The sequence below is a fragment of the Myotis yumanensis genome, unplaced genomic scaffold, assembly GCF_028538775.1.
Source record: "Myotis yumanensis isolate MYYU_CA2020_CCGP unplaced genomic scaffold, mMyoYum1.0.hap1 SCAF_14, whole genome shotgun sequence".
Taxonomy (NCBI): domain Eukaryota; kingdom Metazoa; phylum Chordata; class Mammalia; order Chiroptera; family Vespertilionidae; genus Myotis; species Myotis yumanensis.
The window spans coordinates 36,780,081-36,924,259 of record NW_027223765.1 but is presented as its reverse complement, the minus strand read 5'-3'; the positions used below and the strand labels follow the sequence as shown (position 1 = coordinate 36,924,259).

Sequence of the window (144,179 nt, the reverse complement as noted above, 5' to 3'; positions counted from 1 at the left end):
CCAGGTCATGCAGGGGCTCATAGGCATGAAAGTTTTAGTTCAGAGTGTAAATGTATCATTTGCCTTCATTTTCTTCTTTCTGCTCCTACTTGTCTGGTTTTTTTTTATCTTTAGCTTCAGGTTTATTGTCAAAGTGCTGCTTAGAATCAAGCTGCAGGAATTCAGTACTGCCAGTACACAAGTGTGAGCTACCTACCTCACCATCATTTCTGCAGGTTGGATTTTTCAGTTCCAAGAGCCCAAGAAACATGAGTGTAAAAATGTAAATTCCTTTCTCAAAAACTACAAAGTCCCCATCTATCATTTCCATGGATGCAGAAAAACTGAAGCTTTCCAATTCAGAGTATCCAAATCATTTCTGATCTCAAACTCAGTCCCTTCCAGAGAAATGCTCAGTTAACTTAGGATTGTCCCCTTCTTCTTCTCCCTAGGGATTGTGCCAAGTTCCCAAGTTCACGCCAAGGGATTATGCCAAGTTCCCAAGTTCATGCCTAGGGACTGTGCCAAATTCCCAAATTCACACCCTAGAGCAGCGGTTCTCAACCTGTGGGTCGCAACCCCTTTGGGAGTCGAACGACCTTTCACAGGGGTCGCCTAAGACCAACAGAAAACACATATATAATTACATATTGTTTTTGTGATTAATCACTATGCTTTAATTATGTTCAATTTGTAACAATGAAAATACATCCTGCATATCAGATATTTACATTACGATACATAACAGTAGCAAAATTACAGTTATGAAGTAGCAACGAAAATAATTTTATGGTTGGGGGTCACCACAACATGAGGAACTGTATTAATGGGTCGCGGCATTAGGAAGGTTGAGAACCACTGCCCTAGAGGAAGAGGATTGAGTCCCAGGTCCTCTTCTGTTCCTGCTTAGAGATTCTCTTCTCCTGAGTCTTAGAAACTGGACTCCACTGTCCTGGGACATGACCATGTCCTTCTTGTCCAGAGCCCAAGTTCCTTGGTTCCACCTGCCCATCTGTCCGCCCATGACCCTCTTGGAGCCATGGACATCTTGTCTGCTTGCTACACGCCATACAGAGATATGGAGGGTTCTGTGAAATGGCCTCTGATACATCAGCTGAGCCACCTCCCGTGGCCACTCCATCACTCCATTGCTCAGGTAATCTGTTGGACAATGAAGCTTCTCTACAAGCAATATAAGCTTCCGGGTTGTACCTGAGGAAATCAGGCAATGGGTCTCTCTGCTCTGATATATCCCTCAAATATATCTGGGAGTGTGGGGGAAGGGTCAGGCTTTCTGTCATCCCAGCCTTATCTTGAGGTTTGGCTTATGAAAGGGGTACTAGGAACTTAAAGGTATCTAAATCCCAAACACCTCCCCTCTGATACTTCCCTTCTGGCCAACTGGTCAAATTCTCATTTCCTTCAGAAAACTTCAAAGAGATCTTCCAATCCTTGGTACTTAAAAAAACAGGCTTTTAGAAGAAAATGTAATCCCCTTTCTCAAAAATTTGATTCTTACCATTGAAAAGTGTGGCTTTCAAAACTACCCTCTCTGCTATAGATTTTTAAGAATCTTACTCTACTTTCTATAGGGAAGTGCATATGGAAAGCCACACTGTTGTCTGGATGGTATAAAGAACAGTCATTGGGAGAGATCGAAGATGGCGGCATAGGTAAACACCGGAGATTGCCGCCGTAAACAACCACTTCAAAAATACAACTAAAAGTCGGAACGGACATCAACCAGAACCACAGGAAGGCTGGCTGAGGAGAGACTCTTCAACTAGAAGCAAAAACAACAGCATTCCGACGCTCAGAGGAGGCGTAGTGTGGAAAATTTAAAGGTACGGTGGTGCGGTGGTGAGGTGGTGCGCCCGCAAAGCGGGCTGGCGGCTGAGGGCGCGGTTGTCGTTTTCAATCAGGAGTGAGTCTCAGACTCTGGGCTACAGATCCGGGCGAGTCTCTAAGGACCCAGACTCAAACGGGAGAAGCGGGACTGTCTGGCTACGGCCCCTCCGAGGTTTGCAGCGGTTGCTGGGACAGAGAGGCAGAACCCCTGGGGATGGACTGAGAGCGGCCATAGCGGCTCCCTCCCCCCGCCCTGTTGATCCCGCCCGCCCAAGCTCTGCGCACAGCCATTTGCCGATCGCCTCAGGCAAAGGCTGGATTAGCGCCTCCCCAGAAGACAGACGTTTTCCGCACAGCTGATTCCAACAGCCAGTCGGCCTGGTGGTCAAATCCCTCTAGTGTTAACTACAACAATTAAGGCTTGGCTAGAACAAGACTGCGCACAGAGACCACAAGGGGGTGCACCAAGAAAGCATAAAAGATGCGGAGACAAAAAAACATGACAGAAATGGAGGATATGGAGCTAAGAATCGCAATTTTGAGGGCTTGCCATAAATTTGTGCAGAGCCTCACGAAAACTAATGAGACCCTCGATGCTACGATAAAGAAATTAGAAAGTAAGCATACACGGACTGAAATAAAGAATATTATACCCAATAGCAGACCAGAGGAGCTCAAGAATCAAACCAAAGATTCGACAAAAAACACCCAATTGGAAAAGCAAAATGAAAAAAGAATCCGAAAGTGTGAAGATAGTGTAAGGAGCCTCTGGGACAGCTTTAAGCAGTCTAATATCAGAATTACTGGAGTGCCAGAAGATGAGAGACAGCAAGATATTGAAAACCTATTTCAAGAAATAATGGCAGAAAACTTCCCCCACCTGGAGAAAGAAATGGACTTACAGGTTCAAGAAGCGCAGAGAACCCCAAACAAAAGGAATCCAAAGAGGACCACACCAAGACACATCATCATTAAAATGCCAAGAGCAAAAGACAAAGAGAAAATCTTAAAAGCAGCAAGAGAAAGAGGCTCAATTACCTACAAGGGAATACCCATATGACTGTCAGCTGATTTCTCAACAGAAACTTTGCAGGCCAGAAGGGAATGGCAAGAAATATTCAAAGTGCTGAATACCAAGAACCTACAACCAAGATTACTTTATCCAGCAAAGCTATCATTCAGAATTGAAGGTCAGATAAAGAGCTTCACAGATAAGGAAAAGCTAAAGGAGTTCACCACCGCCAAACCAGTATTATATGAAATGCTGAAAGGTATCCTTTAAGAAGAGGAAGAAGAAGAAAAAGGTAAAGATACAAATTATGAACAACAAATATGCATCTATCAACAAATGAATCTAAGAATCAAGTGAATAAATAACCTGATGTACAGAATGAACTGGTGATTATAATAGAATCAGGGACATAGAAAGGGAATGGACTAACTATTCTTGGGGGGAAAAGGGGTGTGGGAGATGCGGGAAGTGACTGGACAAAAATCATGCACCTATGGATGAACACGGTGGGGAGTGAGGGTGGAGGGTGGGGTGGGAGCTGGAAGGAGGGGAGTTATGGGGGGAAAAAAGAGGAACAAATGTAATAATCTGAACAATAAAGATTTAAAAAAAAAATAAAGAACAGTCATTAAAGGAGTGGCATAAAATAGTTTAGCAACATCATTCTATTCTAGTTTTCTTCATATTTGATGCAAGCATTAGGAGGGACCTAGAGATTATGTAATATTATCCATCTCACCACTCCCATTCCCACCCACCAATTTAGAAGATGATTATGCTAAAACCCAGGGAGGTCAAGGTTGGGTTTGTACCCTCCATCTCTCCAAGTGCATTTCAGGATACTAACACAACAAACTCTCCTCAGGTCATTTTACACAGAGTCTTCCAATTCATTCTCATTCTGCTTTGAAACAGACCTGTATCCACTGATCCTCTATGAAATGTTGTCTGGTTGTGACAATAACCTATAACTTATGGATGCCCAGTGACATAGATCTCTTCTTGGAGGAATCCTAAGTGCTCAGTCAGGAAAGAGAACAAAACAAAACAAAAACCAACAACATCTTTGAGGTTAAACCCAGGATAGCAAATACATTTAATCCTTTTGACCAAATCTAATTGATTTCCTGGTACATTGTGTTGAGAAGGATTGGAAGAACTCATTCAGCCTGTGCAGGAAAGAAAGCTGGGAGATTGATTAGCAATTTCTGTGTGGGTGTGTTGGGAAATGGGAGCAGAGAGGTGGAGTGCCAGAATGCATGCCTGATATTGTTACTGCTGAGATCAAATGTGCGGTATGTATAGGAGATTCAGAGAAGGGAGTCATTAAAGGGTCTCTCAGGGGTTAAGAGCAGTAGCTCAAAAGAGGCCTTATCATGTATTGAAGAGGAGAATAAAATGAAGTTAAAATAAATACAACCCCCCTCTCCCAAAATCCCTGAACTGCTCCTACTTTATTCCTTGCAAAAATAAACACGCTGGCCCAGCAGGTGTGACTCAGCAGCTGAGCGTTGACTCAGGAACCAAGAGGTCACCGGTTCGAATCCTGGTCAGGGTACATGCCAGGGTTGTGGGCTCGATCCCCAGTAGGGGGAGTGCAGGAGGCAGCCGATCCATGATGTTCCTCTCTTATAGATGTTTCTATCTCTCTAACCTTCTCCCTTCCTCTCTCTCTAAAAATCGGTAAAAACATTTAAAAAAAAAAAAAAAGAACAGGCTGGGTTCAGATGTAGAAAGACAGACACACTCCCGAAAAACCATCACTTGCCCTGGTTGGTTGCTCAATGGTTAGAGCATTGACCTGCATACCGAAGAGTTGAGGGTTTGATTCCCAGTCAAGGGCACATACCTGGGTTTCAGGTTCGATCCCCAGCCCTGATCGGAGCTCCTGCGGAAAACAACTGATCAATGTGTCTCTCTCACATCCGTGTTTTTCTCTCTCTTCCTCTCTCCTTCTCCCTCCCTTCTTTCCACTCTCTCTAAAATCAATGGAAAAAATATCCTTGGGTGAGGATTAACAAACAAACAAACAAACAAGCATCTGTTGTTTGAGCCACCCAGTCAGTGGTATTTTTGTTACAGCAGCCTGAGCTAACTAGATAAAATAGTATAAAATAATAGTAATAGTAAATAAATAGTATAAAAATTTTCTTAAATGGTAGAATTTACTCTTTTATAATTATTTTGTAAGCTGCAAGTCTGAATTAGGGAAGAAGTAGTATCTATCACTTGCCAGATTTTATTTTTTTAAAGTTTCACCCTGGCAGGTGTCTCAGTTGGTTGGAGCACTGTCCTGTGCACCAAAAGGTGATCTCTGGTCGGGGCACATATGGGAGGTGCCAATTGGTGTTTCTCTCTCTCTCTCTCTCTCTCTCTCTCTCTCTCTCTCTCCCCTCCCTCTTTTTCTTCTTCCCTCCCTCTCCCTCTCCCTCTCCCTCTCCTTCTCTCTAAAAATCAATGAAAATAATATACCCTTGGGTGAGGATTTTTAAAGAAAAGTTTCAAACATATACCAAACTTGAAAGAATTTACACTGAAAACCCCTACTCTGCCCCCTAGGGAGGAAGCGTTGTATATATAACTAAAGCAGGATGAGGAGAGAGATTCTGTGCAGTTTCTAAGAAGGATGTCTGGGACCTTTCAAGGAGGATCTTATTTCACTTGGAAATCACCACCTTCCTTTCCTTGATGAGTGAGCGTGCCCTGGAGATGCCTGACCATGGTAACAACTGCTTTTACGTCCAGAGTGAAGCAAAAATGAAGGATTTCCCTGTGGAAATCTGATGGCAGTTGGAAGAGTAAAAGGAAGGACAAGGGGGGTCAGCAGTAGGGGTCACTCGACCTTCTCTTTCTGTGTGGTGCTAAGGTAACTGACATACTCACTTCCTGGGCCCTCCCTATGGGGCTCTGAGTACAAGAGATGTGAGAATGATGTAATGTCTACACACACACAGCTGCAAGAAAAAACATCATCTTAATCCAACTGACCAGTTAGAACTGGTTACCAACTAGTAGTATGATATATTCCACTATTTTTTCAATAGCTCACTATTTAATAAACTGACTCTTATTTTTGATCCCCCAGATGTTTTTGTGGGGGTTTGTTGTTGTTGTTGTTGTTGTTAATCCTCACCAGAGAATATTTTTTCCATTGATTTTTTGAGAGAGTAGAAGGAAGGGAAGGAGGGGGGGAGAGAGGAAAAAAAATCATTGATGTGAAAAGCACATTGATTGGTTGCCTCCTGCACGTGTGGGGGGTGGGGGTGGGAGGGGAGGGCATGGGATCAAACTTACAACCCAGGTACCTATAGACCCTTGACTGAGAATCAAACCTGTGACCCTTTGGTGCTCGGGCTGACACTCTAACCACGTTGGCCAGGGCTGTGGGCTTTTTTAGGCAAAGATACCATCTTAAAGCTCTTCAGCTGGGGGAATGAGGAGTCTCGCCTCAATCTCTTTTCTTTATAAGAGGAGGAATGAAGCCCACTATGAGGTGATGACCACCTGTCAGGAGCGAGAGGTTGTAAAGGTTCAGGAAATTCAAGTGACATCATCTGAGTGGTTAGGACATTTGTCTTCTGCAGATGGAGCCAAAGGCTCCATTCATCTCATAGCCTAAGACAAGCAGGCTTCAGAGAGACTGAGTACCCTGTGTCATGGAACAGGCATCTCAGAGGTTCTAAAAGATCACCTGGACGACTTCATTCATGCTAGTTTGTCTTACCATATGTCAAGGCCTGACTCACAGACAAGGTCACAGGAGAATGAAAAAGATCTAGTGTGACAAATACCAAACGGTCCACGGGGAAGCAGATAACCTGTGACCCCACTTAAGCATCTTCGTGTTTCCAAAGCCCTGAGTTTTGCTTCATTCTCAGTATGAGCCAGCTTCTTCCAGGGCTCGAGCTATTCCCATGGCCTATATTAGGAAGCAGTAGCCGTTGCATTGATTCTTCCTAGTTCTAGCTTTGCCTTGTACTAGTTCTATGACACTGTGCAAGTGGCTAAAATCACTGAACCACAGTTTCCTTGTTTTTAAAATGGTGACGACAATAACACCTAGCATAAGTTGTTGTATGAATTGAATCAGGTTAGTGTACAAAATTAATGCATAACGGAGATAAATGACCTTTCATGGGATAGATTACCTTTGACACTGTGAAAGTGTCCAACATCTAGGAGATTTGGGCACCACCTTCTTGGACATAGAACTCAAAAAAGAAAGAGCTCAGACTAAAAATTCCATTGTTTCTGATTTATAGAGAAGAGATTTACTATGGCAGATAAGATCACAGAATCGTGGTCTATGCACTCAGAAAAGAACCTTGGAAAACCTAGCCTGACTCACTCTTTTATGGATGCATTCTCATCCACGAGAGAAAGGAAGTTACTCATCCATCAGTGTTAAAATTAAGGACAGAGACCAATCTTTTTTTTAGTATTTGCACTCCCTGCCCTGCTCCCCTCCCCTTAGCACATGGCCCGGCCAAAGTTTATACTCAATAACCAGTCACTGAATTTTGTTAACTTGTGCAAGGACACAGAACTCAAAAAAAAAAAAAGCTCAGACTAAAAATTCCACTTTTTTCTGACTTATAGAGAAGAAGGATACCGTGGTAGGTGAGAACAATCTAGATTCTAGATGTTGGTTCAAAGCTCAGCTCTGCCTTAAAGTTATGAACCTCAGGCAAGTTATTTAACTTCTCATTAGCAGAGCAAGGATAATAGCATCCACACCTCAGTGCTATTTTGAGAATTAAACAAGATACTCATCATGCACCTGGCTCTCTGTTACAAAAGACTAAATATTAACAATGACCCAGAGGAGAAACAAGTCAGTTAAAAATTTGAATATTCCATTGACACCACATGAAGCCTCTAGATTTTAGGACTAGCTAAGGGAACTGAATTTCCAAGTTTGCACTCATGTCTGTGTGTCATAAAAGGCGTCCTGGCTAATACCCTTATCACCTCTCCAGGGAAGTCACACCTGACACTTCACTCAGGCCCTCCTAGGCCTCGCTGCCCTACCTGAGCGATCAGCACGGTGGTGTGATGTGCTGGTCAGGGCTCAGGAAATGGGCGTTTAGAAAGCCTCCATCATCTGGACCAATCACTTAAGCCCTCAAACCTCCATTTCCTTATCTGTGAGATGCCAACAACGCCTTCCGCACAGCAATATTTAAAAAGATGGATAGGATGATGGTTTCAGAAAGTGCGCAACCCTTTAAAAACCAGAGGGAGGGGGTTTTCACGTGCCAACTGAAGTCAAGCTGTGGTCTAACTATAACACTGGCTGAAAATTCTTGGGAGATTCTGCAAATTAAAAATCTAATTTGAGATTGAAGCCAAAAAAAAATCTCATTTAAAAAAATACTTAACTGTTCTTTTCCCCCCTCCAATCCATTGTGGGAGCCACTCTCAAAGGAAGATGCTTGGTTATTGCAGGTAAGTGGGGATGAGAGTGGTTGACCCACCCAGTGGGGCTGCCAAGGGTAATTACAGCAGACCTGGCATTGCTAGACTCCTTTCATCCTCCAGGGAGCCAAAGTGCTTTGGAAAGTCAATCACTCAGCAAGGCACGGAGAAGACAGACCAATAAGCAATTGGAATGACAGAGAAGCCCGAGTTCTAATGATCACTACCAATCTGTAAAAGGAACCTTTCTCGACGGCTGAAAAGATGGATGGCTCGTGCCTGCATTTCCCATGTCAGAGGTGGCTCATCCACCATATCATTACATGAAGTAATTGCTGCACTCTCCTCAGGCTCCATTTGCAGCACTCCCGAGGCTGCTCAGCTTACTGATTGCAGCGTTTAACTTCCTCCTTCTATTCTGGATGCAACAGCAGTGCTGCAGGTCTCTTTTACACGACGCCTTCCCTGCCAGGCCTCAGCTGTACTCAGGGTCACTTTAAAGCAGCCAATCTGACTTGTGGACAAACTGACAGTCACACTTGTTTTGTTAGCCTAAAAAAGAACCCATTAACCGCTGAGCACTTTTGAAATTTCCCAGTGATGTGTGTAAGAGGACCTTTGCTCCAAGCCTTGAGGCTCAATGAAATGAAGGATGCAGTGGAGTCAGCTGGGTAACATTTGGTATTTGGGTTTGAATAAGGGAAGGACTGTTGTTTTTGCAGCTGATGATAGATTTGGAGATGGGGTGAGGGATGAGATGTGGGCTGAAATGGAATGAGTTTCAGTATTTGTGTGATGGATGGAGTTAGTATTAAGGCTAGGATAAGGCTAGGAATTGGCTGGGAGACAGACTTGAGGCCGGGTGAAGGATAGGAAATGACACCAGACAGTGAGTTTCAGTCTTTGGCTGGGGGTAAGGAAAGAGTGCATGTAAGCATCAGGCAGAGACTCGAGTTTGGATGAGGGATGGTCAGGCCCCAAGGAGGCTCAGAGATGGATGGTCTTGATAGGGGGGACTTATAACCTAATAGATAGAACACCTAAATTAATCTGAAAAATAATCATATTATTTTAAATCTTAGAACATATATAGTTATGTGAATAGGGGGTTAAGGACAATAGCTGATGTCTCGGACTCCCAAGGCTGCACTTAGCTGCATTCTGTTCCCCAGTCCCCTTCCCCTTTATAATCCTGCCCCCTGCACCTTGCTAGAAGGTAGGATATGATGCTTATAAGCACCCTGTCTTCTTGGTTAACTAGCCTTCTCAATAAACGCTTCTCAATAATATGATTCAACCCTGCCTTCGTTATTGGACACAGTGATAGGCAGCCCGAGCCCAACCAGGGGTTTCCCGGTAATAATCTGAGGCTCAGGGATGGACAGGCAGACCTCAGTGATGGGGTGATGTCATGTGCATTACCTGATTTGTTTTTTAAGCTAAAAGCTTGAGAACTTATTCCTTAAGGTCAAGAAATGTGTCCTCAGCTGCATCAAAACACTCCATCAGAGGGCCCAGAGTCAGCCCCGAGCAAAATGGGAAAGTCATCTGTGCTGGTGCCCCCCCTTTCCTTCTGGGAGGCTTGTTTCCCTTTCTGAAAGGGCACCTGACAAGCACCCAGCAGATCTTAGCGGCCTGTGGCTTGGGCACCACCAGATCAGCAGGCCCTGCCTCCTTGAGATGGGAACAGCACTGGGAGGGGAAAGGACATGGGGTTTGAAAGTAAGGAGACCTGGGTTCTGCTCCTAAATCTTGGGCAAATCCCTGATCCTCTCTGACCTTGATTTCTCAATGATTAAGAGGATTTCTCTTACTTCTGTGATGGTTTTGGGGATTGAGCAAATAACAAATGTGAAGAGAACTTCCTAAGATGTAAATGGTATCTTATTACTGACAACTGTGATCATCATCTTGGCACTGGAGCATGGACCCAGGGAAGACAGCGGTGGGCCAGGGGATGGGAGGAAGGGGTGGCTCTAATGGGGGATCTGCCCCAGCCCCTCTGAGAGGACGAACTTCCACCCTCTGGGCCTCAGACTCCTCACCTAGGTATCGGCTCTAACAACCTGAGTCTAACAATCAGGACTTGTGTGTGGAGGGAGAAGGACAGAAGCAGGAAGTGGCTCTGGGGAGACATTCACTTCACCAGGCCAAAAATACCAGCTCACTGAGAAGCACAGATGGCTCTCTCCTTGCCCTCGCTGCATCCCTGATTTCTACTCCAGCCACGCTGCTGGCACACAATGTATTTTAAGAATCAACGACAAAAGCAGCTGTCAGCTGGTTTCGTGCTGCTACCTAGGGCTTCCCAGGCTCCCAAACAGGAGATCAGGTTATCACAAAACAGGCAGCAGCCAGGGATGAGCCAGCAAAGACGCATGGAGGGTACTTGTCTATATGCACCCCAAATGTTCTCCCACAGAGTCCCCAAATTTCCCCATTAGAAAGCTATTCCTTTGGTGTTAGCACTATCCCATTCCCACTCACTCTTAAAATACAAAGATCCCAACCAAACACAGAGTATTAAGCCCAAAGTCCTGGGACTTTTCCCACTTCTATAGCTGTACCTTTCAGTCTCCCATGAGAATGTGAGACCTCTTTTTCAGTCCATCTACTGAGTAGATTCTACTCCCTTTGCACTCCCTGTCTCCTGGGGTGAACACATTCACACCCATCACTTCACCAACTATCTACATGCTCAGGCATCTCAAACCTACATCTCCAGCCCAGATTCCTCTCCTTGCTTCCAGGCCCTTATAATCCACTGCTTCCCAGACACCTGATTGACCCATAAGCACCTCGAGTCAAAGAGTCCATAGACAAGTCTTCACTGAAAGGGTGAGGGCTATGCGCTCCCCGCCATCTTGCCTGTATCCTCCATGTTGGGGCCACGTGTAGCCTTCTTCCCGGAAGCCCAGGCCTCTGCTGGCCGCGCCCGGGATTTTAAACTAACCAATGACAATCAAGGGAAGTGCGCGCCATAGATATGACCACATCCTGTGTAACAAGACCCGGCTCACGCCTGGCCAATCAGCAGGGCCCACAATCCCCTTGCGTCACCCCCCTATTTAAGCCGGATTTTCCCATGGGAGGGCACTCTCTCTTCCTGTCGCCGGGCCGGCCGGGAGCAGGGCCGGGCCGGCCGGGAACGGGGGTCGGTCTAGCTAGTCCAAAGAAATAAAAGGTCCTTTTGCTGTTGCATCGAACTGGCTCCCAGTGTGGAATTTTTTTGGGGATCTTGGAATCTTGGCATAACATTCACCTGTCCCTACCTTCTTCAGATGGTCCCTTTATCAATGATGCCAGAAACCTTGCAGTCTTTTCTCTCCAGTTGCTCTCATTCTCCCCATCCAATCATGCAGTCCTATCAATTCTACCTTGTAAACAGCCTGCAGCATCATCCACTGTCATGATTCACTTGCCTAGTTCAGGTCTAATCATTTTCCTCCAGAACCACTGCAAAATCCTCCTAAATGGTTCCCGCACCTCTAGTGGTCCCCCTGAAATCCATCTCCACAGTGCAGCCAGTGCAACCCTGATGGCATCACTCATGTGCTCAAACACCTTTGAGGGTTCCCCATTAGCCGTGGAATCTGGCCCACAGCCAAGGATCCTCATGGTCTGGCCCTAGCCACCTCCCTCCAGACTCTTCCTCCTCAGCTCCCTCCCGGTGCTGGGAGCCTCTGTCCCTAAAACCCATTTGCAGTGCCCAGTGTTGTTTATGTACATGCTGTTTCTTTTTCTAATGTTCTTCCGTATCTGCTTCATTTGGCTGACCCCTACTTCTCCTTATGGACTCTCATCGTGTCTCCTTTTCTCTTAACCCCTATGGTAGGCTAAATAATGGCCCCCAAAAATATATAGCTCTTGATCCCTACAACATGTAAATATCTTAAAGGCCAAAAAGGACTGAGCAGGTGTGATTAACTTAGGGATCTTATGATGGGGAGATAACTGGATTATCCAGGTGAACCTAAGTGCTATCACATGTGTCCCTATAATGAGGGATACAGAGGGAGAGCTGACCCACACAGAGGAGGAAGAGGCAAGTGATCACAGAGACAGAGACTGGAGTGATGTTGCCACAAGCCAAAGAATGCAGGCAAGCTGGAAGAGACAAGGGATGGATCCTCCTCTAGAGCCTCTGACGGGAACATGATCCTGCAGACACTCTGGTTTTCGACCAGTGAAACTACTTTCAGATGCTGGCCTCCAGAATGGTAAGAGAATAAACTTGTTGCTTTATGCCACCAGGTTTGTGGTGATTTGGTACAGCAGCTCCAGGAAACTAATCCACCCCCAGCCCCCAGGCCAGATGAGGCGACTGCCAAGTGCTCCCGGAGCCCCGGGGTCCACTAGAACACCTGCCATGTCATGTTGTAATTTCTGTCCTCACGTCTGTTTCCCCAACATGCTATATTGTGACTCTGCGGATGGGCATTATTTGATCTGTATCTTTAGGGGTTATCATACAGGAGGCTTTAATAAATGTTTGATGAGGAAAAGGAACAAATGAATGTCATTACCCACTGCCTGGCCTGACCCATGAGAATCCAACATAGCTTGGGCTGTCATCATACTGGGTCCACCTTCCTCACCTCAGACCTCCAAATGCCAACTATTTGCTGAACTGTGATGCAGACTCTGCACCCTTGGACTTGGCCTGGTTATGTTTCAAGAGCCACTGTCTCCAGCTCAGCCATAGCTTCAGGCCAGTGCGCATGAGAATCATCTGAGGGCTTGTTAAACTTGCAGTTTCCTGGGCCCTAACAAAAGTTTCTCAGCCAAAGGGCTTACGAATTTGTAATTGGGAAGGCTCTCCTACTCAGCCCACCCCCAGCCAGCATATTCCAATTCAGATGAGATAAATAAGGACTAAGCTTCGAGCAAAATATGTCCCAATGCTACCCTCACAGATCTTGTCCCAAGCCCCGGCTCACTGCTTCTCCCCTTCTGCCTCGGCTATGGAGAACTGACCTTCATGTCTTGCACCTGAATATTAAAGCAAGTCACTGCCCCTCAGAGTCAAAGATTAATTAGTAAGTTCCTCTGCAGGTCCAAAGAGGTCTAAGTTCAGGAATCTAGACAGTTTCTATAGCTACAGCAGCATGACATTGAACAGTGGACACTTCTGGTTCATCTGGCTACCATTTTCCTCCATCCTCACAGAAGCCCAAATTTGTTCAGCTCTCTACCCACCCTCAACACCACTCCTGAATGACTCAAAGAAAAAATGATTAATCTAAGCTCATGGTGAGAATCCTACTCCCCTTCTAGCCAGTGGAGTCAAGGAAAGGTTTCCTGTGGGGTTTCTGGGAGAGATTTCTTTCCCTTTAGAAGAGTCTTGGAAAGCAGTGCCCCTCTCCACAGGGTGCAGTCCCTGCTGCTACTGGCAGCTGTCCTACAACCAGGAGTGAACCAGCCGTGGATGAAGCTGACTTTGGGATAATGGAAAGAATCAGGATCTTGAAGACGTGGTTATGCTACTAGAAGAGCCAATCCCAAAGCCTCACTGCTACTCAACTTCCTCACATGTGACTGCATGTCTGCCCCTCAACTTCCTCACATGTGACTGCATGTCTGCCCCTCAACTTCCTCACATGTGACTGCGTGTCTGCCCCTCAACTTCCTCACATGTGGCTGCATGTCACTGATGCATCCTGATAACCAACCACTCAGCTGGAAAGAGCCTCATCTTGGAGACTTGCTCCATGACTTAGACCAGTGGTTCTCAACTTTCTGGCCCTTTAAATACAGTTCCTCATGCTGTGACCCAACCATAAAATTATTTCCGTTGCTACTTCATAACTGTAATGTTGCTACCGTTATGAATCATAATGTAAATATCTGATATGCAGGATGGTCTTAGGTGACCCTGTGAAAGGGTCGTTCGACTGCCAAAGGGGTCGCGACCCACAGGTTGAGAACCACTGACTTAGATATTTGACCATCCAAAGGACTAGACTCACAGCTGAATAAAATCATGTGGCTTGACCTCTGCAAAATCAGAGAGAGGGCTCACATTCCTGGCCCAGCCTCACTGCTCCTGGGAGGTTTATTTCTAGAAGGATCTGGCACAAACACACCTGTAATGGTGGGTGCCATCTATGCCCAGCTGGGTCTGCATGTCAGATCAGGATGGAGCAACAGCCTCTGCTTTTTGTCGCTGTTAACAAAGGAAGTAGAGAATGAGGTCTGTCATCACTTCTGGGCAGATATGGGACCAACAGGGCTTCTATTTACTCTATGATTTTAAGGGAATGGAAAGGACTCAGCTTCAATACTGTGACTGGAGCAATGGCTGGGCGGTACTTTCTCAGGACCATCTTGCTGGAGTAGCTTAAGCAAGTCACTTCAAAAGAGCATCAATCCTTTGCTGGTGGACCCTGGCAATGGGGCGGGGAGCGGTAGAGGCAGACTTCATCTTTGCCTGGCCCACCTGCCACTGCAAAAAGAACTGCAAAACAGCCTGGTGGCAAAGTGACTGGTCTTCTGGAGTCCAATGTGATGGATCAGATCACACCTGCACCGCTGGCAAGCTTCACCTTTTAGTTTCCTGGTCTATGAGATTGTGGTGACAGTACCATTTCAAGGCCTGATGTGAGGATTAAATGCCATGACCCCTGTCACTGAGGACACACTAGGTACTAAATAAGCAGTGGCTCTTATTGTGATGTTTTCTTATTATTATCTGCTTTTAATTTTAGAGGGGAAGTTTTAAAATCACAGAACATGGCAGGCACTTCCCAAGCATGTGGATGGAACCAAGAGTGAGCCATGATTTTCTGGAACATCCAGGCCAACTGGTCACTGTACTAGGGGCACTGTGATCTGCCAACTGTCAGAATTATGACTAAACACTTAAAAGAAAAGATAGCCTAGAGGTGGGACCCAATGAACTGAGGCAGGAACTGCACGGCTAGGCAGACAAGAAGGAATTCTAACAGCTAGAAACTGGGCAGAGTCAGCCATCTGCCTTTCTGGGGCTGACTGACTCCCATGGAAGGCGTTGGTCATTTCATGAAGTCATTGGGTGGTCAGACAGCACTGATCCCCATCCCCTCATTTTAGACCCCAGGAACCAGGGGTCCAGGAGAGGAGGGGACACACCAAAGACAGACAGGGGTTGAGGGTTATGCTGGAATTAAAACCTAGGGCTCCTGACATCCAAATCCATTGTTCTGATCCTTGAGGGAATTGTGACTAATGGTGTTGAGTTTGCTATGACAGATCATATTTCTCCAGATTTATTTGTTTATTTGAACTAGAGTGTCCTTTCTGCAGTCATTGGGCAAAATTGTGGAGGAGGCACAGGACTGTCCTCAGCCTTCCCGCCCTCCTCCCCATTCTCTTCTCTCAGCAGGCAACAGGGCTCCCCAGCCGCCTCAGCTCACCCCCCTCACCTGTTTCCATCATGGGGTTATCACAATGTGTCATTATTTGATGGGATGTTTACTTATTTTCCATGTATCTGCCCCCACTGGGTTGTACACTCCAAAAAGGGCTATGTCCTCGTGCCTAAAACAGTATCTGGTACATAGTATGTGCTCAATGAGCATTTGTTCAAGGAACCAACCAACCAACTCAATTACACTGAGGTGGTAGAGCCTTATCATGTTCCCTCCCATGGTATAATATAAATTGTAAGAGAGGGTCCTTAGGGAAAGCAGGAGTGGACTGAGAGGAGGGGACTAACATGTGCTGAGCACTTTCTGAGGATCAGGTCCTGAGCCAGGTTGATGCACATTATCCATGACAATGGCCACACATGGCTGATCCCTTGACAGGCTAATGCTTAACCGACAGCAATGAGTGTCTGTGGAAGGAATTCAGATGGTAGAAATCAAAATAATTGTTTGAGTCTGAGAATGGAATCTTCCTGGTGCCTCTTTTAGCACATTTTATTGGCAATACTTACATTGTCTATCCATAGAAGGAGCCTACTTTGAACACCATGACCATAGGAACTGTCGCTGTCATCTAGACAAAAGGAATCCTAGGAATTTTAAGGACATTGTCCCATAGCTGCCTGACAAGCCCAAAGTAGCTGTGAATAAATCTAAAAGAGAGTCATATCTCAAAAACAACTGTGGGTGTGACTTTTGTCAAATGGACTGAGCAAAATCTTCCTATTCATAGGAAGCCCACACAGTTTTTAAGAGAACTCAGTATGAGAAAGTGCTGCCTGCCTGGATTAAAAGGAACTGGAATCTGAAATTGTTTAAATTTAGGTCCCCGATTTTTTATAGACAGGAAGCAGACTGAGAAAGCTACCTAGCTGCAAATGCAGGCCATTTCCTAGGAGTCCGAGAGGGTAGACCCAAGAGCCACATAAAAAATAAATCGGAGAACTACTACTTCCAGGGAAGTCCCTACTTCCCTGGTGGAGGATCCGTTAACAATAGACTAGCTGGATTTCAGCACTGCTATGAACCAGTGACTGGTATTTGCTCCCCATTCTTTCCCCTTTTGAATAAGCATGTCCATTACATTTATCCTTGCCTGTCTCACCAATGCATTTTATGTAGCTCCTCTGTTGCACTAGTCACACTGTAAGTGCTTTAACAGCCACATGTTGCTAGTAGCTACTATATTGGACAGTGCAGATATAGAGCATTTCTATCATTATAGCAAGTTCTACTGTTTAGGCATGATTTAGAATATAGAAAGGCTCCTAGGAATCAATAAAAAAAAAACAGCCCAAACAAAACAAAGAGCAAGTCACAGGAACAGATATTTCAGAGAGAAGTAAAGGTATCTATAATAATAAAGGCGTAATATGCAAATCGACCAAACGGCCATCCGGACGTCCTTCTGGATGATGCCGGGGCTGTAGCTGCAGGATCGATGTAGTCGCTACAGCTGCGAGGAAGGAATCAAGGCAGCCACCATGGCTGCAAAGGCCTACTCTTGCATGAATTTCATGCATGGGGCCTCTAGTATGGTCTCATATGAAAAAATGTGGGAAAATACACTGTGTATCAATGAAAAACAATAGAGCAGAGAAAATAATCTTGGATAAATTTCTTTTTAAAAAAAATATTTTTATTGATTTCAGAGAGGAAGGGAGAGGGAGAGACAGATAGAAATATCAATGATGAGAGAGAATCATTGACCAGCTGCCTCCTGCACACCCCCACTGGGGAACGAGCCAGCAACCTGGGCATGTGCCCCTGACTGGAATCAAACCCAGGACCCTTCAGTTCGCAGGCTGACACTCTATCCACTGAGCCAAACCAGCTAGGGCTTGGATAAATTTCAAAAACATAACGTTGAGCAAAAGAAGAGAGCCCTAACCGGTTGCTCAGTGGTTAGAGTGTCTACCCGCAGACTGAAGGGTTTCAGGTTCCATTCTGGTCAACAACACGTGCCTTGGTTGCAGGCTCAATCCCCAGCCTTGGTCAAGGTGTGTCCAGGAGGCAACCAACTGATATGTCTCCCTCGAATCCATGTTTCTCTCTGCCTCTCCCCTTCCCTTCCACTCTCTCTAAAAATCAATGGGGGAAAAATATCCTCAGGTGAGGATTAACAACAACAAAAGAAGTGAGACACCTAAAAATATATTTAATAAGATTCCATGTATATAAAAATCAAACAGGCAACACTAAGCATTAAAATTGGGAATGCATACATAGATGCTAATACTAAAGAAAAGCAAGCAAAGGTTAACACAAAGATCAAGGTAGGGGTTAGTTATCACAGAGGGAAAAAAGGATGTGATTGAGGGAGGACACACTGATAGTTTTTATGGGTTGTTTTAACATAAATATGTTTTATCTTTCTATACTTGATATTTATTTTTCTCATTGAGAATATACAAACTTCTAATTCTGGTAATGACTGATTAGGTAATTCAGATCAACCCTCCCAGTGAGAACAGCTACAAAAGCTGAATAAAATAATGATGATAACAATAATAAGTTTCTTTATTTTTACAAGGAAACTGAAGCCTTTCAGGGATTAATAAAGAATGACCAAGTCATGGTTTGGAAGAAAATATAATGCAGAAAGCTCAGTGTTTGGGGCTACTTTCTCCAGGGGCAATTTGCTAGTTCTGGAAGAGAGAGCTGAGAGGCTGAGAGTGTTAATAATACTCCAGACATTTTTGCCGGGGGAGTGGACCCAAGTTAAAGTTCAGGGACCACCACAGAGGAGCCCTGGTCACTTTCCTTGCCATGTGGACCTAGAAACCTGAATGGCTGTCTTAGGAGTAAGAATGAATAGAAAGTAGAGCAGCCCTGGAAGGCTCTGCAAACCAACTTTCAATCATCTCAATGCCTAAAACTGGCTCAAGTTCATCCTGAATTTAGTTCTAAAGCCCTTGATGCCTTCCAAGAGCATACATAAAAGCTCCCTGGAGGAGGAAGATAACATAATCCAAGGCCTATGCTATTGGGTTTATTCTAAAAATGCAAAGCTTGGACCGGGCCTGGCAGCAGTGTCTTCGGCAGCACCCAGTGCCAGATGTGCTGGAGGTGGCTGCCCTAGTGGTGGCAGTGTCATTGGTGTCAGCGGGATGGGGTGCTGTGGTGGCGGTGGCGCCCACGGGTGGTATGAAATGGCAGATTTCAAGGGGTTGAGGAATATGGTTTTTGGGCTACAAGTGTTACTAGGCTTTGCATGACCTCCTGAAGAGGGTGTTGCATTTATTGAAGGGCGGCTGCAGCCCTACGGCTCAGACCGAAATCTGAGAATTGTACAGACACGGACACCCACGGACTCTTGAAAGACTTTCTAATTTAGCCATAATCAAAGCATCAGTTTTCAATTTGGATGGTAGCGCATCACCTGTAGAGCCTGAGGAGGCTGTGGCTGAAATCCACATGTTGCCTTTCACTTACTTCAGTTACACCTCACTCACTGTGCCTCCATTTGTTCTGTGTTGCATCCAGATACCTACTAAGCACACATTTCAGATGCAGCAGCCATCCCCCCAATTCCTCTTGTCCAGACTGTTGTGCAGTTAAAAACCTTGCCCCTTTATGATGTTCCTGATGTTCTCATCAAGCCCATGAGTTCAAAGCAGTATTCAATAATTTCAAGAGAAGTTTTTATTTTTGGTCTGACATTTCAACTAGTTAGAGAGAGATGCATATCCAGAGTTTTTTTTGCCAGTCGGTAGGAGAGATTATACAGTCCAAGTTCAGCAGAGACTTTGCTTGGCAGAAATAAGTTGTCCTCAGGAAGGTAACTATCCCAACAGTCTATGTATAAAAGTAAATGGGAAGCTTTTTCCTTTACCTGGCTACGCACCACCACCTAAAAATGAGACTGAACAGAGGCACCCTGGACACCCTTTGAACATTACATGATTAGTTAGGTTATTTTCAGTTGTGCCAAACCAGAGTTCCATTTCTTGGGCATCAGAAATTGGAAAATTAAAGAAAAACTTACTGCAGATCCTGATAGTGAAATCGCCACAGCTAGCCTTCAGGTATCCTTGATGTGCCCTCTAGGGAACATGAGGCTGACAATCCCACGCTGTACACACCTATAGTGTTTTGACGCTGCTCTTTATCTACAAATGCATGAGAAGGAGCCCACCTGGATTTGTCTTGTATGTGACCAAAAAAAAAAAAAAAAACTGCCTATGAAAGTCTAATTTTAGATGGGCTTTTATGGAAATTCTCAGTGACTGTTCTGATGTGGATGAGATCAAATTCCAAGAAGATGGCTCTTGGTATCCAATGAGACAAAGAAAGAAACTATGAGAGTATCCAGCCAGCCGTGTACAAAAATAGAAAGTTCAGTGTCCTCAGTAAGCTTGATCAGTGACTAGACAATGAGGCAGCAAGAAGAAAGCAGATGTTATTGTCTGAACTACAGAAACCTCTTCTGATGAAGAGGAAGACGCTCCTGCCAAAAGGAAGTGCATCTCTAGTATGTCAGAAACACAGGGCAGCCCAACCAAAGGGGTTCTCATGTATGAGGGTGCCCAGTGTGATCAGTTGATCCTGCTGCTATTCCACTTCCATGAACAGACTACACAGTACCATCCCACCACATGCCAATATCAAGCACGTCATCAGATTTGCCGGATTTGGATTTTCTTTCCCTTACTCCAGTTGATCCCCGGTCTCACCTCACCCTTAGCAGCCGGCAGTACGTCTGTCACCACCACCAGCCCCCATGAAAGCAGTCCTCATGTAGTTCATGCAGCAGCAGGAGTGAGACAGGGTCATAGCCAGAGGTGGAAGGAACATTCCTGACATCGACTCATTGGACTAAAGGAGGACTCACTCGATGCGGGGAATCATTCCTCAAAACTGCTGTGAATAAATAATCTGATGAACAGAATAAACTGGTGATTATAATAGAATCAGGGGCATAGAAAGGGAGTGGACTGACTATTCTTGGGGGGGAAAGGGGGTTGGGGGATGCGGGAAGAGACTGGACAAAAATCGTGCACCTATGAATGAGGACAGTGGGGGGGGGGGGTGAGGGCGGAGGGTGGGAGGGGAACCGGGTGGAGGGGAACTATGGGGGGGGGGGGAAGAGGAACAACTGTAATAATCTGAACAATAAAGATTTAATTTTTAAAAAAAACTGCTGTTTCTTGGATCTCTGGCCCGGGGAAGATACGTTTTTTGTAACCATTACTTTGATATTTATTGAAACATCAAGTGGATTCTTTTGCTTTCTGAGAGATGAATACAGACTGCAGCAAGGACCAAATGATATAAAGGATTTGTCTTATTCATGCTGTACTCTGAGCATCAGATGTGTTCAGCCATAACTGTATCTTCTTGGGGGATGGATTTCAATTTCATGTTACTGGATGGATTCTACAAATCAGTCAATAATTTTTTGTTGTAATAAACAGCAATGAAATTATGTAAATGTTCAAGTAAATGTTTTTCTTTTAAAAAGATGTAATCAATATTCTAAAATGACAGCAACTTTTATTTAACCTGATGTGAAAGAAAAAAATATATGGAAAGAAGTTATGTTTACCAAGTAAGTCCTTTCCACAGAGATTTGTTCTATTTTGTTGAACTGATGAAGTCTTGATAAGTGGCCAAAGCTTGGGTTCCACGTTTCCTCCTGACCCCATCAAAGAAAAATGGTCTTTGTGTCACCCATTTTTCCCCTGGTTGTCATTTACACTTTGATATTGTTTGCTCCCGAATGCAGAGAGAAGGTCTAGGGTCTGGCTGCTCTTTATTAGTGAGTATGTTGAAGAACACTATCCAGATTCTACCCTGACATGTGTGTTATTTTTGGTAATTGAACATTCTCATTCTAGAGACTTCTACAAATTAGGGGCTTGCCTTCTCAAAAAAGAAATTCTATGCAGCCATTAAAGGAAATGTTTTTGGAGTAAGGTGGCTGGAATGTTTGTCAGAATTTTGTTCATACTGTTCAGAAATATTGAGAGCTTAGAGATAGTGAAGCACAAATTTAGGGGAGGTGGGAAAAACAAAGTTTCATTTGTTCCTAAGAACTTCTTTTGCACGTTTACTTTAAAAAATAATATTATTGAAACTTCTCAGATTTTAGTAACAGTGACCAAGAAAGTATGTTTTAGATCTCTGATCATATTTAAAGAAAAAGCAAATAGCAAGAGATAGGGAGGGCATCAGATTTCCTCTTTCATTTTTTAAAAGGGAAATATTTCACTTTTTTAAAAGGAAATCTTTCCTGAAACCATGAAAGACAAAACAGAATTAGAAAATGTTTGAATTTAAGCAGGAAGAGGTTAAGAGGAGGGACATGACCCCCACTTTGAAAACCACTGTCTTATAGTGTGTTTGATTTTAAATCCCTCAGGAAACTGAGTTTTTACCCTTAGAGAAACATTTTCATCCAAATTTTATATTCCTTTCGCTTCATTTGGCTTCCTAAATATTTCCTGAGTTCTCAAAGAGTTAATACTTTCTCTCCCTAAGCTGTCTCTACTTTAAATAAAATGTTTTTACTGATTTGAGAGAGAGAGGAAGGGAGAGGGAGAGAGAGAAACATCGATATGAGAGAAACATCAACATCCATTGGCTGCCTCCTGTATGCCCCCTGCTGGGGATCCAACCCGAATCCTGGGCATGTGTCCTGACTAGGAATCAAACCGGTGCATGGCCGATGCTCAACCACTGAGCCACACCAGCCGGGCTGTCTCTATTTTAAAGATAAAACCCTTTTTGTAAAATGACTAATCTGATTCTCAAGCTGAAGTGCCCATATGAAGAGTGTAAGGATAGAAAAAAAAGGGCATTTCTTTTTCTTTGCTGCGGCCTTCCACAATTTATAAGAAGCACCTGGTAATTAAACTCCAAGATTGTTAGCTTCTCTGATTCAAACAGCCAGCCTCTGTTTAAACTGCAAGACAAGGTATACTCTCTTCCATACATACCCCTCCTCCCTGCTGGTTTTTTGTTTGTTGGTTGGTTTGTTTGTTTACAACTCAGGGAAATTAGTAGAAAGTTCCTTGCCCCGCTTCCCCTTCAAACAAGCCTCTTTTGAACTCTTCATAACTTTTGCTCCAAGAATGTTTTGCAGGCTTTGCAAAAATACTGGTAAGACACCTCCCTAGGACATCTGCCAGGATTGTCTCCTGAAGAACTAACAAACTTTTCTAAGATGATCCCCCTGATGTCTGTTCAATTTCAGCCCCCAAATCCTCCTCCCTTCCTTGTCACCTAGCCAAGGCTTTAAGCCTTAAAGTTTAAGGGGAGGGGGGCAGCTTTTGTTCTTTACCTTGGTCCCTTCCCTTTAGGGAAAGAAAAAATAAACTTTCTGTATCTATCTCTTCTTTCAGTTGTGAATTCTTTCACAGCCCTTGTCACCAGCCAAGCCCTACCAAAGAGCACCAATTTCAGTGAGAAACTGACACATTATTCAGGGTTGGTGCACTCCAGGGAGCTGACGGATCAGTGCTTGGTTTTTATACCTTCTCAAGTTTTCATGGCCTCTGTGCACCTTTTGTGCTGATTGAAATTCATATGATTTTCTTTGTTGTCCCTTCTTTGGCTACATCATCCCCTTCATGCATTACCCTTTTTGGAGAGCTGCTTATTATTAAAAACATGGAAAATAAACTTCTTGCAATACTTGAGCCACTGTTGCCAGTTCTATCTTGTCATTAGATTTCTAATCCATGTTACAGTCTTTTGGTCCAGATACAGAATTTCTTCATAATAAAATTTTGTTGCCGCTTTAAATACAGATATAATTTCTGCTAACTTTGTAATCATATAGAAAAAGTAACCTGATTTGTGTGTATAATTTGTTAACAAAGAAATGATGTATATTTATTATTTTATTACCCTTTAAATTCTCAGAAATTCCCCTTCCAAATTTAACTAACATAGTTTTATAAGGTAAATGAAACATTAATAGAAATTAGTTCATTTACTTGGTTCTTATAATGGATAACTCTATGCTTTTATAATTGTGATTTGTTTCTTTTTGATATTTTATGTGTTCAGTTTTAATGTGCATTTTTGGTGCTTTCCATGGAAATTACATATAAATTTTTAATTTATCTCATGCAAAAAAATAATAATACAAAATAAATAAAAATGCAAAGCTGGTTTAACAACAAAAAGATCAATTATGTGATGCAATTTTAACATAATTAAGGGAAATTTGTATTATCTACATAGATACAAAATATGTATTTAATAAAAACATCAGCAACCATTAATAATTTTTAAAATTCCTAATAATGTAAGGAAATGGGGAACTTTCTGAATCAGGTAACAGATATTCTCAGCAAACCTACTATAAAAATTATAATAATGGTGAAATATTGAAAGTTTCCCCATGCTATCATCATTTCTATTCAACATTATCCTTTAGGGTCAAGCCAGTACAACAAGGAAAGAAAAATAAATAAAAACTATAAAAATTAAAAAGGAAGAAATAAAATCAAGTGAACAGAATATGAGAAAATAAATGAAATTTAACTCCTACTTCACACCATATTTTAAACCAGTGGTTTTCAAGTGAGGGTAATTTTGCCCCTCCATGGAACATTTAGACATTGATTGTCACGACTGGAGAGGGGCTGTGCAATTAGCATCTAGGGAGTAGAGGCTAGGTACACTGCTAAATAACCAACACTGATCAGGACAGCCCTTCAAAACAATGAGTTATCTGGTCTAAAATGCCCATAGTGCTGAGGTTGAAAACGCCTATGTTAAATCAACTCTAGGTATCCTGTAGATATAAAGGGGAAAAGTAACTTTGAAAATCTAAAAATAAATAAATGAATAAGAAAAGTAAAGCAAAAACGCTTCCAGATAATACAGGATAATATATCCTTGACCTTGAAATAGGTAAAGTCTGTTTAAACAGAAAACCCAAAGCATCAACAATGAAGGGAAATATTGGTAAAATAAACTACATTAACATTAAGAACTGTTCAAAAGACACTATGAAAGGAGTAAAGAGTAGAAGATATTTACAATACACATAGAAATCCAAGGACTTTTAGCCAAAGTATATAAAGAACCTATACAAGTCATTAAAAAAAACAAAACCCATTGGCAATAGACTTGAACTTCATAAATGAAGATATATAAATGACCAATAAATTTATAAAAAGATGCTCAATCTCATTAGTAATTTTAAAAAGCAAATTAAAACTATAATGAGATACCACTATTCTACCACCAGAATGACTAAAATTAAAAAGACTGCCAATACTATCCTGGCAAGGACATGGAAAAATGTGAACTCTCATATACTGCTAGCAGGCAAATGTTCTTACAACTCTATCCACTGGGCAAAACTGGCTAGGGCTAAATTCTATTTCTTCTTTTTTTAAAAAATATATTTTATTGATTTTTTTACAGAGAGGAAGGGAGAGAGAGAGAAAGTTAGAAACATCGATGAGAGAGAAACATCGATCAGCTGCCTCCTGCACATCTCCTACTGGGGATATGCCCGCAACCCAGGTACATGCCCTTGACCGGAATTGAACCTGGAACCTTTCAGTCCGCAAGCCGACGTTCTATCCACTGAGCCAAACCGGTTTCGGCTAAATTCTATTTCTTAAACAGGTGTGTTAATTTTGTGAAAATGCATTAACTGTATAATTTGTGCATTTTTCTTTATATACATTATACTATACTTCAATATATAGTGGTAAAAAAAATAAGTGCAAATAAAATAGAAGGAAGAAAATAATAATAAGACCAGTACTTAATGAAATAAAAAACAAATGCACAACATAGAAAAGTAGTTGGTTCTTTGAAAAAAATCCTAGGATAAATTAAGAAAAAGGGCAAAGGTATAAAGAATCAATTTGGGGAATATGAAAGAGATCATCAATACAGACCCACTAGAAACATGAAAAATCTTAAGAGATATTATTAACTTATGACAAACAAAATAGGACCAGAGGCATGGATACATGGAACAGACTGACAGATCTCAGAGGATGGGAAGAAATCAACCAAAGAATATATACGTATATATGCATAACCCATGGACACAGACAGTAACATGGTGAAAACCTAAAGGTGGCAGGGACAGGGTAGAGGGAGGCAAAGGGGAGGGAGGAAGGATATCCGTAATAGAGTCAACAATAAATGCCATAAAAATAATATGCAATAGCTCTGAATACTATATTTTTTTTAAAGAATGTCAATTCTTCCCAATTTAGACTATTGTTTCAACTCAATCCCAAACTCCCAGCAAGTTATGCTGAGGTATCAATAAACTGATTCTAAAGTTCATATGGAGCGGTGAAAGACTAACCAACACAACATTTAAAAAGAACAAAATCAGAGGGCTGACACACTACCAAACTTCAAGATTCACTACAGAGTTATAAGCAGTCGAGACAGTGTGGTATCAGTAAAAGAATAGGCAAGTAGAGCAATGGAACGGCATAAAGAGCCCAAAAATAGACCCACACAAATAGTTAACCAACCTTTGACAAAGAAGCAAAGACAATTCAATGCAGAAAGGATAGCTTTTCAACAAATGGTGCTAAAATAACTGGACATCCACATGCAAAAAATAAATAAATCTAAATGCAGACCTATACCTTTCACAAAATTTAACTCAAAAGGAATTAGACCTAAATGTAAAATGCAAAACTATAAAATTTCTAGAAGATAACATGAGAAAATCAAGGTTTGGTGATGACTTTTTAGATACAACACCAAAAGTTTGACATATGAAAGAAAAACTGGTAAACTGGACTCCATTAAAATTTTCTGCTCTGTGAAAGACACTGTTAAAAGAATAGACAAGCCACAGACTGGAAAAAAAAAAAGTATTTGCAAAACAATCTGATAAAGAGCCAGTATCCAAAATTTACAAAGAACTCTTAAACTCAATAAGAAAACAAACAAACCAATTTAAATACAGAGAAAGATCTAAACAGATAATTATCTGTGAAGATATACAGACGGCAAATAAGCATATGAAAAGATGCTCAAATTTATGTCATTAGCGAACTGCAAATTAAAATGACATCTCACTACCCACATATTAGAATGTCTAAAATCCAAAAACTGACAATACTAAATGCTGATGAGAATGTGAAGCAACAGGAAGTCTCATTCGTTGCTGATGGGAATGAAAAATAACCACTTTGGAAGACAGTTTGGTAGTTTCTTATAAAACTAAACATACTCTTACATAGCAGCCGTGCTTTTTGATGTTTACCCAAATTAATTAAAAACATATTTCCACACAAAAACCTGCACACAGATGTTTATAGACACTTTATGCAAAAACTGCTAAAACATGGAAGCAACCAAGATGTTCTTCAATACGTGAATGGATAAACTGTGGATATTTTGGTTACTAATCCAAACAATGGAATATTATTCAGCAATAAAAAGAAATTTAGTTACCAAACCACAAAAAGACATATAGGAATCCTAAATACAAATTCTAAGTGAAGAAGCCAATCTGAAAAGTCTACATACTCTATGATTACAACTATATGACATTCTGAAAAAAGCAAAACAATAGAGACCAATGGTTGGCAGAGGTTCGAGGAAGTGAGGCAAGATGCGTGGATATTGCAGATTTTTAGGGCAGTGAAACTATTCTGCATGATACTGTAATGGTGGATTCATGACATTATACATTTGCCAAAACCCATAGAATTATACAACACAAAGAGTGAACCTTAATGTAAACTATGGACTTTAGTTAATGATAACACATTAGTATTAATGCATTAGTTGTAATGAATATACCACACTATAATACAAAATGTTAATAATGGAAACACTGTGGGGGGGGGGGCAGAGGTGGTATATAGGAACTGTGCACTATCTGCTCAATATTTTTTAAAAATAAAAATTCTTTTAAAAATATGCTCAATCTCATTGGGCATGATGGAAATGCAAATTAAGCTATAATGAGATACCACTAAAAATCTGCCAGAAGGACTAATATGAAAAAGACATAATATCAGTTGTTGGCCAAGATCACATATTGAAACCAGAATCTCATACAAGTAAAGGAGGAAATATAAATTTGTAAAAGCACTTTAATGAAGACAAGCATATCTGTACTTTATGACCCAGCAATTCCATTCCCTGATATATACCTAACAGAATGTGTGTGCCAGGAAGACATATATACAAGAATGGTTACAGCAGCATTATTAACAAAAGCCTCTCTGAATCTAATTTACAAAATGAGAAAAATAATAACTCCCCTCAGGATTGTTGTAGGATTAAATATCATCCATACAAAGTGCTTAGTGCCCTGCCTGGCACCTGGTATGTACTTGGTAAATGGAAGCCACTGTTTATTATTATTTGTGGGTGGCATAGTCAGGCTTTTAGTTGCAAAAACACAAAAGTTTACTGTGGCCCTGGCTGGGTAACTCAGTTGGTTAGTGTCGTCCCAATACACCAAGGTTATGGGTTTGATCCCCAGTCAGGGCACATACAAGAATCAACCAATGAATGCTTATATAAGTGGAACAACAATTCAATGTTTCTCTCTCTCTCTCTCTCTCTCTCGCTCTCACTCTACTCCCTTCCTCCCCTTCCTCACTCTCTAAAAAATCAAATTTTTAAAAATTTATTCTGATTGACCAAAGCAAAAGAAGGAATTTACTGATGAAATATTGCATAGTTCTCTGAATTTAACACACAAAAAAATGGAGAATTGAGCTCAAAGAATAAGCAGAAACCAGGAGGGCAGATGGCAAAAGCACAGCCCAGGTCAGGCCACTGTATCACTTCCTCTGCACAGCTGCCACTAGAGTCCAGCTGTGACTTCTGCTATGCTCTCGGCTTGTCCATTCCTCCTGTATGAATTAGTTCTCGTGTTACCATTGTTATTGTGAGATTCCCTCAACTTTCAAAGTTCAAGGTGGGAGCATCTAGTTGGCCAAGCCTCGTTGGTCACATTTGCCCGAGAGGCCAGGAACTGGAGAAAGGGAATATCTGGTCCCCTTAGAACTCTGACTAGGGAAACAGATCTATATCTATCACCAATGAAGGCTTCCCCCCCAAATGTGAATACATGTCCATTACAAGGGTCCAGCCCAAATCTATCTTGATTCTACACCCCCACTCAATTCCTATAGTCCTGTAGAGACAAAATCACAAATAATATCTGGAAACACAGTGCCCTCAAGGGGTTATGGTCTAGACAGAGAAACAGACACATAAATTGTCTAACTCACACATCTTATAGTGGAATGGGTGAAGCAAGGCTGCAAGTTGAGTCCCAGGGAGTCAGCCAGGATGGCTACAGCAACCCAAGCCTCAAATCAACCCAGAAGAACTAAATCTCAATTAAATCCATTTTTGAGTGTTGCTCTGGATTGGAAGGTCTGTCCAAGTAAAGGCCTTCTGGAAGAGTTGAGATGCAGGGCCTGACAATATCAGATGAAAAACACCAAATGGAAAAGTATAAGAGCAAGGTAGTAAATGCAATAAAGCCAAAAGTCAGGCATTATACAGGAACCAGAGGAAAGTGGAAACAAATTGGGAAAACAAGCAAGAAAAGTCTGGGGCAAGAATCAGTGGGTGGAAGTTCATAACTTGCTTTCGTGATCCATTGGTTGTCAAGGATTAGTGTGCCCAGTTAGTTTAAAGGATCAGAGTCAAGACAGACATAACCAGCATTCTGCACCCGTGACCACGCCCCTCTGATTGGCCTGGTTGGATCACCGTGTACACCTGATCCAAACTTGGTCAATCAGATTTTCTCTCCCAGGATCCAGAACTGGGATCCTGATAGATGGAATCGGGAACCTCAACTAAGACTGTAAATAATATGTATTTAAATAAGGAGAATGGGGTGGCATCTTGTCAGGCACTTATCAGGATCACACCAGCCTAAGTCTCAGGAAACTCTTCTTCTCTCCAAGCTGTATGATAACAAAATCATTTCCTAAGATCCAAATACCTGGATCCTTCCCAACTCAAAATGTGACACCCATGGTAGGGCTGTCAGGTAACAACCACCCTGACATTTCCACGACACACTATAATCTATGGTGTTTGGCCCTCTCGGCAGCCCTGTGAAAGACATAGCTTTATATCCCATTATCAAGGGAAGGGAAAGGAAGCCACTTCCCCAAAGGCACAGAGAGCAGAGTCTATGATAGATTTTTTTTTATGGCAACAAATCCTTACCATCCCTGTATGCACACTGCCTTGCTGTGACTTTGCTGCTCCCCCCTTTAAGAGATGTAGTCTATTTCTTTCCACCCTTTGAAGCTGAACTTGACCATGTGACATGCTCTGTCCAGTAGGACATTAGCAAGTGTGACCAAGGCAAAAGTTTGAAAGTGCTTGCACACTGAAGTTTGCCCTCTCTTGCTGCTGGGAACACTGAGATCCCAGGGGAGTAAGCCTGGGCTAACCTCCTATAGGATGAGATGAGAGAGGAGGGGACACACCATACCACCGGAGACAGGAAGGCCACACGGGGAAGCACCAGGGCCAGTCAGGAGGCAGAGGGAGCCAGTGGAAAACCTGGGCAGGAGCCATTGTGGTTTCCAGGGGCAGGCACGGGAAGGTGGGGCATCAGGGCTGTCCCAGGTACTTGGTGCCTGCCCTGGGTGGTCAGGGCAGGAGGAGAGTGACCCAGAGTGCAAGAGCTCTTAAAGAAGCCTGGGTTGGTCAGTTTGCACATGAAAGGTATGCCCTTGCAGGAGAGTGGTCTACTGTCACTAGGAATCAGCGAACCTGGGTAGGGGCAGTTCCTCCAGGGTCTGCAAGGCCCCAACATGTCAAAGCATCAAAAATACAAAAAAAAAAAAAAAAATAAGAGTATGATGAAGATGGTGAGGAGAATAAAGACAATAAATTGCTACCATATACTGAAGACTTCTCTTTCAGGCATCATGCTTAGTCCCTAACATAAGGTGTTTCAATGAAACATCACAATAATCTTAGGAGGTGTTTTATTATTATTTCCATCTTACAGATGAGGAAACCAAATCTTAGACAGGTTAGATAACTTTCCGAAAGTCACACAGATAATAGGTGGTGGAGCCAGGATTTGAACCAGGAGTGTCTGGTTTTAGAGCTCAAGGTTGATGGAAGATGTTGGTTCTAGTCCCACCCAGTATGAGGCCCAAGAAAGTAATTGATAATAAGTCTACTAACATGGCCAGGGTGCCAGGATCAGGCAAACACTCACAGGCTGCCAAGGAAATGTGGAGATTACGGGTATTTAAGAATTCCTGAGGTGCAAAGCAAAGTGTCTCCCTTGGTTCCAATTCTGCCTTCCATCCCTTTCTTTAACACCAGGTAGCTGCTGTTGTCTCCAGCCTTCTCATTGCCTGGTATGGGAACCAGCCGGGAGGGGGAAGGGGCAAAGCTGGCTGGGGCAGTGCCAGGGTGCAGTAGGGAGCAGGGCCCTGAGTTACTGAGGGCTCAGCGCACATTTGGCACAGATTCCAGGCTGCTACTCCAGGCTTCCCACATTTTTTCCTTTGGGTTGAGGTATGAAGGGACACGAAGGAAAAGTACTGAACAGAGATTGATGCTCTGAGCTCTCCACTGGAGAGAGCTGACTGTGGAGCACCTGAGGATGACAGACACCTACATCACCCTCCAGTGGCCCTATTGCTTAGGCCAGGCTGTGCACACACTGAACAGACCCATCTGTTGACCACATGTGGCCCAGCAGGGCTAGGAAAACCTCCACCTAAAGTTGTCTCCCCTGTGTCTTGTCAGAACAGTGAAATCCCTCGGGCAGCGTCCAGTCTTGGGGTTTAAAAGCTTTTCAAATGCTCAAAGTCCTCTGAAAAAAAGAGGAGCAACACCTTTAGGCTTTCCAGTCATACTAGAGGCTTCCAAAAATTCTAGGTTCACAATGTCCTTGGCGGACACCAGCCTTTTTTCACGATGCCCCTAGGCTGAAGAAATACCTAACAGTCCCTTTTATTGCATAGTTAGGTCCAAGCAACTGAACAAGTATTTATGTCCTAGCAACAAATAATCATACACAAAAATAAAAGAAAAAATAATCTCTTTTAATTTCATTCCTGAATAACTATAATTACTCCCTCAGGGACACGTGCGCCTGTTGGACACTGTACAGCATCTCAAACCTTGGATCCAACTGGCCGCCTCTGCCTTCAAGTCCCATCCCACACTTGTTTTCACTGGCACTCACTTTTCATCACGGCAAACACTGAAAACCCAACTTTGCAAAGATATGTCATCATCTAAAGAAAAGAATATAGCCCTAGCTGGTTTGACTCAGTGGATAGAGCATTGGCTTGCAGACTGCAGGGTCAAGGGCACATGCCCAGGTTGCAGGCTTGATCCCCAGAAGGTGGCATGTAGGAGGTAGCCGATCAATGATTCTCTCTAATCATTGATCACTCTCCCTTCCTCTCTGAAATAAATAAAAATATTTTTTTTAAAAGAAAGGAATGCAGAGTGATCCTTATTCCTTTCTCATGGGGTCACATACTGTTATTTCCCTCAAAATTCCAGATACCGGCCAAACACCTCGGTGCAGTGTGGGAACGGCAGAGGTACACCTTGGCAGGTACCAGTCAGCAGCAGACAAATGCCAGGGCCTTTGATAATGCAATACAAGGCAGGGGCCTGGGGCATGCAGGGGGCCAAGGAGCTATTTGGGGAGGGAGGGAGTGAAGGGGTGACTGTGGCCAGAAGAGGCTAAATACCATAGATCCTCTCTGAGACTCTCTTTTCCAGGTGGTCAAAGAGATCTAATCCTAGCCACATCCTGCCTCCTTTAAGGATCACCATGAGTTCAAAGGAGACCAGGAATTGAGAATACTTCACACACTTAGAGCTTAGAACAACCACAGGGTATTGCAGCTCACACACTTCCTCCTCCTCAGAGAGGACTGGAGGGACCCTTTCCCACTAATTCATCACAGACTCCAAGCACCTTGGGGAAACATGGCAGGTTCCAAATGATGCTCATTTCCTTTCCTTTAGAAATCTATACATCCTGCTGGTTACTTCCCAAAGAGCAGTTGCATCTCAAAGGCAAGATTAGAGCAGATTTCAAAGCTCAGAAAGGTCTTTGAGGGAAGGAAGAGTACAACCCTGAATGCAGGCGGAGCACCACCGGCCTCTGAAACCTCGCACACAATGTTACAATTGCTGTGCTGGGCTTCCCTCTTGACTACACAGGCTTCCCATCAAATATGAATGAAGAGGAGGTTGACTATATTACAAAATTAATCATGTAGGGTAGTAGTTGCCTAAGCCATTCATAATGGTAATTGTTTTTGCATGCATTTTCTTGAAAGCAATTTCATGTTTGTCAAGAGCTAAGAATGACTCTCTTTCTCAGATACTAATATGGGCAGGAACAAAACAGGGCCGAACTTTGCTGCACACAATAAATGTGGATCTGAAAATATGTGTGAAAAGTTTAATAAACAGACTTATTTTCCCAAGCTAAATGAGAAGACAATGTATTCTTTAATGAGGACAATCTCCCAATCTTTCACCCCATTTTTTAGTTTAGATTTTCACAGATGGTTGTGAAAAGGCAACCATCACGTAGATTTTCAAACTAAAGGCAAATACTATGTGATCCCTGAGGTCAGTGTAAGGTTCTTGCAATTGCAAAGGTGCTGGAAAAGGGGCAAATGAGTGTAGTCTGAAAAAAGTGTATGTACATAGTTCCACCAAACTGCACTAAAATTCTGCTCATCACGTGTACAGGGTTCCAGGAGAAAGGAAGGGTCTACAAGCCTTCCTTCCACAGCACAAGAGGAGAGCCAACAGGAGAGCATGAATGAACGTGTTTTCTTGTGAGCACAGGACCGAGTCTCCCAGTGTGGACTTCCGGAGTCACTTTTAAGAGGCGATGAGAGCATCATCTGAGTTAAGGCACAGATGACCTCTCTGGTGCTCCTGATAATAGTTTGAGTCACAAAAGAAAAACCATGACCATCCACACCCAGGATCTGGAGGCAAGCATATCTGGGTTCGAATCCCATGTGGCATTGAGCAAGTTGCTTCCTACCTTTAAATGTTTCCTCATCAGGAAACCAAGATGGTGGCATAGGAAAATACCGGAAATTGCTGCCTCTCACAACCACTTCAAAAATACAACTAAAAGACAAAACGGACATCATCCAGAACCACAGGAAGGCTGGCTGAGTGGAAATTCTACAACTAGAAGGAAAGAGAAAAGCACATTGAGACTCAGAGGAGGTACGGAAGTAAAGTGCAGAGGTACGGAGGAGCATGTGGAAAGGGCTGGCAACTGAGGACACGGTTGTCTTTTTCAATCGGGAGGGAGTCTCAAGCTCCCGACTGCTCTGAACTCCAGTTCCAGGCGAGTCTCTGGAGACCCAGACTCATATGGAGAGAAACTGGACTGTCTGGCATTGGTCAGAACTCGAGGGCGGCTTTCTCTCAGAGGTGCTTGCAGTGATTACTAAGACAGTGAGAAGTGGGGCCTCTTAGGGCAGGACTGAGGAGCAGCCATAGCTGTTTGCTCTGCCCTATTGATCCCCTGAGACCCCGCCCCACCCAAGCTGTGCAAAGAGGCTTTTGCATATGAAAGGCCTGGCCCTTTGCAATCTGAAGATTACCTGACAAACTGCAGCTGGATCAGAGAAACCCAGAACATCCAAAAGAAGGCCCAAGGCCCTACAGCAGCTTGCATTGCTTCACAGCTGGGCTCCTGCTGGGTAGCCTTAGGCGGAGGCTAAATTAGCACCTCCTTAGAAATCCAAGAGCAAGTGTACCCAGTGGTCAGAGTGGGACCATCCAGATTACAACTCCTCAGATCCATAAGGGACACACTCAGGGGGCAGACTCAGTGAGCACCAAAGCTCCACTGAAGCAAGTCTTGCCCCAGAAGGGTGTCTCCAGCACAGAAGTTCTCCCACTGCAGACACAGCTGATTCTCACAGCCAATTGGCCTAAAGGTCAATTCCTCCCAGTGTTACCTACGACAATCAAGGCTTAACCACAACAAGACTGTGCACAAAGCCCACAAAGAGGTGCACCAAGAGTGTCCACCTCCGGTAATTGGGGAGGCTGACCCACTGGGGCCTATAGGACACCTAGCACACAAAGCCACTCTATCAACACAGGGAAGCAGCCAAAATGCGAAGACAAAGAAATAGGTCACAAATGACAGAAATGGAGGAAAGCAAACGACTGGATACAGAGTTCAAAACCACACTTTTAAGGTTTTTCAAGAATTTTCTAGAAACCGCCGATAAATTTAGTAAGATCCTCAATAAGTCTAGTGAGACCACCAATAAATTTAGCGAGACCCTCAAGAAATCTAGTGAGACCCTCAAGGATATGAAAAAGGACCAACTAGAAATTAAGCATACACTGACTGAAATAAAGAATATTATACAGAGATTCAACAGCAGACTAGAGGATCGCAAGAATCAAGTCAAAGATTTGAAATACGAAGAAGCAAAAATCACCCAACCGGAAAAGCAAAAAGAAAAAAGAATCCAAAAATATGAAGATAGTGTAAGGAGCCTCCGGGACAACTTCAAGCATACCAACATCCGAATTATGGGGGTGCCAGAAGAAGAGAGCGAGCAAGATATTGAAAACCTATTTGAAGAAATAATGACAGAAAACTTCCCCTACCTGGTGAAAGAAATAGATTTACAAATCCAGGAAGCGCAGAGAACTCCAAACAAAAGGAATCCAAAGAGGACCACACCAAGACAAATCATAATTAAAATGCCAAGGGCAAAAGACAAAGAGAGAATCTTAAAAGCAGCAAGAGAAAAAAAGTCAGTTACTTACAAGGGAGTACCCATACGACTGTCAGCTGATTTCTCAACAGAAACTTTACAGGCCAGAAGGGAGTGGCAAGAAATATTCAAAGTGATGAATAGCAAGAATCTACAATCAAGATTACTTTACCCAGCAAAGCTATCATTCAGAATTAAAGGTCAGAGAAGGAGCTTCACAGATAAGGAAAAGCTAAAGGAGTTCATCACCACCAAATCAGTATTATATGAAATGCTGAAAGGTATCCTTTAAGAAGAGGAAGAAGAAGAAAAAGATAAAGATACAAATTAGGAACAACAAATACACATCTATCAACAAGTGAATCTAAAAATCAAGTGAATAAATAATCTTACGAACAGAATAAACTGGTGAATATAATAGAATCAGAGGCATAGAAAGGGAGTGGACTGACTATTCTCGGGGGGGGGGGGAGAGGGGGGTGCGGGAAGAGACTGGACAAAAATTGTACACCTATGGATGAGGACAGTAGGGGGGAGTAAGGGCAGAGGGTGGGGTTGGAACTGGGTGGAAGGGAGCTATGGGGGGAAAAAAGAGGAACAACTAATAATCTAAACAATAAAGATTTAATTAAAAAAAAATAAATGTTTCCTCATCTGTAGAATGGGGGCAATACCAACTTATGGGGTGTGAAAGTCCAACATAGTGATGTAGGAGGTAGAGCTTCAAAGTCACAAAACCTATACAGAAATTTTTATTTTCCTTTCTGGCTCTGGGCCCAAGGAGTCGTGGATGTGTGAGCTTCCCCTGAGCCCCAGTCCTTCCACTCCCAGTGGTTTTCCAACTTTGGTGCATCTCGGAATCATCTGTGAGCCTGAGGATGTAGAGAGAGGCTTGGCCTGTGTGTGCTCACCAAGTTCTCCAGGTGAGCCTGACACTCTCCAAAGGCAGAGAACATTCCTGTACTTAAAGCCCAGGAATGCTTCAGCAAGAAAAACTTTACAGAGACTTATTATCTAAGTTAGTTCAGTGGTTCTCAAACTTGGCCTACACTGTACTCACCCAAGGAGCTTACACTACTGAGGCCTAAGATCCACTGCCAGAGAATCTGATGTAACAGCCTGAGGTAGAGCCGGCATCTGAGATTTCATACTTCAGAGGTGTTATAATGTGCAGCAAAGTTTGAGAAGCAATGAGTTAAGACCCAAGTGAAGCATTTGGTGGCCTCTCCTTACCCCCTTTTCACCTCTTCCCCTCTTTTCCTGCCTCAAGGTGGCCCCCGAGGCATCGCCACCAGACCCCAAGAGAACAGTGGGCAAACCAAGTAATCCCAAGCCTGGCAGAAATGCCCTGCCGAGCTGGTGACTCAGCACATTATTTAGCTCTGGCCAAGTAGCGTCCTCAGCAAGGAGGTGAGTACAGCAAGACTGTAACATATTTGGGGCAGCCTGCCCCCAGCACTGCACCCCAGCCCCCTAGAGCCTAGTTGTCACTTGTCCTCCTCCCTCTGGAACATAGACCCCAAGAGCTTAAGGGTTTTGCCTGTTTGTTAAGAATTGTATCCCCAGTCTATAGAACTGTACCTGGCACTTAGTAGATACTCAGCAAATGTTACTGGAGTAAATGAATGTGATTGGGAATGGGTCATGGATTTACTGTATTATCTTTCCCAAGAATGCCTGCATTTCTATGGGGCATTCTGGAAAGATTAAATCTTCCAAAGCCCCCAAGAGATGGAATTCCAGATTTAATAGGTAGTTGGTCAGGGAGATTCCTTAGGGTTAGGAACCTCAGCAGAGCTCAATTCATACCAAGCATGGTGTATACACAAGACATTATCTACACGAGAAACTAGCTAGAGTTTATCTAATTTGGGGGCGTCAAGCAGTGCTCTGCAGAGCCCTGTGGCTTTCACCAAGATCCTTAAGGGCCTTCGTGGAAAGGATGGGGTTGAATGGGCAGAACACCCTGCCCCCCAAACCAGCATCAACCAGGAGCACTCCATGGTTACCTGTTTTACACAATCAGCTCCAAGTAAGTGTCCACTGAAAGAAAGAATTTTGCTTTTTTTAAAAATGTTTGAAACAACTTGACCTAGATTTTTTTGCTAAACAAGAAAACCTTATACTTTCTTCATCAAGGCTGAGAGCTTATCTTCCAACTGGTGGGAAGGAGAGGTGCTGACACCAAGACACCATCCAGAGGGACGCTTCTATTTGGTGCTACATGTCACTGAAGATTCTCTCGGCCCAAGAAGAAGGACCTGAGACCTCTCTCAGACGTTCCAGATTCCTACGTCCTCGTCAATTCCTGCTCTTGTCAATCCAGATATGAGACTTTGGGAGTAAGGAACATGATGTCATCACTCCTCAGCTCAAACTGACCAGAGGTTAGTCATGAAAAATATCATGGAGAAATGCCCATTGTTAAGGACAAGAAATAATTCTTATTTGTCTTTTTTTTAAAAATGTATTTTATTGATTTTTTTACAGAGAGGAAGGGAGCGGGATAGAGAGTTAGAAACATCGATGAGAGAGAAACATAGATCAGCTGCCTCCTGCACACCCCCAACTGGGGATGTGCCCGCAACCAAGGTACATGCCCTTGACCGGAATTGAACCTGGGACCCTTCAGTCTGCAGGCCAACGCTCTATCCACTGAGCCAAACTGGTCAGGGCAATGTCTTTTTATTTCTAAAGCCTAACACAGAGTAGGTGACTCATAAATTACTATTGTTTCACTCAATTTCATATATGTCACCTAATACTCCCAATAATTCTATGACAAAGATATTGCCATCAACTACATTTTGTAGTTATGGAAACTAAGAATCTGAAAGGGTAGATGATGAACCAAATTATAATTTGCCTACAATGGAGCCAGGAATAAAATCAGAATCTTAACCCAAGTGTTCTTAATTAAATCCTATAATCTTGCAAAAGCATAGGGGTGTGGACCCAGTCTAAACAGAGCATATCCAAAGGATCAGTCAACTAAAGAAAGACAGGATGCCAAGTCCGCAGCCCTCTGTCTCCAGTGAGGACCCCTCATCTGAGAAGACCCAAGAGAACTATTTCCTACAGGCTCCTGCCCTGAAGGACAATGGTCTTTCTAGGGCAGTGATGACGAACCTTTTGAGCTCGGCGTGTCAGCATTTTGAAAAACCCTAACTTAACTCTGGTGCCGTGTCACATATAGAAATTTTTTGATATTTGCAACCATAGTAAAACAAAGATGTATATTTTTGATATTTAAATGCCATTTAACAAAGAAAAATCAACCAAAAAAATGAGTTCGCGTGTCACCTCTGACACGCGTGTCATAGGTTCACCATCACTGTTCTAGGGCATCTTTAAGAGCCCAACATTTTGCCTCCCCTGCCCAGCTTTGAGTCACACTTGTCAGCTAGTTCCCCGTGATTAGACTTTGTTGGCTGTTTGTGCCCAGACTCACTTGGGGAAACAGAAGAGAGAACTTGGCTGACCTAGTTTAGTCCCCAAACTTTCACATCAGTGAGGAGCAGGACATTCATCACAAGACCCTGGAGAGTGCCACAGATGCTACTGGCTAAGGTGAGAAATCTGACCATCCATGAAACACTCCCAGGTCTGTACACCCCAGTGCCTAATAACAGGCTCCTAATACTATAACAGGTTTCAGGGTTGCACCTTAAAAGAGGCTTTCACATTTACCAGTGGGAGACAGAGGTTGAATCAGTGGGGTACGTTTCCTGCTACACTTTCAGGAATGACATATAGATAAAACAGCACCCAGTAAAAGGAAGGGATATCTCTTCCTGGGAAACACACATGTGCCAGAAGCTCCCCAGCACACATCCTTCTCATCCCTTCACAGAACAACAACACATGCAAGTGCCTAAACCAATCTCTGGCAAGAGAAGTGGGCCCCCCATGACTGACTTAGACCAGTGGTCAGCAAACTGCGGCTCACGAGCCACATGTGGCTGTGGCCCCTTGAGTGTGGCTCTTCCACAAAATACCACATGCGGGTACGCATGTACAGTGCGATTGAAACTTCGTGGCCCATGCACAGAAGTCGGTATTTTGTGGAAGAGCCACACTCAAGGGGCCAAAGAGCCGCATGTGGCTCTCGAGCCATAGTTTGCCGACCACTGACTTAGACCAATCAGGATTTGCCCCTGGAGCTGGGCTTACTCATTCTGAATCCTCATCCCAGGGGAAGAGATGGACAATGAAGCAAAAGAGGAGGAGGAGGAGGAGGTGGAGGGGAAAGAGGACGAGAACAGTTCCCTAAACTATCACCAGTGTCTCTTATAAAGTTATGTTATTCCACTACTTGCTGATCCAATTATGCAACCATTAAAATAATTATAAAATGATATGGTGACATGGGGAAAACATTATAAATTAATAAGATTAAAAAACCAGGACTGTAGCATACAAATATGTCTGTATGTATATGGACAACAATAGAAAATCATGTTCCAGAATCAAATTAATTCAATGACATATTAGATGAATGGATTAATATTAACTTCATTTTTCAATTCCTCATATTGTAACATTATAAAATGTTAGTTAATAATTGTCATAATTTGAATAATTAATCAAACAAAAAAAGCCCATCAGCTGAACTTAAGTATGGTCCAGATATTGAAAAGCAAACAGAGTGAGAGGATATTCTACCCTAGTCAGGGCTCAGAGAGATTCTTCTGAGAGCCAGGTGCTGTGTTGGAGAAAATGATTTCTCAAGGTGAAATTCTGAGCATCTGGCTCCTCTATAAATGAAATGTTTGTCTTTTGTTTTCATTAAAGCATGTAAAAAAAGAAAGCCTGCTGAATTTAAACTACATGAGAAAGGTCTGTTTTGGGTGGGCGCACGGACATTAAATACAGGCACCCAGAATTCACTCTTGAAGGCCCCAGAGGGAACTGGAAGAGACAGATGCTTATCTTCCAGAGCAACTAAAACCGAGGTCTGTGTGCTACTCAATGGGAGAGACAAATAGCAGTTTCGAAACCAACACGGAATCTAGGAATCTAAATAAAGTCTCAAGGGCAGATTCTTTGCTTGTAGGTGCTGGATCTGTGTAGCAAGACCTCAGGTTGAGCAGCAGCAGATATAAATTATATATAGTGATAGTTAATAATTCTCCTGGACAACTCCAGCTGGTCTTAGAACAAAAAGGGTTTTGTCTAAAAGAGAATTGATTGCCCCCATCTGGACACGGGCTTAGGAAAGGCTTGAAAGAAAGAAGAAGATGGCTGGCTGGTACTGGCAATAATGATCCATTCTTAGGAGAGACATCCACATTCAGAAAAGCCCAGGATTTGTGCCAGATGTGACATCCATCAGAGTGCTGTCTCTCCTTCTTTCCTTTGTGGAATGCTATCAGCTGCCTGTGATATACAATCCCATCTCAAATGCCAATACTAAGACATATGTTACTTAACAGAAGTCCAGAGCTAGGAGAGCTAATGCAGGTGCCCAATGACATCATCAAGGATGTGGGTCTCCTCATCTTCCTGTTCCAGTTTTTAGCCTGGGCTTTGCCCTCGTACTCACTCCCTTCATGGTAGCAAGATGGTGGGCCCAGTGCAGCATCACATCCAGACGCAATAACATCCAGAAGAAGAAAAGGAGACCTTCCGTTCCTGTGTCTCCTTTTGACAAGGAAGCCTTTCCCAGAAGACCTTACAACACTTCCTCTCACACTGTCTTGCCCATAGCTGCACCAAATGCTCACACCTAAACCAATTACCAGCAAGGGGAATGAGATGGCCTAATGTAGTGAAGGTCATGGGCATGTGAAGGGCAGATGCACCAATGGAAACAGAATTCTATTAGAAAGTGGGAGGAAGGCATATACGGTATAAACCAAAGCATTGCTATACCTCAGTACCCCATTCTCTTGATATTACTCCCTTTTCCCTGCAACCAAAACACCTCCCTGGCTGATACAGTCTCTTTTTTCACAGGCCCATTTTCTAATCTATCCAGCAACTGGAAATGCTCTTCCCAGATAGATCTCACTTGGAGAACATCATGGCTTCTGTGGAGCTTTCTGGGAGCTCCACACTCAATCAGAACCCCTTCCTGCCTGTGTCCCACATCACTGTTCTTATACTCGCCCATGGTCAGTATTCCATTTTAGTCAGGTATGCAACTTCTTTTTCCCTCAAACTAGACCATGAGCTTCCAGGCACAGGCACTATGCCTGGTTTATATCTCAATGCCCACAGTGTCCACTCTCCACCTGATGTTTTGCGCTTGTTCACGGGAAACACCAGAGCTTTGCATCACGTAGCTGAGATCCAAGAATCCATTCAGCACATCTATATCCTGTTACTCAAAGCCAATGCCTAGGCTCCTACTTAAAAACTATGGAAATGTGAAACATGTGCCAAGCTAGGCAGGAGGCTGTGTCCTCCATTTGCTTGCTAATTTCAAGTACATGTGGACAGAATGCATCCTTGAAATGTTATTGAGCAACAGGCAAAGTCACATGGGCCACAGCAAGCATCCCCTGCAGCTTCCCCTCCAGCCCCCAGGCAAAGAGGGCCGGTGTCACCCCACAGGAAATGTCTCAGGAACACACTAAGCATGCAGGAAATGGGCCAGTTCCTTAACGGTGACTTCATCTTTAAAACGAAGTTCAAACCAGGTTACTGTTCACTCTGACTTGGTGAGTGCTATCCTGCCAGTCCTCAAGGCTGCCAGACCCTTTGCTGCAGAATTCCTCTCCCTTCTTGCACACAGCAGCCTGTGATGTAACCGAAGACAGGTCTCCTGGGCAGGAGGCTGTGTCCTCCCCATCTGCAAGTCTCCTATCTCCCACCTCTGCCACTGAAGCTGAGGCCCCTAACTCCTTCATGGTCCTCCAGGTGACAATGGAGACTGGCTGGCCTCACTCACCCAATAACACTCTAGCTTGTCAATGTCCCCCAATACTCTAGTGATGGTGTGTGGCCAAAGCAGAAAAGGGGGGCCTTCCCGCTACACCTAATTAGGTGCTAAAGTAACCCAAAACTGCATGAATTACCCAAGTAAGTACTTAAAAGGCCATTTATGTTGAAGCTACCAGTTTGAAAGGAGCACTGACTTTGAAGTCAGACAGAGGCGGATTCAAGTCCCAGCCCAGTCACTCATCCGTGTGCTGTGTGACCTGGAGCAGGTCACATCGCCTCTCTGAGCCTAGGTTCCCTCATCTCCAAAATGGCAATCGTGATATTGATGGCATAGTGCTGATGTGGCGATTTAATTAAAAAAGGATGCAAGCAACGAACCAAGCAGGGAATACGAGCTCAGTTAATGGGAGCCAGGACCCCCACTACCACATTAACCCCAAAGTTGCTTTTCCACACGCTGCACCTCTGTCCTGCACCAGCAGCACTGGCAGTGGTTTCCAGGCTCACGGGATGTCGGAGGTGGAAGTGCTCGCAGACACCTACTGAACTCCGTGGTCCTCAGCCCCGCCTGAATCAGGTGGGGAGCTTTCAAAACATACCATTTCACAGGCCCAACCACAGGTACCTCTGGGGACAGAGTGCGGACATCCACGGTTTCCTAGTCTCCTTACGTTACAGGGGAGAACACGAGGCAGGGAAAGGGGACGTGGTTCTCCATGATCTTTTCCCATTTCATGCGGCCCCATCAGCCCAGTGCTTCAGACGGAATATCGTGGGGGCTCCGGTTCCGTCCGCCACGGGCCCGCCCAGCAGCATGTGCGCGTGGCCTGTCCTCCGGGGCCTGCCCTCCTCCTGTGCAGGCAGGACACGGCCTGGAAGGTTTGGGTGAGGGGCAGCGACGGGCCAGAAGGAAGGGGAACCTTCTAGGGGGCAGGCACCGAGGGTCTACTCACCAGTCCTGCCAGCCGGCCCAGCTCCCGACGCCTGTGCCCTCTGCTGTCCCCGAGTAGGTGCTGCTCCCACTGGCGGTTTCCTACTGCACATCGCGGCGCTCAGAGGCCCAGTGGACATGACAGAAGGCAAGCGCTGCCCACTGCGCACCTACTGAGCCTGGACTGTGCAGGACGGAGCAATAACAGCGAGGGGGGCAGACTGGCACCTGCCCTCCTGGCACCATCCTGTGCCCGGCAGGCGGCTCTTCCTTGGGCGGATGGTCTACCCTCCCGCCCTCGGTCTCTCACAGGAGAGGCCGCACTGTTTGCTGAGCGATGGAGAGCTGTCCTGTCGGGCTGGTAGGAAGGGGTTCCGGGAGCGGAGTTGAGGGGCGCACGGACTCTCAGCAGTTGGAGGGTTTAGGGGCCGCTCGACTTTCGCTGTGGGAACCTGGTAACAGACCCCTGGACGTCGCCCATTTGGCTCCCTTGCGGTTGGCAGCGTGGTCACTGGAGGGAGGCGGCATGGCATTGGAAGCTGCTGCTGATTGGCTGTTAGTTACTGAATGAAGCTGTTGCTGATTGGCTGGCTGTTAGTCACTGGAGTGAAGCTGTTGCTGATTGACTGTTAGTCACTGAGTGAAGCTGTTGCTGATTGGCTGTTAGTCACTGAGTGAAGCTGTTGCTGATTGGCTGTTAGTCACTGAGTGAAGCTGTTGCTGATTGGCTGGCTTTAGCAACTCGGTTACCTCAGTGTGGCCAGGGCATGCAATGGTGTACCTAGTATGTGGAAAGGTGCTCTAGCCAAGGAGTAGCCGGTCTTTTCTTTCTTGACGATGTATGGGGGGGTCACCTCCAACTCCTGAAGCCCTTCTGGGTCGTTTTTGGCCAATTCTGGGTTCTGAAAGGGAGACACTCCAGTACCTAAGGGCCGGAAGCTCACGGCCTTGTTCGGCATCGGGCACGCTCCTCAAGTGGAAGCCGTGGTGTTCATAGAGCAGGCGTTCATGGTATGAGTCCCACCTGTGTTTTAGCCGGGGCCACACACCACCCTAAGCTCAAGGCCAATAAAGGGCCAGAGCAGATTACCAAAATAAGGTAAGGCCATTGGAACTGAAGCATCTCCAAATGAAAAGCTGACAGAAACCGTGTGCTTCCGTCTCCTTTAAAGGGTAAGAAAACGTGGTTCCCAGGGGAGGTCACTGACATGCCCACGTTCCCGTAGCTTGTTACCTGACAAAGTGAGACCCAGGTGTCCTCACTCCTTGCCCTTTACTGAAACCTACGGCCCCTGAACAAAAAGGAAGGAGCTAGCTGCTCTCACTTAAAGTGACGGGGGGCCCTGGCCGGGGAGCTCAGTTGGTTAGCGCCAAGGTTGTGGGTTTGATCTCTGGTCAGGGCACATACAAGAACCGATCAATGAATGCATCAGTAAGTGGAAAAACAAATCGATGTTTCTCTCTCTCTCAAATCCATCTTTTAAAAATTAAAGCAATGGGGCATGCCTCAATGAGGTGAGCCTACACTGCGCTTTGGGGAAAGTGCACGAGCTAAGGTATGCATCTAGAACCCTCATGGTCGTCCAGGTGCCCTAATTTCTTACACCAGCCCTGTTGTTTTTCCTTCCCCCTTCCCCTGGTGCAATGCTTCCCCTTGTTGGAATATGCACAGCTGGAGCCCTGAATCCCAGAAGGCCCCTCAGCTCGCATTTCTAAGCTGCATTTGCAGGTCTGTCCCATTGGGCCCCTCTGGAGGAAGGAGCAGAATGAGGACACAGCCTCTGCACCAGAGTTCAGCCAGATGATTGGGCAGGAACCCAGCACCTCCCCTTCCTTCTGAAGCAGCTCTTCCAGGAGTGTTTGCAGATGCTCATGTGGGGCGGCATAAACACATTGGGTAGCAGCAGCAGCTACCACGTCTGGAGTGAAATAGGGCCCGAGAGAGGTGATGGCGGCAAAGCCTGTGTGTCCTCCACGCCCACAGACATCCTCTGCTCCTTCATTTCGGAGCCTCCCCCTACCCTGCTCTCTGGCTCTTCTCAGAGTCCCTCACCTCTTACCAAAACCCGCTTTCCCATGTAGTCTTCCTTCCTCTTACAGAAGAACACGTCCTGGGCCTGCATGTGTTGGGTGCTGGAGATAAAGAGAAAACACTAAAGTGGGCTCCTTTGCCCACATGTAATCACAAACAAGTCAAAGAAAAAGATTTAGTGAATAGATAAGAGGCCAACAATATGCCAGGCGCTGTGCTAGGCACGTCCATATTTAATTTAACTCACAGCACTGACAAGTAGATGGTATTTGTGGTAGACAGACCCCTAAAATGGACTAAATTCCCAACCTCTGGTGCACATACTCTGCAAGTTCCCTCCCCTGGAGTGTGAGCAGGATCTGTGAAGATAATGAGGTATCGCTCTCTTGAGTAGGTCACATTACTAGTATATAGGACTCTGTCATAGAGGACCCCAAGCCCCAGATAAGAATGAGTCCCAGCTGACACCTTGATGTTAACCCTGCAAGAGGCTGAGCAGAAAACCCAGCTACACTGTGCCCAGACTTCTGACCTGTGGAGATAGGTGGTAAGTCTCTAAGTGTGCAGTCATTTGCTATGCAGCAATAGAAAACTAATACAGGGTGATAGTCATAACATGTAAGAACCAGCAGGGCATAGGCACCAACCAATCAGAGTGTACACAGCCGGAAAACAGGTGGTGTGGGCAGAATATTAGCCTTGGAAGAAAGTTTTGTAATGCCCATTGTGCAGATGTGGAGACTGACATTCAGTGGAAGTTGACTAGCCCAAGGCTTCATAGCTAGTAGAGGCAGAGCCAGATTCAGTCCGAGATTTCCTGGCGAGCAGTTTAGTATAGAAGCCAAGAGCACAGGTTTGGGGGCTCTGAGAGCCATCCTTGGGGACCTGGACTTGACTTTCTGGATAATGGTGAACCACTGATAAAAGGCCAGTAAGATGTGAGGGTGAGATAGAACCTTGAGCATTTGGCAGGTATGTGTGACTTAGGAAAGGGTTCCATTGGAAAAGCAGAATTACAGCAAGTGACATAGAATACAGAGTCTGATAACAGGACTGGGCTTTGCATAACGGTGACAGTGAGTTAAGACTATGCAGAGCTGTGCTCTTTGTTTCTGGTGTTGGGTCTGGAGGCCTGAGAGGTCAGCCAGCTGGTGGTCAGGAAGGAGAGCTGGGCCTGAAGTTAGGAGAGAACAAGGACCAATGGGAACCCCGGCAGCTGACCTGCAGCCCGAGGACAAGCTGTGGCCAAACCCACATCAGATTCCTCAGATGTGGTGGCTGCAGAAATTGAAGTCAGGTAAACCTACGTAGATCTTAGCCCTGCCACTCCCAGCTCTGTGCCTTCACTCTTCACCTAATCGTTGTACCATTCATTGGTGGATCTTGCCTGTGGGGATAGCACTGTGGTAGGTTAATGTTGATTTTCCATTTCCCTGTGCTTCATTTTCCACATCTGTAAATGGCACCTGTGAGAATTTTAAAAAGAAAATGTAGCACATAGTGTCCGGTAAATGCTAGCTTTTATTATTCAAAGATACCAATGTCCTGAAGAACATTCTCTTCTAGGTTAAATATCCCTGGTTCATGTCATGTTCCCGGGCCCCTCACCATCCTGGATCCTAAAGAGACGTCCCTTGCCTACTGCCTGTCCTATCCTTGCCTATTCCTGCTGTCACCTCCACTTTTCAGGGCTAAGGAACACTGTGGATACTTAGGTACAGAAGCTGGGACAAGCTGTGCTTTCACATCAGGCAGGAACAGGGAGGTGTCCAGGGAAGCTGAGCATAGCAGCCCTGGAAGTGAGCAGGGAAATGCACCAGCTGGGAAGGGGCAGCAGGGGGCGGGGATCCCCACCCACTGTACTGCAGACCCTGGATGATGCCTTGGCCCCTCCCTGACCCAGTGCTCACTGCTCCCTGCTCACTTCAGATGGGCAGCAAGCAGCCACAAGAGAGGTGCCTTCAAAATTATAAAGACCCTATAATTCCCTGCTCCAGACGTCCTTGACCTAGAAAAGCCAACCAGAAGAGAACTGCCATCCCATCTGGAGTACAGAGCACCGGGGAGATCTCACTTTAGCTCTCAGGAAAAGGGCAGAGCAGGCAAGGCGCTGTTCGCCTTAGAGCAGGCATGGGCTCCTCGCTGTCCTAGTAGGGGCCTCTCAGGTCACTTTGCCTTTGCTGAGAGGACTGAGGCTGAGAGAAGGAAATGAGTTTCCCTGAATCATAGGCAAAGTGTAGCAGAGCCTGGCTTACAGCCCAACTATCTCCTATAATCATGCCTTCCATATTTCCTCCTTACCCCACCCACAGTATCTGTGTGTGTGTGTGTGTGTGTGTGTATTACACATATACATATATTACACATATATACAGACATATACACACATATGTGAGATTCTCAATGAATGCATTAGAGACAATTTTGAAGATGTAGAAAAGAAGATTAAAATCATCCTAAATTCACAAATGATGTAATATTTGGTGGCATTTTCTTTTACTTCTTTAAGCATACACATGACACATGAATACATAATAATACATTTTAAACACTGGAATTTACTATAGATTTGCAATCTCTTTATTATATATTATCAAGTTATGTCTACAGATATTCTTCCAAAACATTTGATAGCTTTAAAGTACATCACATGAATGTTCCATTATTTAGTCCCTTATGGATGACCTTGAGATTATTTTTAATTTGCAATTTAAATAACACAGCAATGGGAAACTTCCACTTCCAGACAAAACAGGGATCAGATTTACTCCCCACGTCTGGGGGGGAAAAAAAGGTTTTAAAACCAGCAGCTTTTAAGAAACTGGTCACCAGGCAATGAAGGACAGTGATCCCTGAGAGATGGAAACCACTACGGACAGCGAGTCCTGGAACTGCTCCAGCTTCCTGCCCTGCGTTCCCAGGTGGAGACCAGGTGGAGCATGATGAGCTCCCTGAATTGAGCAGAAGGAGCTGGGAGTCCAGAGAGACAAGTTAATCAGAGACATGAGGTTTCTGCACAGAGCAAACCCTGGAGACCCTCAGGTCCACCTGAGTCTTCAGCAGAATATTGATTAGCACCTGTGAGGGAACTACTAGAAGCTGAGACAGAACTATTTCTCTATATGTACTCCTCTATATGTAACTCATGTCTCAAATTAGAACTCAAAAGCGATATTAAAAATATCTTGAACTCAATAAAAAGATCGTCTAACTTAAAAATGGGTGAGGAAACGGAATCATTTTTTTCAAAGACACAGAAATGGCAGATAAACACATAAAAAGATGCTCAATATCATTAGCTGTCAGGAAAATGCAAATCAAAACCACGAGATACCACTTCACACCCACTAGCATTGCTCTAATAAAGACAGATTAATCATAAGCATTGGAAAGGATGTGGAGAAATCTGAACCCTGATACACTGCTAGTGGGAAGTTAAAATTGTGCAGCCGCTTTGGGAAAGTTTGGCAGTTCCTCAAAATAGTAAACACATAGTTACCATATGATTTCCAAATTCCATTCCTATGTATATACCCAGGAGGGGTGAAAACATACGTTCACACAAAAACTTGTGTGCAAGTGCTTAGGAACATTATTCAAAGTTGTCATAATGAATAGAAATAACCCAAGTATCCATCAGCTGATGAATGGATAAACAAAATGTGGTCTATCCCATATAATGGAATATTATTCGGCAATAAAAGGAAGTGGTGTTATGTACTACAATATGAATGAGCTCTGAAAACATTGTGCTGAGTGAAGAAAGCAGTCACAAAGGACCACATATTTATAATGCTATTGATATGAAATGCACAGAAAAAGGAAGTATAGAAAGGAAAAGCAGATTGGTTGTATCCTAGGACTGAAAAGGGTAGGAGAGTTGAGGGGGAAGGATAAAGGGTGCAGGGATAATGAAAATGTTCTAAAATTAATTGTAATGATGGCCACACAACTCTGATATACTAAAAGCCATTGAACAGTATGTTTAAAATGGGTGAATTGTAGGTCAAGTGAATTCTATCTCCATGAAGCTGTTAAAACAAAACAAGTCACTGTGGTCTCCAGGGGTTCGGATGCCCAAGGATTGGTCCTGGTCCTGCTATGAATCTCCAGACACCAGGGATGAGCCCAAGTTGATGTTTCCTCCTCCTTCCAACCTCCCCATCCCTCCCGTCCCCTCCTCTGCAAGCCTCATAAGTCTAGGTACTAATAACCCAACACCTGAGCCCTGGAGGAGGCGATCGCAGCTTCACACCATCCTTCAGTGACCAGAAGGAACTGGCCAGGGCGGCTCTCAGAGAACAGCGGCTGTTTCTCTCCACCCAACGCAGAGCAGGGTTCTCAGAGACTGGCCAAGGAAGTACGTGCCCCTCCTTTCCCACGGCCAGTCGGCCAGTCGTCTGGAAGAGTGGTGCTGGCTCCAAGATTGCAGGGAAGGGTGCCTGCCCGTTCCACACAGGGGAGCCCATCTACCCAGCCTGACCCATGGCTGCCTGCGATAGGAACTTAACATCCTGGAGTCCTGAAGAGTTGCAATAAATTTCTTAATGACCATTATTTAAAAATCCAAGGAACAACTTCCGTTCAGAATTTAATATCCTAGTGTCCTCTGTTTTGAAAACCTGCCCATATATTTCATTGCGATCATAGGACCATGAGTGGAGGCGGGGTGGGGGCGTTGTCCCCAATATGCCAAACACCCAGAGAGAGGAGCCCACAGTACCCTTAGGAAATGCAGGGGCTGCACGAGGGCACTCGCCCTCCTCCTTCCTGCTAATGCAAATTGTATCCCTTCTTAAAAGCTAGTCCACACACAACCCATTTCTCATAACAAGTTTTCACTAGTTGATGTGAAATGGGGGAAAAAAGCACATAACTAATTTGTTATAATCATTGCTACATTTAATTAGCTTTGCTGGGAATTTCTCCCTACCTTTTTACTTTCTGTGTGACTGTTTCTTGTAAACTGCACAAAGCTAGATTGTTCATTTTCTAAAAATCCAACCTGAGACACATTCTCACACATGCTGAGTGAGTGTTCTTGGAATATGTCTTTTAATCTGTTTCCTTATCAGGTGAAATACTATAAAACAGCGATCACCAACCTTTCAGACCTCACGGACCACCGGTTTGCCAGCCAACCGTTGCTATAAAGCGTTTCCAGCTATCCATTGCCTTCAGAGATCCTAAATACAATAAAATTAAAACACCCAACTACGTTTGGTCTTTGTTTGCTAATAGCCTTACAAGTCTCTGTCCCCTTCAACTTTAGACTGTTGGCTTTGATAGTTAACAGAAGTAACAGCCATATGAAAGCTTTTGCACTTGCTGTGAAATTCCCACTGAAGAGTTACAATAAATTTCTTAATGACTATTATTTAAAAATCCAAGGAACAACTCCCGTTTAGAGTTTAATATCCTGGTGTCTATTTTGAAAACCTGCCCATATATTTTATTGCGCTAATGTTCCCACAATTCCATTTCCGTGAATCTGACCTAAGGATGTAATTCTATTATTTAAAACTGGAAGTAACTTCAATGTCCAAGAACAGAAGACTGTGCTAATGTGGTTCAGGATCCAGAAGGATTGGTGGTGCTCACTGATGGGCACTGATAATGCTGTGGAAGTGATATGGGATGAGATGCTGAAGGCACTGTATTTAGTGTGGATGGTCCTGGCTGTCACATGAAATTCTGACTTGTCCAGATGGTCTGGCATAGCTGTGAAGTTAGTGAACACACAGTCGGTTATTGCATGAGCATTTTAATGTTTTGTCTTTTGGACCAAAAGAGGATACACGCACAGGTTCCTAAGGATGGGGGACACAGAGGATATGGAGGGAATATGACGATTAACCTTACCACCTCGGATTGCTTTTCAAGCTCCCTAGAGAGAATGGTCAAAAATGAAATCTCTTTCCTGCATATTTTCATAGGGCCACATACCTCTGCTTTACTGCACTTACCACAACTGTAATTTGTACAATTATGTGATTAATGTCCATCTCCCTTTCTGGTCTACAAGGTCCATTAGGGCAAGGCTTATCTTTGTTTTTCACACTACTTGACAGGAAGTCATGATAGTTGAGAGAAGGCAGGGATGGGAGAGAGCAGGGAAAGGTACGGTGGAAGGGACAAAAAGGGGGGAAGGGATAAAAAGGAGGGAAGGAGAAAGAGGGAGAAGTAAATTTTTATGAGGGACACAGTAAATCGGGGAAAGCAGTCTCATTGTTTCCACACCGTAAGACTAAAACCAAAGATTATCAAAATGATAATAAATTTAATGGCTCTGATATTTCCCCCTCTAATTTCATGGTTAACTAGAGGTCTGGTGCACGGATTCGTGCACCAGTGGGGTCCCTCAGCCTAGCCTGCGCCCTCTCGCAATCCAGGACCCCTTGGGGGATGTCACACTGCCGGTTTTGGAATTCCTGCAAGCCAGGCCATCCAACATCCCCCAAGGGATGTAGTAGTGTGCGAAGCGGCAGGGGGCCAGGGAGGAGCCTGAGCCCGGGCCGGTGCCATCCCGCTCCCGCTCATCCTGGCCTCGCTGTGCCTGCCGCCACCACTGCTCGGTAGTGGGGAGAGGCTCCTGCGGCCACAGTTGCACTTACCAGCTGTGAGCCCAGCGGCATCTGGTATCCATTGGTCAGCTGAACGGCACTCCTGCTGTGGGAGCACACTGACCACCAAGGGGCAGCTCCTGCATTGAGCGTCTGCCCCTGGTGGTCAGTGCACATCACAGCGACTGGTCGAGTGGTTGCTTAGGCTTTTATATATACTAGAGGCCCGGTGCATGGATTCGTGCACCAGTGGGGGTCCCCTCAGCGTAGCCTGCGGGGATTGGGCCGAAATCATCCCAATGCCGCCTGTCGCTCCTGCTCATCCGGCCCCGTTGTGCCTGCCACCAATGCTAGGCTTGCTGCCACTCTGCTACGGTCTCTAGGCTGCAGCGGCCAGCCATGAGCCCTGCATCTGGCGCCCACCAGTCAGCTGAGCGGTGCTCCTGCTGTGGGAGCACACTGACCACCAGGGGCAGCTCCTGTGTTGAGCATCTACCTGCTGGTGGTCAGTGCATGTCATAGCGACCGGTCATTCGGTTGCTTAGGCATATATATATATAACTTTTATAATAAAAACATATAATAGGAAAAAATGTGTCTCATTTAAAGAATTGTTATTTTTTATCAGTGCTGAGGATTTTGTAATCTACTGTTTCTGCCTTTTCCCTGGCTCTAAGAAAACTCAGTCACTCTGTTCACCCAGTCGCTCTATCAGTGTAATAGTCTAGACCAGTGATGGCGAACCCTTTGAGCTCGGCGTGTCAGCATTTTGAAAAACCCTAACTTAACTCTGGTGCCGTGTCACATATAGAAATTTTTTGATATTTTCAACCACAGTAAAACAAAGACTTATATTTTTGATACTTATTTTATATATTTAAATGCCATTTTACAAAGAAAAATCAACCAAAAAAAATGAGTTCACGTGTCACCTCTGACACGCGTGTCATAGGTTTGCCATCACTGGTCTAGACAGTTGCTTTCTCTTCATTCTACAGGGCCAAGGGCCACAAGGAAAAAAGTCCTCTGCTCACTATTTGTTTACCCCTGTTGACACGAATCTTCACCATACATGTCAGTTTTTAAATCCATACTACCCTCCCTATGTAACCCACATTGTCTTATGTGTGTGAATTACTTTTTCAACTAGACCAGTGATTCTCAATGAAGGGTATAAAGAGAAGAGATTGGGGGATGAAAGGATGGGCTGACACTCAGAACCATCTAGACTTGTCCTTTCTAAATTACATACAGCAGCTTACCTGTGCCCTCAAACATAAACACCACTGTTGTGAGGTGACACACCCACAGTAGCTGTTATACCCTACCGGGGAGTAAGGAGGTAAAAATAAAAAAATAAAAAACTAGTGATTAGGATCATATTTTCATTAAAAGGTGAAACCAGAAACTTGTCAGTTTTAATCCTGGATTTAACACTTACCTTAAATTCCTTATTCTCTAATAAATATAAAAATACCTTCCTTTCAATGTGTAAATGTTAAATGTATGCTAAGTGTTAACAATCAGAGCTCAGTAAATGCCCTTTAACCTTTATTTTTAAAGCAGACTTGGGAGGTCCTTGACATTGGGCATTTCTCAATCTCAGCACCAATGACATTTTGAACCAGATAATTTTTTAAAAAATTTTTTTATTACAGTTGATAGTCAATATTATTTTATATTAGTTTCAGATATACAGCATACTGATTAGACAATTATATAATTTACAAAGTGACACCCTCCCCCCCCCCCCCCCCGATAATTCAAGTACCCACCTGGCACTATCAGTTATTACAATATTATTGACTGTATTCCCTATGCTGTACTTTACATCCCCATGACTATTTTGTAACTACCAACTTGTACTTCATCCCTTCACCTTTTTCACCTGGGTCCCTCTATCCCCTCTCTGGCAACCATCAGTTTGTCCATTGCATCTATGAGTCTGTTTCTGTTTTGTTTGTTCTTTTATTTAGTTATTTAGACTCTACATATAAGTAGAATCACATGGTATTTGTCTTTCTCTGACTTATTTCATTTAGCATAAAAGCTTCCAGGTCTATCCATATTGTCACAAATGGTTAAGATTTCATTCTTTTTTTATGGTGGAGTAATATTCCATTGTATATATGCACCACAACGTTTTTATGAACTAGATAATTCTCTACTGTGGGCGAAGTTGTGGGTCCCTGCCCCCAATGCCATTCATATATTGAAGTCCTCACCCCCAGTCCCTCAGATGTGAATGTATTTGGAGATAGGGTCTTTAAAGTGGTAATTGGGGTAAAAACAAGGTTATATAGATAAGCCCTGGTCCAGTATGACTGGTGTCCTTATAGGAGGAGATTAGGACACAGATGTGAGAACAAAAAAGAAAGATCACGGGAGGACCCAGTGAGAGCCAAGGAGAGAGCTCCCAGAAGAAACCAGCCCTACTGACAACCTGATCTTAGGCTGCTACCCTCCAGAACTGTGAGGGGGGGAAATTCTCTTGTGGCACTTTGTTAGGGCAGCCCAGCAAACACTCCATGGGGGTTGGCCTGTGTGCTGTAGGATATTTAGCAGCATTCCTGGCCTCTACCCACTGATACTAGTGCCAATTCCCCAAACCCAGTCGTGACAGCCAAGTATCTCCACATATTGCCCAATGTCCCTGGGGAGCAAATTTGTCCTCCCCTCCCCACTGAGAAAACGGTTTCAGACGGCCGCTGTCACCTCTGCACTGCCAGTGCTCAGCATGCTGCCTGCTACCTCACTGCGCAGATAGTTAAATATTACCTGAGTGAATTCACTTGCCTGCCTCCGTGTCTTGGCTCTCACTGCTCCCTTGCAAACTCATTTTGCTGCAAACAATGTAGTAATAATTTCCAGTTTAATTTATAGCAGACTGTGTACTTTTTAATGACACAAGCACTTTTCCTTTTAGCATAATTTCTGGTAACTCAAACGTAAATGTCACATCGATGATAAGCCCCACGCTGTCTGCCATTGCTCACGCACTGCCCCTGAGATCCTTCGATGCATTCAGTGGGTGCTGCCGCCTTTAGTTTCCCTAGTGCACACTCGTGATTTTAGGTCAGGGGTGGGGAACTTTGTTTCTGCCAAGGGCCATTTGGATATTTATAACATCATTCTCAGGCCATACACAATTATCAACTTAAAAATCAGCCTATTATTTGGGCAAACATTTAATTAACTCACCCCTAATGCCTTGGCAGGGCCGGACATTCCCCACCCCCCGTTTTAGATGAAAAGACTATGACAGATTATTATGCAATCATTTGAAGCTCAGGGAACTCGTAAAGAAAACCAATGGCCATTTAAGTGTTAAAACGCTTAACTCTAAGTTATAATGAGACTCCACACATTACCCAGAAACCTGAGAGCAGACCAAAACGCCAAAGTCCACGGAGACACTGTCTGGAAAGCGGAAGTCACAAACATCCTGGAACATTCATACATCTGTTGTCCTAACACTGCCACATTCGCTAGCTTGTCTCTGGAAAGCTGATGTATCTGGGCTGGGAGGTGGCGGCGGGTGAAGACTGACTGAGACGCCAGAGAGGCCTGAGGGACTCTGGCAGCAACGGGGACCGGTGCACATTTCACACAGAGATCATTTCTGACCGACCCCTTGGATGATTTGTAGCTTATACTCAAGATACTGTTTCAAGCACATGATTTTAAATTGATGTAGAGTCTAGTCATTTACAAAATCCATTTATTGCAGCATTCTTTTAATGGCTAGGATTCAAAGTGTTAAAAATTCAATTTACCCAAGTGAAAAGAAAGACTAACAATAACCGTTTGTCACTGCCATTTCTGAAGACTGTGCCCAATGTTTTTAATTTATTGTTTGTGACTAACATCTGAATAACGTGTCAGACATGGGTCTAACAACTGACTACCTTAAATTCAGGCAACAACCATCACTAACTGCTACAATGGGCATGATGGCATTCAGACTAACACACACACACACACACACACACACCAAGGATGTGAGTTATGACATTCTGCCTTTCTAGAGATAGAGGCCTTAACTCCTCGACTGCTCCTGTAGTAAAAGGTTGAAGAATCCTTTCTGAAGTGGGTTTCTCCATGGAAGAGAAGGAGAATGGGTTAAGGACATTCTGAAATTTAGAAACAAAACCAAACAAGAAAACCTTTGCAAAAAAAAGCCTGTGTACTATGCAAAGCTGGTGAACATGGGAAGTCAGTATTTGAGAGAAAGATATCCCAGCAAAAGGTAACTGACCAAGTGAGGATGTTTTGTAACTCCCCCACTCCCCCGAGAAAGACAGAAAAGAATGAAAAGTTGATTAAAAATATTTAGAATGTACATCCTTACGTGGGCATTATGAATATGAAATCTATACGGCAACAGAAAGTACCATATTCGGATCACTGCCCTGGGAAAGTCGCCAAAGCCACACTAGTTCCTATTCCTCTTATTTCTCGGCTCCATCTCAGCACTTTCTGGTCTTGTCCGACGATTCTGTGTTGGACTTGTTTCTGTGTCTTGAAGATCGTTTCTGAAAAGAGTAAAACAGAATTGGCATCTTAGGAAATAATGATCATTATTATTTATGGCAGTTCCTAGTTTACAAGTGTTTTCACAGACATCATTTCATTTAAACCTCTAAATAGCCCTCTACTCCACTGACCAATCTGTTAAAATAATAATAATAATAATTATTATTATTATTATATATTACTAGAGGCCCATTGCAGGAAGATTCCTGCAAGAATAGGGCTTCCTCGGGCCTATTCCTGCAATAGGGCTTCCAGAGACCGGAGCGAAGCAGAGAAGGAAGCTCCCTTCTCCACTGCCTCGCTCCCTCCCTTCGTCGCTTCTCCCTCGGATCCCTCCCTTCTCTGCCACCTGGGCTCTCTCCCTTCTCCACCACTTTGCTCCCTTGCCAGGTCACGGATCCAGAGCCAGGATCCCACGGCCAGCGTGGTGCGCTGCCAGCCCCGCCTGCAGTATGCAAATTTAACGGCCATCTTTGTTGGGTTGATTTGCATATTCTTCTGATTGGCTAATGGGCGTAGCGAAGGTACAGTCAACTAGCATCTTTGTATTTTATTAGTGTAGATACTATAATTATAAATAATATAATAATAATTATTATTCCCACTTTACAACTGAGAAAACAGTGATTACCCAAGATCACAGACATAAGTGACAGAGTCAGGAACTGAACCCCTTTCTTCTGAATCAAAATCTAACAGTTTAAGCTTCTACTTAACATGTTAGAAAGCTGCAAAAAAAACCAAAACACTAAACTGACCCCATCCTAATAACAAACAAAGCCAGATAGTCCAAAATAATCATAACTTTTCTTGATTCTATCAGAGAGCTGAGACTGTTAGGCATGAAAACAAATTTCCAAAGAAAGATAAGCCCCTCACTGCTGGCAGAGCACTAAGAAAGAGGTGGCTGTCAGCTGACATTTTTTTCTTTTTATTGAATTTATCTGGGTGACACTGGTTAACAAAAATATACAGGTTTCAGGTGCACAGTTGTACAACACATCATTGGACACTGTATTGTGTGTTTACCACCCCAAGTCAAGTCTCCATCCGTCCATCACCATTTATCCCCTCCTCCACTTCCCTCCATTCTTGCCCTCTACCCAGCAGGCAATCACCACACTGTTGTCCCTGGCCATGAGTTTTTCTGTTCTGTTTTGTTTTGTTTATCCCAATCCCTCCACCCCACCCTCCATCCCTGAGAGCTGTCAGCCTGCTCTCCATCTAGGAGTTTGTCACTATTTCCTTGTTAGTTCATTTGAATGATTCTGAGATATGGGCTAGTACTGAGGCCCTGACACAGGGGGTCCACAGACACTTGCAGGCTCTCTTCCAGGCACTTCCTCCAGGTGCTCAGGAGAAAGGTGGGGAGCAGGGCAGGAAGACTGAAGAGAACCCACAAAAAAGGCAAAAGATTTGAGGAGGCATTTCATCAAAAACCCAAGGAAAAAATATCAGCCTCCATGATTTGGCATTCATGAAAGGAAGTTCACCATCATTAATCCTTGGGGAAATGCAAATTAAAACAATAAAATACTGTATATCTATTAGAATGACTTAATAAAATAAAAAGTAAAACAATAACCAAGTACTGGCCAGGATATGAAGCAACTAGAACTCGCATACATTGCTGGTGGAACACAATTTGGCAGTTTCTTATAGGTTGAACTTACACTATACAAGCCTGTAATGAATGCCACTCCTAGGTGGATATTTCTCTCTCATTGATGTTTCTATCTCTCTATCCCACTCCCTTCCTCTCTCTCTAAAAATCAATAAAAACGTATTTTAAAAAATTGAGTTGAATTATAGGACACCCAGCTGGTATTCTAGAATTGCTTTTTAGTTTGGGAAAACACCACCTCCCCCCAATCAGAACTGGTACTAGAATCATAGTACAGAAAGGTTTATTACTCACATAAAGAGGCTTTTCTGCTGAGACCAGGGCAGGCTTCCCAAGTTGGTCTGAAAATGGAAACTGCCTTGGGTGGGATAAGAGAGAGGGTTCCCATATACAGATAGGGACTTGCATGGTTTGCCAGGACCAAAGGAGGGAGCACCCAGGATTTCCTATCAGCTTGTCCAGATGTGGGACAGAAGAGGAAGAGGAAGGGTTAAGACCTAAAAGCTGCCAGCAAACAACAAAATAATGGAACCAGACTCCTTATTACAGGGTGTAAACTGATGAAGAACTCAGTCCAGAGAATTACTATGTGTGCCAGCTCACAGCTGTAGCACAGTGGGAGAAGCACTAGACTCAGGCTTAGGAGATTCAAGACAATCCACCATCCTTCTGGGCTCCGATTTCTCACAAAACACAGTGAGTAAAGTTTCTTCTCTCCAGTGCAATCACAGGGATTAATAATAAAATGAAAATGAAAGTACCTAATATAACAAGTACTATTGTCATATTAATTTATAACAATGTAGCACATATTAGGAATTTGAGAGATATTAGTTAAATGATATTTGCCTTCTCTAATACTCAGAAGTAAAATTCTTGCTGATTTTATTAGTATTTACTTCCTAGAAATAATGGAACAAAGGAAAGAAAAACTTACCGGCCAACATGCCAACTTCCTTGGGATAAACCTATTTCTGCCTCTGGATAAAAGTCTATTAAGAAGGATGGGTCTCTGGTTTTGTCACCAGATGATAGAAAACTCCTTGGTTTCTTTCTATTTAAATAGAAGGGCAACTCAATATGTGTTCATAGACAAGAGGCATGAGCTGAATCTTAGAAGAGGAAAAGTAGGAAGGATAATAAATGTGCCCAGAGATGATTTCCCAGATTCAGGACAGGAAGCCATGGTTTAATGGCAGTAGAGGGACACTAGGTTCAAAAGGAATGGACAGTGAAAGGCGGTCAATAAGCAAACAGATTAAACCTAAGATTTTGTGAAGTCAAATAAGCAAGACAAAACAATCAGAGTGATGACTCTGGATGAGTTCTGCATGGTAACATTTACTGCATACAGTTCTTGGCTCAACACTTTAAAGGGAACATGAACAGACAGACTGGAGCCTGTATGCATGCCTGAGACTTGCAGAGGCAGGGAGCTTCCCAGGTTCTTTTGTCTCAAGGAATCATCCTTCTTTCCATTATAGGCCAGGCCTCAGATGAATACGATCATTGTCTGGAGGCAAGTCCACTCTGCGTTTAGCTTGCCTGGCTCTACACCCACAAACAGGGAGGCCAGGCCCATCGGCAATAATTTTTTGATGGGCTTTTGCTCCTTGCTGCTCCTGGGTGGTTTTCCTTTCCATCATTTTTCTCATCTAACTTGTAAGGGTTTCTTGGGATTTGTTTTTTTCATCTTTTTTGCTTTTTGGTATATACTGAGGTTTATATATGCTTATAATTACTGTATCTTCCTGATGGATTGATCATTTTATCATTATAAAATATCTCTTTGTTTTTAGTTACATTTTTTGTCTTAAAGTCTATTTTTGTCTAATATTAACCATGGCAGGTTTCTCTTGGTTATTGTTGCATGGTGTATCTTTTTCTATGCTTTTACTTTCAATTTATTTATCTTTGAATCTAAAGTGCATCTCATGTAGAAAGCATATATATAGTTCAATCATGTTTTTTCTTAAAAAATCCACTCTGCCAATCTCTGCCTTTTAATAGAGGGTTTAATCCGTTTATGCTTAATGTATTTACTGCAAGGCAGGATTTATGAGTGTCATTTGCTATTTGTTTTCTATAGTGCTTATGTCATTTTTTTGGTTCCTCTATTCTCTGCCTTCTTTGGTGTTAAATATTTTCTAGTGTACCACTTTAATCCCTCTGCATTTCTTTCTTTTTTTTAAATATATTTTATTGATTTTTCTACAGAGAGAAAGGGAGAGGGATAGAGAGTCAGAAACATCGATGAGAGAGAAACATCGATCAGCTGCCTCCTGCACACCCCCCACTGGGGATGTGCCCGCAACCAAGGTACATGCCCTTGACTGGAATCAAACCTGGGACCCTTCACTCCGCAGGCCAACGCTCTATCCACTGAGCCAAACCGGTTAGGGCCCACTGCATTTCTTTTATATTTCAAATTTCTCAGTGGTTGCCCTGGGGAATATAATTAACATATTAATTTATAACAAAATATGCTTAGAAGGATAACACAGACACTTATAGAATTGCTACATTTTGTTGAAAAGTAAAGCTGTGGAAGCTTTTCCTGATTCTGCCTCTAAAGCTACATATGGAGCCCTGGCCAGGTACCTCAGTCAGTTAAGAGCATCGTCCCAAGGTTGCAGGTTCAATTCCAAGTCAGGGCACATACAAGAAGCAACCAATGAATGTATAAATAAATGGAATAACAAATCAATGTTTCTCTCTCCCCTCCTCTAAAGAAGAAATCCAAAAAACAAATAAATAAAGCTACATGATAGCATAAGCTTATTTACACTCTTGTGCACTCAGCTGAAGTCAAGAGTCCTGGATTCTGATCCTGGCAGTGCCACGAGCTAGCTGTGGACCTCGATCTAGTCAATTTACCTCTGGAACCCAGCTTCCTTCTCCACATAATGAGGGGACTGGACTAGAGGAGTGCTTACACTTTTCCAGCTTTAACATTTATTATCAAGTGATGGGGTTTGTTTGCTAAGTGTTTTCTTATCAATAATGACTTTAAGAGGTCATCATTATTAAAAATGGACTTGGGCTCAGGAATTCTGGGCTACAGCTTGTCACAGCTGCTGGTGTCAGGATGATTCCCAATAAAAGAAAACATGTTGCCGAAACCGGTTTGGCTCAGTGGATAGAGCGTTGGCCTGCGGACTGAAAGGTCCCAGGTTCGATTCCGGTCAAGGGCATGTACCTGGGTTGCAGGCACATCCCCAGTGGGAGATGTGCAGGAGGCAGCTGATCGATGTTTCTCTCTCATCGATGTTTCTAACTCTCTATCTCTCTCCCTTCCTCTCTGTAAAAAATCAATAAAATATATTAAAAAAAAAAAAGAAAACATGTTAGTGAAGGAGTGGCCTTCTCTCCCAGAATGCAAAGTTAAATAATGCTTAGCTGAAAGCAATGCAGCCAAAATCTCAAACTTTCATGCAACACTAGTTTGAACCATCAAATATCTCGTTAGTCTGATAAACCTACTCATGTTGTGTTCCTTGGATACACCACACTTTTCCATTTTCCTAGCGACTCAGCTATGAAATTACAAAACATCAATAGCACAGCAAATCTCTCCTTTGGAAAGATAGTATCTCTTAAAGGTTGAAAGTGTTGACTTTGACACATTAAGCTACTCTCAGCTCCATCACTCATCACTTACTGCTAAGTGACATTGGGCTGGAGACTTACCTCTTTCAGCTTCAGTTACCTCATTATAAAAAGGAATAACTATACATCATAGTATTGTTATGTTATTTAAATGAGAGCACACATATAAAGTATTTATTGTGGGTTAGAGCTGCATTGACACTGGGGTTACAATGTTGAACCTGGTAGGGGAAATAGACATGATCCAGAAGGTAAGGCCAGAGAAGACTTTCATGAGAAGCAGGTCTCGAGTTTAGGCCTGGAGGGTAAAGGTAAACGAGGAGGAAGATGAGAAGAACATTCTGGGTAGAGACAAGCGTGTTCAAAGGCCCTGCGGTGAGTGGGCATGTGGCATGAAGAGATACCTGTATCAAAGGAACAAAGGGAACGCACAGGTGTGTGATAAGACAGAAGACTGGAGAAGACCAGATCATGCGGGACCTTTCAAGCATATTAAAGAGTCCCTTCTCAATCCTAAAAGGAAAAAGAAGCTACTGCTATTTTTAAAGTAGAAAGATGAGTAACAGTGATCAGATTTTCATTTTACAAAGGTCACTCTAACTGCAATATTGAGATGAGATTATAAAGAAGCCAGAAAATAAGGATAGACAAATTTATTGCCCAATCAAGATACAATGATAGCATGAACTAGGGTGATGAGAAGGGTAGAAATAAATGAATGGATTCCAGAGATATTTAAGAAGTAAAATCTATAGGAGTGATCACAGAGGCACTATAGAACAAGATGTCAAGAATGACAGATATTGTTGGGGCGAGGGGAGGGTATAAAAAATTAGCTGAAAAGGAACACCAGAAGAGAATCATGTTTTTATTTTGCTTTAAAAACTATATAGGGGGGTGTAGGAGAGTAGATAAGGTCAAGTGTTCAGCTTTGCACATGTTGATTTTGAAGAGTCTTAAAAATATCTAAGAAGAGACATCAAGTAGGTAGTTGATATATGTATCTGGGGCTCAGGAGAGGAGCTGGCAGGAGAGATAAATTTATTAGGAGATCAATTTAATCTTGATCATCAACAACTAATGATCTAGTTCAGTGGTTCTCAACCTTCTGGCCCTTTAAATACAGTTCCTCATGTTGTGACCCAAGCATAAAATTATTTTCGTTGCTACTTCATAACTGTAATGTTGCTACTGTTATGAATTGTAATGTAAATATCTGATATGCAGGATGGTCTTAGGCGACCCCTGTGAAAGGGTCGTTCGACCGCCAAAGGGGTCGCTACCCACAGGTTGAGAACCGCTGATCTAGTTGAACAAAAGGAAAACAGGTTATTGTGTCTCATAAGCCAAAGAAGACAGGCTTTTAAGAAAGGTGAAGAAGTCAATAGTAGCAAACACTGCTAAGAAGTCAAGAGAGATAAGGTCTAAAATATGTCCTCTGGATTTAGCAACATGGCGGTCTTCAATGGCCTGAGTGAAAGCTATGTCAGAATGATGGTACTGGCTGAAAATGTTGAAGAGGAAGTAAGAGGGAAATAAGGAAACGGAGACTACAAGTAGGGATAATCTATTAAGAAAGGAAGGAGAGATACGATAGTAGCTGGAGGATAAGAATGAGCGAGATGAGAGGCTGAGTAAGGTGTTTTTGTCTGTTGGCTATGTGGTTGGCTGGTTTTAGGATGAGAAAGATTTGAGCATGCAGGAAACCCAACAAAAAATTACAGTTGAGAAGGAAAGGTTGCCTATACAAGAGGGAAGGGACACAGCCAAGTTTCTGACAAGAGAGTAGGATGAGGGAGAAGGAATTCGCCTCCAATAGGAGTTAGGACATCCCTTTATTATAGAAAGAGGAAATGAAGATTGAATCTGTACAAATACAGGCAGATTTATATGTTTGGAGAGATGAAGATCCCACTATAATGGCTTTGGTTTTCTCTATAAAGAACCAGGTCTTCAGCTCGGGGGATGGAGCCGCTGAAAAAAACTGAGTTTTCAAATAATCCTTGTGAAGAACAGGACAAAGAAGTGATCGCAGGCACAGGAAAACTGCTGCTAGGCAATTCTAATGGCCTATGGAGGTATGCGATCATGAAATTATCGTAAATTTTCCCTGCTGTACTACAGGTGACTCCTGTAGGTGGAGATTAATGAAAATGTATTATTTTTTGGCACTGTCCCTTTCCTGCTTACCTACGAGTGGGAACTGGAATGGCCTCCCACCCCCATCCCAAAGTCTCATTTCCCAGCAGATTCCTAAGTGGTATAGGAGAAGTAAAAGTGCATTTATTCTACACTAAACACTCTGGAGCCAGTGCTTAAGGCCAAACTATAATCACCTATTGGAACAATTTGTCTTTAGAAAAACAACTCCTGACAAATATTCCAAGTTATTACACTGGGATTCCATTTATAAGCAGAAATATATAGAAATAAGAAATAGACTGGAAATCTTTATCTGGAGGTGTATGAATTACTACTTTCTCAAATCAGAGAGCACAAACATTCTTTTGTTTGAAAATCAACTGTATAGAATTATAATTTCTCAGGTCAAAATGCACACAGAATAATTACGAGAACTCACTTATGTGATGCTTCCCAGGCTTCCTCTTCTTCAAGAATATCTCTTATGATGTCCGAACTGGAACTAAAAGGATATACATCAATATTGCCAGACAATAAAAAGACAGTATGGTTCTATTTATATAAAATTCTAAAAAAGGGCAAACTAATCTATAGTTACAGAAAGCAAACCAGCGGTTACCTGTAAGGAGCACAGGGTGGGCAAGGAGGGGTTACACAGTAGCAAAGAAAACTTTGGGAGTGAGGGGAAGGTTCACCTCCTGATTGTGGGGACGGTTTCATATCTGTATACATATACATACATGTCAAAATTCACCCGATTATGTGCTTTAAATATTTGAAACTACTTTTAAAAGAAACCTTTATAAGTTAGCAATAATAATGAAAAACATACAAAAGCGTAAATAAATCTCTCAACATAAAACCTGGATTCAAATGGAATATAGTCAAAGGCCTTTTCAATTTCCTATGGCAACCCAAGATCAAATCATGATGGTTTTTGTTGTTGAGAGAGAGAGAGAGAGAGAAACATCCATCAGTTGCCTCCTATATTCGACAGGGATAGAACCCAAAACCTAGGTACAGTCCCTGACCGGGAATTGACCCGCAACCTTTTTGGTATATGGGATGATGCTTCAATCAACTGAGCCACCCAGCCAGGGCTCAAATTGTGTCTTAGAAACTGCACTCCAATCATGAGATTCACAAGAGATACTAAGTTCCGATGTGGCTTTTACTCCCTCTGTAAACAAAGTAAAGTAAAATTAAATTAATTTTAATTGTGCTAATAATGGAATTTGTTATAATGTAACCTGGCTTAAAGTACTATGTATTTCTGGCCTATCTGTGCAGGGTAAGGAAAATTATAGAGGGCATGTATTATTTCTTTTTTAAAAAAATACGTTTTTATTGATTTTAGAAAGGGAGGGAGAGAGAAACGATTGGCTGCCTCCTGTACGCCCCCTACTGTGGACTGAGCCCACAACCCAGGCATGTTCCCTGACCAGGAATCGAACCAGTGACCTTTGGTGCATAGGATGACGCCCAACCAACTGAGTCAAACCAGCCAGGGCTCATGTATTTATTTCGTTATAAGAAAAAACTGTTTTAAGGTTTTAGCATCTTGTTCTTACGCAAATAAATCCCTACCAAATAAATATATATATATTTTAAAAAGATATGTACAGCAATTATCTAAAAAGCATTTCTTTAGACACCCAAAGACATAGAATGTCAGAGGCACTGTATGGGACAACTCAGAAGTAGTAGTCACTACCACAGGATGGAAAAGCCTAGAATAAAAGGCTCATTCTCAGGTAAGAAACAACAAATTTGGAAATGTTAGTGTCAATCCTATTTCTAATGATACTCTAGTAGATAAAAGAGTTTAAAAATTATAGATTTAAAGTTCCAATGAATCATTCTCAACCGCTTCTGACGAATCACTTTGAAGCAAATATAGTTCTGTAGCCAATGTTTTACTCACAAGATTTCCGCCCAAATTCCCAAAACTCTCAAGGAGCTCTCTGCAGGCTCCCCTCTGACTGTGCTCCATGTACTATATAACGGCCCATGTGGGGATTCCCATTGCATCCCAGGTCTGGTGACCCTCTGATATAGCTAGCACCATAGTTCTTTTCAGAACAAGACTTTTCAGAATAAGGCTTCTCATATGGTAGTAGCTTTTAGCATGGGTGGCTTGACAAAATAGGTAATAATAATAATGAAGCATTATATATTCAGTGATACTTTTTGTTTATACTCTATTCATACTATATGCCCCTGCACACATTTTTAAAACAGTTGTGCATGCGTCTGTGAGGCATTCCTTACTGTGGCGAGAGATGATACTTGCTGGGCATGTGCTTCTGCAGGCCCAGCGCAATCATTCCTTCAAGCCTCTCCTACTTTCTCACACTGAGGAGGGCCCAGTGCTCAAATGCAAGTGCCCCTGAAAATCATAACACCTTAATTTATCATCAGTCATTTTCACCTTCATGAAAACTGGCTTATAACAAGCTTTCCCATTAAACAGCTAGCTAAATGTAGTTTTATTAGCAGGAGACTTTAAGGAGATCAAAGGCAGAGTTTACCAACTTTGTTATTTTCCTGAGAGACAGACCCAGACAGCCACTCATGAGGGAGGGCTTTGATCCACCGCCACCCCCATTCCCACAGAGGCCGTCTAACACCTTCTGATCCCAAGCTCTGCTATTCCTTACCGTGGTGATAATTACTCCAACTTAGTTCTTTTAATGTAACTATTTTGTTCCCTCTCTCTACTCAAGTTTTACCTAGATAGATAGATTTTTCAGCCTGTGTCCCACAAAAATTGTTAAATTATGCAATACCTGACTATTTAGTCAGGGGCACTGACTGTTAGGTCGGAGGGAGCCCAGGATCGGATACATGCAGACGTGTGATGAGATAATGGACTCTCCCTGGCATTTCTAACAGATCAGCATGCCAGACACAGACACTGACTCCTTCCTGAATACCTTGCTGACCCCCTGCAGCTGAAACTTCCTCAGCTGAATACCTCAGCTCATGTCCCCGCCCCTCACCCAACCGCAGTATAAAAAAAGTGCCCCCCTCCCTGTTGGCGTGAATCCACGTGCCCTGTCTTTGGGGGTACCTGGGTCTCCTGGGGACGCAGAAATAAACCTTTCCTTTCTTTTCTGATTCACTCGACTCTTTATTTCTTATGCCGCCTCCTGAGCCACCTAACCTAACACTGACCTCTTTTCCCTTAGATTGCCAAACAAAAAAAAAATGACAATAACCAACACAACAATAGCTGTCCAATGCGAATGAATCAAAACTATACCTACTTTTTTGTCAGACTGGCAAAAGATATCTTTTTTGGTGTGCTGCAGAGTTTTATTAATTAGTTTATGTGTGCCATGAGATGAAAAAGGTTGAAAATCACTGGGGTAGAGCAACAGCAGTGCTTTTCAATTATTTTTCATTATTTCTCCCACGCATCTTACCTTTTTAGACATTTTTCCTAATTACCACTCCATGAAATTTTAACGCCACAAATACAACTTGTATCTACTTATGTATTGTGTATATACTGTGCTTTATACATAAAAAGAGTAAGATATTTGGGCCATCTCCAACTTCTACTCCCCAGGGGACAGAACTGCTGAGAACTCATGACTTAGGAGAACTGGGAGCAGGGGTGGTCGTGTGACTCTGAGTCCTGGTAGGTGTCACACAACTAGAGAAATAGTCAAGTCAGCTTCTGGCTGATACCCCCAAATGCACGCATGCAATTTTTTTTTAACAGGAAGGTTACAGAGCATCCCTACTATTCCAGCTAAGTAAGCAGAATGGCCAAGCCTGTCAACTAACTTAGTAATCTGTGATCAATTTACCTAGCAGCTTTCAAATCTCCAGTACAAATCACTGGATTGTTAAAGGAAAATATTTGCGGTACATTAATGACATAAATCTAAGAGGTTTTTGCTATGCTACCTCAGTGAAAACAGATGGTACAGGAGGCTGACAAAAAGCACATCTCACAAGTTGCCTGTAACCTACCCTTCCTGAGACTTCAATGCTTTTGACCCCCCAGACTACGCAGCCCCATGACTGCCTCGATTCTCATTACCGTTTCTTCTCCTCCAGCTCGCCACTAACCTGACTGACAACCAAACCAAGAAAGTGAATGATAAAAGTCTGGGAAGTTTCAAGTTTACCAATAATGAAGTTTCAGGATTATCTGCTGCATCTGCTGCTCCAATTCTAGTCACCACTGAGAAATGAAGCATTGATACTAATACAATTGAAATACCAAACAGAACCGTTGCGTCCTTTTTAAAGTTGCGTACTTACATTCTACGCAAAAGCCACAGTCCTGAAATTAAACATACAGCTTCACAAACAGGGTTTTACAGAGACTTACATTATGGGGCATAACAGTCAGTGGTACTAAAATTATCACTCTCAGATCTCTTCCTTGTAAGCAAAAGTAATTAATATTTTTGAAGCCTTAGTCATTTTAATATACATTAGAGATAAAACAATTCCTTTAGTATACTTACAAGACATCTAAAAAGTCCTCCACAGGAGAAAATACTCACTCTGGTCAACCTAGGTCAGAGCATCACAAACCCACACAGCTGTAGCTTTTAATTCTTGGACAAGGAATGTTTTCAGAGTATACTTAGCTTCTCTCTTTTGGTTTGGAACATTCTGCAGACCATGATTTAAGAAGCTGGATAAACATGAGGTCTGGTATCTGAAAGTTACAGCTCCCAGTGGAAGGGTTTCATATCGTGCTCCCTAGGCTAGAGTGGATATTATTATACAGATTAAATACATGTGAGAAAGACTCATCACACAAAAAAAAATATGAATTCTGAAGTCTATAAAATTCCCAACCTCTGTTCAGGAAGAGTCTACTAAGTCCACCACACTTAATGTTTCATACCATTCAGACCTTATTTACAGCTCAAGGTTTCAGAAGCATAAGCTACACTGGTTTCTGTTGGTTGGTCCTTGGCCTCGTTGGTTTTCCTAAAATGTTTTACTTTTGTCATTCTGGCCAAAAGTGTAGCACATCTTATCAGGCAAAGGAAGGAAAATACTTTTGTAGCATCTCATTTCATTCCATTAGTCAAGATTTTACCAACAAAGAGGAAATGTTATATGCCAAATATCTCTGGCAAAGGTATGACTGGTAATGCTATCCAGAGGGTGAAAGCAACACTCTACTGTCAAAGTTAAGGTTTCAGCACTGCTTCAGTCACTTACTGAATAACCCTGGACAAGTTATCTCATCTTTCAAAGTTTCAACAGTCTTATCTATAAAGTCAGGATAATAGCCCATGTAGTTCACGGGGATACTTTTAGGATTAGTCAATAGAACACATAGAATGTTCATGATATAGCTCAGCACATAGTAAGTGTTCAATAAATGTCAGCTCCATTTTCAGAAAACCCATTTGGGTCTGAATTACCTGAGTAATTGCCTCAGCACTAAGCTTCAATTTGGCCTAGGAAACCTGGTCACTAGTGAGCTCTATTTTAATCTTTGATTTCTACTGTTTCTATGGCACCGGGGTGCAAATTCATCAGAACTTGTTATTTATCCAGCATGGCAGGTACACAGGGTACTGTGGGGTAGGAAAAATGCAAACATCTGCTATAAAAATCCTTGGATTAAAGATTACTTACAAGTGAAAATTTTCTGTTATCTACTAGTTACTCCCCCCACTATTCTCGTAATTGTGGCATTAATTTGAACGTGATTGAGAATACTCAACTTAAAAATAACTCTTCGGGACAGCTCCCTGGAGGCTTGGTGGGGTGCACATAATGTCCATCAGACAACGGTACTTAAATGCTGCTGGCTACCACGAGTCCTCCTCAAACCCCTCTTTTTTGTAATCTGTTCTGCAGGATAAGCAAAAGCTTGTATGCCAAAGTTTTACTAGTAGGCTGACAATAACATACTAGGGTAGTAAACATCCTAGGTTAAAAAAAAAATCACTCAATGACGACAATGACAGAAATGACCATTTTGTGAGCAACTACTTCCACAAACTATGCTAGTCATAGCTTATATGCTACCTTTACTTCACATGAGGACCCTAGGTTCTAGCCCCACTTGACAGATCAACAAAGGCTTGGAGAAATTTAAATTTAAAAAAAAGAAACAAAACAAAAAACAACAACAGGGAAGTGAATGCAAAGCTCGTCTTCTTTCTATTACATCATGTTGCTTCAAGTAGTGGTAGCAGAAAATGCTATTAATCCACAGAGTTCAGAGTACCACCTTCTCCTATGTATTCACCAGTGAGGTTCTGTCAGATAACATCGACAAGGTTCATGAATAAAGCAAGGCACTTCCCTGCTCTCTACTAGATCTAAGAAAAGATAAATGAAGAAATCTTCAAATATAAGAAAAATATAAGAGAAAGAACTTATTTATCAAGTAATACACACTAAGTCCTCAAAAAGAGATGAAACCAGAAAACCAACTTAGTTTATATTCAATTCATTAATAATATATATGATCATCTCATTTGCTTTTTAGACTTGCCCTTATAGGAAAAAAACAAAACAAAACAAAAAAAACACAAAAAACTATCGTTGTATTTTATCAATGAGGAAACTGTAGCCCAGGGAAATAAATTCCACAAACAAGCACAAAACCATGCTGAGCTGAACTCGCACAGTGGAGCAAAGATGACTCGAGGTACTCGGATCTCGTGGACACAGACCATTTCATGGATTTGATGTCATAGTATCTTAGGTGAAGATACATCCCCTCAGAACAATGTCCCATTCATCCAAAATACCACTTCAAAAGAGCAAAAGATATGGAAGAACTATTCCATGTTCCCACATTTTCTCTAAAAAATTTCAACCAACAAAATTTACCACCTGAAACAAGATGAACTATTTAGCTTTCAGGAGTAATTTGAAGTTCATAAATGTTCCCAGACAAAAGGTTATAGTAAAATACAAAACAGGAGTGTGTATTAATAGAAAAAGGGTTTGTGGCAACATTAAATTCATTAAATATCACATTCTTAACATTAAAAAACCGAGTATAATGTGTCAACCTTCCAAAAGCAATTATAAAGTTTTTTTTAAATTACAAAACCACACTAATATATTTGTCAAACCTTTCTGCCTGCATCCGCAAACTTTATTTACCAATTTATAACAATGACATTGGTGAAGATAGTGATGATTTCCAAAACAGTTTAAAGCATCTACTTTTTGTACAAAGTAGGTTAATACCTTTACATGGTTCAAAATCAAAATGACATAAAAAGATGTACACTGAGCCTGGCTGGTGTGGCTCAGTGGTTGAGCATCAACCTATGAACCAGGAGGTCACGGCTCAATTCCCAGTCAAGGCACATGCCCAGATTGCGGGCTCCATGGGGAGTGCGAGAGTGGAGGGGTAGGGAGGGAGGGTGTCAGTGTGCAGGAGGCAGCGGATCAATGATTCTCTCTCATCATCCTTTCTCTCTCCCTTCCTTTCTAATATCAATAAAAATATATTTAAAAAGATGTATACTGAGAAGTGTCACTTCTTCACCATTTCCCCCAGGTCTCCAACAAATAATCACTTACCAATTTGCTTATTCTTCTGGTGTTTATGCAAAACTAAACATGTAAGTATACGTCATTTCCTCCCCTTTTAGGAAAAAAAGACTACCTATGCCAGCGGTTCTCAACCTGTGGGTCGTGACCCCTTTGGCGGTAGAACAATCCTTTCACAGGGGTCGCCTAAGACCATCATGCATAGCAGATATTTACATTACGATTCATAACAGTAGCAAAATTACAGTTATGAAGTAGCAACGAAAATAATTTTATGGTTGGGTCACAACATGAGGAACTGTATTTAAAGGGCCAGAAGGATGAGAACCACTGATCTATGCTATTCTGGATTTTGCTCTTTTCACTTATAAGCAAACTAGAGGCCCGGTGCATGAAATTGGTGCACTTGGGGGGGGGGGGGGGGGGTCCCTCAGCCTGGCCTGCGCCCTCTCACAGTCCAGGAGCCCTCGGACAATGTCTGACCAATGACTTAGGCCCGCTCCAAAGCTGGCAGTCGGACATCCTTAGCGCTGCCGCGGATGCAGGACAGGCTCCCACCATCACCACTGCACTCACCAGCCATGAGCCCAGCTTCTAGCTGAGTGGTGCTCCCCCTGTGGGAGTGCATTGACCACCAGGGGGCAGCTCCTGCATTGAGCGCCTGCCCCCTGGTGGTCAGTGCGCGTCATAGTGACCCGTTTTTCCGCCCTTTGGTCAATTTGCATATTAGCCTTTTATTATATACCTGGCAGGATGCTGAAAATCTCTCCATATAAGTACATAGAAATTTTCCTCATTTAATAATCGCATAGTATTTCATTGTGTGCATATACTGGAGTTTAATCAACCAGCCCCTGAAAATGAAAACTTGAGTTTTCACTCTTTTGCTGTTATAAATTCAGTGAATAGCCCTGTATATAGGTCATTTCTGTATGTGTGCAGCACAGATGTATCTGTACGACAAAATTCACTGGAATACTGGGTAAAAGACAAAACAATAGTACTTTCGGTTGATCTCATCACATTCCCCTCCTTAGGGATTTATCATGTAGCACTCCAACCAGCAATAAATGGGAGTGTTTCCATGGCCTTATGCTACAGCATATTAGCAAATGTTAAGGTTTTTGCCAATCTTAACAGGTGAAAAAAGAATTAATTTGTATTTCTCTTTCATGACTTTTGCCCATTTCTCTATTGGGTTTGGGGATCCTTCCTTCTCAGTCTCTAGAGCAGCGGTTCTCAACCTGTGGGTCGCAACCCCTTTGGCGGGCTAACAACCCTTTCACAGGGGTCACCTAAGACCATCCTGCATATGAGATATTTACATTACGATTCATAACAGTAGCAACATTACAGTTATGAAGTAGCAACGAAAATAATTTTATGGTTGGGTCACAACATGAGGAACTGTATTTAAAGAGCCAGAAGGTTGAGTACCACTGCTCTAGGTAGACAAAAAGAGTATCTATTCTTGAATGTTTTTAAAAAGGTTCTATTAAACTGCTATAAAGGAGAAGAATGTATTAGTATGTCTTCTTTCATTGTCAAACATTTGTACTGTTATATTTGTACTGTTAAACATTTTTTAAAGCTACATAGTTGAAAATTTTCTCAGTTGATAAAAAAGAATTCCAAAGCAAGCATCTATTACATTTTAATTTCAATTCTGGCTGCAATCCAAAATCATATTTCTGGTACCCCTGTAATCAGTGCAGGCACCCCAGCTAACCCCAATTAACTACCTATTCTGAGCTGTACACCAGCAACACACTGGGGAAAAACATGCTGGGAGAAAAACCCCAAGCATCTATTTATCTGACTTCATCTACAGACTACTAGTAATCTCATTTAAAATTCTTGATGGCAAATCTCAAACAGGCAACCCTCACTACCAGATGATCCTTCAAGACTCATCTGGCATGTTCCGTTTCCCACTCTCAAAAAGACTTTCTCAAATTGCCTACTCTCAGCTGGTAATCAGGCCTTACCTACATTAAGAAAACAAAAGCAACTAGGCAGGAACAAGCCTGCATCAGACCTCCCACCTGCACGAGTACTAACTTCTTTGTCTTCCTTGCCATTACCAGGGATGAATCAAGCCTGCTTTTAGCAAAGGCCAATTCTTCCACTTGATACACTTGATGCCTCCTCAGGACTTCACTCATTCAATTAGCTCCCCATCCTGATCACTTTCCCCATCTAATTCCTTAGTTCCCTGAGTCCCTCCAGATATGGACCTAATCGCCACTATCCTTCACAGCAAGTTACTGAGAGTTGTCAGTAGTTACTGTTTCTCCTCTCTTCCTTAACATTTCCCCCTCAACTGGCTCTAGTCAGTCTTCTACCCAAAACCCACTCGGGACCACACCTGCTATGACCTGTTCATTGCTGAAATCTACAGTCCCTTCTCCAGCCTTCTCTTACTTGACCTCTTCACCTGTTTTTTCTGTTAGCTTCCATGATATGGCAATGTCTTGTTTTCCCTCATTCTCCAGTAGTTTATTTCCTTTGCTCAGTCTCTTCTAAGTGTTGGAGGCAGAGAGGGTATGGTCCTAGATGCCCTTCCCTCTTCTACACACCCATGCTACACGATCTCTGCCAGTACCATGCCTCTAATGAATATCTCTGGCCCTACTTTCTCCCCTTACCTCCCATCCACCTCCTTGTTTGACACCTCTACTTGGTTACCTCATAGGCCCAAAACAAACCCTTGATTACCTATACGACCCACCCCCACCCCTTGGCCAAACTTTCTAATGACCTTCTCAAATTTCCCCATCTTACTAGTAAGCAGTACCACCATTCACCCAGTTGCTAAAGCCAAAGCTTTAGGACTCATCCTTGAGGTTGAGCTTTTCCTTGCACACCATAGCCAAACCATCTGCAAATTCTGCCAATCTTACTTCCAAAATATAGCCTCAATCCCTTCCCACTCCCCCATTTCTCTCTTCTCTATTATTATCCTGACCCACTCCACCATAACCCCTGGAATGGATCGCCCCAAAAACCTAACTGGCCTCCCTGGGCAGGCACCTCTGGCCTCCAGCATCATTTCTTTATGACACACAAATACTATCATTTTCTATGTGCCAAGGAAAAGGGTTGGGAAACACTGTATTAAAGAAAAGCATACCTTTTAGGTCAATCACTTTAAATTCTTATAAAAAGTGAAGAAAAAGTACTGTGTGTTGTTGTTTTTTAAGAAAGAGAAATAAAAGGACACTAGGTGAACTCCAAACACTCGAGTCTTGGTTCTCTAAAAAATTCAATTTCGAGATATAATTAAACATTTGTTTATGATTAACAGACACATTTGAGAAACAAAAGATTATCAACTCTGAAAGTGTAACGTAAGGAAAATTTTATTTTTAACTAGAGGCCCAATGCACGAAATTCATGTAAGGGGATCGGCCCTCACAGCTGCGGCAGCTTGCCTCGACCCTTGCAGCCCCAGCTTCATCTGGAAGGTCGTCTGGAAGGTCATTCGGCTGTCCTGTCTAATTAGCATATTATGCTTTTATTATTATAGACAGCTAAATTGTCACAGCTAGAACTAGATACTGAATCAAGTTCTCAAGTTAAATGGGCAGGGGACAAAATCATGAAGCTTCATTTTGTTTTATTCTTTAGACTGTCAGCAGCACAAATGATTGGTACAAATAAAACCCCAATACTAAAAGATAACAAGATCCTATTCACAGGTTACATTCACGCAGCCCCATAATGAGAAACAAATTAAAAGACAAGAAACATCTTAGTGATGGAAATGTCCTGAACCACTTAAGAAGCTTTCATTTGATTATCGTTTTCTTTGATATCAGGGATCAAGAGGCTAGGCATGAAGCTCATGATGAGCTTGGCATATCTTCTGCACAGCCAGCCAACTTCTATGTCATCTACACAGTGCACATTCAGCTCTGCAAATGTGGTGCTGGCCACCAACCACAGCAACCCAGTATCAAGTCAAAATTCAGACCCCAAAACTCGGGTCTTACCATCTGTTCAAGAAGAACTTTAAAACCACTTTATATTGCTGGATGTTAGGCAGTGGACACTGAGCCTCCGTGACTCAGTTTCCACATGAATGAAGTACTTGACTAAATGGTCTAGGGTATGAAAAATATTTATCCCTCCCAAACTGTATTTATCCCAACTTTTCAAGTTCTGATACATACTTTTAATTTTTTATTTGTATTATTACCCACACAGATTACAAATGGCTAATAAAATGTACCTATCTAGAGCAACAGAAGCATACTTAAGCACACATTAATGAAATCTTAAAGGGTTTGACAACTGACTTCTACAAAATTATTTAAAAAAATAACAAGCCTCTGCATTTGAGGCCTATCATGCTTTAATACTCGAGTCTCTCTTAGGTACAAAAACAGTTTGCACTACGTTATGTGGTAAAATCAATAGAAGTAAGCAAAGTCAGTGATCTAATATGTACCCATGTTCCAGAATGTGACCATCTGTGTGGGAGTAAAGAGAACAGAGAAGATGTACAAACTAACACTGCTTGTTCTTCCAGCAAGGCAACCGTAAAATCTACCATCTAAACCCGGGCGCTCTGGAGAGTACCACAGGGAGCTGTGGCTAATGATGCCAAAACAAGAAATAGAAACCAGCCTATCTCAGGGAAAGCAGACATATGGCAATTCCATGTCTAATTGATATTTTGAACAACTCCAGTGGGGTAGAGGGAGTCAATGAGGAAAAAAGGGGACATCTGTAATACTTTCAACAATAAAGATCAATTAAAAAAATAAAATGAAATGCTAATAAAGGAAGCAATGGCACCTGATACAAACATTCTGATGTAGCTCACACTGCAATGGGGAAAGACCTGGGCTGAGATGTATTGCTTTCCACAGTATTCACTGAATGACACATCACCTCTCTAGGCCTCCATTTCCTTACCTGTGCTATGAAGTTACTATATATAGTGACTTCTTGAGGTACCTTCCAACTTGAAAATGTTTGTATCCTAATATCCTTTCTTAGGTTCTGAAGGTCTCTAAAGAGACCTCAGAACATCTGTTCCTCTGATTTAAAAGCAAAGGAGTACAAAGTGAGAGGCAAAAAAAAAAAAGCTCTGATTTTAACTTCCAAGGTAACTATAATAAATTATAAACTTGATCAACTGATTAAAAATACAAAATCCCAATAGCATAATATATCAATTACTTGTCATTTCTATTTCATTCTCCTAAACAAAATCAAAAGAATTCTGGTTTTGGCCTTTAACAAAAAACTAGAGAAAGTTCTTAACTGGCTGCTCACATCTGGGGGTCTGGGAGTGTTGATACAAAATAATTATTGATTTTATGTCTAACATTTAGAAGGAACTGGTAGTTCCTTCAAGGCCTCATACTTACTCTTCTCAAAGCATTCTGAAAAATACACTCTTGCCTATTTCTTTTTTTTTTTTTAATTGAAGAATTGAATTCTGAACCAATCAAGATTATATCTGTTGCATGAATCAAGCCAAATATATGCAAAAGCATATGGAACAAGAATTCCTATGTAGTTTACAAAATGTCTGAAAACTAAAAAGGGAAAACATAGTTTAAAAAAACTCAACTTTAAGGAAGTATTACCATGTCATGCCAATCAAAACTCTGAACATCACACCATGGGTGATGATCAGACATGGCTATGAGCCACGAAAAGAAGGTATCATTTAGTAAGAGTGGACCCTGGAAGAAACTACTAAATTCTGCAAAGCATTTTAGATACACAAGTAATTACCCACTGAAATTTTAAAACTCTTTTCTGATACAGAAAATTGAAGGGCTCAGAGTAATTCTACAGAGGATCTTTTACATCATAGGAGTACATGAACTTGGTAAAACAAAAATATTTACCACCTAGGATTGACTCAGAGTAGAAAAACCAAGAATTATAAAACAATAACAAAAAGCTACTGTAAAGATAATCAGATTACCCAACATAAGGCACAATGAAAAAAAACCAAACAAACAAAAAACTCAAGGTGCCAACATGAACTGCCTAAGAGTAAAAGACACCCTTATTAACAGCAAATAACCTTTGGCAATGAGTTCTGGAGAAAAGATAAAACTATTTGTACTTTCACCTTGTTCTCGGAGGATCACTTCTGCAAGTATAAATTCACTAATAAAAACATGCTAACTGACGAGGATGAGGCACATTGTAAACTGTCTCTTATGATGAAATGCAAAGGCTGGGTCACACCCTCTCAGGTGAAATCATTCTATAAAGTAAAAACATTAGCAAAAAAGCAAAACTGATTTAAAAGAAATAAGACAATAGGGAAGAAAATAGAATACTTCCCTCATGATGCTACATTTTGGATTAAATTTTAATATATATGATAATAGACTTTATAGAATGCATTAAAACAGGGTTTAATTAATCAATCTATGTGACTAAATGTAACATCTAATATTAAGTGAAAGGAAAAAAATAATATTTAATAAGTAAACTTACTACAACCCAGAAACAGTACCCAATTTACCGCTTCAGAAAATAACATTTTGATGACTTTGGTTTTCCAACACTGAGCATATTCTTTTTTTTTTTTTTTTTAAATATATTTTGTTGATTTTTTACAGAGAGGAAGGGAGAGGGATAGAGAGTTAGAAACATCGATGAGAGAGAAACATCAATCAGCTGCCTCCTACACACTCCCCACTGGGGATGTGCCTGCAACCAAGGTACATGCCCTTGACCGGAATCGAACCCGGGACCCTTCAGTCCGCAGGCCGATGCTCTATTCACTGAGCCAAACCAGTTAGGGCAATTGAGCACATTCTTTAAATATTTTCACAGTAATATCCCTCTTTATTTTGATGTTGTAATATATTTTTTAAATGAAGTTTTTATTTTAAAATAAAATAAAAATACAGAAAAGTGTCAGATACTCCAGAAAGTACCCATATGCCCTGCACCCAGTTTCTTCCATTGTTAACATCCCACACCAGACTAATGTCTGACACATTCGTCACAACCAATGAAGCAACAGTATGACATTATTATCAACAAAATGCCACCCTTGTTTGTGCTTCTTCAGTCTACTTAAAGCCTTCTGCTGTGCCAGGACCCGCCCAGGACACATTACATTTGGTGGTGGTATCGCCTTAGGCTCTTCTAGACTGTGACAATTTCCCAGACACGCCTTGTTTTTGATCACCCTGACAGTTTTGAGAAGTGCTAGTCAGGTACTTTGTAGAATGACCCTCATTGGAGTTTGATGTTTTTCTCACAATTTGACTGAAGTTGCTGAGTTTGGAGGAGGAAGACCACAGCGGGAAAGTGTCATTCCCATCACAGCTCAGGACAACATGCATCAACATGGCACTGCTGTTGATGTTATCTCCTGGCTAAGGAAGAGGCTGTGGTGTTTTTGTTTTCTTTTTCTTTCCTTTCCCTTTCCTTCCATTTCCTTATGCCTTTCCCCTGCCATCTCTGTCTCTCTTACTTTTTCTAGCACTTCCTTGCTTCAGGCCCCAGCCATGGAATCAGTCTTTCTCCAAGAAGCACTGGCTCCGTATATTGGAGACAGCTGTCAGAGACCAAGATTAGTGCCCCAGGTGTGCCCAGTGCAGCTGTGAACCCTTGCTGCTTGGCCCTGGCAGCTGACAGCATAAGGAGCTACATGTGTGCATACTAGCTAATTTATACACACAGATCTATCAATATTCCCATACTTATCCATCTGAATTTCTATTAAGCTGAACATCAGTTCATATGAAGGTCTCCAATCTAGTACCACACGGACAGTGTTCATCTTACTTGTCTGTAATCTCCCACTGCAACAGTGAGAAACCTGATTCTTATCTGCCAGACTGGACACATAACAAACATGACAGACACAATGATGCTAAACTACAAATGTGTAGGAATAGAGAAAAGTCATCTGAAATAAGTCAGTGAGAAACTTCAGCAAATATATATTAGAGAAATATTTAAGGTTCACACATCAGTACAAATCAAATAGTATAGATAGATACACTTCAAAACACTACTTCCTAATTCTTAAGCATAAGGAAGCAATTCTGTGTAAAAAAACACACATTTAAAAATAATTACCCTTAGATGTGCCAAACAGAAGTCTGGCTTTCTTTTTCTTTATTTTTAAGTCCTCACCTGAGGATATGTTTTGGGTTTTTTAAATTAATTTTAGAGAGAGAGGAAGCGAGGGAGAGAGAGAAACTCAATCGGTTGCCTCCCGAACGCCATGAACCCCGACCGGGGATGAACTCGCAACCAAGTTATGTGCCCTGACCAGGAATCAAACCTGCAATCTCTTGGTGTACAGGACAAATCTCCAACCAACCCAGCCACCCAGCCAGGGCAGAGCTGGCCTTTTAAAAATTATGTCCAAGGAGCCCTGGCTGGTTTGGCTCACTGGATAGAGCGTCGGCCCGGGGACTGAAGGGTCCCAGGTTCGATTCCGGTCAAGGGCATGTACCTTGGTTGTGGACACATCCCCAGTAGGGGGTGTGCAGGAGGCAGCTGATCGATACTTCTCTCTCATCGATATTTCTAACTCTCCATCCCTCTCCCTTCCTCTCTGTAAAAAATCAATAAAATATATATATATTTAAAAAAAAATTATGTCCAAGGAGGGTTAAAAGTCACCCATTAATAAGGTACTTAAGCTTTTCCAAAAAAAAAAAACAACCCCAAAACAAACAAACAAAACCAGCAGGCCTATCTGCCATACCCAACTGAGCAACTCCACAAGCGGGAGAGGATGTCCACATACACAAAGCCCATTAGTAGTGCTCTTACCTCTGTGAAGGGGAAACAAAGCAGGATAATAAAAATACATTACTGACAACCAAAGAACTATGGGTAGTTCTATGCTTTGATTTTCTGCCCAAGGCCAAGATATTTTCATCTAGTGTGTCGATAAACTTCAGTTTGATGATGAATTATTTCACACTTTGGTCTGTCGTCACACAAGGCTTAAAACTAAATTGTTTCTCATCAACAAGCACATTTCCTTCCATCGGTTTTTGGAGCCATTTGCCTCAGAGCTTTCTGGATAATCTGTCCTTTTCTCCTCTGCCCCATCCCTGACATTTGCTCAGCTATCACTTCGTCATCAGCCCTAGACATAGCTTTTCCCATCCTGGCAGGCACAGAGGTGCAATGAGCTCTGGAATGCCCGCATACATTCCTGCATTCTCTTGGCCTAGAGATACAGGCAAAAGCCTACAGCAACCCATTTGTATTCATAAAGCATATGCAAACCCAAACCATTTCCCCATCTTCAGCTGGAATCACTGCCCTGGCAGATTCTTTGGGTGCCCTGCTCCTATCCCCGAGTCCTTACCCCTCAGTGTAGCAGGCCTGGCTTCCAACTGTCGGTGCCTTTGTCTGAGCTGTCCTCTCACTGCTAGTCGGCTCTGTTGCCAGCAGGGGAGGCTAGACGCAGCAGAGGGCAGCCCCAATCAAATAACTGACTCCTTTGCCCCTTGACCCTTGCGTCGGGTAATTCAGGTATGTTTTAAACCAGCTCCCAGTTCCCAAGAGAATTAAACTCCAGTTGCTCACAGTGACATCTGGTTTAAAAACATGGCCCCCTTAAATGCTATCTTCCTTTTCCTGTCTCACATCCCCACACCCTATAGTGGTTCCCTCACCTTCCAAATTAACCATGTCCACTCAATCCTTGTCTCAGGTCTGCTTCTAAGGAAACCAAACCATTTCAAGAACTGTATATTTCTACTCTTTCAAGAATGTTAAGAGCAAGGCAGGTTGGCCATAGCATCATTATCAGTCAGGAGAACAAACCTGGGCTCTGAGGTTCAAAATAGAACTAGACCTGGGTTCAAATCCTTGTATTGACATATACTATGCAACTTATTCAACTCCTTTGACCTTTTATTTCTACCTTTCTAAGGTGGGGTTTGCCTGTGGACTGAATGACATAATACATGTAGCACTCTTAGCACTCCAATAGTGTTTGTAGAAAACACACACCATCCTGTCTACAATAGAAGACTTTACCATCCACTGTTTCATCAATATAACTACTAATCCAAGACACTCTTGTCAGGAAGATAACTGTTAAGACAAAAGCTTCCTGAAAGATCCATCAGCTTCTCAAGAGAAAGCATCAAAGGACATACCCACAGGACCTTTTGAACCCCTCATCTCAAAATCCTCATCTTGCTGTATCCACCAATTCTGAACTACTAGGCTTACCCAATCCTAACCAAGACTTGCTCTAAAAGACCTGTCTGAAACCAAACTTCAAAACTGCAACACATCTCAACTTTGCCCTCTGGCTCTCAGAGGCTACTCTGATGATAAAGATAGTGTCTCCCGTTTTTTCAGTAATCGAGAAATTCAGCTTGGTCTTAATAGGCTGGTAGTACCAGTACCTCAATATTCCTTAGATCAGTGGTTCTCAACCTTCCTAATGCCGCAACCCTTTAATACAGTTCCTCATGTTGTGGTGACCCCCAACCATAAAATTATTTTCGTTGCTACTTCATAACTGTAATTTTGCTACTGTTATGAATCGTAATGTAAATATCTGATATGCAGGTTGTATTTTCATTGTTACAAACTGAACATAATTAAAGCATAGTGATTAATCACAAAAACAATATGTAATTATATATGTGTTTTCCGATGGTCTTAGGCGACCCCTGTGAAAGGGTTGTTCGACCCTCAAAGGGGTCGCGACCCACAGGTTGAGAACTGTTGCCTTAGATGAATGTAACAATGGCACTTTTTCTCTTAAGATTTCCCCATCATTCTTCAAGTTGCTCACAACTTAGGAAAGGCTAAAATTTAACTACTTAAATTTTCCAACATATAGTAGTAATAAGATTTCTTCCCATGTTTCTGTTTTTTGCTCTCTTGCTCTTAAGAATTCTGGACAGAGAGTGCTTCCAAAAATACTAAAAGTGAAGAAAAGATTGTACCAAAATATATCAAACACATGACCAATGGTTAATTCGCCTTTCTGTCAAAGTGTCTGGTGTTCTGTGCCTGCCCCCATGTTGGACTTCCTACACAAAGTTGCTGCTACTAACTTAGCATCAGAGAAGAGGTGATTGTTTATGCCAGGAATTGTGAAGAGTCAAAATGCATTCATTCACACCTTACCTGGCTCAGGTTCTTTTATGACCAACACTTGGCATCTGCAAGAAGGGTCATGGTTACCAAGCAGTGGAATTATCTATTCTTTGTGATTTCGCTTCATGAGGCCATGTTCTCTAACACACCACAGCAGAGATACCTGTGTTGATCCTAAACTAATTGACTGAAATAAATGAGACCCATATTCACCACACCATGTACACCTCTGGCTACCACCTTTTTGATCAATAAATCATAAGTATAAATCTTTCTTTTAGAAAGTCTCCTAGTATAAACAAATTCCTTTGATTATGGACAAGGCCTCTCTAATATTTTTCAAAATTTTAATGTCAATTCTACAAAAAATGACTCATCATTCCCTCAGATTTTCACTCTTTCTCTCTCTCTGTATATATGTGTGTGGTATATACTATGTGAGTATGGTAGAGAGTACATACTCACACACACGTTATACTCTTAACCAATTTTAGAGTTGGAAAAGATCTCAACAAAACCACTAAATGTAGTGCCCATCTCCCTGCCGTTGCATGCCTAAATATTACTAATAAGATGGACCAGATAAAGATAACTTATCTCTGATATGCTGATTTGACTAACAGCATTTGGTTCTGATGAGTCCCTTTTCACTTTGAATTCTCTTTCTGATTTCTATGTTAATTACTGTAATCAAGTGGGTACCTCTTTTGACTAGATTTTAGAATCACTAAATAACACTGGCACTAACATGACTATACTTTGTGACAGACTTCTGCTGGGTTGGCACCAACCAGTATTATAACCTACTTCAGGAACTTTTAACTAGGGGATAAAATTATGTTCGAAGTGAATCAGGGACTTAATATTCAGATGCTGCATTTCAAAAATCTACTCCTGGGTATCTTTCTTTCTTATAAATTCCTTGATTGTTTTCTAAGAAACTATGGAATTGTGGTCATTCATCCAATGATGAGTACTACCTTGCTAACATCAAATTTATGCCCTGCTGCACTCTGTGACTTTCATACACTGTAACTTTTTTGTTTCATTATTTTGTTGAAGACATTTTAAATGAAAAATTAATGTAATGCTAACAATACATGTAACTCAAATGAAATGAGGAGAGCCATGATGCACACACACAGGCAAGTACATCACAACAACCCGCTGAGAGCAACTACTTGACACATGGACTGTAGTTGAGATTATACCTGTCTTATTGATTATAAAACACATCACATCTCATATGTAACATGAGATGGAAAAGGTTGAAAATCGCTTTTCTAGAGCACTTTTAAATATTAAATTTTTTAATATTTAAATATTAACAATTTTTAAATATTAAACAAATATAAAAAATTACCTAGGGAGAGCTTTACCACAGCAGTGGGTATATAAGTAGAATATTGGGGAAAATGTAGATATCCAACTACATTTGAAGAGTTTGGTCAATTATGGTACAGAAACACAACAGAACATTGCATCCACTGGGGAAAAAAAAGTATATATAAAGTGAGGTAGAAACATAAATAGTATTTATCATACAAAGTGAAATGCCAGAACATAAAATGGTGTGTACACACACACATTAACCTCTGTCCTCCTTTAAAAATTCATCTTTTACATGCATAACCCATGGACACAGACAAGAGGGCAGTGAAAGCCAGGGGCAGGGGTGGAGGTGGGCTGTAAGGGGTCAATGGGAGAAAAAAAGGGGACATATGTAACATTTTCAACAATAAAAAAAAAAAATTCAACCACTAGATGCATAAATAAGTGGAACAACACATTCATCTTTTTAAAAATAGCTTTTTTTTTTATCCTCACCTGAGGATATTTTCCCATTGAATTTTAAAGAGAGTGGAAGAGAGGGAAAGACAGAGAGAAACATCGATGTGAGAGAAACACATCGATTGGTTGCCTCCTGCACACCCTCCAACCAGGGCCCAGGCCAGGGAGAAGCCTGCAACCAAAAGTTACATGCCCTTTGCCGGAATCAAACCTGGGACCCTTTGTCCTCAGGGCGATGCTCTATCCAGTGAGCCAAATCGGCTAGGGCTAAATAGCATTTAAGAAATCATTTGGAAAATGACTTACCTCCAAATCTCTCATTTTTAAAGTTTCCCCATTGATTCTACTTGCTCAATTTGTCCTCTTGCGAACAAATTCTTTTTTTGTTTCACTCTGTGCACTGTCTTTCTGGTCATCACTATTTTCTAGTGTAGTTATCTTTACCTCCTTCACTCATTATCTTGACAAAAATTTCATTGCCTATCATACTCTCTTATCCAACTCCAGGAAAAATAGGGTTATAAAGGCTACAAAGTAGAAAATAAAGCCTCCCTAGGGTTGCTGCACACACTCTCCCACGCACGGCCCACTGTCACTGTGAAAGTTACCATGCAATAAAGGTGACTGAGGAACTGCATTATGCCTCAGAGTTATTTTCTAATTATGTGTGCTATCTTAGCATGCACAGGAAATAAGACAGTTAAAATAACGACTATGAGTTTCTTACCTATTGAATGAATCTGATTCGGATGAAGAAAGAGCGTCTTCTTGAATATCAGTACAGCTGGAAGAGTCATCAGGTCTGTCGGGCTCACATATCCCTGGGGAGTCCAGCTTTGGCTGAGGGAAGTGGTTTATTACTGAGGGTATATCTGGTAATTTCATGTTATTATCTTCCTGTTCTAAAATGAAAAAAGGAAACAGTTAAGGGTACCTTAAAATCTACAACCTCTGCAGAGTTATTATTTCCACAAACTTAATGTTATTTGTACTTAGTAAAATAGAAGTTTATTTAACATTGATTCCAAAACTCTAGTGACAGCCAGAGAATCAGAATCTACACTACAATGGAGCCATCTAATTATATTGTCCACACCATGTATTACCAAATTAATTAATTTAAAAACAAAATTTGAACCAGGAGTGGGGAGAACCTTGTATTCTAATGCAGCTTCTATTTACAGTATTACTAAAGAATTCCAGCATATTTACAGACCAGAAAACACTGATAAACTTAAGAAGCAAAACAAAAAAGGATTAAAGATTCAAGTAATAAAACAATCACAATATTTGTCACTGACTACTATAGGATAGGGAATCTATCTGGACATTTAACTAAATCTGTTATAATGAATCTAATATTCACCATGGAAAAGAACAACTAATCAGACATATCCAATATTTTTGTTTCATCCAATACCTTTGGATCAAACAAAAATATTTTGTCTCATTTCTCTGCACCCCTTGTCATAATCTCAATTTCTGAGGCCTCTTATTGCAGATAGAGACACGAGGTTTGCAAAAATGTCACAAGAAGGTATACAAGTAACCAAATAACTACAAATGTGAGTGCAGAAAATAATACCAGTGAAGAATTCTCCAGTGCTCAGGACTCTCCGTCACAGCCTGTTTCAGAACTCCGCTGGGATTTCAATTGTGCCCTTTTAGATTCAGGACCCGAGGCAGTACTACAGTTTAAGTGCAAGCTGTGCGTGCTAGCAGTATAGTGCCCCCTCTCATGAGTTTCACAGAGAGCAGAGTGTTCGCACATCACTCCTCCAGTGTGTTTTAGGGGCAAGTGGCCTTTCACAAAGGACACAAAAAGAACTGCCAAGGTTTTATTAAAAGGAGAAAAATTATGGAAAAAGAATAAGACAAATTCTTCCCCAAAAACCCTCACAACCTTTCAAAGTCCAGAGTCAGGATTTTTCCATAAATAATTATATAAGTTTTTGTTATACTAGAGAACATCATATGTCACAAGAGTACAGTTTCTAAAACTAAGCTCCTGATGTTGCCTGACCTTCAATAAGTCTAATCATTACCCTCTAATGCTTATCTGGGGAAAGGAAGCAAGAAGCTAATGAGGACAACCCCTTGTAAAGAGATACCCAAGATCATGTTAAGAGGAATCAATCACCCAGTAACCCAGGCAATCATGTCACTCAACTGGCCAGGAGAATGCAATCACATTGGCAAAGCAGGGAACAGAATCCTATTCAACTTAAAACTCTTTTATTTTTGCACCTGTGTTACAATCTCCCCTTACTTCTTCCCATTGAATAAGCTTCTATTAGACAAATTCCCTCTTGAGGACAAACATCATACAACAATTTGTGGGCTTTGAAAGTCAGTTATCCTTCATATCTGTCCATAAATGTCCAAAGAGGACTTCAAATTAGAGCCCCCAAATATGAGGCTCCGACATCCAACTTCCCCAAAGACACGCAACACAATAAATGAAGATTTTACTTGACAGAACACACATCTTTTTAAACTTAGGTTTAAAAAGGTTAAAACCTTTTTGCGCGGCAATGAGCAAGTTTATTCTAAAGAGCAAAAATTACACAGTACATGCAGTTGTGTGATGCCATACAAAGCGCAGCCTTTCAGTCAGTCTGTGATTCTGTCTTCCTCTCTCTCTCACTCCCCACCTCGCTCAGACCTGCGCATTCATGCATAGCAACCTACCAGTAGCACTCATCTGTGAACCCGAGAGAGAGCAGTATTTATGTGCAATACACATATGGGTAGGGCAAAGTAGGTTTACAGTTGTTCATATGAAGAATAATATAGTGAAGAAATAATACAAGAATAAATTTTTTGCATACTTACTGTAAACCTACTTTTGCCCCACCCTGTATAATACATAACCCCTGAGTACAAGCAATCAATCATTTTCAAGAGATTCAACCAATAAACAAAACTGTTCTCCAAATCTGAGATAATAAGCCAGGTTTTCTCAGGAGCTCAAGAACTTTCTAAGACTATCCTTTAACAACCACATGAACAAATCTAAGCTGCTCACAAAGACCATGAGGTATATACTCAGGCAGCAACCTACAAATGACACCAGAATTTAGGACAAATAAAATACGAATAAATCTAACTAAGAAGGCAAAAGACTTGCATACTGAAAACACAAAACATTGTTGAAAGAAATTAAGAAGAGATACATAAATGAAAGATTATCCTGCATTCATGATTCAAAGACAGCATTGTTAAGATGTCAAAACTAACTAAAGCAATCTCTAGATTCAATGCAAACCCTATAGCACTTTTTACAAACAGAAAAATCCATCCTAAAATTCACATGGAATCTCAAGGGACTCAGAATAACCTTGAAAAGGAAGAAGAAAGCTGTAGGACTCATATCAATTTCAAAATTTGTTACAAAGCTATAATAATTAAAAAGTATACTACTGGCATAATGATAGACATATAGACCAATAGAATAGAGATTACAGAAATAAACCCTCACGTATATGATCAACTGATTTTCAACAAGGATGTCAAGAGTATTCAATGGGAAAAGGATAGTCTTTTAGACAGTCTTTTTAACAAATGGTGCTCAGAAAACTGAATTATCTACATCTGAAAGAATGAGTTGAACCCTTACCTTACACCATACTTAGAAATTAACTCAAAATGGATCAAAACCTAAATGTAAAAGCTAAAACTATAAAACTCTTAGGAAAATCTTCATGACACTGATTTGACAACAGCTTCATGGATAGAACACCGAAAGTATAGGCAGCAAAAAAATTTGATAAATTGAATTTCTTCAAAATCAAGTACCTAGATGCATCAAAAGACACTATTAAGAAAGCAAAAAGACTACCATGCTCCCTAGCTGGTTTGGCTCAGTGGATAGAGCGCTGGCCTGTGGACTCAAGGGTCCTGGGTTTGATTCCAGTCAAGGGCACATGCCTGGATTGCGGGCTCGATCCCCAGTAGGGGGTGTGCAGGAGGCAGCCAATCAATGATTCTCTCTCATCACTGATGTTTCTATCTCTCTCTCCCTCTCTCTTCCTCTCTGATATCAATAAAAATATATTAAAAAAAAGACTACCATGCAATGCTTTTGCAAATCACATATATAATAAAACATTAATATCCAGTATAAAGAACTCCTAAAACTCAAGAACGAGAAAAAACCCCGCACCAAACAACCCAATTAAAAAAATGGGCAAAGAACTTTAACAGACAAAAGGCCAATAACAATATTTAGAGAGTGGAGGAAGGGAGGGTGGAGGAGAAAGAGAAAAACATCGATTTGAGAGAGACACATTACTTGGTTGCCTCTCCCGACTCACCAGAGCTAGGGATCGAATCTGCAACCGAGGTATGTATGTGCCCCTGACCAGGAATCAAACCCAAGACCCGTGCACAGGCCAATGCTCTAACCACTGAGAACACCAGCCAGGGCAAAGGAAACTTTTAGAAACTGTATCTCAGGACATCCTCCCATTTTTCCCAGATTTATAAACCTAGCTGATATTCAACAACTGCTTTAAGTCTAAAAATACCTTTTCCCATGTCAAATATCTATTAAGTACAAAGTAAATTTCTTTGTTTTAATTTTCTTTTTATATTAAAATGAATAGTGAAACTCAACATTATTTCTGTTTTTAATTAAAGTCGTTTACCCAGGCATACAGGGAACAGCATTTTTGTAGATTCATCTTCTTTTTGACATTTCAACAGTTTTCTTGTATCCTTTTTTGACATTTCAACAGTTTTCTTGTATCCTTTTTTGGCCTGATCCACCAGAAGCTGAAATTCATTCTGATGTTTTTTACCTGAAATTAAAAAGATTTTCTCAGTAAAGCTAAGACTATAAAACTTATACATCTATAACCATCAAGAAGTGTACATGCTCGCTCAAGAACAGCACCCTTGGGAATCACTTGCAATAAATGAAAAAGCTGGCAAGCACCAAGGATACAAGGTGCTGGGAGACTGTGGAAGCCTTTCCTATCTAATTCCTCCCCTCCTCAGCAACAAACATGGAAACATGGCGGTCCTAGTTCGTTACTGTAGGTTTCTTCCCAAACCCCATACTCCAGAAAGGGTTTTGATAGAACATGAAAGATACTGCTTTCTTTTCTGTTGTTCATCCTCACTGGAGGATATTTTTCCCTTTGATTTTTAAAGAGTGCATTGGAGGAAGGAAGCGGGGAGTAGAGAGAAACATTGATTGGTTGAGTCCCACACTAGCCCTGACTGGGGTCAGTGATCAAACCTGCAACCCAGGTACATGCCCTTGACCAGGAATTGAATCCATGACCCTTAGGTCCATGGGCTGATGCTCTAACTACTGACACACACCGGCCAAGACATGCTACCTTAAATATATCCAAAAGACACATGCTAATTTCTAAGACACCATTCTAATTTCAAAGACACAAAAGAATACTAAGATGAATATTAATTAAATATAAAACCAGAAGCCTCTAGGAAAGTTGGGTTATAAAAACAAAAAATATCCATTTCAAGTCCCTTCTTTTTCCCTTTACACTACTTGCGTATTTCCTATCAGAACCCCGTTAGCAATCTAAGCCATTTCCTCCATATCAACCTTGTAACACCTCTGAAAATAATTTAAGCCTGACCTCTAGTAATATGTATTAATTTACTCAATAAAGAGTAGCCAGCCATTGTTACAGCATGACTTGAGGACGTCTATTTGTGACCTGAACCGTGGCTCAAATAGCTGAGGTTGCACTTTACTTATCTAGCATCTGTAAACACTAAAGCCATGATTCAAAATGTCATAAATCCTGAAAAAATACATTTTAGAAATAATCATACTGCAAATGATTCTTTTAAAACAAAGTCTTGAAACTGTTTCATACAGTAACCTATATTTCCCCTAAAGCACAATACTAAGAATACCTGGGTGTAGGGGAAACTATGCATTTTCTAGGGCTACCCTTCCTGTATTCCAGCCATTCACTGCCTTTGAGCTATGCTACAGCTCTGTAAATGTAGGTTAACAATGACAATGGAAAATTCTTGTCTACACAAGCAAAATCCTGGTTGAGGAAGGCTCAAATGACTTCCCTCCCACACTGTGGAAGGAGCCAGGTTTACCTCCATTTGCACATTTACTTTAATACTAGTGGCCCAGTGCACGAAATTCATGCACATTAAAAGGGAATTCATTAGAGGAACTATTTTAATATTGCTATTTGCCCTTTCTCTATAATAGAAGTGTCAGATGAAAGAAAATTAGTAAAATGTATATGAAAATCTTCCTCCTGTCAGAGTCTGGGGCACACTGCAAAACCCAGAGTCAAGTCCCTGCCCACTCGCATGCACCTTGAAATCACGCGAGACCCAGACCCAGCCAGCCCCACACCCATTAGGTGAGATCCAGACCCAGCCAGCCCTACCCCCATCAAGCCAAGCCAGGCGAGGGGGCACAGCCTCAAGTCCCCAGGCCCAGCACCGGGCAGGGGGCACAGCCTCAGGGCCTCCGTCAAGCCCTGCTGGGTGGGGGGCACAACCTCAGGGCCTCCGTCAAGCCCCACTGGGTAGGGGGGCACAGCCTCAGGACCCCTCGCCCAGCGCCAGGCGCAGGGCATGGCCTGAGGTCCCCCTTCAAGCCCCGCAGGGTGGTGGGTGCGGCGTCAGGTCCCCCAGCCCGGTGCCGGGGCAGGGGTCGTGGCCTCAGGTCACCCGGCCCGGGGTGGGGGGTGTGGCCTGAGGTTCCCTGTCAAGCCCCACCAGGCGGGGGGCACAGCCTCAGGTCCCCGCTGGTCACTCGTTACGGGAACCCCCACCTCTGCTGTGGGTGCAGCCATCTTGTGTTATGGGAACCCTGCCTTCAAGGTGGGTGCACCCACCTTGTGACATGACGGAGTGAGGGTCAATTTGCATATTCACTCTTTATTACATGGGATTCCTGATCAATAAGTGTACTGGTCTTTAGCCACTAGGGAGAGACTGCTCCTAATTTTAATATGTTTATGTGTATGGTATCTGTATGAAAACTCCCACTAAACCAAGGTGCTGAGTTATAAAGTGTCCAGTAAATTTTAAGTAAGATACTGGTTAAAATTTCAGCAAAAGAAATAAAAGTTGGCCATAAGGTTACTGGAAAGTTAGCTTTTTGGAAAAAAGTGAGATCCTAAGATTACAAGCTAAGTGATCTTTCAAGTCCTATTTAACTCTATGCATTTAAGGGTAATTATTTTGTACTGCTTCACCTCCCCAGAATAAAAAATATAAATGGGCTCACACCATAGTAGTTTCTGTTAGGGCAACAGCACCATGGGGTCTCTGGAATTTATTTAGAACAGGTGTAGGCCGTTTTCCTAGTAAGGCCACTCCATTGTGTACCTGTGGATTGTGGGTTTAAGAACTTAAGTTATACAAGAAACTTGCTAAAGTAATCTCATTAACAGCCAAGGAGGCTTAATGACTTTATCTTCTGAAGCAATAAAATCCCAGGATTAAAAAAGATTTTCTTTTTTAAATCTAATTACTCCTACACCAGGGCTGGAAACCAAAAAGTAAATGGCAGCCACTGCTCTGGCTTTAGCCCAAGAAGTCCAATCATCACTGCTCAAAAAGCAATTTCATAAGATATATAAATGTTGAATCACTAGGTTGTACATTTGAAACTAACATAATATTGTATGTCAACTATACTTTCATCACAAAAGGAAAAAAAGAAAAATGCGAAGAGACTATCCTATATTGTAAAAGGCTAATATGCAAATCGACCTAATGGCAGAACGACCAGTCACTATGATGCGCACTGACCACCAGAGGGCAGATGCTCAACGCAGGAGCTGCCCCTGGTGATCAATGCGCTCCCACAGGGGGAACACCGCTCAGCCAGAAGCTGGGCCCACAGCTGGTGAGCACAGTGGTGGTGGTGGGAGCCTCCCGCCTCCACGGCAGCACTAAGGATGTCTGACTGCTGAGGGGGCCTAAGCTGTCAGTTGGACATCCCCTGAGGGCTCCTGGACTGCAAGAGGGCACAGGCTGGGCTGAGGGGACCCCTCCCCACCGAGTGCGTGAATTTCATGCTCTGGACCTCAAGTGACTAATAAGCCTGTTCAAACTCATCGTTCACCTCATTTTAGAAGTTCTGCCGTTTGGCAAGGAGTACTTTATAGAGTTTAAAATCTCCATTCTGCTAGTTAGATGCCCTGCATTTACCTCTTAAAAGTCTTAAGTGGCTCAAATAGTTGTGGGAACTGATGAATAAGCCCACATTCAACCAAATCATATTCTTCAAGATTTTTAATACCTGAATCATACCACCCTTTCTGCCTCTTCAAGTTGAAATGCCATAATCTTTCTAGTGCCAAGTCAAGCCCTTCACTCTCTGACCACCTTAATTACTCTTTTTTAGAACAGTTTTTACAGCCAGATGTTTCTGGTTCTGCCTGTAAACCCAGGGGTGTACAAGACCAAAACAAAGCTCTTCCAAGATTGGACACACTCACCCCCTCTCCACTGACACTACTGAGATACTGCTACATCCACCACTGTGAGCTTGCCAGCTAACCAATACTTTCCTGTTGAGATGGGTAGTGATATTAAGGAATGCTATGTTTTAAAAATATGTTTTTAATTAATTTTTTACAGAGAGAAAGGGAAAGAGAGAGAGAAACATTGATGAGAGATAACATTGATTGGCTGCATCCTGCACACCCCTCACGGGGGATTGAGCCTGGGCATGTGTCCTGACTGGGAATGAAGCAGCAACTTTTTGGTGCACAGGTCAACACTCAACCAATGAGCTACACCGGCTGGGCAAGGAATGCTATTTTTTAGTATTATTATATACTAGAGGCCCAGTGCATGAAAATTCATGCACTGGACATGGGGCCCTCAGTCCAGTCTGTCCCCTCTCACAGTCCGGGAGCCCTCAGGGACAGGAGGCAACTCCGTGATCAGGGGAAGGCAATGCCCCCATCACACCTCTGCTGCTGCCGCTGCCGGCAGCACAAGCCTCGGCCATCCCTGGTTACCTGAACCTTGGGTGGCCCTAGGCGGCTGGGCAGCCGCCATCTGAGGCTTGCCTGTACCTCAGGCCAGCCCTGGATGGCTGGGGGCTGAGGGCAGATCCAGCCACACCGCGTGCCTGCCACTCCCCCCCCCACCTCCCCACCCCCCCGGCGGGGCTAAAAGTACTAGAGAACTCTGGCGGGGCTGAGGGGACTGGGCACTACCATCTTCTGGCTATGGGCGCCTACATCTTTGTGGCTGAGTGATGGTCAATTTGCATATTCCCTCTTTATTAGATAGGGTAAATGAAATATGCAAACATTTGGACCTCAATAAACCAATATTTTCCAAATAACCAACAAATGATGTTATAAATTCACAGATAAAAGGTCCATTCAAAGTGCCTGACAGAGGATTTTAATGTAATTAAAGTACAAAACCTTCATTAATGTAATTTCAAATTCTACTGTAATTAACCTTTCTAAAATAACACTGCCATATTTTAGTGTAGTATCAAAGAATACCTACAATTGTCTAAAACATTTATTGAAACACTCTTCCTCTTTTCAATAACATTTCTCACAGACTGGATATTTTTCATATCCTTTCAGAGAAATAACACAGGACAACAGTTTAAGTGCAGAAGTTAGTATGAGAATTGAGATATCGCCCTAACTGGTTTGACTCAGTGGAAAGAGCGTTGGCCTGTGGACTGAAGGGTCCCAGGTTCGATTCCGGTCGAGGGCATGTACCTTGGTTGCGGGCATATCCCCAATAGGGGGTGTGCAGGAGACAGCTGATCGATGTTTCTCTCTCATCGATGTTTCTAACTCTCTATCCCTCTCCCTTCCTCTCTGGAAAAAAATCAGTAAAATATATTTTTTTTTTAAAAAGAGAATTGAGATATCTTTTATTAAGCAAGACATTAAGGAGATCTGCAAAAATAGGAAAGAATGCCATTCTTCTCAATAAATTTTTAAAATCACACTTGAGAAATAATTTACACAAAAATTAATCAATTTTAAGTAAACACTGATTTTTTTTTAAAAAAATGTATGGTCATGTAATTACCAATACAATCACGAAACCAAAGATTTAAATCACCCAAGAGTTCTTCATGATCCTTTGTAATCAGTCCCCCTCCCTTTTTTCTCCACCCACAGTCCCTGGCAGTACCAATCTGCTCTCTGTTCTGTATTTTTGCCTTTTCTAGAATTTATATAAGTGGAATCATACAATATATTACATTTTTAATTTGGTTTTTCTCTTAGCATAATGTTTCTGAGATACATCCATGTATAAGGAGTTAATTCTTTTATATGGATGTATCACAGTGTTTATGAATATGTAGGTTGTTTTCATTTTAGGATAATATGAATAAACTGCTATAACATTTATCTATAACACTCAAACTGTTCATTTACAACTGATAAATTTTTTTATAAATTATATCTCAATAAATCTGATTGTAAAAATCTGTGTAGACATATGCTTTCATTTGTCTTGGGTAAATAGCTAGGAATAGAATGTATGGTAGGTGCTAACTGTTTACCTAAGTTAATGTATCATTTTTCATTATCACCAGCAATGTATAAGAGTTCCATTTGCTATACATCCTGTCAGCACTTAGTATTGTCCTTTTGTGTTTTTTCAATTAAAATAAGTGTGTAGTATTATAGCATTATTTCATTGTCATTTTAATTTATATTTTCCTAAAAAGTAACGACTAGTAAAACTAACCATATTGTCTTATGTGGCTATTTGGTGTCTGACTATCTCCTTTGCTGAAGAATATGTTTAAATCGTTGCCCTTTTTAAAAATATAGCATGTACCTTATTATTAAATTTTAAGAGTCCTTTTTAAAAAATATATTTTTATTGATTTCAGAGAGGAAGGGAGAGGGAGAGAGAGAAACATCAATTATGAGAGAGAATCACTGATCGGCTGCTTTCTACATGCCCCCCAGCGGGGACGGAACCCACAACCCAGGCATGTGCCCCTGACCAGAATCAAACCCGGGATCCTTCAGTCTGCAAGCCAATGCTCTATCCACTGATCCAAACCAGCTAGAGCTGTAAGAGTTCTTTGTATAGTCCTGGCCTGTGTGGTTCAGTGGTAGAGCATCAGCCCATGTATTAAAGGGTCAACGGTTCAATTCCTGTGTAGGAGGCAACCAATCGATGTTTCTCTCTTTCCCTCCCCCCTTCTCTTCCCCATCCTCCTTTCCACGCTCTCTAAAAAATCAGTGGAGAAAATATCCTCCAGTGATCAGGCCTAAACCGGCAGTCGGACATCTCTCTCACAATCCAGGACTGCTGGCTCCCAACCACTTGCCTGCCTGTCTGCCTGATTGCCCCTAACCGCTTCTGCCTGCCAGCCTGATCACCCCCTAACCCAGCAGTTCTCAACCTGTGGGTCGCCACCCCTTTGGCGGTCGAACAACCCTTTCACAGGGGTCGCCTAAGACCATCCTGCATTTCAAATATTTACATTATGGTTCATAACAATAGCAACATTACAGTTATGAAGTAGAAACAAAAATAATTTTATGGTTGGGTCACAACATGAGGAACTGTATTTAAAGGGCCAGAGGTTGAGAACCACTGCTAACCACTCCCTGGCCAGCCTAATTGACGGCTAACTGCTCCCCTGCCTGCCCGATCGCCCCCAACTGCCCTCCCCTGCCTGCCCAATCACCCCCAACTGCCCTCCCCTGCCAGCCCAATTGCCCCCTGCCAGCCCGATTGCTCCCAACTGTCCTCCCCTGCAGGCCTGGTTGCCCCCAACTGCCCTCCCCTGCAGGCCTGGTCACCCCCAACTATCCTCCCCTGCAGGCCTGGTCGCCCCCAACTGTCCTCCCCTGCTGGCCTGGTTGCCCCCAACTGCCCTTCCCTGCAGGCCTGGTCGCCCCCAACTGTCCTCCCCTGCAGGTCTGGTCGCACCCAATTGTCCTCCCCTGCAGGCCATCTTGAGGCGGCCATCTTGTGCGAGGGTGTGATAGTCAATTTGCATATTACCTCTTTATTATATGGTACTAGAGGCCCGGTGCACAAAAATTTGTGCACTCGGCGGGGGGGGGTGGGGAGGGTCCCCCAGCCCGGCCTGTGCCCTCTCACAGTCTGGGACCCCTCGGGAGATAACGACCTGCTGGCTTAGGCCTGCTCCCGGGTGGCAGAGGGCAGGCCCAATCCCTAAGTGCAGCCCCTGGTCAGGCTCAGAGCAGGGCCGATTGGGGAGTTGGGGCGTCGCCCCATCATGCACAGAGCAGGGCGGATTGGGAGGTTGCAATGCCACCCTCAGTCACGCTCAGGGTAGGGCCAATTGGGGGGTTGGGGCACCGCCCCCTGTTACACTCAAGGCAGGGTCGATGGGGAGGTTGCGGTGCCACCCCCGTCACGCACAGAGCAGGGCCGATCAGGGGGTTGGGGCGCTGCCCCCTGTCACTCACAGAGCAGGGCCGATCAGGGGGTTGGGGCGCTGCTCCCTGTCACTCACAGAGCAGGGCCGATCAGGGGGTTGGGGCGCTGCCCCCTGTCACTAACAGAGCAGGGTCCATCAGGGGGGTTGGGGCACTGCCCCCTGTCACTCACAGAGCAGGGCCCATCAGGGGGTTGAGGAGCTCCCCCCTGTCACTCACAGAGTAGGGCCGATAGGGGAGTTGGGGCACCGCCCCCTGTCACACACAGAGCAGGGCGGATCAGGGGGTTGGGGCGCTGCACCCTGTCACACTCAGGGCAGGGCCAATGGGGAGGTTATGGCTCTACCCTGTCACACACAGAGCAAGGCCCGTGGAGGGGGGTTGGGGCGCCACCCTCTATCACCCACAGAGCAGGGCCGATCAGGGGGTTGGGGCACCGCCACTGTCACACTCAGGGCAGGGCTGATGGAGAGGTTATGGTTCTACCCTGTCACACACAGAGCAGGGCCGATCAGGGGGTTGGTGCGCTGCACCCTGTCACACACAGAGCCGCAGGGCAATCGGGGGATTGGGGAGCCCCCCCCCATCAGGCACAGAGCAGGGCTGATCAGGGGGTTTGGGCGCTGCCCCCTGGCACGCTGATCCCGGTGCCGGGAGCCTCGCTGCTCCGCTGATCCCGGTGCCGGGAGGCATATTACCCTTTTACTATATAGGATAGAGGCCTGGTGCACAGGTGGGGGCCGGCTGGTTTGCCCTGAAGGGTGTCCTGGATCAGGGTGGGGGTCCCCACTGGGGTACCTGCCCAGGCTGGCTGAGGGGCTGAGGGCTGTTTTCCCGCTGGCAGTTGACTAAAAGCTCCCAACCGCTCCTTGTTTTCTTTTTTTCTTTTTTAATTCTGGGCCAGCTTTAGCTCTGAGGCCTCGCTGCTGAAAACATGGATACAATGTTGCGGTCCGGGGCTGACTGAAAGCTGGTTTTGTTTAGCTTCTTATTTGCAACATAGTAAAAGTTGCTTAGAGTTGCAGTTGAGAGTCTGGCAAGTGAGGCGGGGAACGTTGGAGTCTGCAGTCCCTGGAGGAAGCAAGCCTCCCTGCTCGCTTCAGTGCATGGCTGCCGGCCACCATCTTGGCTGACAGTTAATTTGCATAAGGATACGCTGATTAGCCAATGGGAAGGGTAGCGGTCGTATGCCAATTAACATGTTTCTCTTTTATTAGTGTAGATTGGTAATTTCTATTTTCTGATTTTGTCCTGAATAGGCTTGCTAAAGGTTTTTTAATTTTATTAAGCTTTACAAAGAACCAGCTTTTGGTTTCACGGACTTTCTCAATCATTTTTCTGTCTTCACTTTCATTGGTTTCTGCTCTTTTCTTTAATATTACCAGCCCTCTGTTTACTTTAGGTGGAATCTGCTCTTCTTTTCCTAGTTTCTTAAGGTGAAATCATAGATAACTAATTTAAAACCTCTTCTCTTTTCTAATACAAGTATTTAATGTTATACATTTCCCTCTAAGCACTGCTTTAGCTGCATTCCACATTGATACAAAGTATTTTCATTCAGTTTTATACAGATCTTAATCTGTTTTTACTTCATCCAGTGTATATTTCAATTCAGGTATGTTTATCATAAAATGAATTCCATTTAAGTTTTTTTTATATCATCCGTTTCTCACCTCAGCAGGACCTTACTGAATTCTTCCTTCTTGATATATGGAACATATTTATACATGCTGTTTTAACCTTTCTGTCTACTAGTCTCATCATCTGTCATTCCTGGGTTTGGTTCTATTAATTAAAATTTCTCCTTTCTATGAATCTTATTTTTCTGCTTCTTTGAATTCCTGGTAATTTCAAAGGATACTAAATACTATTAATTTTATTCTCTTGGTTGCTAGATTTTGTTCTATCCTTAAACTGTATTATATTTTGTCCTGAAGAATATCAAGCTACTTAGAATCAACTGAATCATTCCTAGGCTTGCTTTCAATTTTTAATAGGGCAGATTATGAAGATAATGAGAAGGCAACCCACAGACCAGGAGAAAATATTTGTAAAAGTCATATCTGATAAAGGACTGTTATCCAAAATATACAAAGAACTTCCAAAAGTCAAGAAGAAAATGAATGACCCAATTAAAAAAATGGGCCGAAGATCTGAACATACACTTCCTGGAAAAAGATATACAGATGGCAAATAACCATATGAAAAAATGCTCAACATTATATGTCATTAGATAATTGTACATTAAAAAAAACAACACACAACTACTATAAATCCAAATAACTAACAACACATATGCAGGTGAGGATAAGAAGTAACAGTAACTCTTATTCTTTGCTGATGGGAATTCAAAATGGTACAGAGATTTAAAAAGATAATTTCTTACAAAACTAAAGATACCTTATGATCTAGCACTCACATGCGTTAGTATTTATCCAAATATGTTGAAACTTATGTTGACACAAAAAGCTGCACAAGAATGTAAAGGGAACTTTTTAAATAATTGCCAAAAGAAGCAGTAGGGAAGTTGATAAACTATAGTATTAGGTAAATTGATAAATAAACTATAGTACATCCAGAAAATGAAATATTGTTCAAGGCTAAAAAGAAATGAGCTATCAAGTCAGGAAAAGACACAGAGGAACCTGAAATGCACATTACTGAGAAAGAAGAAAACCTGAAAAGGCTATCATCCTATCTAATAAAAGAGTAATATGTAAATTAACCATCACTCCATGACAAAGATGGCAGCGCCCATAGGGGCCAGGGCAGGTCGCTGGCGGTATCACCCTGGCAACACAAGCCCAGCGTCCGCACCCCGGCCACGCGGAGGGAGGGGAGGGGCCTCAGGTTAGAGGCCGGGGCGAGGGACGCAGGTGTCTTTGCAGGCCAGGCTAAGGGATGACTCCCCCTTCCCGTGCACAAATTTCATGCACCGAGACTCTAGTATATTGTATAATTCCAATTACATGATATTCTGGAAAAAACTATAAAGACAGTGAAAAGATAAGTGGTTGTCAGGGCCTAGGAAGAAAGGAGGGATCAATAAATAAAGCACAGTGAGTATTCTGTATGATAAGATAATGGCAGATATATGTCATTATATATTTGTTAAAACGCATACAATATATACCACCAAGAGTGAACCCTAATGTAAACTATGCACTTTGTGATAATGACATGTCAGTATACCACTCTGGTGAGAGATGTTGATGGCAGGAGAGATGGTGCATCTGTACATCAGGGAGATATAGGAACTCGTTGCATTTTCCCCTCAATATTACGTTTTACTCTAAAACGTAAAGTCTATTTTTAAAAAAATCTTTTCATTAGAGAAAATTAGTACAATCATTAGTGTAAAGAAGTCAACAAATAACAGCCCAGAGGCCAAATCCAACCTATGGCATATTTCTGTATGGCTCTCTAGCTAAGAATGCTTTTAACATTTTTATAAAGATGTGTTAACAAATAGAACATTTGACAAGAACCATATATAGCCTGCAAAGCCTAAAATATTTATTATCTGGCCCTAAGGTAGATTAGATTAGCCCAGCTACTAAAGTAATAAAAACTTTGAGGATTCTGTCTGAGGTCCCCATATATTTTGAGGTTTTTTGGTGTGTTTTTTTGTACTAGGGCTTGTGATGGATTCAAATTGTTTCAGGCCCTATGTGAGCTCCAGAAATTGTTCTGGAGCTGATCCTTTCAAGTAGCCTTTCCCTAGTCTCAGGCACTTTCCTCTCATTCATATGCAAATTGCTAGGCAGCCAAAAGCTTAACAGGATCTTCTATGCATCATATAGAGCTCTCGTCTCTCTGAGGTTCTCTCCTCTCTGGTAAGACGTCCCACAAATTCTAGCACCTTGGCCTCCCACAACTTTCATTTCTGGTTTACCTACTTAGTGACCCACTAGATTATTTTGGGGTTCTCCTACCCAATGCCTGAAAACTGCCTCTAGGCAGTAAGCTCTGGAACTGGAGAGCTCACCACTTTGTTTTCCTTCCTTCAGGAATCACAATCCTGTGCTACTTTTCCCCAGTATCTATCTAAAAAACCATTGCTTCATACATTTAATCAGGTTTTCTAGTTTATTAATGAAGGAAAGTAAATACAGTCTCTGTTATGCTATCTGGGATAGTAGAAAATTCCATTTTGATTTTTTTGTTTTATTTTGGGAACATTATTTTCTATCAGATTATGTTAATATGTAATGGATTTGTTATTTTTAAATGAGTTAATAAATAATTTTGAAATTTCTTGGTTTTAATTTTCCTTTGATCCATGAGTTGTTTGGAAGTGTGTTGCTTAGTTTCCAAATATTTGGCAATTTTCCAGAAGGCTTTGTTACTGATTTCCAACTTAATTCTATTGTGGTCACGTTATAGTCGGCAGTTTGCTAGACATTAACAAAAAGGAAGGGCGCAAACGGAACCAGACATCTGATTAAGCCGGATTAACTAGAAAAGGACAGCTTCGGTCACCCCAGGAGCAACCTGCACCATTTCACTCGATTGAGCGGGGAGGGAAAAAGAAGGGGATCAGGGCAGTCCTTTCACTGAGTGCATGAGCATTAGAAGCCAAAACGGCAACCGTAAAGGGGAAGGGGACTAGCCTGAGGAAGTCTGGGGAAAAGATCCAATAGGATAAAGACACAAAACCCCAGAAGATCCAGAATGAGATTGGATGGGGAAGGGCATTGGCACTGCCTGGGAAAAAGTCAGGAGAGAGACTGAAGACTGAATAGTTAAAAAGAAAGCCTGCTCTTTTCTGAACTCAAGGAAATATATAGAAGCTAGACAAAAACCCAGCACCCTCCTTGGAGCATGCCCATGCCCTTCTTTCGGGCATGTACTTTTTGCCTTCTTTCCTCCTAAACTCTAAGGATCCCCACCAGACTTGCCACCAGGGGAGCAGCAAGCAGTGGCAGAGGACTCTCCTTCTGCCTCTGTCCACAAGGCCACTACTATAGCCAAACGGCTCTCTGCCTCTCCAAGGATGTACGACCTCGCTCGCTCTAATAAATCTTGCCATTTAAATTCCTCCTATGTGCCTGTCCTAAAATTCTTTTCCTGAAACAACTCAGAAGAATCCTATTTCCAGACCACGCCAGGGCGGACCCACCGGGTCCAGGTCCTTCTTCAGTAACAGTCAGAAAAGTACACTTTGTATGCTGAACGACTACACAAGGTGAACCTTCTGCAGACTCCTAGGGTACTCCCTCCACCTCTCCCCTCTCTCTCCTCTCTCTCCCTCTCCCTTCTTGCCTCTCTCTCTCCTCTCTCTCTTCTCTCTCCCTCTCCCTTCTTGCCTCTCTCTCTCCTCTCTCCCTCTCCCTTCCTCCCTCTTTAAAATCAAATTTAAAAAAAAAAAACACGACATGCATGTAAAACATTAATTAAAATGTTTAAAAGAAATCAATAGTATATTTAGAGCCCAACACTAAATCAAAATGTATGACTACATAGTAAGAACTTAAGCTTTAGAAGAGCCTGAAAGTTTTGTGTGTGTGGGGGGGGGAGGGGTTGGTGTGTTTTTTTAAGTATATACTGAGGTATTTTAGGGCTAAACCAATTAGTTTAACATGACCTATTTAGTAAAGTAAAGCTTTTTTTTAGATATTTAATAGTGGGTAATAGATATTTGTATATTGTCTTGCCTGCATCTAATCCACTTCTTTCTTAGTGAGGCATATTTGTTAGATACCACTCTTTTAGTGATTTAAATTACTTTTTTTTCATGCAAATTTTCCGTTTTCCTTATCGTTACAGGCCTTAATTTTGCCAAATCAGTGATCATTTGGTTGTCTACCTCCTGTCTCAAGAAAAACCACTTTGGCCTCCCAAAAGTTGGTTTAAAAAAAAAAAAAATCACACCATACCTATCTTTCTAGCAACAGAGACATGACTTTTGTTGTTCAGCACAAGCCATCACATCTACATCTAGTGCCTGTGTACTTCTGCATCCTCCCTCCCCAATTAGACCACTGCTGAATCTGCCCCTTCAAAACTAAAGAACTGAAAAAAGAAGACAAAATTCTCTTAGCACAACCAAAACATTGTATGTGTGGTATACTCACTCAACAAATATTTATTAACTATCTACTGTTTGCCAAGCACTTAAATTTAAATTTAAACTAAAAACAAACCAATTAAACAAAGGATAACAGCTACCTAACTGACAAAACAGTAATGAGCTAGCCCTAGGAAAGATATATACAAAGGCCATTTAAGAAAAAGGAAGTGATAAAGTTAGGAAGTTAATACCTAATAAAATGAAAACTCTTTTTGGCACAAATGTGCAAGCTATTAGTGCTGAAATTCTTTACAGTATTGTCATTGAGTGGCTTGAGGACAGGAAAGTCAGAAATGCTTCCATTTTAATCCCATTTTCTTCTCACAAAGATGCTTTGAGAGCAACTAATTAATATTTGCAAAATGCTTAGTGATAAGCTCAAAGTAGAATGCTAGTCACAAATCCAAAAGCAGGCGAACTGACTTATAAAAAAGGTCCCTGTCTGAATAAGCACAACTAAATTCAGTCTCTTAAGTAATACTAACAAGATAAGTGTATACCAAACATTAATGTAAAAAATTTATTTTAAAACTTTAAGATAAAAAACTGCAACCCAAATTCTTTGCAAATAAAGAAAACCTACAACTTACGGTATTTACTGTGGATTTCATCTATTTCCTTTTCTGTTTGGTCCTTCGTAAAAACCATTATCTAAAATAAAAAAAAAAATCTTAATTAAAAATTAATTAAATGACAAAAATAGACATCAGTACTATAAACTTTAAAATCTCAAATGTGGATGTTTAAACAGAGTAAAATAATTGCTCATCTTTGCTTCAAATAGACCTAAGAAAAGTAACTCCTGCGTATTTCCCTTGAATATCATACTTAATATATATTTTACTCATTACTTATTTCTCATCAGTAGAAAATGCAACATGAATGCCATTAGAATACATAAAGTATTAATACAACAATCAATTAACTTTCCTATTTTAAATAGTTAACTTTTTCACATTCATTAATACAACAAACTACAAAACACTTTAAACTACCAGACTGGCGACATTTAGCAGATCATTAATAAGGCAGATTTTCTTGTCTGCCTTCTATCTTTTCCAGCCTAACTTCACCAAATCTATAAGAAATGTAATATATAGGGAAAATACAAGAAATGTTACATTTATAGTTCCGCTTTTTCACATCTGAGACTTAAAAAATCAAGTGTACTTACATGACTCACTACCGTCTCCATCTTACAGTTAGCACTCAGGTAGTAATAAAGTTAATGCAAATCTCATTGTTTCCTACTACTGATTATAAGCTCACTCTCCCCTACAAACACATTATCGATGGCCTAGGGAAAAAAGTCTACTTGGGAGAGCCCAAAACACTGCCTACAGTGTCTAGGACACATGACTATTTTCTTCTTTGACATCCTTTCCTCAAGTTTCGGGCCATCATGCTAGAGGAAGGAAATAGTGAAACATTTTAGGTTTTTGGTTACCTCAATAAGCTCAATAGATAGTCTATAAACTCCTATAATTACTTAATTTCTCAATCAGGACAATCATGGAATTGCAGAATGCCAGAGCTAAAAGGGGATCTTAGAGATCATAGAGTTCAATCCCGAAATTTTACAGATGAAGATGGTAAGGGAAGCAGAGGTTAAATAGCTTATCAAATACAACGAGCAGAGAAAGGGCTGATATGTAGGCATATGCTTTTTCTAAAGACTATTAACCATTAATAAACTCTAGATTGCATCTTGTACTAGAAGACTGCCAATCATGACAGAATTTTGTGCTAAAAAATGAGCTGCAGGTAAATCATAATATATTAAGTAAAAATGTGTTCTAGTACATTCTGGCTTGCTTTAATTTTAGTATTGAACTTTCCTTTATTTCTACCCAGATACTGAAATAGACCATAACATACTCTTTCACTGAGTTTACTAGCTTCAAGACGCATCCTAGTCTTCTCCATATTTTCAAGTTCTTGAACTATTTCAGCAGCTGTTAAAATAAACACATATAATCAATGTTAATTAGGTATCTCCCTACTCCCCTCCCTCTATCTTTCCCTCTCCCTCCTTTCCATTCTCTCTAAATATCTATGAAAAAAATATCCTCAGGTGAGCATTAACAACAACAAAATAATAACAATAAGCCAATAGTAAAAATAAGATGTAATAAAAATACTCAATCCAAAAGACAGCAAAAAAGGGTAAAAGAAACAAAAAGTATATAAAACAAGCAAAATAATTGGCAATATGATAAGGTTAAAACCAACTGTATCATAATTACATGAAATGTAAATGTCCTAAAAGCACCAATAAGAGACAGAGAATGAAGACTAGATAAAAAAGAAAGGCCACACTATATGCTTTCAACAGAGAACCCATCTACACTAATAAAAGAGAAACATGGTAATTGGCGTATGACCGCTACCCTTCCCATTGGCTAATCAGCGTATCCTTATGCAAATTAACTGTCAGCCAAGATGGCGGCCGGCAGCCATGCACTGAAGCGAGCAGGGAGGCTTGCTTCCTCCAGGGACTGCAGACTCCAACGTTCCCCGCCTCACTTGCCAGACTCTCAACTGCAACTCTAAGCAACTATTACTATGTTGCAAATAAGAAGCTAAACAAAACCAGCTTTCAGTCAGCCCCGGACCGCAACATTGTATCCATGTTTTCAGCAGCGAGGCCTCAGAGCTAAAGCTGGCCCAGAATTAAAAAAGAAAAAAAGAAAACAAGGAGCGGTTGGGAGCTTTTAGTCAACTGCCAGCGGGAAAACAGCCCTCAGCCCCTCAGCCAGCCTGGCCAGGCACCCCAGTGGGGACCCCCACCCTGATCCAGGACACCCTTCAGGGCAAACCAGCCGGCCCCCACCCATGCACCAGACCTCTATCCTATATAGTAAAAGGGTAATATGCCTCCCGGCACCAGGATCAGCGGAGCAGCGAGGCTCCCGGCACCGGGATCAGCGTGACAGGGGGCAGCGCCCAAACCTCCTGATCAGCCCTGCTCTGTGCCTGATAGGGGGGAGCTCCCCAATCCCCTGATTGCCCTGTGGCTCTGTGTATGACAGGGTGCAGCGCACCAAGCCCCTGATCGGCCCTGCTCTGTGTGTGACAGGGTGAGGCGCCCCAAACCCCCGCCCCCACGGGCCCTGCTCTGTGTGTGACAGGGTAGAACCATAACCTCTCCATCGGCCCTGCCCTGAGTGTGACAGTGGTGGCACCCCAACCCCCTGATCCGCCCTGCTCTGTGTGTGACAGGGGGCGGTGTCCCAGCTCCCCTATTGGCCCTACTCTGTGAGTGACAGTGGGGAGCTCCTCAACCCCCTGATGGGCCCTGCTCTGTGAGTGACAGAGGGCAGTGCCCCAACCCCCCTGATGGACCCTGCTCTGTTAGTGACAGGGGGCAGCGCCCCAACCCCCTGATCGGCCCTGCTCTGTGCGTGACAGGGGATGGCGCCGCAACCTCCCCATTGACCCTGCCTTGAGTGTAACAGGGGGCGGTGCCCCAACCCCCCAATCAGTCTATCCTGAGCGTGACTGAGGGTGGCTTTGCAACCTTCTGATCCGCCCTGCTCTGTGCATGACGGGGCGGCGCCCCAACTCCCCAATCGGCCGTGCTCTGAGCCTGACCAGGGGCTGCATCTAGGGATTGGGCCTGCCCTCTGCCACCTGGGAGCAGGCCTAAGCCAGCAGGTCGTTATCTCCCAAGGGGTCCCAGACTGTGAGAGGGCACAGGCCGGGCTGGGGGACCCCTCCCCCCGAGTGCACAAATTTTTGTGCACCAGGCCTCTAGTCCTATATAATAAAAGCCTAATAAGCAAAATGACCAAACAGCGGAATGACCGGTCAGCAGGGGGCGGGGCCAGTGAGTGGGCGACGGTAGGCCAGCCAAGGTAGATGCCAGCAGGAAGAGGGAGGGGACAGTGATCAGGGGGCAGCAGCGACCAGCAGTGGCAGAGGGGCAATCGGGGGTGGCGGGCCAGCCACTCGCTGGTTGGCACTGTCTCCCGATTGGTCTGCCGGTCGCCTCCTACAGAGGGAGGCCAGACTGTGGCTTATGGGGAGCAGGCCTAAGCTGTCAGTTGGACATCCCCCAAGGGCTCCTGGACTGCAAGAGGGTGCAGGCTGGGCTGAGGGACCTCCCCCCCCCCCCCCCCCCCCCCCGCCAAGTACATGAATTTTGTGCACCTGGCCTCTAGTTTTAAATAAAAGGCATCGATAAGTCAAAATAAAGTATGGAAAGAGATATATCATATAAATACAGATTTAAAAAAAATTGAAATAGCTAGATTAACATGAAGCACAAGAGACTTCAGAACAATGAATGTTAACAGGAATAAAGAGGGAAATTATAGGAAGAGGTCAATTAACCAGACATAATCTCCAATGTGTTTGCACCTGAAACAGAAATTTAAAATATATAAACAAGAACTTCTGGATTTAAACTAGACTCACTGCCTTCTCATTTCTCATATTCTCCCCCATTAAGTATAACCAAAGATCCTAAATATAACACAACTAGAGGCCCGGTGCACAAAAATTTGTGCACTCGGGGGGGCGGGGGGTTCCCCCAGCCCGGCCTGTGCCCTCTCACAGTCTGGGACCCCTCGGGAGATAACGACCTGCTGGCTTAGGCCTGCTCCCGGGTGGCAGAGGGCAGGCCCAATCCCTAGGTGCAGCCCCTGGTCAGGCTCAGAGCAGGGCCGATTGGGGAGTTGGGGCATCGCCCCGTCATGCACAGAGCAGGGCGGATTGGGAGGTTGCAATGCCACCCTCAGTAATGCTCAGGGTAGACTGATTGGGGGGTTGGGACACCGCCCCCTGTTACACTCAAGGCAGGGTCGATGGGGAGGTTGTGGTGCCACCCCCGTCACGCACAGAGCAGGGCCGATCAGGGGGTTGGGGCGCTGCCCCCTGTCACTCACAGAGCAGGGCCGATCAGGGGGTTGGGGCGCTGCTCCCTGTCACTCACAGAGCAGGGCCGATCAGGGGGTTGGGGCGCTGCCCCCTGTCACTAACAGAGCAGGGTCCATCAGGGGGGTTGGGGCACTGCCCCCTGTCACTCACAGAGCAGGGCCCATCAGGGGGTTGAGGAGCTCCCCCCTGTCACTCACAGAGTAGGGCCGATAGGGGAGTTGGGGCACCGCCCCCTGTCACACACAGAGCAGGGCGGATCAGGGGGTTGGGGCGCTGCACCCTGTCACACTCAGGGCAGGGCCAATGGGGAGGTTATGGCTCTACCCTGTCACACACAGAGCAAGGCCCGTGGAGGGGGGTTGGGGCGCCACCCTCTATCACCCACAGAACAGGGCCGATCAGGGGGTTGGGGCACCGCCACTGTCACACTCAAGGCAGGGCCGATGGAGAGGTTATGGTTCTACCCTGTCACACACAGAGCAGGGCCGATCAGGGGGTTGGTGCGCTGCACCCTGTCACACACAGAGCCGCAGGGCAATCGGGGGATTGGGGAGCTCCCCCCCTATCAGGCACAGAGCAGGGCTGATCAGGGGGTTTGGGCGCTGCCCCCTGGCACGCTGATCCCGGTGCCGGGAGCCTCGCTGCTCCGCTGATCCCGGTGCCAGGAGGCATATTACCCTTTTACTATATAGAATAGAGGCCTGGTGCATGGGTAGGGGCCGGCTGGTTTGCCTTGAAGGGTGTCCTGGATCAGGGTGGGGGTCCCCACTGGGGTACCTACCCAGGCTGGCTGAGGGGCTGAGGGCTGTTTTCCCGCTGGCAGTTGACTAAAAGCTCCCAACCGCTCCTTGTTTTCTTTTTTTTTTTTTTTTATTCTGGGCCAGCTTTAGCTCTGAGGCCTCGCTGCTGAAAACATGGACACAATGTTGCGGTCCGGGGCTGACTGAAAGCCGGTTTTGTTTAGCTTCTTATTTGCAACATAGTAATAGTTGCTTAGAGTTGCAGTTGAGAGTCCGGCAAGTGAGTCGGGGAACGTTGGAGTCTGCAGTTCCTGGAGGAAGCAAGCCTCCCTGCTCGCTTCAGTGCATGGCTGCCGGCCACCATCTTGGCTGACAGTTAATTTGCATAAGGATACGCTGATTAGCCAATGGGAAGGGTAGCGGTCGTACGCCAATTACCATGTTTCTCTTTTATTAGTGTAGATAAGAGAACTCTGAAAAGTGGAAGGAGGAAAATGAACTAAGGATCTAATAATTTGACGAACAACACCACTATGGGGTCTCCGATTTTTCTTTTATCTTCTATATATCTGAGACTATTCTTTGGTGAAGCATGCAACCCAGAACCACCAACAGGCACAAGGGTGGTAAAAGCCCCAAGAAAAACCTGGAGAAAAGCATTCTTTAAACCTGCACAGGAAGTCCTGGACACACCCCTGACTAAAAGTCCAGAATATGGCAAAAGGTCTGAGAACTGAACCACAGTATGGAATACCAGGTTTCAGAGTGGCCTCCAGGTAGCAATGACAGGAGATAGACCAGAATAACATGACATGAGCTCTGGAAACTAAATTGTCATTAGAACCACAGCCCACAAAAGCAGGCCAGGATCTGCGTGCTAACTAAAAACAGGGTGACTGACTGATATAACAGAATATTTAAATAGGTTCTAGAATCTCATAACATTATACTCAAAGTGTCCAGGAGAAAACAGAAACATTTGTCATAGTAAGAAGCAGGAAAATCACAACTTAAATGAATAAAGACAATCAACAGATGCCAACACTAAAGATGACTTAGATGTTGGAATTATCTGACAAGAATTATAAAGTTACCATCATAAAAATGCTTCAAGGAGCAACTAGGAACACTCTTGAAACAAAAGCTGACAAAACTACTATTATATGTAATACTTTTATGACAGACATAGGTCCATTGTAAAAATACATCTTTTAAAAGTTACATTTAAGTTATTAATTTCTTGTACTGAAAAGGGGGTTACTAAATAGCAATAACAAAAATTGTAAACAAAGTAAAATAAATGAATCCCACTATATTTCAAATAAGTAATATAACTGTAATGAAGGGAGACAAAAAGGAACTTATCAACACAGTATCTGACTATATATCCTCAGCCCAGGCCAGGGAGGAGGGAAGAGGGAAGGCTGGGTAGAGAGGAATAAAAAATTTATTAAAATAAAAAATCTGGAATTCTTTCATATAGGTAAATCTGATGTATAAATATATTCCTGAGTTCCATATGTTGAAAGCACCTGGAAGCAAAGGCAACATATCCTGGTTTGCAAAAAAATAAGAAGTAAAGGTCCTCAGGGAAATGGCTGATACCATATATATATATCTATACTAGAGGCCCAATGCACAAAATTCGTGCAAGAGTAGGCCTTCCTTCCCCCCCCCCGCAGCTGCCGGCACCAGCTTCCCTCTGGCACCTGAGACCAGGGTTTCCCTCACAGCCCTGGCTTCGTCCAGAAGGTCGTCTGGAAGGATGTCTGGTCTAATTAGCATATTATGATTTTATCATATATATAATAATATATATGCATATATATATAAAATAAAGAAGCTCCCACTGGCCAAATCTGGAAAAACATAAAACCAATATAAGGGTGACCATAAGTTATAAATATGTGAATCTACACTGATTATAGACTAAGAAAAAAAAAAACAAGAGGGCTCTTATTTTCAGAATCATGGCAAGTGGCAACTGGCAAATGTGAAAGGAATGCTGACGTTAGAAAATGATCATTTTGCAACTATCAGAGAATATTTTAATGATATATAGAATATTTTATGGTATTAAAATGTTATTATACAGACTTCTTATTAGTATCAAGGGGGAGACTATACAATGGAGAAATTGACAAGGTGATCAAACCTGCAATCACATTGAGGGGCACAAAGATGTTGAATATCTCTGGCTGTTACTGATGTTCTGAAAAGGACAGAACATTACTTATATTGTGTTCATAGAGTATTGAGACCAATCAAATACAGGAAGGAGTAGCCAGCAGTTCATCAACATTCAGGAATGTGCAACCTGAATGTTATTATAAGAAAACTAGAGGCCCGGTGCACAAAAATTCGTGCATTGGAGGGGAGGTCCCTCAGCCCGGCCTGCCCCTTCTCTCAGTCTGGGAGCCCTCAGGGGATGTCCTACTGACAGTGGGCTTAAACCATAGCCTGGCCTCCCTTTGTGGGAGGTGACTGGGCCAATCATGGGAAGGCTTTGCCCCCATCATCCCACTGCTGCTGTCACTGCTGGCCACTGCCACTGCCGGCTGCTGCAGCTGCCAGCCCTGGGCCCTCGCTTCTTAGCACTGGCCCCGCCCCCTGCCCACTGGTGGGTGGGGAGCAATCTGGGGCCAGGCCGGCTGGGGGAGGGGCTGTGAGAGGTTGAGGCACAGCAGGTCACATCCCATCCAGCCTCTGCAGAGGCACAGCCCTGGGACCAGGCCCGTGTCGCTGCCTCTGTGGAAGGGGCAGCACTGAGACCCAGACTGTGCAGCCCCCTCTCCTGCTGCCTCTGCAGAAGGGACCCAGGCACTGGACCGGCCCGCGCAGGGGCCTCTCCTGCGCTGCCTCTGTGAAAGGGGCAGCGCCACCGGCTTCACTCCCACTCCCACTCCCACAGCAGCACCGCCTCCACTTTGTAGTTGCTGCAGCTTTGTCCAAATGGATGTCCAGAAGACGTCTGGCCTAATTAGCATATTACCCTTTTATTAGTATAGATATTAGACAAAGTCAAAATGAGAAACAGTTTATTTGAGGGAGAAAAACAAAACACAAAGACTATATTCTTTTACTAGTAAAATGCCAATGTCATAAAAAGACAAAGAAAGGCTGTTCCAAATTGAAAAAGATTGAAAAGATATTACAACTGAATGCAGTATGTGATCCAAAACCGGATCATGCACTGGAGGGGAAGAAAATCTACAAAGGCCATTTTTGGGTCCATTGCTGAAACCGGAAGAGAGATAATAAAGTACTGTAACGAAGTTGAATTTACTGAGATTAATAACTATATAAGAGAGAATATCCTTTTTCTTAGGAAATACACAATAAATACTTAGGGATAAAGAGTCAAGATTAGCCCTAGATGGTGTATGCCAGTCAGTGGTTGGAGCATCTGCCGGAGCACCAAAGGGTCTCAGGTTCCATTCATAGTCAAGGCACGAATCTGGATTGCAGGTTCAATACCAGGGCTGGTTGAGGCACATGCAGGAGGCAACCAATCAATCAATGTTTCTCTCTCTCTCCACTTCCTGTCCCTTCTTCCCTCCCTTCCGCTCTCTCTAAAACTCAACGGAAAAAGTATCTTCAAGTAAGGATTAACAACAACAACAAAAGAGTTAAGATTACACAACTTATTCTCAGACTAAAAAAAAAACACATATGTGGCCCAGCTGGCGTGCTCAGTGGTTGAGCGTTGACCTATGAACCAGAAGGTCACAGTTCAATTCAATGAAATACAAAAAAAAAAAAGTGGAATTCAATGAAATACAAAACAAACAAAAAATGAGAAAAAAATAAATGAAATTGAAAGTTGGTTCTTTGAAAAGATCAATGAAATTGTTAACCTATAAGTAATCCAATCAATAAAAAATAAAAGGGAAGACACATTTCTAATATCAAAAATGAAAGACAGGACATTACCACAGATCCCACAGACATTACAAGGCTAATGAAGAAATATTATATTTTTTAAAGTTGGTAAATTATAAATTCATAAACTTAGATAAAATGGATAAATTACTTGCTAAAGATAAATGATATGTTTAGTATTAAAAAATCAATGTAATGCACATCAAAACCATAATGACATACCATTTCACACCCACTAGGATGGCTACAATAGAAAAGACAGAATAACAAGTGGTAGCAACGATGTAAAGAAACTGGAACCCTCACCCACTACTAGTGGGATGTAAAATGTTGTGGCCACACTGGAAAACAGACTGGCAATTCCTCAAAATGTTCAGAGTTTTACCAGTTGACCCAGCAATTTCACTCCTAGGTACATATTCAAGAGAAATATAAACATATGTCCACATAAAAGCGTGTACAAGAATGTTCACAGCACGATTAGTCATAACAGCCAAAATGTGGAAAAATCCCAAATGTCAATCAATTGATGAATGGGCAAAAAATGTGGCATATTCATACAATGAAATATTATTCAGCAATAAAAAGAAAAAATGAGGTACTGACCATGGAAAAACCTTGAAAATATGTTAAGTGAAAGAAGTCAGTCACAGAAAAGCCAACTATTTTATGATTTCATTTAAATGAAATGAATTTCCAGTTTCCAGCTCTGCTTATAAAAAGCCTGGAAGTTGCCACTCAGTCCTAAAAACAAGTTAAAGGCTGAAAAGAGCTAATGGACCTCTCACAGAAGATAAAATGATCTAGCCATTAAAAACAGGCTGGCAATTTCTTATATATTTAAGTATATATAACCCACATGACGCAGCAATTCTACTCCTGGGTATTTATCACAGAGAAATGCAAAAATCTGTAAGCCCATGTTCATGACAGCTTTACTCTTAACAGCCAAAAATTGGAGACAGACTAGGCATCTATTAATATGCAATACAGCCATACAATAAATGCAACACCAGGACAAACCTCAAAAGCACTGTGCTGAGTGAAAGAAGCCAGATACAAAAACGATATGCTGTACCATTTGTATTAATGCCATTTATCTGGCATTTTAGAAAAGGCAAAACTTCAGGGACATAAAAGAATCAGTATTTCCCAGGATCTAGGGTAAGGGAGAGGAAATTTACTGCAAAGAGGCAGAAGAACTTTTGGGGGTGCATAGTTTTAACTGAAGTGATGGCTAAATGACTATATATACATTTGTCAAAATTTATTAAATTATACACTTTAAAGTGATAACTACATAAGTAAATTATACCTCAATTTTTTAAATACACACATAATGTCCTGGCCAGGTGCCTCGGTTGGTTGGAGATAAACTAAATTCATGAATTGGAAGATACTGTATAGCTATCAACTTTCCCCAAAGTGATCTATAGACTCAATGTAATCCCAACCCAAGCAGGTTTTTTCTTGATGGAAATTTGCAAGCTTCTTCTAAAATTTATATGAAAATGCAAAGGGCCTAGAAAAACGGAGGCAATCTCAATAAATAGCAAAGCTGGAGGAAGTACATTACCAGACAGCAAGATCTATTATAAATTAAAATTAAGACAGTACACTGCTGATAAATAAATCACTCAATAAACAATGTCCAGACACACATATAGTTAGCTGATTGTCAACGAAAACATACTGACAATTCACTGGGGAAAGAATGGTTTTTCAATAAATGATGCTGTGTCAAATGGCTATCTATACGGAAAAAACACACACAAAAGAATCTCGCTCCGTAATTAACAACATATGCTAAAATCATTTCAGATAAACTGTAGGTCAAAATGTAAAAGCAGTAACAATAAAACTTTTAGAAGGAAACAAGAGAAGATCCTCATGATCTTGTGGTAGGCAAGGATATAAAAAGCATACACCAAAAAGAAAAATGCAACTAATTGGATTATATTGAAACTAAGAACTTCTTCTCAACTGAAACCATTAACAATGAAAAAGTGAAATGGAAGAAGAGATTTAATATATATATACATCCAGCAAGATGTACATCCAGAAAATTTCATGTACTCCCACAAATAAGAAAAAATAGATCCACAGCATAGAAAAATTGGCCATTAAGACCTAAATGGATATTTTACCAAAGAGGATATCCAGATGGCCAATAACCATATAAAAATGTGCTGAACATTATAAATCATTAGGGAAATGTGAATTAAAACCATAATGAAAGATTCAAATGGATCCATTAGAAGAGCCAAAATGGAAAATTGACTATACTAATGTTGTTAAGAATGTGGAAAAACTGGAACTCACATCCTCCTGATGACAATGTACATTGGCACTGAGTTCTTGGCTGTATCCACAAAAGCTAAACATCTGCAAAAACATACTATTCCATTCCTAGGTATATATATTCAAAAAATTTGTGTGCCTGAATATACAGAGATACACGAAGATTATTCATAGCAGCATAATTTTGATGAGCCAAAGAGTGGAAAAATCCAAATGTCCATCAACCATTGAATGGATAGTGAGATACAGTAGAATACTCTACAGCAACAACAAAATCACAAATGTACACAAAAACATGAATGAAACTTATAAACATAATGTTGCACACACATGTAAAATATTATTCCATTTATAAAGATAAATTATAAGCTAAAACAAGCAAAATAAATATATAGTGGTCAAGATAGTGATCATCTGTGAGAACGAAGGTGACAGTAATTGGGAGGGGAGGACAGGGGCTTCTGGATGTTGATGGTAATCTGAGTAGTATACAAAGACATTTGCCCTTTGTGAAACTTATTTCATAATAATTCACCAAACAATATACTTATAATTTGTGTATTTTTCTGTTCACATAGTATACTTTAATTTTTTTTAATTGAAATATGTGTGTGGTTAAGTGAAAGGAACAAATGATTAAATAGTGTGTACTGCTGAATATTAAATAGTCATGCACTGCTTAATAGGGATACGCTGTGAGAAATGTGCCATTAGGCGATTTTGTTGTGCAAATATCAGAGGGCACTTACACAAACCTAGATGGTAAAGTCTGCTGCACACCTAGGCTAAATGATATAGCCTATTGCTCTTACGCTACAAGCCTGTACATGTTACTAGGCAACTATAACATAATGGTAAGTATTTGTGTAATGCATTACATTATGAGGTCATAACATGACATTTCAACAACTACAACATCACTAGGCCATAGGAATTTTTCACCTCCATTACAATCTTAAGAAACTACTGTCCTATCTGTGACCCATCACTAACCAAAATGTTCTGTGGCGTCTGACTATAAAATACTAACAATTTTATAAGACAATAATGATCAAGGACATATGTTTACCTATAATAATCATAATGGTAACATTTATTGAACACTAACTACTTGCTAAGGCACTATGCTAGGCATTTTATATGCACATTTTTTTCATCTATTCCTCTCAAAAACACTATGAAGTAGGTAGTGTCATAACCCTTATTTTATGGATACGAAAACTGAGATAAGGAACTTAAGGCACTTGCCCAAAGTCACATAGTCTTAGAGCTGCAAAGATGGGACTATAACCCAGGTTCTCTAGATCAACTCTACCCCACACTCTCTCTGGAAAGACACATAAGCCACTGGCAGCAGTAACTGCTTCTGAGAAGGGAATGGGGCCTGAGACTGGCTATCATAGTATATCTGGTACCTTCTGAAGGAATGCATTTGCATGTCTTACCTATTTTCAAAAATGTACCTATTAAAAAAGTGTTTTCTATGGTTATAATCCCTGAGCTACACAAACGGCTTTATTCAGGACACACGTAACTCATTGTTTTATTGCTTTACCTGATTTAGGATGCAAAGCATCACACTGGGCATTATACATGTGAACAAATTCTTGGTGCCTTTTAATGAGCTGTTGTTTATTTCCTTGAATAGATAATCCATGCTGTTTTAGCTTTTTCTTTAAATCACGATCTGATAGCAAATTATATACAGTTTTGGGCAGCGGCTTCCTTTTGTGACCAGAACTAAAAAAGGGGAAAAAAAAGATCACTAAGGGTTATTGTGAATCATCAAATGCTTTTCATGTAAAATAGTAATTTACCTTCTGACTCAATACCAGTTGACTGAGAGAACACAATCATTAAGATAAAAATGGGGGTGGGGGGGAGGATGAAATTTACAAATAAAGTTAAAAGTGTTCAACATGACCCATCTGAGGTGCCAGTGGGACATTCAGATTGAGGGGTCTAGGTGACAGCAAACTTAGAGAAACTTAGGTCTCAGAAAGAGGTCAGTCCTAAAGATGCAGACCTGGGCCTCACATAGAAGGCTTGTGAACTAAATGCTATGAGAACTTCACCAAGAACCACACTTACATAGACTTATGCAATTCTCTATCTCTTTAAAGCATGCTTTTCCTAAAATGTGCCTATGGTTTCCATGCAAAAGCTCTATAAAAGCCAGTTATATCAGATGATTAGAGTACAAATGCTATTGAGTATTAAGCTATGGATTTAACATTATTATCATATACTAGAGGCTCGAGCATGAAATTCATGCAAGGGGCTCGGCCCCCACCACTGCAGCAGCTGCCTCTGCCTCAGCCCCCGCCTGCCACGGCTTGGTCTGGTCTGGTCTAATTAGCATATTACGCTTTTATTACTATAGAAGACAGCTTCTTTAGAAGAAGTTTTGATCCACAGGCAAAAGTGCCCCTCAAACCCAAGGCAATCATATTGCAAAAGCAGTAGATGAAATAAAATAACGCCTGTTGGGACGATTAGCTTTACCCAACTCATTACCACTAATGAAAAGAGAATTCAGAAAATTGACAGGTAGACGATATTCTTGTAGTATCATCTTAAAAGAACACAATTGAAAACAACAGCAAAAACCACAACAGGGGTTTGTTCTCTTCAACTTACATTAATTATACTAACAAATATATAAGGCATTACAAGAAGTGTATTAGCAAAATCACCACCTGGCTCTTCATTCTTTTTTCATAATTAATATACTGATCAGCACTAAGATACAATTTTAAATATAACAAAGCCCTATAAAATGACTTTATTTTACTCCCTCCAAAATACCTGTTAATAAACATTACTTGTTAAAATGGAATGGAAGTTAAGCTACCTATGGGTAACAATAACTTGAGGCAATTTTATAAACATGAACAAGTTAATGAGTTTTAATCTGATTGCAATCTGTTTCTCCGAGTGCATCACCCACCTCACTCAACACTATGGCGTTTAGATGCTTAACAAATATGTATTCCAGGCAGTCGGTACAAATCATTTTAAACAAGACTATCAAAGGTTCAGGAAAAAATTAACAGGAAGTTGAAAGCAATAGGTTTATTTAAAAAAAAAAACCCACAAAATTATACAAAGGACTTCCATATACCTATTAACAAAAGGCCATGCTAACCAAATTCGAGAGTATCTCACAGCCTCCCCGGAGAGCTTATTTAGAATGCAGATTCTGTCACTTCTCCACACCACCCCCAACTCACTTGGTCCTAAAGTGGAGACGTAAATCTATATTAATAAGGTTTCACAGGGTAAAACTGATCCAAATAGTAAAGAAGATAATGAGAGATATGGTACAGTTGTATATAGACTGAAAATAGACATTTCTCTACTAAATTATTCCCTGGATAAATTATTTCTTTTATATTCTAATAAAGTCTAAAAGCCAGAGATAACTATTTAACTGCAGAAAGACCTGTAAACCTTCAACAGATTACACTTTTTTCTGAAAATTGCATTTGTTATAACAGACAGCCTATTGAACTCAATGAGACTGATACAATTATAGCTAAATAAAACTTCAGTAGGCAGTCAGAGCTGAAACATTCTGTATGAGTTTATACAAGCACATTATGAGGCACAACTCACTAAGTCTGTATATTTAAAATACTTTATCAAGGATAGATGATTAACTTAAGACTATGAAATTCTAATGAAAAACTGTACTGTTTGCTGGCATTTGCAATGAAAAGCGCCAGCAGAAATCAACAATTTCTACCAAGAATGTTAAATCTAAAGCCTGATAAATGTTTCCCAAAACATGAAAATGACACTGATCCTTCTTCCATGATTTAGTGAAACGGAATAACGCACTAAGAGTCCTGAGAATCTGAAGACATCAAAAGAAAGAGCATTCTTTGAATCAACTCTGATATGAATCTACACAGAATGGATAAGGATAGGCATCCACATCGAGGAACGGCCTGTCAGGGAGTTGTGGAGAAGAATTTTCACATGTCAGACTCTTTTATGTGAACAGACCCCAGGACCAAGATGTAACTTCTTTAAAGAGAAATGTGGCTCAATGTTTCCCTAAGTGCATCTTCACAAACACTAGTTCACAAGATATGAGTTATGAGGACAAATAGGTTTGGGAGTGAAATAAATTTAGAAGGTACTGGATTAAAGAAAAATCCAACAATGACCTTTAACGTAGGACTTCTCAGAGCCTTCAATACACTAACGTGTATAGTCGTCCTGAGGGAGAGACTGTGTTTGCGGTGCTTCTCAGCTGCACAACAGAGCAACTGGCAGGACTATAGCATCCCATGGAGCAGGGTTGGAACAACCAGTGGAACTTGAACTTAATTATACATGGGTGCGTATGTCTTTGGATTAATTGAAAGAGTTAAATGTGTTAGAAGAAATATGATGGATGCATCTAGTAAAACAGCCGTCTAAGCAAGGTATCAGTGTTGATTCCTAACTTTTCAAGGAGAAAATGCTCAGCCTCTATATTCCCAACTCTTTCTTTAGGAAGAAACATATCTAAAGAGAAATGCAGGTCATCAGGTTCTCATGGCTTATGGGAAATAATCCTTGGGATGACCCAGCTTCATTTATTCCAAACCTCAACTAACAAAGTAACCTGAAAAAAAATCTAAATTTTATTCTCGTCAACAAATTTTCCCACTAGGAGGGAGTGCTGTGCACACAAGACTGCGTAGGAATTTGTGGCGGCACCTGGGGGCCTAGAGGCCACCATGGATGAGAGGCAGGGGCGAAGGGGGAGGTCAGGTGAAGCAGCACAACCCCCAGGCCCTCCATCTCTCCTTAAATGCAGCACAGCCAATTTTATCTATTTTATATGTTTTAGGTCACAGTAAGATTTCACTTGAAAAAAGTGCTATCAACTCTCAAACTAAAAACACAATAAGAACTGTCAATTAACGCCCCCACTGTAAATTAATAAAGCATTATCATGCTGCATATACTACCTTTTGTAAGTTATAACAGCATGAGTTTGTCCCCTGGAATCTGACTTCATTCCATATTTACTCATAAAAATTGTGACACCATTTTATCTTTAATCACAATAAAACAGTAAAAGGTCCTGCCTTATTAACATGGTTTTTGGAAAATACTCTTCCAAGTCCTTCAAAACAGACCAAACAGTAAGAGCCAATCATTCTATTCACCCCACTCCCAGATACCATCAATTTCTTCAGTTCCCCTCATCTCCTTTTCCAAATCTCTCTGAATTATCACCTACTGCCCCCTCCCACTTCAGAAGGAGAATTCTTTCTACACATCAAGGACAACTTCATGACTGGACTCGTCATCTCTTATGATCCCAATCTTGTGACATCTATCATCTGATCTCTCCCTGGAGACAGTGGAAAAAGAGAGACTGAAAGTTTAACCAATTTCTGTTTTAAAAAATAAAATCTTCCTTGATCTTGATGTTTACATACTCCTTTCCCAGACTATCATCTCATCTCTCTTCTTTCCTTCATCACCAGACTCCTCTACTTTGCAGCTTCTGCTTATCATCTTCATTAACCTCTGATTCCCTAACACCATGAAATATATCTTTGACTAAAATTTCATTCCCAAACAATTTGTATGCATAACAACAGTGGCCTACATCAATAAATTACTGTAACTTTGATATATGAAGGAGGCAAAACAGAAGTTTGGGTGCAAACAATGAGTTGACTACTTACTACCTATGCCCCCTGGTGGTTGGGGGCTAGGGCAGGAGGACATTCCATTTCACACATACCCTTTTGTGCCTTTTAATGTTATATATAGATAATTGCCTATTTGGAAAAAAGTTTTTGAAACTTTTTCTTTTAAATTATAAAACTTACGAGCAACCTAAGAACCAAAGAAAGATTTTATATGTTCTATATTCAGAGTCTAACCTTGCTTTCTTTGGCTAAGGGGCTTTATGGTAGTTCTAAAGTTCTAAGGGAAGAATGCCCTAACTGGTTTGGCTCAGTGGATAGAGCGTCGGCCTGCGGACTTAAGGGTCCCGGGTTCGGTTCCGGTCAAGGGCATGTACCTTGGTTGCGGGCACATCCCCAATAGGGGGTGTGCAGGAGGCAGCTGATCGATGTTTCTCATTGATGTTTCTAACTCTCTATCCTCTCCTTTCCTCTCCATAAAAAAATCAATAAAATATATATAAAAAAATAAAATAAAGTTCTAAGGGAAGAAAACAAGTTAAAATAAAATTTAATCCTAAGTCACTAATTTCTTATTAAGTCAAATTTTATTAGCAGTTAAATTCAATAGTTAATCCTATTTGGCAAAGGGAATGGAAGCGCCAACTGACAGAAGTAAAGGAAAGAGCATATGGGAGAGGGACTTGGACAACTGGTGACTAGGATACAATGAACATTATATTTTCTGCCCCAAATTTATAAAGCACATGAAGCACCCAGCTAAAGCGGCTCAATGGTTATGCTTAACTTTCTTACCTTCTGAGGCTCTCCTTCTTCTCTTCACGGGATAAACAGCTGTCCAAGTGCTTATTGATGTGATCTTCTAGAATACCAACCCCGCACACAGGACATTCCACTGTATTTTTTTTTTAAAGAAAGAAAGACTTTATTGCTTGTAAAATGGTCAAAAATATTATAACATGGCATCTTTCAGAGATTAAGATACAAAACAGAATGCCAACATGAACGTGTACTTAGAAAAGCAGAAGAGAAAAGGAATGACATCTCCAGCCAACAGGAGTGGGACAGACAGGTTACTAGGTAATGACTGAATTGTGGAAAGTCACCTAATTTAAATCCTGGGCCTAGACGAAGATACTGCAGAAAAGTTTGGAAATGTGTTTATTAGAAAACTAGAGGCCCGGTGCACAAAATTCATGCACTGGGGGGGGGGGGGGGATGAAAGGGGCGTGTTCCCAGCCTGACCTGTGCCCTCTCACAGTGTGGGAGCCCCGTGATCAATTGCCCCAAAGAGGTAGGCCCCGCCCAGCCATCCAGGGCTCCTCAGTGGATTGCCCCAAAGACGTAGGTCGGAGACGGGAGTCCCGCCTCTGCGGCGGGCAAGGGGCCACGGGAACCCCGGCGGAAGCCACTCAGAGCAGCCACCGGGACGCGCCCAGCTGTGCGCACAGCCATCTTGTGACAGTGTTGAGGACCACCTAGGCTTTTATTAGTAAGATGCTTTGGTTAAATTTTTTCTACCAAGATGTGACCAAACTATAAAACTAATCTTAGGTTTTCCCAACTCTTAGGAGGCATTACTGCATGTTTAGCTCCGAAGCAATCATAACACCTGAGGAAGACACACTTGGCTGGGGGCAGGGTGAAGGGGTGATGGTGCAGCTAGATCAAAGCATTTACTGGTTTAAGCCAATTACTGCTCAATTTATCCATGGCTACAAATTGGTTAATTTAGCTCTCGCTTGTAAAATTAGGAAAACGCAATCATTCTCCAACTGTTTCATGGATTGTGGTGATGTGTGGTGGTGTCTGGGGGCCTAGCAGCCACTCTGGGTAACAGGTAGGGACGAAGGGGAAGAGCAGGTGGAGCAGCACATCTCTAAGGCAGCAAGGCCTATTTTATCTCTTCTCTCTCTTTTTCAAGTTATGGTTCCTTGTAAGATTTCATTTGAAAAAATAATGTTGCTAAAGGAAAAAAACTAACTATCAAGCTATAAACACTACCATAAGAACTGTGAATTGACAGACGGACCAAATATAAGGTATGCTAGGAAATGCAGGTAAAATTCACATACCCTTATGAACTTTAAATACTTGCTACTAATAAACTAATGTCCATCTAAATTTAATAACAACTAATAGCCTGCACTGTGTGTGCTATGTCTAAAGACCCAGGGTCCTGTAAACTTCACTGGCAAGAACAGACATGAAACAATAGGCTAAACAAGCTGACCCGCTCATCAAAAAGATAAGCAAATTATACACATGGTCCAGAAAACATGTGCTGTCACACTTTAGTGATATAAGCTATCAATATTATCTAACAAAACCAAAGAGTGGTTAGGCTCTGGATAGAGTCTAAAATGCTTATTGATTCATCTGGAATGCAGGATGAGAGGATTCCCACTGAGTAAGAAAATACACTCGAAAATCATTTCCTACCTTTAGTAACTTGTTTCAAAGTCGATGTAGAGGGTGCCTCAGGAACATTAGCACCCGCGATACATGAAGCTGTCCTTTCTAAAGAAGGTGTCTCTTTGGTCTTTGCAGAACTGCTCACCTCCTTTTGAGGGTTGACTTTGCTTCCAGTCTCATTTATCAACTCTGATGTAGAACCACTAGTTTCTCTGATCAAGAAATTCTCCATTAACCTGCTTCCTTGCTTTAAAGGCTGTTTGAAGGCTACAGGAGTATGGGCTTTGGCAGCAATATTCTTTGAAGAGGAGGAAGCAGGAGAAATGGGTGGTGACTCTGAGGCAAGCTGCAACAAATGATTCCTTTAAGCACAAAAAACACAACGGGTAATTAAGATACCAAGTAATGTGGAGTAAGTTCAGTAACATAAGCTGTTTTCCCAATTAACACTTATTTCTATGAAATATAGAACTTACTCCATAATGACAACCAAACCAAATTGTTTCTTCTAGAATAAAATAAATAAAAAATAATATATCGAACTTTAAAAATCAGTTAATCTGTCTACTAAAAAAATGGAGGGACTTCAGATTCTGATGATGGAGAATAGCTAGTCTGAGAATTAATGTCCATTCATAATAACTTTAAAATGTGGATAAAATATATAAAACAACTGTTTGTAAGCATGGGCTATAATTAACATAAGGCTAGAATCCCTGCAAGAACAGAAACATGAGGTATATCCCCCAAGAATGTCCCCTGGAAGCATTTCCTGGGAGTTGTATATTAAACCGAGTCAAACATAGACCAGTGATCTCACTGGGTAGAGGGAACAGAGACCACAGGTCTAGGGAAAGGTGGCTAGGATTGGAGGGACAGGCTGTAGATAGGAGTTAGCCATGGAAAGGGAACCCCAGAAGTCTGCTTAGAAAATGTTGTCAATTCCTGATCATCTCCAAGACTGCAGAGCATAAGAGGAAAACAGGAGACACTACAGGAAACATGCCAGGAAGCTGAGGTTCCAAAGGTCAGTGGACACAGATGCTGGAAAGCTGAGATTCCAAAGTTCAGTGCTAGAAACTTGTTGGGAGTTGGAGCCCAGCCAAAGCTGAGAGACCTCGGTGTAAAACCTCACACATTCAGTTGTAACCCGACAAAGGCCACACCTTAGGAAGAAGGATCACACCCTAGACATATAAGTAAAACTAAAATAGACCAAACCTAACAAAACACTAAACTAGGCCTAGATAGGATAACAGTGAAGAGCTGGTAACTTAACTGCCTATCAGAACAAAAATTTCAACATCTTTCAAAGGAAAAATAATTCACAGCCCCTATTATATTTTCACCCACAATGTTCAACATACAATTAAAAATTACTAGACATGCAAAGAGGCAAGAAAAGTAGCCAATAATCAAGGGAAGCAGATCCAGAAGTCATTCAAAAAGTAACTATGTCATCAAAGTAACTATGATGAATATGTTCAACAAAAAAGATGAGAACATAATCAAATGGATAGAAAGATAGTGTCTTGTAAGAGGGAATTAAAATCCATCCCAGGAAGGAAAAAGGCGTATCACTGGAAAATAAAAAGTAATGAGGAAATTTTGTAAGTAACCAGAAAAAAATAAGACACAGCTTCTCAATCTTGGCACTATTGACAATTTGAGTCAGACAATTTTTGTTGTAAGGAACTTTTCTGTGCATTGTAGGAAGCTTAAAAGCCACTACAGCACCCACCAAATGTCAGTAGCATATCTTCCTCCCAGCCAGGTTGAGACAACAAAATGCAGGGTGTCGACCAAAAAAGTATACAAACAATGTCTGTAGATTCTATTACATTTTGAAAATGAAATGTATTTTAATAAATACTGCCTTTGTAATTATTCAAAGTGTGTATACATTTCTTGAGGACACCCTGCATATGCTTACATTACCAAATGTCCCTTGGGGAGGGGCTAAAAGGCAAAATTACTCTCAGGTAAGAGCCATTCATAAGGGAACAACAGGAAGAAATATCATTGACTTCTCAGTATAGAGTTACCTCAAAAAAATTAAAAATGGAACTGCCTTATTATCCAGTGATTCCACTTCTGAGAATATATCCTAAGAAACCCAAAAGATGGAAAAAGATGTACCATGAAAACACTAACCAAAAGAAAGCTGATGTGGCAACATTAATAGCAGACAAAATAGACTTTAAGGCAAAAAGTATTATGAGAGAAATGCAAATTAAACGACAATGAGATATCTATCATCTCATAAAACTTTTTGCCTTAAAGTTTATTTTGTCTGCTATTAAAACCACAATGCTACCATTTCACACAACAGAATACTTACAACTAAAAGGACTAACAGTACCAAATATTAAACAGGATTTGGAGCAACTGAAACGCCATACACTATTGGTGGGTGTTGCCCAACCCAATTAGAACACTGTTTGACAATTTCTTATAAAGTTCAATATCCATCTACCCTGTAAGCCAGCAATTTCATTCCTAGATATATAACTAAAAGAAATGAAAAAAGATGCCTATACAAAGACTGCTCACAAATGTTCCTGGCAGCTTTAACCATACTAGTGAAAAAGTGGTAATAATCCAAATTCATCAATAGATGAATAATGAAACTATGTTTATTCACAATAAGTACTATTCAGCAATAAAAAATAATGAATACTGATACAAGCAATTGAGATGAAGTTTACTTTACGAATCTGCTAATTTCAATACTGCAATAATAAAATTATGCCCCATGCTAAAATTAAAATTCACTCATTTTTTTATATGCCTGTCTCTAGGAGGTGGAAATATAATTGATACCAAAGTGGTCTCTGTCCTCATGAAGCTTACACTATAGTGAAGGGAGGGAGAATAGACACAGCCAACATACGTGAAAAGTGCTATGGGAAGAAAAATGAGCTTCAGACTCCACGGGATGGTCACAGAAGACCTCACCGAGAAGATGACCCATGAAAAATAGAGTCCAAAGCAAGTGGAGGACTAAACTACATGGATAGCTGGGAAAACTGTTTCATCTAGAAATAAGTCAAAGTCTCTAGGGTCAGAGTATGAATATCATGTTTGAGAAACAGCAACAAGGCCAGTGTGACTGAAGCTAAAAAAAAAGGGGTGGGGGGGAGAAGTCGGAGATGAAGTCAGAGAGGGATCCTATTATGTAGGAAGCAGAAGACTGCCACTGAGGACTTAGGTTTTTGCTTCCAATGAGATGGGAAGCCACCTCTGGATGGTACTGAGTGTGACCTGACTTTTTATTGTAAAGGGTCACCATGGTGCTGTCCTCAGAAGAACTGTAAGAAGGCAAAGAAGAAATCAGATCACTAGGAAGTGATCACAGTAAGCTAGGCTGACGCTGGCACGGGCAGAATACTGGTAAGGTGATGAACAGCTGTCAGATTCTGCAAGTATTTTAAACACAGCCAACAGGATTTACTGATGGAATGACAGATAAGTGTGAAAGAGAGAGGTCAAGGATGACTCCAAGGTTTTTGGCCTGGGCAAACGAAAGAATGGAGCTGCCATTTACTGAGATGAGGAAGACTGTGGGAGCAGCAGATTTGGAGTGGGGGTTGGGGAGTGGCATAGGCAGTTTGGAGTTTAGTTTTGACCATGCTGTCAAGAGTTGCTTTCAAGAGGACCAATGTGAGATGTGAGATGAGCAGTTGGATATATAAGACTAAAGTTTTGGGGAGAGATCTAGCTGAAGATATAAATCTGGAAGCCATGTATGTACAAGTGGTATTTAAAACCATGAGGTTATTTATGGCAATTTACACAGCTTAAAAATGATGGAAGGAGACTGGACTTGGGGTAGTGAACACACAATGTAATATATAGATGATGTATTATAGAATGGTACACCTGAAACCTATATGATTTTATTAAATAATGTCACCCCAATAAATTAAAAAAATAAAATAGTTTTAAAAAACATCAACCCTATTCCAACTCTTCAAAAAAAAAATAAGAGAACACTTTCTATAACATTCTATGAGGCCAGCAGTATCCTGATAACAAAGCCAGAGAAAGATTCCATAAGAAAACTATAGACCAATATTCCTTATGAATATAGATACAAAAATCCTCAACAAAATACGACTAAACCTACCTGATGGCACATTAAGAAGGATTACACACTATGAACAAATGGGATTTGCCCTAGAAATGCATAAGGAAATCAAAGTATACATACAGCACACTAATATGACAGGACTAAGGAGAACCACCACATGATCATCTCCATAGATGCAGAAAAGCACCTGACAAAACTTCAGCACCCCTCATGACAAAGACACTTGGCAAATTAAGAGTAAAAGGATAGCCCGGCTGGTGTGGCTCAATGGTTGAGTGTCGACCTATGAACCAGGAGATCATGGTCGATTCCAGGTGAGGGCACATGCCCAGGCTGTGGGCTCAATCCTCAGTGGGGGCCATGCAGGAGGCAGCTGATCAATGATTCTCTCTCATCATTGATGTTTCTCTCTCTCTCCCTCTCCCTTCCTCAAAATATATATATATTTAAAAAAAAAAAGAGTAGAATAGCCTTTTCAGCACATGTTGCTAGAACAACTGGATATCTATATGCAAAAATTATCAACTTGAACCCATACCTTGTAATACATATAAAATTATGATATATGATTCTACTTATATAAAAACCTAGAAAATGCAACTATAGTCAACAGATTAGTGTTTGCCTGGGGATGGAGCTATGAGGGCCAGGAGAGAGGGATCACAAAGAGGCACATAGGGGGAAAACCAAGATGGCGGCATAGGTAAACACGGGAGTTTGCTGCCTCGAACAACCACTTCAAAAATACAACTAAAAGACGGAACGGACATCATCCAGAACCACAGGAAAGCTGGCTGAGTGGATGTTCTACAACTAGGAGGAAAGAGAAAAGCATACCGAGGCTCAGAGGAGGCGCAGTGCTGAAGTAAAATACTAAGGTTCGGAGTGCATGTGGAGCGGGCTGGAGGCTGAGGGCGCGGTTGTTTTCAATCGGGAGGGAGTCTCAGGCTCTGAGCTCCAGTTCCGGGCGAGTCTCTAAGGACCCAGACTCATATGGGAGAAGCGGGACTGTCTGGCATCGCTCAGAACCCTAGGGCAGCTTTCTCTCCGTGGGGCTTGCAGCGACTACTGGGACACTGAGAAGCAGAGCCTCTGAGGGCAAGACTGAGAGCAGCCATAATTGCTAACCCCGCCCTGTTGATCCCGTGGGACCCGCCCCGCCCAAGCCCTGCAGGGAGGCTTTTGCTGGATAGCCTCAGGCAAAGGCTAGATTAGCACCTCCCTAGAGATCCAGGAGCCAGGAAGCCCAGAGGTCGAGTGGGACCATCCAGTTTTAAGCTCCATGGAACCATAAAAGACACACTCAGGAGGCAGACTCAGTGAGCACCAAAGCCCCATCGAAGCAAGTCTAGCCCCAGAGGGGTGTCTCCAGCACAGAAGTTCTCCCACCGCAGACACAGCTGATTCTCACAGCCAATTGACCTGGAGGTCAATTCCTCACAGTGATAACTACAACAATCAAGGCTTAACCACAACAAGACTGTGCACAAAGCCCACAAGGGGGTGCACCAAGAGTGTCTACCTTAGGTAATTGGGACACTTAGCACAGAAAGGCACTCTATCGACACAGCGAAGCATAAAAAAATGCCGAGACAAAGAAACAGGACACAAACGACAGAATTGGAGGAAAGCAAACTGTTGGATATAGAGTTCAAAACCACACTTTTAAGGTCTTTAAAGAACTGTTTAGAAGCCCTCGAAAAGACTGGTAAGACCGCCGATAAATGTAGTGAGATCCTCAAGAAATCTAATGAGACCCTCGATGTTGTGATAAAGGACCAACTAGAAATTAAGCATACACTGACTGAAATAAAGAATATTATACAGACTCCCAACAGCAGACCAGAGGGTCGCAAGGATCATGTCAAAGATTTGAAATACGAAGAAGCAAAAAACACCCAACCGGAAAAGCAAAATGAAAAAAGAATCCGAAAATATGAAGATAGTGTAAGGAGCCTCTGGGACAGCTTCAAGCGTACCAACATCCGAATTATAGGGGTGCCAGAAGATGAGAGAGAGCAAGATATTGAAAACCTATTTGAAGAAATAATGACAGAAAACTTCCCCTACCTGGTGAAAGGAATAGACTTCCAAGTCCAGGAAGCGCAGAGAACCCCAAACAAAAGGAATCCAAAGAGGACCACACCAAGACACATCATAATTAAAATGCCAAGAGCAAAAGACAAAGAGAGAATCCTAAAAGCAGCAAGAGAAAGAAAATCAGTTACCTACAAGGGAGTACCCATTCGACTGTCAGCTGATTTCTCAACAGAAACTTTGCAGGCCAGAAGAGAATGGCAAGAAATATTCAAAGTGATGAATACCAAGAACCTACAACCAAGACTACTTTATCCAGCAAAGCTATCATTCAGAAGTGAAGGCCAGATAAAGAGCTTCACAGATAAGAAAAAGCTAAAGGAGTTCATCACCACCAAACCAGTATTATATGAAATGCTGAAAGGTATCCTGTAAGAAGAGGAAGAAGAAGAAAAAGGTAAAGATACAAATTATGAACAACAAATACACATCTATCAACAAGTGAATCTAAAAATCAAGTGAATAAATAATCTGATGAACTGGTGATTGTAATAGAATCAGGGACATAGAAAGGGAATGGACTGACTATTCTTGGGGGGGGGGGAGAAAGGGATGTGGGGGTGAGTGAAGAGATTAGACAACAATCGTGCACCTATGGATGAGGACAGTGGGTGGGGAGTGAGGGCAGAGGGTGGGGTTGGAACTGGGTGGAGGGGAGTTATGGTGGGAAAAAAGAGTAACTAATGTAATAATCTGAACAATAAAGATTTAATTTTAAAAAAAAACAAAAAAAAAAAACAAAGAGGCACATAGAAACTTTTGTGGGTGATAGATAGGTTCATTACTTTGGTTGTGATAATTTCATAGGAACCAAAGTCAAGACTTACCCAATTGTACACTTTAAATATGTACAGCTTATTATATGTTAATTATATCTCAATAAAGCTTTTAAAAATATTTTAAATGAGCTATGTAAAAATATTAATTCCCAAATTGATATTTAGATTTAAATTGAATTGGTAATTTTTCCTATAATTTCCATCACTGTGATGAATACATATTAAAGTGAGTTGGTATTACAATGCCTAAAGGCATTCATTATAAACACACATTTTTTGTATGAATTAATTATGGACTTCAGAAAATTAAATCTTGCCCATTTGTTAACTATACAATAATGTTACCTCTTCAGAATGCAGCTAAAAAGAATCAAGAGTCAAAATAGGACTTTGGGTGGACAGGGGCAATCCTAAAATCCATGCAATCAAGCCCATGGACTTCTGTAACTAGTGAAACTCCCTGCAAGTGCCTGTTCTAATCTGAAACATGCAAACAGCAATCTAAAACTATTTAGTTAGATGGGCAGAAGCCTACCACAGCACAAATTCTTATTAGCACCTTAGGACATAAACATGTAATAGGATAGCACTATATTAACAGAGGTATAATCTACACTAATAAAAGAGAAAGATGCAACTTGATCGTATCTTCACAACGCCCACCAGCCAATCAGGAGTGAGTATGCAAATTAACCCAACAAAGATGGCGGCTTAATTTGCATATGCAGGCACTGAGCGGCCGGGGGCGGGACGCTCGCATCGTTGCCATGGCAACAGCGCAGGCTTTCTGCACCACCCCAGCCGCTCTGGGCCTCTGGGCAGCATGGGAAGGCAGAAAGGCAGCTCCAGCCAGAGTGAAGGCGGTGCCGGCAGCCAGGGAAAGGAAGGCCCATTCTTGCATGAATCTCCGTGCATCGGGCCTCTAGTATATATAACAATAGGGATGTTAGTAGGTGCCTTTGTTCCAGGTACTATCCTGGGTATCATTTTGTATAACTCTTCATTTCTAATTCTTACAACAATCTCTCAAAGTATCAACAATATTGTTCCCACTTTTCAGATGTGGAACAGTGGTCAAAAAGGTTCAACATCTCAATCACATTCACATTAGAATTAGCAGGGCCAAGACTGGAATATACTTCTACTTCTATTTTAAATTTCACCATAAGAAAAGGTGAAATTATATTCTACATACTTTTGTGAGATGCTAAGGGAATTATCTATCACAGTTATAATCTAAAATGTTTAACTTCTTAAACGTGGAGTTAATACATGGAGAAAAATTTATACCTCAATGGTGAATAAACCAAAGTATTAAATTATGCTCTACTCTCTCAATTCATAAAAATAATGATACAGATGTAGACTGGCTGCTATGCAAAAATACAGAAACAGTATTTTCTTACTTAGGTCAAGAATGACATTCGACTAAAACAAACATATCTTAATTAAATTTTGTTCAACACACAGTTTCTTAAGGCTATTATTTTAAATAAAATTGAGTTGAGAAAAAACAACACTGTTCTTTAAAATAAAAGGCAAAAGTTAGAAGAAAATGTAAGATGTGCATGTCAGCCTGTGTCTGAAAACCTCTAGAATTATTTCCAATACCCTTTTGTTAACCCATTTAGAATATTAAAGTTTTAAAAATTATGTCATAAAATGGCAATGAAAAGACAGGAAGAAACAAAATCAACAAACAATATAAATATCTTACATTTTGTCATAAAAGTAAACATCTTCCCTCATCCACTGTAAACCAGATTTTAAATAAGTAATAAAATTAGCTTGAATTTCATTCCTAATTTTGCAAATGAGATACCACAGTGCTTTAGACATGACAAATGTCAGAGGAATGCTCACCATAAGGCAACTCCAAGGCTAACAAAAGAAGTAAATAAAATCCACCCCAAATCTACAGAGAATGCTTCCCACTCCACCACACCACTGTAATGAATAACTAACTAGCCTATTCCTTGTGGGAGGGAGGAAGGGGAGAGTTCAGTCATTCCAAAGCCTCCCTTTAAGTTACCAAAAGGTCTGTGGACCCAAAGATACTGATCGCTTCTCTTCCACAACACTCCCTTTTTCTTAGCAGGGAGGTTGTTATGTTTTCAGTGCCAGCTAAAGAGAAAAAATAAGCCTGAGATACAATTATACTGTCTCAAAAATTCCTTTCCTAAGACATGACTCCAACTTTTCTCACAGGCTTCAAAATCAAATTGACTGAAAGACTTTAACATTAAAAAAGCAATAACTTTGATTATGAGAATCTCAGAGTTTCTTCATCTAGGAAAGCTTACCACCGTTTTATGATTTTCCTTAGGGAAATAACTAACGAGCCAATTTCTAGAATGTCATATTTGTAAGTGCAGAGTACTAAATTTGATCGTTTTTTAGGATCAATCATTGTGCAATTCTACTGGAAGAAATCCCTTTACATTTTTAGACGCAATGTAATATACATCCAAGAATGCTCCAAAAGCCTGGAAGTCATACACTAAGTACATGGGTGCCTACCATTAACTAAACAGTATATTCTTAATAAAGATTCCTACTTGACTTGCATGCTTTAAACTAAAAATAATTCAAGATGCTGTTTGGTAAAACATGCCTTTTTATATCCCTTTAGGTGAACAAACTCACCTTCACCATCATGCATTTCAGTTAAGAAGAAAAGCTACGTTTCTGATTTTAATAAAGTGGCTAGTACATATTTCACATGGCACATCATTTTATACATGCTAAGAAAATCAGATTAAGAATGAACAGATTAATATGTAATGGACTCAGAAACAATTATAAATGTACATGTATACATGGGTTAGTAAACACATAAATACACATGCACATGTTGCCCAGCTCTGTCCACGAAGAGGACCTAGAAGCAATGACACCCCAGTAACAATGAGCACAGCCCACTCCAGATCCTGATTTCTAAACACCATTCTCCAATAAAAGGAACCAGGGCTCCTTGGGAAATGGCTGACTCTAGGCCTGGGGCAGGAAAAATAAAAAATGAACTGGAGTATCTTTGTAGTACCCAAAAGTAAGTGCGTGCTCAAATCTGCATTTTAACTCTTGTTTTTCAAAACAGGTGGATTCTGTTAAGTAGAGGGAGACAATCCCATTACAATTAAATTGTCCATGCTTGATTAATAACTGTTGCTACCTCCCTACTTTACCCCAAATATGCAACCCTGCTTCCCTAATCCCCAAAAGTGCAGAGTAAAGAGGGGACACATAAAAGGCGAAAGTAGTTAGGGGTTAGTCACAAAATCACATCATACCGTGCAAAATTCAAGCTTTTTACCAGTTCGTCCAATGAGCGGTTATTTTTCAGGTCTGGCTCTGTGACTGTCTAGAACAGAAAAACAACAGATGGAAAAAAGTCATAAACAATAATTTACTTGTCATGATCTTGTTTTTGAAAATGTGTGACCCATCCTCCCGAGACTTCCCATCCCATTAAATCTTCCAGGAAAGCCTCAAAATAAAGTTTATTTATCTCACACTAATATGGTATTTAAAAACAGAGTTAGTATCAGCCAACTGAAAGTCTGATAAAAGTTCTACAAAGCACATATACTCTGTACTAAGGTAAAACTTAATATGAGTGAGGATGCCAACACTCAGCTTTACCAAACATTTCTCCTGAAGAACAGAAAAGATGCTCTCTTAAAAACAAGATTGGTTTTTAGGAATGCAAGAGGAAAATGGTAAATCCAGTAGTTATTTAGCATAAATGGAATACAGTTCATCTCCCTGATGATACCATCTTGACAAAGACAGTGTGCCTGATGTTGTAAAAGCTTAGACTCGAGAAACAAACTATCATTTCTTACATAGGGTTCTTACATAATAGCTCAGAGTTCAATGGCATCCTCACACCATGAACCCAACGGAACTAGAACCCAAGCCCCTTTAACTAGTCCAAGTGTCCTTGCTGTTAGGCTTTTCTGTCTCTTTTACTTCTTTCTTTACTCCTATTAATGTCTACTTTCCCTTTTAACCTACCTTTTCATCTATTTCCACTACTTGAAAAGCTTCAGAAACCACTAACAAAACTAACAACAAATTTCCTAGTGTTGTCCCTGAAGGTCTGTTTTGGGAAAGACGTAAGGGACCAGTTAGGCTGGGTTCAGCTCAATGGCCATGAATCTTTGCCTTCTGCACAAATACTTACACCAGTCACTTGCAAATAATAATCCTACTATCAGATTTCCTATGCAATGTGAGAAATAATAACAAGTGAAAAGCCATAAAAACATGGGTCTTAACATTTTATGAGTGCTACATTCTGGCCTTAAAATTAGTTTTTCCTCCTAAAATACATTTAGGTCATCAGAAGTCCCCAAAAAACTTGAACAAAGCACAGTTCTCCATATATGTGTTTTAGAGGTCCTTTCTCTCAAAATGTCTTTTTTACAGCTCAATTCAATAATTACACATCTTCCCTTGGGCTTCTGCATACACATGAAGCAGAAATGTTTGCACCACTGAATAAGTTTTTTAAAAAACAAAAAATGAAAGAACAACTTACCACACAACAAGTTGGACACTGTGTTTTATAGGACAAAAATTTTCTTATACAGAGAGAACAGTCTGCAAAAACATAAATGCAACATAAATTAGTTAAGCTATATTAATAGTACAGGAATCTGACTTCTAACAAAATCTGACATAAGGTGTAGAATATTTCCATCATCTAAGGCAGCGGTCACCAACCAGTGGTCCATGGACCACTGGTGGTCTGTGAGGTCTGAAAGGTTGGCAATCACAGATAAGGTATCTCTATATATAAAAGCCTATAGAGAACGACCGGAACGACCAGTTGCTATGATGCGCACTGAATACCAGGGGGCAGACGCTCAATGCAGGAGCTGCCCCCTAGTGGTCAGTGCGCTCCCACAGCCAACCTCCCATGCCAGCCAACTTCCTGCAGCCCCTCTCCAAGCCCCTCCCCCTGCCCGGCCCCTGATAGGCCTCAATCGCTGGCCAGGCCGAGGGACCCCACCCATGCACAAATTTGTGCACCGGGCCTCTAGTATCATTATAATATCAAAATTCTAGTACCTCTACTCTACCTATGCACATTTGCAAATGTGATTAAGTAGCATTTTTAGGAGAGAGAAGCATATCAAATAATAATAATCATGAGTCCCTAGAGCATTACAACTCCATAAGCAAAATACATCACTCTCTATATCCTCCATCTGTAAAATGTAGGAAACATACATGTAAGACCTGGAATGGATATTATATAAACACTAGAGGCCCAGTGCACAAAATTCATGCACTCAGGGGGAGGGGCGTGTTCCTCAGCCCAGCCTGTACCCTCTCACAGTCCAGAAGCCCCGCGATCGATCGCTCCAAAGAGGTAGGCCCTGCCCACTCAGCCAGGGCTCCGCAATGGATCACTCCCACAGAGTAAGGCCCCCCCAACCCGCCACAGCAGGGTAACCTGGGCCTCCCTCTTTGGGGTGATCGATCATGCCCCGCTGAGGGAGGCCCCATCCACCCGCCACAGCCCACCGGTCGGTGGCCTGGGCCTCCCTCTTTGGGGCAATCGTGGAGTTCCCCGATTGATCGCCCCGCCGGCCAGTAGCCTGGGCCTCCCTCTGCCTGGCGATCATGGGGTGATGGCCGGGCCCCCGACCAATCGCACCCGCCTTGGCTGGCCTGGCGCCAGCGTCATAGCGTGGTTGTCGGGATGGTCGTCCTGCTGTTTGGCCGTTTAGTCAATTTGCATATCGCACTTTTATTCTAGATGTCAGATATCTCCACTGACTAACATTCTAACATATAAATTTTGAAATAAGATATATATACACACAGTTAGGATTTCTACATCCTAACTCTATAAATGATGTCCATTATCCCACATTTAACAAGTACTTTTGTGGCTAACACTAAGAAAAGAACAATATATAATGGAAAGTTCTTGACCTCAAGGAGCTAACAAAATAGCCAAGTAATTACAGTGTAATAAGTCCTAACAGTTTAAGCAGGAAGTTGACATTAACTAAATTCTTCACACCCAAGGCAGTGTAAAATGATCTCTCCTAAAGAAAAAATAGATATGATTAATAGAATGGTATCATACTGGTAGACAATGTGCTTTTAGGCCAAGTTCAGCTTAATGAAGGGGCTTCATTTAAAAAAGGACTCAGTTTAGTGAAGGAGGAGGAGACAGTATGCTTTCAGATACAGATGGCCAGTAAATGACAAGTCATACCAGCCTTAGTAAGAACATTCAGGAGGAAAAACAAAAGAATGAGTTATAAAAAAGATAAAAACGGGTTAAGTTCTTTGGGAAGCCATGGTAAAAAGGGGACTTCTGGTTTCTGGTCTGGCACGTAAGGAGCTCAGAAGTCATAGCTCTATCTAACAACAAGAAAAACAACATACAGACTGAAAAATCAACAACTTTTCTTGGATACACCAGAGAAGTGAGGTCATAGGGCAAACTGCTACCCCCAAATTGGAGACATCAGGCTGGAAATAGAATCACAACTTACCAGAGTAGAAACCCATACTCAGAAACTTGCATGGGAACCAGAGCTGGGGTAAAACCTGAACTGCAACTGACAAATGGTGTGGACAGTCTGAGTTTAAAAATCCTAAGGCAACACAAATACTGGGGAGCGGGTTGAGAGTGAGGAGTTGGCTCACACTTATGTGTTTTCACTCCAAGAAGTCTACCAGGTTCTCAATGTGACTATCAGACAAAAATCCCCTAGCATGAGAATCTTAATCAGGGTATCCAAGGACTACACACAGGTGAGAGCAAGGCCACAGTAATCTGTATGTACACTGCGCAAGCGTGCTCTTCTATAACCCAAAAGACTCAGGTCACTATTTGGAAAGAAGTAACAGGAAGGATGTTACTGACCAGCTCGGTGCGGCTGCTTGGTGAGGCTGCTCCCAGGAAAGGCAGGCTGCTGTTATGTGGGGCTGCATTACTGATCAGCAGGCTGCTGCTGTGGGTACAGAGCTACTGCTACTGTGCGGGAAAGATGTGTTGTTACCTAGCCTGTGTGGCTACTGAATGGGACTTTGCTTTGAAGGAACTGTTTTGTCTAATGGCTCCTTGTTAGCAATGGCTACATGGCTACTGGCTTCTACAATAAAGACTCTCTTACATACCCACAGCTTCTCATGGCTTCTCCGTCTCTGAATACCCAGCATTCAAGAAGGTCTAGTCACTGGCAGAGGGGCTCGGACCCGACACTAACTTACATAAAAATCACATTTTGACTAATTCACAGAAACAGTATATACTTACAGTTATGTGAACACTGAGGAATCATCATTGCAATGTTGAAATATTCAAAGCAAATTCCGCACCGCAGCAAATCATCTACTGTCTGAAATGCAAATAATATACATATATATGTATCAGAAAGACACCCACATTGGAATGTCTGGCACAGAACTCTTTCTCCATCCCTAAAAAAATAACTTAGTAATACTTATTTGTCAAATATACGAACTCCACATAAACTGCAGGAGATCTTAACAAATAGAGAAAAACCTCCCCCATGTGACTCTTACACATTCAAAACACTGTAAGCGGATCAAGCTGGCAGTGTACAGATTTTTACGCAATACTGTTACTCCTTCACAAAAGGACTACTCTATTCCTGCTCCACTTCCCACACATTTCCAGTTTGTACTCCAAGGCACCTCCTCTTCAGACCGCATCCCCCGGCCTACAGTCACTGCTAAGGGAAAGGTACCAGTAGCCAGTCAGCACACAGGTTAAAACCAAATCAGTGACTATTAAAGCCAAACATTAGAAATTATCTAGTTAAACCCCTTACTTTACACATAAGGACACTAGTATCCAGAGTAGGCACGCATATGGGGCATGAGTCCAGCCTGGACTAAACCTCCTGTCTCCCGACTGGCTTCTGCATGGTTCCACAATGGAGCCACAGAAGCCCTAGGGAGACTGGGGCCAGTGACAGCAGAGGGAGGTGAAGAAGTGGACAATCTGGAAAGTCAGACAGATATGTGTCAACCTGGAATGCAACCAAAATGGATCTACTCTCACAATCCCAAATCTTTAAATCATTTAAAATGAAATGTTTTTCAATAGAATACTGAGAAGATACTTAAAAGACAAAAAAGAGGGAGCTCTCTTATGCACTGATATGGAAAGATTGTCAAGATAAGTGAAAAAAGACAGTACATATGGTATGCTACCTTTGGCTTAAAAGGCAGGGGAGAATAGGAATGTGTTCCATTTTTATCTTATATGCAGGTATAAAGAAGTTCTGACAAGATACACAAGAAAGTAATAAATGGTCACAGGAGTTAGAAAACTGGATAGAAGAGGGACGAGCTGGGAGGTAGACTTTTACTTTTCATTTCATGTATTTTTTTAACCATGTGAGCGTATTACTTAAATTTTAAAATAACAAATGAAAAAAAGACTAATGTCACTAATAGTCTATATGATGAAATATTATGTAGCCATTTAAAAAAATATATTCTTCCAAAGAAAAATGCCATAGGAAAATGTTCATGTTTTAATGGAAACTGAAAAAAATATATCAGAGAACAAATCTATAACAATAATAAATAATAATAGAACCATGTAGTTTAATCTCCATAACAATCCAATGAGGTCTATATATAGCATCTGAATCCCAGCCTTGCAGATTCAGACTACAGAGCTTAAAAGCAGTTGGATCAAACCCAAGAAGTTGACCCCAAAGAATCCCAAATTTTAAATGCATTTACACATTGTGGGCATGTGCGGGCATGAGCACACACAAGGTAAACTGACCAGAAATAAGAGAAAATGTCAAACAGTAGTTATCTCTAGACCAGCGGTCGCCAACCTTTCGGACCTCACAGACCACCAGTGGTCTGTGGACCACCGGTTGGCGACCACTGCTCTAGACGATAGGATAATGGGTAACTCATTTAGGCCTTGCTCTTATCCTGAAGTTTAATTTTTTTTTTACTTATATACACATACATTTATAACCTGTCAAAGCCAGAAATTTTTGTTATTGTTAAACCAGGGAAATAAACATTAAAATACCAAAACCTTCCATTATTTTATATGGTAAGCTACCATTGACTCAAAAAGCAAGAGGGTTGTGTTGAAAATCGATTAAGAGCAGATGCAGAACTGGAAGACAGAGCCCTGGCATCTAGTCCATTGTAATTTCTTCTATATAACCATCCTCTTCCGGTGGAGGAGTGGTTCTGACAGGTCTGCTGAGCAAGATCTGTGGAAGGTGACACCACATCAAACAAGCTGTTACATAACACTAGTGGTCCAGTGCACCAATTCATGCATATTGAAAGGAAATTAATTAGAAGAAATATTTTAATATCACTATTCGCCCTTTGTCTATAATAGAAGTGTCAGAGATGAAAGAAAATTAGTAAAATGTATATTAAAATAATATAAAAATTGATTAATAAGAAACAATAACATGATATAACAACAAATATTTTCCATGAAATGTTTACTGTCAGAATCTTCGTTTATCATTAATTCTTTTAAATATGCCGGGTATTCTGGAAAATTTATATCATTTGGACAAACTGCCTTTGCTACAACATCGAGTAAATTTTCCATCAGATGGTTTTTCATTGGAGAAATTTAGGAATAGGCAAAATTGACATGTAACAGTCATTCCACCACAACTGTGTTCGATAACTGCATCCTCATTTACCTCATTTTCGCTATGAAGGCAGTTCCTACCAGTATTGGTAGTACTTGTCGATGACTGTTCTTCAGATATATTCTGACGTTGCTTTCTTTCAGCCTCAGAGGTACGTTGTGCCAATAGTTTTCTTCAGATACATTCTGTCAACAACACCAGCTTCTTTGGGCTTCAGAGGTACATTGTGGCAATAGTTGGTCTTCCGACATATTCTGTCAACAATTTCGGCTTCAGAATGTCAACAAAAACGTGACGTCATTACCTGGTACCCACAGCCACTGTTTGTGAGCTGGACTGGGCTGTGGGCTGCATTTTGCGCCATGGCAGCATCGGCTGTAATTTGGTGGGCTGTGGCTCCGGAGTGGTGGCAGGGCCTGTGTCCCACTTGGGGGAAGCCGAGTGTTGCTTTGTCAGTGCCAGGTCCATGGATTCTCTGTGTGTTGAGTGTCTGCCCCCTGGTGATCAGTGTGCATCATAGTGACCGGTTGGACAGTGGGAAGGACACTTACCATATTAGCCTTTTATATATATATACATATATATATATATATATATATATATATATATATGTATGTATATATATATATTCTCGTATGAATTTCCGTCATGCCACTCCAAGAGAGTAACATGCACGCTCAACCCAAACAGATCAAGCAGATGCCCTCGGATTTCTTTAATTTAGAGAAAGTGGAACGGGGAAGTAGAGAATGGGTGAAAAGACAATCATCAGAGCAAAGGTTCTTAAGTTTTTGGTGTCACAAGATCCCTTTGAAAAATGGATTAAAACTGTGGACTCTCTTCTCAGAAAAGCACACATACAGACAAAATTTTTAATAAATAATCCAGTTACCAAAGTCTTTCCATGGATCCTAGATTAGGAACCACGGATCTAGAGTAAGATTTCTATTCAATATAAGGAAGAACTCCAAACAGAGCTACTTCTGGGAGCAGCTAATTCTTTTCCCTGGAAGGGTTCAAACAAAAACCAAGATGAGAAATGGCAGAATACATTATAAAAGGGATTAAAATACTGAAGGGACTGGCTTCCCAACCTTAAGATTTCATGATTCTAATATGGGCTCAATCGACTCTATCACTGCACACTCCCTGGTGCTGAACCCTCAATTCAGTGCTGTGGTGAGATATTAAAGCCACAGAAAACATGGAACCTGCCTCTAAAGACCACTGTAGGAATACAGAAAATATGCTTAAAATTACAAGCAAAAGGTAGCTTTACAGGTTACAGAACTTTCACTTCCTTAGATCTTCACAACAAATAAAAAGGCGTTGAAAAGTTAACGTACGTTAAGTGCTAATAATAAGATGCATCAATTGAATGTTTCACTTCCAGATACCTTCAATCAACTGGCAAGTAATTTTTTTTTTTTATTGCTTAAAGCATTACAAAGGGTATTACATATGTGTCCTCCCCCCCCCCCCCGCCCCGCCCTTGACAATACCCCGGGTTCCCCTACCCCCCAGTGTCTTATGTCCATTGGTTATGCTCATATGCATGCATACAAGCCCTTCAGTTGATCTCTTAACCCCCTCCCTCCTGCCCCCCAACCCTCCCCGGCCTTCCCGCTGCAGTTTGACAATCTGTGTGAGGCAGCTCTGCCTCTGTATCTATTATTGTTCAAAAGTTAATAATGGTCTCTATTATCCATGAATGAGTGAGATCATGTGGTATTTTTCCTTCATTGACTGGCTTATTTCACTTAGCATAATGCTCTCCAGCTCCATCCATGCCATTGCAAATGGTAAGAGTACCTTCTTTCTTACAGCAGCATAGTATTCCATCGTGTAGATGTACCACAGTTTTCTAATCCATTCATCTACTGATGGGCACTTAGGCTGTTTCCAGATCTTAGCTATGGTGAATTGTGCTGCTATGAACATATAGGTGCATATATCCTTTCTGATTGGTATTTCTGGTTTCTTGGGATAAATTCCTAGAAGTGGGATCACAGGGTCAAATGGGAGTTCCATTTCCAGTTTTTTGAGGAAACTCCATACTGTCCTCCATAGTGGCTGCACCAGTCTGCATTCCCACCAGCAGTGCACAAGTGTTCCTTTTTCTCCACATCCTCTCCAGCACTTGTTGTTTGTTGATTTGTTGATGATAGCCATTCTGACAGGTGTGAGATGGTACCTCATTGTTGTTTTGATTTGCATTTCTCGGATGATTAGTGACTTTGAGCATGTTTTCATATGTCTCTTGGCTTTCTGAATGTCCTCTTTTGAAAGGTGTCTATTTAGATCCTTTGCCCATTTTTTGATTGGATTGTTTATCTTCTTTTTCTTAAGTTGTAAGAGTTCCCTATAAATTTTGGAGATTAGGCCCTTATCAGATATGACGTTGGCAAATATGTTTTCCCACGCAGTGGGTTTTCTTGTTGTTTTGTTGATGGTTTCTTTTGTTGTGCAGAAGCAAGTAATTTTTGAGCCCCCACATTAAGTACAGTGAGTAAGTCAGACAGGATCACTGTCACACACACCAACTCATTTAACCAATCCTACAGACTGTTTATTTTTGCCTCCAGTTGATAGTTGAGGAAGTTCAGGCTCAGAGAGTTTTAGTAACTAACTCAAGGTCACACAGTTAAATGAGAGGCCGAGATCAGACTTAACCCAGGATCACCATTTTTTGCACTATGTCCTGTTAACCATGGCAACTCAAGCGTTTGTTGACTCTCCAAATTGATGACTCATGGCTTTCCACCCTTAAAGATTTTTTTTCTAGTTGTTCTGCTTGCATTACAGAAATTGATCATCATGCAACATTTCTAAAACTATTGCTAGCATTTATATTTGGGCTGTGCTCTTGAGAGTGGGCATAACTGCCTTAACTCAAACCTGTGCTCTTCTCCACTGCACGTGAATGCCAAAGCCGCCACAATGTCAGCTTTCACCATGGGGCTAATCTCGTCTCCCCAGGGACTGCAGATGACACCGACGATGACAGGAAGAATAAGGTTCACACTTACTTTAACCGCCCACAAGCCCCTTCACTTAATCCTCAGATCCGCCTGCTGAGTCAGTGGGGCAGACGCTGCCATAATCCTCAAGTAAACAAAACCCAGGAAGAGAAGGAGAAAGTGATCTTGCCCGCCAGGAGAAAAACCAAGCAACTGATGCTGAGCGCAGCAAAATGTTATTTGCTCTTGACCAAACGGAGCAGGGGTCCTGGGCTCACCACTACTGAAACGCCTTGCCAAACACCAAACCAATGTCATTTAGGCGAAATAATTCGGTTAAATGGAAGGCTGGCTAACGCTGGGCCTGTGTCACAACTGTGAGGAGTTGGGACATGTCGGGAAGGGGTCAGGGCACACCAGCACTAGGCTTCCGGAGGGTGATGAGAACAAACTAAAGAAAACGTCAAGCAGCCCACCTGCTTCGCTCGGTGACTAAGTAAATGCTTTCCGATGCACGTTCTACCCAAAATCATGTCCAGTGTCACCTCGGAAATTCTCAGCCGAGGTCCGGGGAGAGTTCACATCGAGCTCAGCACGTCGTGAACCCGCCGAAAGGGTTAACAGTCGCGGTCGCTGTCACTGTGCGGACTAACCGTTCTTTCTCCAGGACACTGTGATTGCTGTGGCCGAACTGCCGAACACCCGGTTCCTTAAGGCCGCCAACCTCAGCTCAGAAAAAGGACCGAGGCCAGTCCCCGGGAAACTGAGGCCCAGAGCCACGCGGGCGGCCGGTGGGCAAGTGGCAGAGCAAAAGCGGGCACCCTGGCCCACGCCGGCCGCTCGCGCCGGGTCCTCTCGCGGCGGGGCTGGCCTCCCGCGGACACCCGGGCGCCCCCAACCTGCCCGCAGCGCTCACCTTCATAACTTCCAGGCCCGGAGGCCACCGAGGCTCGACCAGGGAGTCCATGGCCTCCCCAAAGGATGCAGGGGGTTCCGCTGCCCACTGGCCTCCCGCGCTCCACTGCCACTCGAAATTCCCCGCGCTACCCGCGCTACGACAGCACCCCGCGACGCGCCGGCGGCGTGCGCGGAGCCTGCCGGGAGTTGTAGTACGTGGGCGGAGCGCAGCCCAGATGCTGTTACTGCGCATGCGCCACGTTCACCTTTCCAGCCGAAAGTAAATAGTTAATGGGCCCGCATCGCTTTTGTATTTTGACCCTGAATAAATAAATGCCTGTTGAATGTTGGGGAAAGACAGCCGGGAGTCAAACCAAATCCACATTTTACCAAATCTTTCAAGGTCTAATAGGGCCTAGGCTAATGTTTTCTCCTTCAGGTTGCCTTCCCTGATTGCTATAACTGCTGTGAGCAAGGGTTTTCATATCTATTATTTCATTTAAACCCATCACAATACTGCGAGGTAAGCATTATCATTGCCAGTGTACACGAAAGGGAGCTTCTGCTTAAAAACTTGAATAGCGTGTTCTTTTATGTTGTTTTTTTTTTTCAGGATTGAATAGCGTGTTCTTGAGTCATGCAGTGTCATTGTCCAGATTATACAATCAGGACCTCTTTGAATGGGTGCTCTTTTATAAAATTAAAATTTTAATTTTAAGTTATTCCTTTTCTTAACCACCTTAACTTTGTATAACTTTCCAGATAATGCCTATGCTGATACATAGATAAGGTTTTTCCACAAATCCTATATAATAAAAGCCTAATATGCAAATAGACCAAACTGTGGAACAACCTGTCGCTATGACGAGAACTGACCACCAGGGGGCAGACACTTAATGCAGGAGCTGCCCCCAGCCGTCAGGCCCCAGGCCAGCCAAGGTGGGTGCCAGTGTCCTGCCCCCCCCTCCTCTCATCACCCCGCTGGTTCCCCCACAGATCGGCCCTGATCACTGGCCAGGCCTAGGGACCCTACCTATACATGAATTTCAGGCCTCTAGTGTTATTATAAATGCAAAGCTCTGTCAACTTGAGTTTTTCTATATGTTTACTTAACTATACATCTTGAGACCTCTGGATGTTAATACATACAGCTTTACCTCATTACTTTTAATAGCTATGTAGTCCATTATCTAGATACACCACAATTTATTCATCTACTCCAATACTGAGGAACATTTAGGTTGTTTCCAATTTCTCACTATTGCCAAGAGTTGCAATGAACACAC

The 144,179-nt window shown here is 42.1% G+C and overlaps 1 protein-coding gene and 1 pseudogene across 2 annotated transcripts; one reads left to right on the top strand and one right to left on the bottom strand.

Moving 5' to 3' along the window:
- The first annotated feature begins 18,666 nt into the window (after nt 1-18,666).
- LOC138992644 (E3 SUMO-protein ligase PIAS2 pseudogene) lies at nt 18,667-20,390 on the top strand (annotated as a pseudogene).
- A 33,155-nt stretch (nt 20,391-53,545) lies between these two features.
- On the bottom strand, nt 53,546-142,987 carry RAD18 (RAD18 E3 ubiquitin protein ligase). Of its 2 annotated transcripts, XM_070391534.1 has the most exons (13): nt 142,913-142,987; nt 136,675-136,756; nt 133,930-133,991; nt 132,677-132,747; nt 122,445-122,779; nt 120,798-120,897; nt 115,898-116,082; nt 104,417-104,493; nt 103,129-103,189; nt 88,726-88,878; nt 84,804-84,978; nt 64,134-64,196; nt 53,546-56,318 (listed from the first exon to the last, which is right to left on the bottom strand). In XM_070391534.1, exons 1-13 carry the CDS (start codon nt 142,961-142,963, stop codon nt 56,219-56,221), a joined length of 1,515 nt encoding a protein of 504 aa, XP_070247635.1. In that variant the 5' UTR covers nt 142,964-142,987; the 3' UTR covers nt 53,546-56,218. The 2 variants fall into 2 exon arrangements, with proteins under 2 accessions (XP_070247635.1, XP_070247636.1); XM_070391535.1 differs by lacking the exon at nt 64,134-64,196.
- Nucleotides 142,988-144,179: the final 1,192 nt, after the last annotated feature.

Bases quoted from the DNA above. Each gene is read 5' to 3' on its own strand.
- RAD18 (XM_070391534.1), bottom strand. From the start codon at position 142,963: ATGGACTCCCTGGTCGAGCCTCGGTGGCCTCCGGGCCTGGAAGTTATG. The intron at 88,879-103,128 runs GTAAGTTGTAGG...TTTTAATTTCAG, and splicing joins TGAAATCCACAGTAAATACC to GTAAAAAACATCAGAATGAA. The intron at 64,197-84,803 runs GTAAGAAACTCA...ATATCCTTTTAG, and splicing joins GAATCAGATTCATTCAATAG to TTCCAGTTCGGACATCATAA.